We start from the raw sequence: 144,179 nt of genomic DNA on the forward strand, positions 1-144,179 counted from the left end.
AAAATGACATTCAAAATTATTAGAATCCTAATTGAAACCCAAATTAAATTTAGGTTGAGCCGCTTATTTAGGAGGGCACTTTCAATATGATATGTTTCAAACTTGAATTCGAAAATTATAATTAAAGGTAAAGAAGTAGCACCTCTCAAATTAAATATAATTTTATAAATATTTATTATTTATTTTAAACATTAAAACTTCAATACATTCCTTTTTTTAAAAAGGTTTCTATTAAGTAACATCACATAATTGAGGTGAATGAATAATTTAAGATGAATCCCCAAGGACCACCCCTTAAGGGTCCTTGGAAAGGACCAAACCTTGGCATTAAAGCTGGCAAAACTGTCCCAAATGACGCCTCCTATTGATGCCCCTTTGATTAAACGGAGCCTCGTCATTTGGGAGTGTGGATCCACACTTAGTTGTGGGAGATTAGCTCCCAAAAATGGAGGCCCTGAACAAAACAACGCCCCAACTGGACGCGCTGTCGTTCAAACGACGGTCAGTAGCCCGCAACCGTCGTTTGACACCTACAACTTTTTGTAGGTTTCTCGGCCAAGGCAAGGGCAAGTTGGGAAATTCACCTGAGGTACTAATTAAGTCATGGATAGTTATTATGGATATTATATGGTATATTAAGTTATATAAGAGTCTAAAACCTAGACTTAGACCTCACTATTCAAAACCAAAACCCCAAGATCAAAAGATGTTCTCTCTAGACTCCACTAATGCTTGAACTCAAGATGAAGCTAGGATTGGAGTTCTTCATTGTTTTATCCATCAATTTCCTTCAATTTATTCAATTAAGGTATGTTGATTCATCCTTGATTTTTCTCTCATTCAAGGAGCCTGTTTCTAAAGGCTTTTTCAAATATGTTCAAAAACATAGAAATCTTATTTTTTAAATTCTAAGCATGGTTTTTGCATGAAACAGTTTGAATCAATGTTTTATAAAGTAATTGATGTTAATTGGTGTCTTTTAAATCAAAAATTCCATCTACATTATATGTTGTTGGATCATTGATATGGATTGATTTTTGGCTATATATTGTGTACATTGATATTGGTAAGACCTCTCGTTAAGTAAATTGGTTGAAAAGGCTAAGGAATAATGATGGTGGTGAATGGAAGGCGGTGAGTTGACCTAATTCCTCTATTTTAATATAGAATTGATATTGAATTGTATTGATTGGCATGATACACCTATGGTGGCGATGTGTATGTGTTATATGTGTCATGAACATGGCCTCGTCGGCATTATTATGTGAATTATAGGGTTATCATGTTATAGCTTGTATAGATGAACAATGTGGAGGATGATATGGTATATTTGCATGTGTGATGTGATACTATGATCCATGATAATATGATCCCTCTAAGTGATGGTATGATGATATTGTGTCTTGATTGGTAGACTTAACTCCCTCTACTTGATACATGAAAGTTAAGTGAATGTCATCTCTTGACTAGTTAGGCTTAGGCACCCTTGTCATGGACATGTATGAATGAATGAAAGAATAAAGTCTAGGATCAGTAAAACTAAAGGAGGTGCCCATCTATGAAAAACTTATATGGAACCTTGAATAAGAAAATAAATTTAAGAATCAACAATCCAATGACAAGAGTATTATGAGTTAGTAGAACTTAGTAATGGTACCTTTTCTACTATACCTAGGGAATGAATTACTCTATGAGAATATAGGCAAAGCACGGAGAGTATATGCTTGTGGAGTAGCTCTACTTGATAATGGGACTAGATTAAAAAGAAGCCCTTCATATCCCTCAACCATGTGCCAACATGGGATGAGTCTTAGTTCTACTTTTTGCAAGTAGAACACCTTCCGCGGTGTGGGGTCCTTATGACACCAGATTCCATACCAAACTAGTATGATCTATGTCGGTTAATACCTAATCTCATCATAAGGGATGTACACTCTAGTTATTGGATAAGTTCTACAACGTGTGGATAGTGAAATGGGACGCTATCTACAAATTCCACGAGTAGGATTTGAAGATGCTAGGTGAGTTCCCTAGGTTTTCCAAGACCATTATGTGAAGTTCTCTAATTATTTGATTGTCTCTTAAATGGCTTAATAAATACAGTTGACTTAGTTAAAGCATGATGAATAGAAAGTTTCTTATCTAGGGTAGCTTGATGATTGCTTAGGTATGTTTGAAAAGGGTGTTTGAGCGGTCTCTTCATGTATTACTTAGGTGAGTCTTAAAGTAACTTTAGGTGGAGTGTCTAAATGATAAAAAGGGAATAAATCTAATTTGGCAAGTCTTGAAAATAACTTAAGTGTGTGTGAAGGGGTTGTAGGGGGCGGCCTTTTTCATATCTTACGTAGGTGGGTCTTAGGATAATCCTTGGTAGGAGGTTTAAATGCTAATGTGTATTTTAAATGATTATGGTTGTCTATTATGAACCAATTGACTATGTATTATATGTGTATATTGACTTAAAGATGATTCTTATACTTGTTTTATGTGATTTATATCAAAAGAGCATGAAAAGCATGTTTTAAAGGAAATGTCCGTTTCAAGATTGGTATGTCCTCATATGCTCGAGACATGGACTTATATTTTTAATTTTCCTTTTCTAAAAAACTTTGTAATAGACTGTAGTTATCTTTTCTATTGATGTAAGGGTTGTGATTCTAAGATTTATGTGTCTTAGATGGCTATGACGAGACATAGTTCTTCCTTATATTCTATAAAGTTTTGGACGGTTGTTGTGAAAAGTTTTAATTCCGCACTACTTTTCATATATATGCAATGAATGATGTCTAAGGGCTTGTATAAAACTTTCGAGAGATTGAATAGGCTATGTACTTCTAGGGTATACCCTGGGTCAGTATATTGAATGATAGAAGAATTAAGGATGAAATCATTGTACCTTATTGGTAGAAAGTCCACGAAGTTAGGGCTTAAACTTGAAGAATTTTACCTTCTTAATTCCTTGGAGCTTCAAAGCTTCATCAATGGAGGTTTTGGAGATAAAGAACGGAGAGCTTTTTATTTTTCAACTTGAGGGTTTTGTTTTGATTGGTGAATTTGGGGTAAAGGTGACTCAAAAATCTTTTATAATAAATCCCCAAAGTAACCTACACACCCCTTCACTAAATGGACCTTTTAACCAAGTTTAATTTGACATTAAAACGACACGACCAAATCTCAGACATGGCTACGCGTCGGGGGGAAACCTACTAATAATCTTGGTTTTGGAATTCAATTTGAGTCACAATGGTTCATGTTGAGCCCATGTCACAAGGAAAAAAAATTCCCTTTAAATGGCAGCTGCACGATGCGCCGGTAGCTCCAAAAACATGATGCCATCCTTCTTGCCAAACCTAGGTCCTCCTCAAGGACCCTTTGGTTGGTCCTTGAGGAGTCATGCCAGAAGTTTTGACCCTAAACATGTCCCTTTAGGGTTTAGGGTCATCCACACTGATTTTAGAATCCAAACAACAGATAAAAATTTGCACAATGGTCAAGGACATACTAGCATACACAAGACTAGTTTTCGGACGTCTAGGTCATCCTTTGACGTTTGACCTCAAAACTCTTTAAAACTGAATTCAAAAGCTTGTATTCATTATTTTAACAAGTTATTAACTCAAGAAACTCACGTGAAGCTCTAATTTTATCCTAGTTTATTCTGAGGGTTTATACATTCTCCCCCACTTGAAAACATTCATCCTCGAATGACACTTGCAACACTTTAAACACTTCAAAGAGGTGGAGACTCAAGACTAGAATCCCACCATCATGCATTCAACAATATATTCATTGTATCGTCCTAGAAGGAATATCACTTTGCACATATAACCTCAAAACACAACAATAAATTAGGAACAACATCTACAAAATCACTATGCATTAAGACTCCACATTTCTCATATCACATTTTGGAGAAACTTACTTCTCCACATTATATCATGCATGCTCATAAGTCTATTCATGCAACATTTAGGCAATTTACTATGGAGGCATAACAACATAAATGAAAAGGTCAATAAATCTCATTTTACCATATAAAGATAAACTCATGAAAATAAGCACAATATAAGGAGATCAAGGAAAACTCATTTTCACAAAGACTCCCAAACACATGCATCATGCTTCTAGCAAATTCTAACTCGCAAGCTTGAATAAAATAGAAGAGAAGCGAAAAAATTCATAAACCGTCTACAATGTGAAGGTAGTCTGCATTTTGGCTTGGCAATTGCGGTTAGATTTATGAATATTAAATCAAATCAGAGTATTCCCCAACTATTCACCATACTCCCCCACTTGGGAAAAACTCATCAATTCTATAACAAAAGGGAAAACCATTACTTACGGCACCTTCATCCAAATTTTGTTCCTTGTTAGCTTGGAGAGCATAGAAACGACCATAATTTGGAGAATAGGAACTGTATCGTCACTAAGATCTTTCTTGTCCTTTCTTCCTATAGCCGCCATAGTAGGGCAATGTCTAACCTTGTTATCATTCTTTCCACAACCATAGCACCCACTAGTACCGGATAGACACTTCCCAAAAATCTTCTTTCCACAAGTAGAGAAAGTAGGCTTAACATTTTGAGAACCACCACCCCTCTCATATTTAACCTTAGGGGCATTGGGGACTTCTTTGTTTCGTGTTCTCTTCTTAAACCTAGGTTGATTTTTCCCATCGATTCTTTCTCTCCTAACACCTCTACCCTCCTTTAAAGCTTAGACTCTTCAATGGAGTTAGCATATACAATAATCTTAGATAGAGTAAATATGATTATGGAGCATGACCGTACGACACTCTTCTTTCACAAGGTTGGCAACACTTGTCAAAAAACCAACTCATCTCATCCCTAGGGTTAGACACCAAAGATGTATCATACTTAGACAATAGGGTAAATTTTGAGGAATAATCCTCCACACTCATATTACTTTCCTAAGATTTATAAACTCCTCAACCTTAACTTCTCTCTTCTCACGGGGAAAGTACTTCCCTAAGAATGCTTCCTTAAACTCTTCCCACTCTATAGGACCGGATTCAACCGTCCTATTGTCTTTCAATTGGGTGTACCACACTTGAGAAACTTCCCTCAATTGGAATGAAGCCAACTCTGCCTTCTCCTTATAAGACACCCCCATAGTACTCAACACCTTATAAACATCATCTAGAAACTCTTGGAGACTTTCTCCCACTTTAGAGCCAATAAATGTAGGATGATTCATCCTCACAAAGTCCCTCAACCTAGAGGTCATGGTACTGTCAAGAGCATTCACCCTAGGCTCCACATCTCTATTTGCTTAAGTTGTGATGGCTCGGGCTAGGGTAAGTAGAGCTCATCTAACTTTCTCATTAGTCATGTCTGGGGGAACCACCACAACCTCATTCCCTTGATTTTCTATAGGGACTTGTTCACCTTGAGGAACTTTTCCAACTAGGGGAGGAACTCCATCATTCATTACTCCTTTCTCTACTCTTTTTGCGCGTGTCCTTGTATTCATGTCCTATAAATGCAAGAGAAGAGATCAGAAAAGGACTCTTATAGAACTCAACTCTATGGAATGATACAAGAGTAACGAAGAAAGTGAAACTTCTATCGTCCTATAACCTCTCTCTCATAGATGTGTCGCGACTCACACCGATGAACAAGACTCTACTAGAGATGGTATTATGAGACTTTAGACCCTAAAGACTATTTCACAACATCATGCTCTGATATAACGTTTGTAACGATCTGAGAGCACCCCCCAAGTAACCAAACAATGTAATCAACCACTTGAAGGTCTTATACAAGATCTTAGACATCGTTCATCGCATTTGTCATTGAAATAGTGCAGAAATTTAAAACTTTTCACAATAAAGTCAATAAGAAAATTAAGTCTCATCATAATTCATCTTCACACATTAATATCATAGGGTCACAACCCTTACATTATAAGAAACTTATAGTCTAATACAAAGTCTTTAATAAAGGAACACTAAAAACATAGTCCACGTCCTCGAACATATGAGGACATATCAATCTTGAGAGTAATCTACTTCGCAAGCTTCAACTTCTAGAAATCAACACTTTCCACCTACATTTTAGACATAGGGAAAAATATGGAATTAGCACAACTTATGATCTAAGTATGGTGAAAATGCAAGAAAATCATGCAAAAGGGAAATTTAATTAAAGATATGTTTTCATTCTCCTTTAGAAAAAAGCTTATAAAACAAGTAGAAGAACATCTTCAATTGAATGTTCACTCATATCAGATAAAACCACAATCATTAAGTAACCCATTTGTCCATATAAACCATCTACCTAAAGTTATCCTAAGACTCACCTATGTAAGATATGAAAAGACCGCCCATACAACCTCTTCAATGCACACCAAAGCACTCATTAAGACTACAAAAGGTAAGAACGTTTCTAATTCAATACCCCTTTACTAAGTGAACATTATTCATTCAAGTACTAAGCAGGACAACAAAGTCTACCAACACAAGATACAACATCGTTCTATAAAGACTGTTCTTAGTCCTTCATTATCCTATCTCAACATATGGACAAAGATTACTTTATATCATAACATTATAGCACCCATACAAGATCATATAGACATCACACGAATACTTTTACCTGGTACATTCACGTATACCACATTATCCTTCACATTGTACCCCCATATAATCCTTTGCATGATGATATAATAATTCACATGATAATGTGGACAATACCATATTCATAAAAATTATAACAATTAAGAACTGCCACTTTAAGTGGACCATACGAATCAATAGCAATTCGATATCAATTCTACATAGATAAAGAAATTTTCTTAACTTACAACCTTAAAATAGCCACAATCACCATCCCTACACATCTCCAATAATTCCACATAATAATAGAACTTAACAATTACAATGTCCATAAGACTTGACCACTAATTCACTCATATCAATGATTTAACTGAGCCCAATATAGATATAAATACTATAAAGAAAACTATGAACAATTCCAACAATGATGAACATATAACTCAATAGCCCATAACAATCTAAACATGAATTCAACATAATTAGATCATAATCAATGTACCCCCTTTAGAGGCAAAATTAAGAATATAAGGAATGCATGGGTTCATGGAATTTTTTTTATCATAAATTCATCAATTAACATTGAATACTTCATAAATCATCATTTTAAGCCTTTTCATGCAATAACCCAGGCTTAGAATTAAAAATAGGATTTTTATGATTTTTGAGATATTTTGAAAAGCCTTTGAATTGGCTCCTTGAATAATAGAAGAATCAAGGGTGAAATCATCATACCTTATTGGTAGAAAGACCACAAACTAGGGTTGAAACTTTGATAATTTGACCTTCTTCCTTAAAGCTTCAAAGCTTATGAGGTTTTGGAGAGAGAGAATGGAGAGTTTTTTATTTTTCAACATGAGGGTTTTGTTTTTATTGGTGAAATTATGGTAAGAGTTACTACAAAACCATTTATTGTAAATTCCCAAAGTAACTAAAACACCCTTACACTAATTGGACCTTTTAAACAAGTCTAATTTGACTTTAAAACAATGCGACCAAATCTCGAACATAGATGCGCGTCGCAAGGACACCACCAAATCTTGGTTCTACAATTTAATTTGAGGCAGATTGGTTTGTGTTGATCCCACATCTCAAGGAATTTTTTTCCCTTTATGTTGAAGCTGCGCGACGTGTCAACGGATCCAAAAATAGGCTCCCTCTCTTGGCAGCCTACTTTCCAAACCTTAGGTCCTCCTCAAGGACCCTTTGATTGGTCCTTGGGGAGTCGTGCCTAGACATTTTGACCCTAAACATCTCCCTCTAGGTCTTAGGGTCATGTCCATTGATTTTTAGACTCCAAAAAACCCCTAAAAATATGCACAATAGACAAGTACACACTAGCACACACAAGACTAGTTTCCGGACATCTAGGTCGTCCTTTGACATTTGACTCAAAACTCTTTAAAATTGACTTCAAAAGTTACTAATCATTATTTGAAAAATTTATTAACTCAAGAAAATCACGTGAAGCTCTAATTCATCCTAGTTCATTTTGAGGGTTATTACTATTAAGTTAGTTGGGTGGTAGCTTTTTTCATTTTATTTTAGTTTGTTTCACTAGTTTATTACCTTCTCAAGGTCTTTTACCTTGGATAATTCATTTTTTGGGGTTTTAATGTGAGCTTAATTTGAGTATGTGATGGTCTTATGACCCTTAAAATGAACTACGATAATCTAGAGCCTCACATGTATTTTATGAGTTAATAACTTGTTTATAAAGTGTAATAACTTGTAATAGCTGGTTTGAATAAGTTTGAAGTCAAAAGTCAAAGAACAACCAAGACGTCCGAAAACTGGTCTTTTGTGTGCTACTTTGTATGTTTGCCCTGTTTTTAAGTGTTGTTTGGAGTCTGAAATGATAGGAGGGGACCCCAGTATCTAGATGGTAATGTTTAGGGTCGAAATGTACTAGTATTACTCCCAATGACCACCCTAGGTGTCCTTTAGGTAGACCCAAGCATTGGCCAAAGGCTTCCAAAACAGTCTCATTGACAATTACATTTGACGCCCCTTAAACCAATCGATGCCCTATCAAAAAGGGGTGTGTATCCACACTTTATTAGGGGATCTTAGAACCCAAATAAGGGAGCCTTGAAAAATACAATGGAGCACCAGGATAAGCCACTGTCCTGTTGACGCACCGTCAATGGTGATCGTTGATGGCACCTACAGTTTACTGTAATGTCTCGTCCAAGTGAGGGGTGAATTGGGAAGTTCACCACACGTCCTAAGAGGGTGCACTTTATTTTACCTATTTTGGGGTATTTTAAGTTAGTTAAAACAATGAAACACCAAATTAGAAATCATTCTTAAAACAAAGCCTTTCCATCAAAAATAAGATTCTCTCTAGAACTCCGTTGGAGACCAAGCTCAGGATCAAGCTAGGGATGGATTTTCAAACGATTCTTTCTCCAAATTTTGTGGTATTTTCTTATATTAAGGTGTGGTAACCCTTTATCCTTGGATAACATTTTATCTAAGGAGTTCTAACAATGATTTTTTAATGTGTTTCAAAATTCCCATTTTCCAGTCTAAAATTGGGTTCATTTTCAAATGGTTATTAAAGTCATTGTAATTATAAATTAATGTTTAATAAATGTTTTAAGGTGATTTTCCATGTAATTCCTTGAAGAACCCATGATCTCCCTAATCTCTCTATTTAGCCTATAAAGTGGGTTTTGTGATCTTCTTTAGATATTAATTGAATTATACTTATAGTGCGATGTAATGTTGAATACTATACTATACATACATACATGCATACATAAAGTATAAGCGGTCGTATCAAGTAGAGAACCCAATTGTTAGGTTGGGGTCAATCCCACGAGGAAAAAATTGTTTAGACTTAACCTTAGACTCGATTACGTCTATTTAGTCAAGTCCTTTCCAAAAACAGTTAATTAAAAGAGGGGGGGGGGTTGTGAAAAAAACATGCTCAATTATTTCTAAGTAAACAAGTAGCAATAAAACTTTGATTGTTATCATGTGATGAGAGAAACTAGGGTGTAAATGTTCCCCACAGGTTCATAACGCTGTAATACTACCTATAACAATTCTTTCCTAGTGTCTTACATGAAATATAATAAGCTAGATATCTCTAATTCCTTGGTCTGACAACTAGAGAATTTCACTCCGTACCTTGGTCCGGCTACGTGTGTTTGAATTACTAAGCCTTACCTTTTACCTCACATTAAGCATCATATTCAATGTATGGCTAAGTTACTACTTCACACCAATTGAAACTAGCCTATTAGATAGTGTATGCTAAATCAATGTTGATAATTCATTTCCTATTAATTACATCCTTGGTCCGGCAAGTAGAAAGAATAATCAATATATGCAAGACCCTATTCTCAATTGTTATCTAGCTAGTTTCACCTTGATAATCACCCATGGTTCCCACAACCCTAGTTGTTGATTTAGTTACCAATGCTTAGAAACACACAATTCATGGTTGTTAAATAAGAATTCATGTACTTACTTTGACAAGTTTTAAGAAAATCTAGAAATAACACTTGAATTAACAAAAATATTTTGAGAATTGATTTCGGAAACTTGAAGTAATTCCCAAAATCAAAAAATCAACTTCCAATAACAAGAGTATGAAAAATAGTAAAAAGTCTAACCCCAAAAATAAGGTTTTAAACCCTATTTATATTAACAAAGTCCTAAATCAAAAGGAGTTTAAAATAAGGAAAGTCTATCCAGAAACACTTCTTTAATCGACGATACCACTGACGGTTTGTCGATGGAACGACGGACCGTGGACTGCCTCCATCAGTCCATACATAGCATCTTCTTCAGCATTCATCCTTGCGTCTTCTCTGTTACAATTGATGGACCAACATCACGGTCCGTTGATACACTTACGGTCCGTCGATGCCTCCGTTGTTCCACACTTAGTTTTTCTTCAACTTCGGGTACAAAGAATAATCTCTAATCTGATCGACGATTTGCCAAGACAGTTTGTCGATCAATTGATGGACCGTCGATCCTTCTGTAGCCCCACAATTAGTCAGAATTCCCCGAGTTTCTTCCAGATGCTTGGACCTCCAGTCGACGATCACCACCTAGGACCGGTCGATGGGACGACGGGTCGTCGATGGCCTTGTTAGTCACCTATTCTGCACAATCTTGTGCATTTCTATTTTGAATGACTTTCCTGCAAAACACAGATAAAAACCTTTTAAATTACTACAAAAAGGCCCTAGACACATTAAACTTAAGGGAAAAATTAAAGGTACCGTGAAACAACGGCACATCAACACCCTCAACTTAAATTCGTTGTTTGTCCTCAAGCCACACACTATGACTTATTACAACACTTTTGTACAAAAGTATCCTCATTTAAGCTTTCGCAATCATACCCGTATGCACCGACACCTCTCCTCTTTTAACTCTCACCAAGGTACAAACTTTCTAAAATTGCAACTAGTGCCCTCACCTCAAAAAAAAATCCTCATTTTCCACAAAGTTATTTCAAATTTGAGTATAAGGATCATTATTCAACACTCACTCTCCAAACAACTTCACACCTAATTGATACTTGTCGCCATAGGCTTGCTCTTATTTTCACTGCTTTAAGTTCACCATATTAGACTCTTAGGATGATGATATGACTTTCTTGGCTTGTAACATAGGCTCAGGGTTAGGTATGGTACATATGGATACATTTTAGTGACTTGTTGCGCTCCTTGACATTACAGCTAAGTGTCCTACCTCTTTCATTGTCTATTATGCCCTATTCTTCCTTATCTTGTATTCTTTGCCTTGTTTTCTCCTTTCTTTCTCCTTTTGTGAAAATGACTTTTCTCTTTTTTTTTTAAATTCTCCACTTGATTTCAACTTTGATTGAGTCACTTCTCTTCTTCACTATTTCTTTTCATTTTTCTTTTCACATTAATTATTTCAACCCCACTTTTCGGAACATGACTCATAATAGAAACACACCCTCAACTTGGCTTTTCCATGAGTCGAGGTAAACAATACCCAAGGTTGGGTCATGGCCAAGACGAGATTGGTTTCTTCATTAGCCACCCTCAACTTATGCTTTTGGCCTATGTTGAGGTGCACATGTCCAAAAGGGGACCAGGGCCAACACGTTATACCTAGAAAAGATGAGTTGGGGTAGAAAAGAAAGGTCCATTGTAAGCACAAAATATTTGGATCAAAAAAGGGATTAATTTCATTTGGTTTTCTTTCATTTAGGCTAAAGATTGGATAATTTGAATCAAGGCCTATGATTTTTTCCTAATTGTCTAACACATATTACTTTTGCAGGACTAACTGGGCAAGTTTTAGCTAGAGACCAATAGTGGACTATTCAACTTTCCTCACACCTACTAGTTTATCGGACACCTAGTTCGAGTGTTATATTCAGGGTCATGCAATGGTGTATCTCTCTGTCATACTTAGATACAACACATTCAACGTTCACTATGCCTTATCATGCAAGCATTCTCTTCAGAATGGGATATCATTGTATTTATCCATCATGCTTCAGATTTCACATTCATACTTTGTACAAGATACTAAACATGCAGATTCAACAGTAAAATAAGTCGTCTCTTGAAGAAAAAGAACACAAGCAAGAAAACCCGAAGAGAGGATCGTGAGTTGGGCCACTCAGGCTTCACCCTACTCACTTTCCATTTACCCCACCCAACAAGAAAGCATCCAATTGTCCCCAATGCATAAAAAATATAAAACAAGGTGGTAGGTGAAGCAAACCTTAGGCGCATAGCGCTGAAGGACAACAAGATAGCGGGACCGGTTCCTCAGGACCCGCTCTATATGTAGTAGGGACACCATCAGTAGTCTGTGCAGCAATGACAACACCCTCAGTGGTGCTCCTTTTAACATCATGAAGCTTGGAGCTAGACGCCCCAACAGCTAACTCACGAGCCCTTATCTACCGGGCCTCGTTATCTACAAAATAAGCTCTTCTTGCGGCCTCCATATCATTGTGCTCACTGTCTATGGACCAGTGCCTCTTGGCACACTCATGTGGAGGGGGAGGGGGCATAGTTGTGGTCTCTTAGCAACTTATCCTTAGCAATTCTGCAGGTGTGGACTTAGGCCCCGATACCCGTACGTCCAAAATGGCATCAACATTATCCCTCAGACTCGCCACAAAATCCTAGAGAGTCGTCAAATCAATAGTGGGGGATGGCCATGCGAGTACTCTAAATTGAAAAGCATTGAGGCGTTGGTGAACCGCCTGAATCTTCCTCTCCATCTGCAGGGCAATATTCTTCTCAACCCGATCCTCTACCTCGACAATTGACTTCTGCATCCAAGGCTGGATATGATGCAGCAATGTGGCTATTTGTGCCTCTAGCTTCTGGACCCTAGCAATCAGGACTAGTGTTGCGGAAGGTTTAAAACAGAGGAACTCGCTGCTGCAGTAGTGCCCAGGCAGACTTAACCAGGGAGGTGTCGGTAGGCTCGAAAGTAGCATGATTAGCCACTTAGGCTTTCTCTAGCGTATCTGTGAGGTTCTCACCCAACGACTTCACCTCCACTCGGGGCCATCTATTTGGCCTCGCCTCATTGGCTTCATCCCTGATGAGACCTATGTCTATTGTTCTGGTACAAGTACGAGAACACTATGTTCCAAATGGGTACTCTAGTAGCCCTGCACAACTCCTTTTGTGAAAATGACTCTTCTCTTATTTTCTCCTTTCTTTCTCCTTTTCTGAAAATGACTCTTCTTTTATTTTTTTTTAAATTCTCCACTTGATTTCAACTTTGATTGAGTCACTTCTCTTCTTCACTATTTCGTTTCATTTTTCTTTTTACATTAATTATTTCAACCCCACTTTTCGGAACATGACTCATAATAGCAACACACCCTCAACTTGGCTTTTCCATGAGTCGAGGTAAACAATACCCAAGGTTGGGTCATGTCCAAGATGAGATTGGTTTCTTCATTAGCCACCCTCAACTTATGCTTTTGGCCTAAGTTGAGGTGCACATGTCCAAAGGGGGACCAGGGCCAACACATTATACCTAGAAAAGATGAGTTCAGGTAGAAAAGAAAGGTCCATTGTAAGCTCAAAATATTTGGATCAAAAAAGGGATTAATTTCATTTGGTTTTCTTTCATTTAGGATAAAGATTGGATAATTTGAACCAAGGCCTATGATTTTTTCCTAATTGTCTAACACATATTACTTTTGCAGGACTAACTGGGCAAGTTTTAGCTAGAGACCAATAGTGTGAACTATTCAACTTTCCTCTTACCTACTAGTTTATCGGACATCTAGTTCGAGTGTTATATTCAGGGTCATGCAATGGTGTATCTCTCTGTCATACTTAGATACAACACATTCAACATTCACTATGCCTTATCATGCAAGCATTCTCCTCAGAATGGGATATCATTGTATATATCCATCATGCTTCAGATTTCACATTCATACTTTGTACAAGATACTAAACATGCAGATTCAACAGTAAAATAAGTCGTCTCTTGAGGAAAAAGAACACAAGCAAGAAAACCCGAAGAGAGGATTGTGAGTTGGGCCTACTCAGACTTCACCCTAACACTCACTTTCCATTTACCCCACCCTAACAAGAAAGCATCCAATTGTCCCCAATGCATAAAAAATATAAAACAAGGTGGTAGGTGAAGCAAACCTAAGGCGCATAGCGCCAAAGGACAACAAGATAGCGGGTCCGGTTCCTCAGGACCCGGTCTATATGTAGTAGGGACACCATCAGTAGTCTTTGCAGCAATGACAACACCCTCAGTGGTTCTCCTTTTAACATCATGAAGCTTGGAGCTAGACGCCCCAGCAGCTAACTCATGAGCCCTTATCTACCGGGCCTCGTCATCTACAAAATAAGCTCTTCTTGCGGCCTCCATTTCATTGCGCTCATTGTCTATGGACCAGTGACTCTTGGCACACTCACGTGGAGGGGGAGGGGGCGTAGTGGTGGTCACTTAGCAACTTATCCTTAGCAAGTTCTGCAGGTGTGGACTTAGGCTCAGGTACCCGTACGTCCAAAATGGCATCAACATTAGCCCTCAGACTCGCCATAAAATCCTAGAGAATCGTCAAATCAATAGTGGGGGTTGTCCATGCGAGTACTCTAAACTGAAAAGCATTGAGGCATTGGTGAACCGCCTGAATGTTCCTCTCCATCTGCAAGGCAATATTCTTCTCAACCCGATCCTCTACCTCGACAATTGACTTCTGCATCCAAGGCTGGATATGATGCAACAATGTGGCTATCTGTGCCTCTAGCTTCTGGACCCTAGCAATCGGAACTAGTGTTGCGGAAGGTGTAAAACAAAGGAACTCGGTGCTGCAGTAGTGCCCAGGCAGACTTAACTAGGGAGGTGTCGGTAGGCTCGAAAGTAGCATGATTAGCCCCTTAGGCTTTCTCTAGCGTATCTGCGAGGTTCTCACCCAACGACTTCACCTCCACTCGGGGCCATCTATTTGGCGCTGCCTCATTGGCCTCATCCCTGATGAGACCTATGTCTATTATTCTTGTAGAATTACGAGAACACTATGTTCCAAATGGGTACTCCATTAGCCCTGCACAACTCAAAATCATACAAAGAAAAGAGTAAGTTGTCAAGGCCTTAAAAGCCCTCTAATGGATAACCGACAGTAACAACCTCAAAAAAATCAATCTCAAACCTAGCGACCGTAGCAGCAACCAAGACCACTCTATCCCACATAAGTATGTTGTTTGAAGCTATGGGGGATAGGCACTAGAGCACTAAAAGCTAGCTGCGCTTTGCTACAAACGTGAGGTTGACCTTCTTGATAAGGCCTCTAGGGTTCAGCACCCAGTCTTTTCCCTCACGGCCTACTGGTATGTGTTGGGCAATCCATCTCTTGGTGGTCTCTCTCAGAGTCTTGTCTTGCTGGAAATGGCCCTGCTTAAACACATCCCACCTATAATCAAACTCAGGGGTGAGGGTGACCCGTTTGTCATCGGTATCTACACCGTATATAAAATGGAGAATGGTAGGCAAGGATATATCCACCCGGCAGCCACAGACTTGAACATATGTAAGTGGTGCCTGTTTGGTGGGATTAGACCTCCTATCAAAAAAATCCCTGAGATTCGCTATGTAAGAAGTGTAGAACTCTCGCACCAACTCCTCACTGTAGCGTCTCATGCTCCTAGCAATCCACTCGAGCTGGTGGTGAATGGAGAGGTCATGTATAGCATGGACAGTGTGTAGACTCCATGTAAGAACCCGGCGCTCAACTATCAGAGTTCGAGTCATGACCCCCTTATCATTGAGAAGCTTGGCATCCATGTATATCTGGTGTTTCCCCTCTATGCACCACCACTTAGGTTGATCAACAACCGGTGAAGGATCCTTATGTGGGGGTGACGGAGCATCCTTCGAACTGTGGGACTTATCAGACAAAGCAGGGTAGGCAGGTGCATCCGGAACAACGGCACCCTCTGAATAAGAACTGGAGGAAGTGGCCTCATTTGACACTTTGGAGTGGGCTGACTCAGCATCGGAAGCCTCCTCGGAGCCAGACACACCTTCAGAACCCGAGGCAGACCTAGAGGGTGTGTCGGTCACTGTGCTCTCCTCATCGGACTGGGAGACTGACTACGCAGGACGCCATCTTCTTGGGCATGCCCTGAGTAGTCCTATAAGCACGTGTCGGTGTCTGGGTGCCTAGTGGCACGACCTTGGACCGTCCTCTGGAGTAGACTAAATCCGGATTGGGGGCCATTGGTACCTGCAAGGGAGAGTTATTATATTCATTGTAGTCATCCTATACACATAAAAGAAGCAAAAAACATATTTGGAACAAAAAGGTACAGTGAAATGCAGAACAACAGAATTGAACGAGGGGCATTATCGATGGTCCATCAATGAATCGACGGTCCGTCGATAGGGTCCGTCAGTGGACACTTAGCACATTTTAGAGGTTACAAGTCCACATAACTTGCAATTAGAAACGACGGGCATGCAGAATGGCCCGTCGATGAAAGGACGGACTATAGTCCAGTTCCGTCGTAGGACACTTAGACAAATTCATAATGAAGCAGAAATAAGGGTTTCAGTTAGGAACAACAGACGTGCAGAACGGCCCGTCGATCAATAGACGAACTGTAGTCCACATCTGTCTTCCTAGAGTTCGACAAATATGGCGTGCAACTATCGATGGACCCCATCGACGGTCCATCGATTGGTCGATGGTCTATAGACGGTGTCTCGTACTATCAGTCAGAGACAGATTTTTGATCCGTACTTGGCACCCCTCAAAGGAAAATTCCAAGCATATCTGTCACGATCGAAATCTAGACCCTAGACGAGACTTGCGTCATTGACCTCTCAGAGGTCTCAGACAAGCCTACATACGTCATCGTTACTTCATCTAGGTTAATTTTAGCGGAAAATTAGAACTTTTGTTTACTGAAACTTTATATTGGAAAATATTGATCTCACATAATACTATCTACGTAAACTCATAAACATTCACAATAACCATCTAAATCAAGATAATCAAATGAAAGATATAGTCATAAACATAGAGTTGCCAAACTGGCACTAATACAATGTTTGAAAGTGAATACGAAAGAAACGCTAGTGGAACATACTTTACTAGCTCATGCCTACGTCTACACTAGAATAAATCAGTAAACATCTGTAACATTCTGGAAAATTTATATCTAGTTAAGATCCCTATAGGTCTTTAAGAATGAGTATTGGGGATACATAGACTTTCCAATGCCCAATATTGAGAAATATTGGGCATAGTATAGAAAATTGGCTAAGGGGTACTAGCCAATTTCTATATAATACCCAATAAAAAAAATATAGGGTATATTAGAAAATATTGTCTTAAAGGGTGTTTGAAGTATGTCTAAATATCAATGAGCTTGTTTAGAAAATGTACCTACAATGAAGACCTTAAGCTAAAACTCAGAAATTCATCAGCTGCAAACACATTAGGTACTAGGCATCCAATTGTCAAGCCTAGTACCCTAATTACATAACCATTTTAAATGATAATGTTGAGTGAGTAGTGCCCAAGGACATAGTGAGGGTCCTTGGGTCAATAAGTAAACATTCCCACATGAACCATAAATAATAGTTAGTTAGGGAAGTACAACCAACCCATGTGCAAGCCATGTGCAAGACATGTGAAGAAGCTGCCAAAGGAGGGGACCAGCTTAACCGAATTCGGTTAGAGTAGTAAGGGGTAAAACGTGCACAAGGGACAAATCAATGTGAGGCCTAACTTCCTAACCAAATCAAGGTCCTAACTAAATGTCCTAACTAGCTAAATAAGCTAGGACTAACCAAAATGGACCCATTAGTGAACTCAAAAACCTAGGACCAAAATAGGGTTGACACTAACCTAGTACTAGTTAAAGAGACAACCTAGTACCTAGCCTGGATGGTCCAAAAGGTTAGTTATGGTCCTAATAACTTAGGGTACTTTAGTAATTCCCCTAGGTTACTTGATTAATTAATTTAGCGAATTAATTAATTAATTTAAAATTTCTAAAACCGAATATAAAAAGGAAATTTTCAGATTTCGGTTAAGACAAGAAAGGGACAACCTAGTACCTAACCTCGGATGGTCCAGAGAGTTAGTTAAGATCCTAATGACTTGAGTGTACTTTATTAATTACCCTAGGCTACTTAATTAGTTAATACATCAACTTAATTAATTAATTTAAAGGGGGAAAACCGAAATCACAAAATAATGTCCAGATTTTGGTTAAGACAAAAAAAAAAGACAACCTAGTACCTAACCTAGAATGGTCCAAAGGATTAGTTATGATTGTAACGCTTAAGGGTACCTTAGTAATTATCCTAGGTCACTTAATCAATTAAATTATATATTTAATTAATTAAATTGAAGGGTTCAAACCGAAATTCTTATGCTAACCTAGTACAATTCAAGAAACATCCTAGTACTTAACCTAGGATGGTCCTAAAAGGTTGATTATGATTCCAATGACTTAGGGGTACTTTAGTACTTACCCTAGGTCCCTAAATTAATTAAATTAAGGATATAATTAATTAAAATAAAGTCAAAATATTGACCAGAACCATAGTTAATACCAAAATTCAAGATTTTGGGTCAAGTCAACGTTCTCCTATGTTTAGTCAACTTAGGAGGGGCTTTTTAGTAATTAGTGAATTAATTTATTTAATTAACTTATTAAAAACTAATTTGAATGAGTCAATATCAGTTTATAAGACTTAGTATCACGTTCAACCTTATCGTAAAGGCGACACAATAACAGTAAGCAACGAACGAAAGAAAAAAACCGAAAATTTATCGATTTCTCTAGGGTGATTTCAAGGTTTCTTCAAGGTTTCATTAAAGTTGGTCTTTGTACATTAAAGTTCTACACAAGGTATGGGTTTATCTCCTAGACTTCTTTCTCCAAGAGAACTTTCTTTCGAATAATTCAAAGACCTTGAAAACTAGGATTGTTTCCCGCCGTTCTTGTCGAACTACTTTCCCTAGTATCTTTGTTAGGATTTCAATGTTGAATAGGTTAGAAATCATGTTGTTGGTATGTGGTGATGGCTGATCTTAATGTGTATGGTCTTTATTAAATAATTATTGAATGAACCTATTAATTGGACTCGTTTGATACAAAGCGTTATTATTTGAATTAAAGGAATTATGTTAAAGATATGTTGGAAAATGTTATGTATGAAGATTTTACAGTCTTTTGTGCATACTTTTTTGTTAATGTGACATTATAAAGATGAGATATTCATCAAATGCTAAAATGATATCGTCCAAGTTGTTTAAAAAACGTTATGCCTAAAGTTATGTTATAAGGTTAGCTAAAAAGCTCTGTGTGAATTCATAATTTGAGTGAATGTTTGGCTTATGTCAGTAAAATGGCTAACAAAAACATTGTTCCAAATTTAAATGGGAATTGGCTATAATGTTATCTCTAAATAAGTAAAATATTGGCTAATGAATATTGTATCACAAATGGAGCATGATTGACTAAAACTTTTGCTTATGCCAACAAAACAGTTATGAAATCTAAAGACATGCTTATGCCAATACTAATCTTATGCCAATAAATTGGCTAACACTACATTGCCAAACAAGTTGTTGGGAATTGGCTATAATATTATGTTAAATAACTAAAAGATTGGCTAATGTATAATGTATAAAAACTTAAGCATGTTGAACATGAAAATTGGCTTATGCCAACAAGTATGGTTACGAAATCTATGCCCAATTGTTTATGCCAATACTAATTGTATGTCAATACAATTGCTAACAATACATTGTCTAAAATTGATGTATGTAAATGACTATAATATTATGTTAAATATTTAAAAGATTGGCTAATGGTTCATACATATTAAATTTAAATATGAACATACGTAAAATTGGCACATGCCAACAAAAATGATTATGTAGTTTAATATTCAAAGGTTGAGGTCAATACTAATCATATGTAAATATTGTGTAGTTAGAGTATCAAATGATGATATAAGAACTTCTAAGCTAATTCAATGAACCCATAATCAAGGGCATGCCACTCATTGGGACAACTCCCAACATTCTCTACAAGAATGACATATGAACTCATGAAACTCATTAAATGAAGTGATCATCGTCCGTAAACGATGATATGAATCTACTACACTAAAGTAAGTAAGTAACGTGAGTTAGAACATAATTAAAGGGGTCTAAATAAAGTAAGTGACCAGAAGGGGGTGTTAAAAGAAGTGAGACAAGTGTCACTTACACCTGAGCTACTATGTTAAAACAATACTCACGTATGAAGGTGTTAGAATGTGTGAGACCAGTCTCATTAACACTAAAGGATGATATGTAAGGAAAATTCACATTTTATCAATGTAAAGTAAGGATGACTAGTCATCAATTGAGTAAATAAATCTCAATCTAGAAGCAAGCCTCCATAATGCTTGAGTCGCCACTAAAAGATACGAAAGAAATGGACATTCACGTAATGAGGTGAGTAATTATGTTAATCTATGATGCAAATGAAAATGGTGACAACATGATAAGAGGCTAAGATGAATGGTGAGACAAGTCTCAACCAGGCCTAAGTAAAGGTCACTAAAAGTACTCATCTAAGAGAGTGTTGAATATCAAGAGACAAGTCTCAATCATAATCTATATGTAAGTGTAAGGACAATTCACACTTAATACTAATGATGAGATGAGAAATCATCTAATGAGCAATGATGCCCTCATGCTAGAAACCATCTTCTATGATGTGTGAGATGAATGTAATGGAACTTTATACTGAGCACTGATAGGCTAGCTATGAGTTGCGATTCCTTCTTTCGGGAAGGCAGAGGTTCGTATAAATCTCATAAGATGAGACTGTTCGTTTAGGCGGGTATGGGTCTCCTTATATCCCCAAGTCTATGAACCTATGCTGCCAACATAGGGTTCTAGCAGCGTTCAATTCCCTTTATACGCTAGCATGTTTTGGTTTCACCTTGTCGAGTGACTCCACCACTTTTCGATTTGGGGAAGACACCAGATTTTATGATGCTCACATGATCTATGTCAGTTAAGGTTGAAGTTCTTCAATTTATGAAAGATTTGTCCAAGACAATCAGGAGGTGAAATCAGATTCAAGTAATGACATTAAGTTATTTTTGGTCATTGCACTTCATGATTCCGATGAGAATCTTAAACTTCATCCTAGGTATAGTTGGTGTTTAAATAAGCCTAGGAATGAATGAAATGAATAATGTGAAGTACGAATGAATGAATGAAGCAGACTCTGTGTTTGCTAAAGAAGGCCCTCGAGTTGAGGTCTCATATGTTGGGCCCTCATGTGAGATGTCTTAATGCTACATCAACGATTCCAAAGTCTCGTGTATATGAAATGTAAAATATATAAAACATGAAAGTAATGAAATCAATTGCATGATCAACAGAGAGTTGGTTATGAAAGGTAATGAATATATAGTGTAAAGAATGACTCACTATAAGGTAGGGAAATCATTCGTTAGTCCTTGGATTACTTACATCGATTTACTATGGGTATGGGACTATAATGAATCATTCAGCTTGTAAGTAAAACATAGGACCAAAAGAATTATTGAATTACACAACAAGAAGAATAAAGAGACTGAAAAATGGATCTCTCTGTCTAAGAGGATCAAAACTCTCAAATCTTCGCCCGAGTTGTTCTAAAATTATGTTGATTATATTAATGTCTTGTAATCATATAGAAAATGAGTTATATGCTTTGAATGCATTAAAATACATCATATTCATACCACAATTCATAATAACGATTTAGGAAAGTCTAGTGACTAGGCTTTCCAGAAATAACATGTTATTTAGGAAGAGCTTTCTTCGATCAATCATAGACTTATGTGTATGTGTGCATAAACCCATACTTAGTACAAGTGGTGTACTAACCCCTACTATTTACTATTTTATAAATGTAGGTTAAGGGACAGATTGACGACCCTTGCAGCGGTTTGGACATCACCATTTCTCCAGACCATTTGGTAGGTCCTCTTGATTTTGAGGATGCTACAATTTTAGTCTAGCCTTAGTTTTAGACAAAGCTAGTGGATGTTGTCCCTATCGTTTATTTTGTACTTTTGTTTCGAAGCTTTTGTAAAAAGGTCATGTTTGGCAAATGTATTTATGATATATTCTTATTGTTTTTAATTGATTCTTATGATAGATGGTTGTTACATTTATGTTGAGCTTAGTATATGATGAATTCATTAAATAACTATATGAAGTCTGTATACATCATACGTTTAAAAGGTTTAAATTTTCTGCTAAAATTAAGCATATGAATGTGATGAATGCAAGATGAGGATTGTCTACGACCTCTGAGAGGTCAACGACGCTGGTTGCAATCCGGATTCTAGAATCCCAGTCATGACAGCATCCTCAAAATCATGAGGGCCTACCAAATCCGGATGAAAGCTCCACGTCCGGATAACTTATACGTCGACTCGTAATCTCTAATATCCAGCTGCACCTACACCTAAAAGTAGATAAATGTATGGAATTAGTACACACTTGTACTAAGTATGGCTATATGCAAGCACACACTACGGACATGCATGATTTAGAATAGTTCTCTCCTAACGATATGAGTTATGGAAAGTCAAGTCAGTGGACTTGCCAAAATCAGATTATTAAAGTCATGCCATGAGAGTAACATGCATCATCATACGTATCATATTACACACAACACATAACATGTTGCATATAGCACATAACATATTGCACATGTCACATATCATAATTCATTTCATTCGTTCATATGCCATGAGACCCTGGAACCACGGACTTAATATCAGGACATCCAAAAATGAGGGCTCAACATATGGGACCTCAATTAGGGATCCTTCTTTAGAAAACACAGAGCCTAATTCATTCATTCATACGTACTTCATTTCATTTAATTCATAGGCTAGTGTAAACACCATCTATACCTACGATGTAGTGTGAGACTCTAAAAGGGTTCACTGTGCAATGACTAAGAATGACCTAGTGTAATAACATAAGTCTAGTTCACCTTTCGATTATCCTACCCAAACATCTTTGGCATCGTTCATTTCATTCTGTGTATTACATGAGGTTGGCCTCATTCTTTCTTTGGCACTTTCACTTTATCCGACATATATCATGTGAGCATCATGAAATCCAGTGTCTACCCCACACCTAAAAGAGGTGGAATCACTTGCCAACGTGAAACCAAAACATGCTAGTGTATAGACGGAGTTGAACCCTGTTAAATCCCTATGTTGGCTGCATTGGTTCAAAGACTAGGAGATATAAGGAGACCCATACACGTCTGGACGGACAATCTCATATCATGAGAATTACATGAACCTCTGCCTTCCCCAAAGAAGAAATCGTCATTCATAGCTAGCCTATCAGTGCTCAGTATAAAGTTTAATTACATTCATCTCATACATCATAGAGCTGGCTTCAAGCATGAGGATATCATAGATCATTAGATGATTTCTCATCTCATCATTATTATTAAGTGTATATTAACTTCAATACTTTCATTAGAGTGTTCATAGAAACTGGTCTCTTCATTAACTTACATTCTCATAGGTGTTTACGGTTTGGTAACATTTACTTAGGATCATTTGAGATTGCTCTCATATTTCACATTAGCCTCTTATCATATTGGGACCACATTCATTATCCTTAGCACGTTTACCCTTCATAATTACTCATTCCTTTTTACGTGAATGTTCATTTCATCATATGCCAATGCACTTGGCCTTTTAGTGTGTTTCACACTCTTACTTAACCCTTTTGGGTCACATCATTCATCACATAACATCTTAGGTTCACTTACTTTATAAATGTATGCTGGACTTATGAGTCCACACACACAAGCCATGAGGCTTTATTCGTAATTCGTCTAAGTGATTCATACTTTCCCATGATTATGTGGTACAAGACTTATGCATCTTGTAAGTATGTCAAAATCTCTGGTTTGATCCTTAAAGGCGGCATTCATTTTATTATTTATTCACGTACGACTTATGTGTCAATACGGTATTGGGCAAGGGAACCCGATTTCGAATCCCTTGAGCAACACTTAATCTTATATTAAACTTGGTAACTGTATTTTTCAAATTTGGGGGACCCTAGGTCGATCCCCATAACCCCCATATATTTTTATTTCTTTTCCTTTCTCTCTCTTCCGTTTAAGGCCAAGAGGTTGTGGGATCGATCCCCCACAACTTCATTTTATTTCTCTTAGCTTTTCTCTTAACTTTCGCACCTATCCAAGAGGTTGTGGATTCACTCCCCACTCACCTCACCTTATTTTTCTCTTTCATTTTTCTCCTAACTCTCTTATATATTCAAGAGGTTGTGGGCTCAATCTGCGCTCACCTCATTTATTTTTTCTTTCATTTTTATCCTATTTCTCCCATCTACTCAAGAGGTTGTGGATTCAATCCCCACTCACCTCATTTATTTTTCCTTTCGTTTTTCTTATGAAATTTTATGTAATTTGTATTTGGTGAGGTCTTGGGTTCAATGCCCAATGACCTCACATTATAAAAAAATATATAGCTCCATCTCCAATACACAACCCTAGACCAACATTTCCAGCAAGCTTGAAATTTGGTCATCTTCCAATTAATCTTTCTCTCATTTTTTTTGTGAATTCTTGGAGTATTTCGTGTGACATTTATTCAGCAACATTATACTTATATGAACATCAAACTTTTAACATATTCATACACGTAAACTACGATATTTTAACATGTAAAATTCAGGCTTCAAACCATGGCTAACTCACGACACACACATGAATAAACAAGTTAACGTAATCAACTTTTTCAGAACACATCTTTCATTTCTCACATTATTTTCGAATACACATTCAAACACTTAATCACAACCAATTCTAAAATCTTCTAACAGAAGTCATACTAATGCATACTTCAAATCTTTCAGAGGATCTAATGACAGGGGCATGCAACGGGGACAACCTTAGTTTTTCGATTGTGAGTAGACTGAACCTTAAGGGTCTCTTGGTAGAGGGACCAACAGGGAATAAAACACATACATGAAGTCATTCAATGAGGTTCTAACGTGCTGCAAAACCCCCCACTAAGACAATGTCTCACCACCAAAATCACAAGAACAATCCGTCGAGAACTTGATATTTACTTTTCATTTTTAATCTTATTTTTCTTTTGAGTTTGAGCGATCAAGTTCTTGAATGTGGATGAACTTTGTTATATTTTTGTTATGTTCTTTTGTTTTACAGAAAGTTGAGCATGAAAGTGAGAGAGAAGTAGAGAGAAACGTGTGATAGTGTTAACATAGGATTAGGAGATTAGGTGGAGACTTAGTCAAATTAGGATTTATCATTAATTAATAAAAAATCTGATTTTTTCCTTTTTCCTAAATCATCAAATTAAATATTAAAAAATTTAATTAATTCAATTTAATCAATTAAATCATTGCTTTCACTAAGGCTCGAACCTGGCTGGATCTAGATTTCGCTTAAAGAGTCAAATTCGGCCACCTCGACCCGAATTGCCCCATAACCATATTAATTAATTAATTAGGGTAATTATGATACTACCCTTATCTTGGAAAAGACTATTTTACCCCTCGACCCTCCAAACATATGATTACCCCTTTCAAGTTCGGTTAAGACTAATCCGGGTGAATCTTCATATTCAGGTGCCCTATATGTCTGGACCCAACCTTGCCTAGCTCAACTAACTCACGAAGTTGGTTGGCTTGGTTGTTGCATAGGTTCGGAGGTCTGGTTCTACGCGCATCAATTCGTGTGAACCTGGTCTAATCCAGACATTCTAGGTACATTTAAGCATTACTTAGCACAGTAATTCGGGTTGTTACAATATCAAGACACATCATGTTTAAATAGAAAACAACCAACAATTACGTCATTTCAAGGGATTTGATTATTCTTATTTCGATCCTAGATTCTAAGAGACTATCAAGCCCTAAGTCGGAAAACCACAAATCACACAATATTCTGAGTTCATATAGACAGTAGCACCCCCAACCCATTCACATTCCATCATTCTAAGGGACAAGGGACCCAATTTCAACGAGTTAATCATGCAATTTTGTCTCGAAGTCAAGACCCACATACAGTTTCATCATTTTCGCATGCAAATGAACAAGAATTCATTGAGCGAATGAAAATGACATGACTGTACGCTGTAGTGGAGTGAATGTGAGGATGAACTTTGGGACAACAACCACCGAGCCCGCCTTCGAACACTTACCAGAAAAATGGAAGAGAGGGATGGGGAATTTGGGAGAAAAAGGTTTGGAAATTTTTGAATTGTGGAGAAGATGAGGGAATGAGAGATCAGAGAGAAATTATGGTGGCTTAAATGTGTTAGTGAGTGGGGGAGTAAGGGAATAAGGGGAGGGAAACGATTGGGAAGAATTTAAAAAGTTGGGGGTAACTGAAAGGGTGTTTTTTAAAATATATAGCCGGTCGAGTCGGGTCGGATCATGGGTTGTGGGGAACTAGACCAATTTCTGCAGATATCCTTAGGTTTGATCCCTGCACATTGAACACCCAATAAGCCATTTTTTGTATTTTCTTGATGCCTTTTAGACACAGACTCTAAACCACTCTCTAACCAACACTCCAAAAGAAAAAAACAAAATTCACACATAACATTAAGTAAAAAACCGAAATAATGCAATTATTCCTATAAAGATAAGAAAAACTTAATGTTGGCTAGAGGATACATATTGGGTTGCATCCCAATTAGCGTTTGATTTTACATCACGGCATGACGCATGACGCTTGATTACTTAGACTTCATCAAGATGGTATGCCTCAACCACTTCACTCGCATTTTCCGCATGCCCGATGTAGATTTTAATTCTTTGCCCATTGACGTTGAACCTCTCACCCTACTTGTTCTCCAACTCAACCGCACCATGAGGGAACACTAGAGTGATCAAGAATGGACCAGTCCATTTGGACTTGATTTTGCCCAGAAACAAGCGCAACCTAGAGTTGAACAAAAGCACCAAATCCCCAACCGCAAATTCGCGCCTTTCAATCTTTTGGTCATGGTACTTCTTCATTTTTCTTTGTAGAGGCTAAACTTTCATATGCCTTCAAGCAAAACTCACCAAGCTCATATAACCCATTTAATCTCTATTCCACTGATCATTCCAATCCATCTTCAGTTTCTTCATTGCCCACATAGCCTTATACTCTTACTTAACCGGCAAGTGACAAGTCTTCCCATATACAAGTTCCTACGCAGACATACCTATGGGAGTCTTGTATGCTGTCCGATAGGCCCAAAGGGCATCATCAAGCCTCCTGGACAAATCCGTTCTACTATCATTTAGCATTTTTGCCAGAGTTTGCTTGATTTCTCTATTTGACACCTCAATTTGCCCACTAGTCTGAGGATGGTAAGGAGTGGCTACATTGTGGCGAACCCCATATTTCACTAACAACCCTTTGAAAAACTTGCTGCAAAAGTGGATCCCACATCACGAATAATGGCCTTATGGGTTCCAAATCTGGAAAATATGTTCTTTTTCAAGAACTCGGTGACACTCTTCCATTCATTTTTTGCAAGTGCTATGGATTCCACCCATTTTGACACATAATCAACTGCCACAAGAATGTACTGCATCCCATGAGAACTCACAAAAGGACCCATCAAGTCAATGCCCCACAAATCAAACAACTCAATTACAAGAATGGGATTTAAAGGGAGCTCTTGCCTTCTAGAAATACCTCCATCTCTTTGGAACCTATCACATGCCTTGGCGAACTCATGAGCATCTTGGTGGATGGTTGGCCAATAGTAGCCACATTGCAAGATTTTATGGGAAGTCCGAATACCACTATGATGCCCACCCACAGGCGAGGAGTGGCATGCCTCCAAAACACATAACATCTATACTTTTGGCACACAACGGCGAATAAGACTATCAGCACAACTCCCATACAAATATGGCATCCCAAAAGATTATTTTCACATAAATGCATGAAATAGTTCCTTTGATGAAAGGACAAGTCCGATGGAACTGTATAACTAGCCAAATAATTTGCAAAATCGGCGAACCATGGAATCAAGTCATGAGAAGCGGCCAAAACATGCTCATCAGGGAAAGTATCATCAATTTCATCCTTCTCACCCAACTCTCGCATAGCTTTATCCTCTAGTCAGGACAAGTGGCAACTTGATTTTCGTTCCCTTTTCTATCTTTCACTTTAAAGTCAAATTCTTGCGACTGTAATACCCACCTAATAAACCTTGGCTTCACATCCTTCTTTTCCATCAAATATCTCAAAGTATATTGATCAGTATGCACTACGACTCTAGTGCCAAGAAAATAGGAGCAAAATTTCTCAAACGCAAAAACCACCATAAGGAGCGCTTCCTTAGTCACAATATAGTTCTTTTTAGCTTCATTAAGGGCCTTATTAGCGTGATGAATGGGGTGAACGATTTTATCCCATCTTTGACCCAAAACTACACCAAGAGCAACCCCACTAGCATCACACATCACCTTAAATGGCTTACTCCAATCCAGGGAAATAATAATGGGCGCAGACACAAACTTCTCCTTTAACTCACCAAACACCTTCATAAAAGATTCTTCAAAAAAATATTTACACTCTTTTCAAGTAACTTGCATAGAAGATATGCAATTTTTGAAAAATCCTTAATAAACCTCCGATAGAAGCCCGCATGCCCAAGAAAACTCCTCACACCCTTTTATAGAGATAGGTGGAGGAAGTCTCTCTATCACCTAAACTTTGGATCAATCAACCTCTATCTCCTTCTCTAAGATGCGATGACCGAATACAATACCCTCTTTCACCATGAAGTGACAATTATCCCAATTTAGCACAAGGTTGCAATCTTCACACCTTTTGAGAACATCGACCAAGTGACTCAAACAACGATCAAACGAGTCACCAACAACCAAGAAATTGTCCATAAACATCTCAATAGTGTCCTCCACCATAAAGAGAATATTGACATCATACATCTCTGAAAAGTAGCCAATGCATTACACAACACAAAAGGCATCCTCTTGAAGTCGAAATTTCCATAAGGACAAAGTAAAGGTGGTTTTATCGTGATCCTCCTTTGCAATAGAGATTTGGTATTAACCCGAGTAATTATCAAGAAAATAATACCACCCCTTTCGTGCAAACCTATCCAACATCTGATCCATGAAGGGCATCGGAAAATGGTCCTTCTCAATCCATGCATTCAACTTCTGGTAATCCATACAAACTCTCCATTCGGTCACCGGCCTCATTGGAACAAGCTCATTCTTCTCATTAGGGACCACAATCATTCCCCCTTTTTGGGCACACACTGAACAGGGCAAACCCAACTACTATCGGCAATCAGAAATATGACTACGGCATCCAACCACTTAATAATATCCTTCTTCACGACCTCTTGCATTGGTGGAGTTAACAATCTTTGATACTCAATGCTAGGCTTATGATCAGGCATGAGTTAGATTTTGTGTGAACAAATACCGGGTGGAATCCCGATAATGTCCGCAATAGTCCAACCAATGGCTCGTTTGAACCTCTTTAAAACCTGTACCAGACACTCCACTTGCTCCACATTCAAATCTGATGCAATGATTACCAGTAAAGTGTCATCTTTTACCAAGAAAACATACCTCAGATGAGGTGGTAAAGCATTAAGCTCCAATTTTGGGGCCTCCTCAATAGATGGTTTCACGGGTGGAGACTCCCTATGCTTCATATATAACTCCAACTTCTTTGGTTTCAACTGAATGTCATCTCGATCAAGTTCCAAAACCAATGACCCATACTCTTTAATATCATCACTCTCAAAATTCATGATCATTGCCGCTAGTGCCTCAACATCAAGGCGTTCTTCGATTTATACCTCAGACATACTCTCAACCATGTAAGATATAGAAGATACCGTTTGGTTCTCACCAAACTGCTTCATACACCTACAAATGTTGAAAGTTTCGTATTTATTGTTCAACCTAAACATCATCTGTCCGTTTTCCATGTCAACTAAGGCGTGACCAGTAGCAACGAATGGCCTCCCAAGAATAATAGGCACCTCAAAATCCACCTCACATTCAAGAATCACAAAATCAACGGGGAATATAAATGACTCCACATTCACCAACACATCATGGAGTATCCCAATAGGCCTCTTCACCGTTCGATCGATCATCAGTAACCGCATTACAGTGGGCTTTGGTTCACTCAAATCCAACTTCTTGTAAATAGATAAAGGTATGAGATTTATGTTTGCCCCAAGATCACATAATGCTTTAGCAAAGTCTAACAACCCAATGGTACATGGAATAGTGAAAGTGCCCGAATCTTCTTTCTTTAGAACAAAAGACCTTGTATCGATATCACTAAAATGTTGTATCCGATTATCATCCTCAAAACAAACCGATCTCTTCTTAGTGACCTTATATTTCATAAACTTGGAAATAATCGGGCATTTGTTCAAGAGCTTCTATCAAAGAGACATTGATGGAAAGTTGTTTTAACATAGTAATAAAATGCTGGTATTTATCATCCTCAGTCTTTTTTACCAATCTTTGCAGTAATGGAGGTGGTGGTCTAGGAATGGGAGTCACCTTTTGGGGTATCTCAGCTTCTTTCCCCGATTTGTCTACCAACTCACCACTAACTTCCACTACCTCATTATTTCCTCTCATCTATTCTTCTACGTCACATGGCATAGGCGAATCAATGGTTTGCCTTACCACCTCGAGCAATGACTGCCATGCAACGTCCATCATTTTTTGGATTTTGGACGGTATTGTTAGGAAGAGTACCCGGTTGGTGTGGGTTCACAATAAAGACAATTGGGCCATTCGCAGCTCAAGATGCTTGATTGAGATTGCATGTGCATCCACCTTTTTCCCAATATTAGCTTAATCACCTCTCAACTCTTTGGCGTGCTCATCACTAGAATTAAACCTCCTTATCATTATTTGCAACATATCCTCAACTCGCGCCATACTTCTCCACCATCCTTAGGAGTAACTTCCTGATTTTGAGGTACAACATAAGGCCCACTTCGATCATTTTTGTTACCATATTTACCCAGTTAAAGTTGTTGTCGTAGTTATAGTTTCCATCTTGAACATATTGACCCTCTAGGTTGTAATTCCCATAGTTTCGACCTTAATTTCCTTGACCTTGGCACCAATTCTCCTAATTGGAGCCTTGGGAGTTCAGTTGGAAACCCCCCGTCTGCTCATTCACTGCATAAAAGTCTTCCCCATAGTACAATTCATCTACTAGAGGTGGTGGCTAATAATTCACCGCATTCACTTTATTTGCACCCCTAGTGACATGTTTCAATACTAACCCAAGCTTAGTTCTCATTTGAGCCATCTCTTTACTCTCATATGCTATCAGGTTGTGTGTTTCTTCCACTGCAAAGGTATTTTTCCCAATGTATGAATTCCTAGTGCTCCAAGCCATGTTGTTTTGGGAAATTTTCTCCAACTTTTCTGTGATCTCTGCATAAGTGCACTCACATAAGAACCACCCGCAGTAGTATCAAGTATCGCCTTATTGCTATCATCTTGCACCCTATAGAAGTATTCTTTAAACAATCCATCATCAATGCGGCGGTTTGGATCACTTCTCATAAATAAAGTGAACCTATCCCAAGAACTACTTACCGACTCCCCAGGCAATGACATAAAGTTGTTCACCCTATCTTTGTGGTTATGGTTTTTAGAAATCGGGTAACACCTTGCTAGGAACACATCCTTCAACTGATCCCAAGTATAGATCGAATTATAAGGCAACTCAGTAAACCAAATTGTGGTCTCTCCCATCAGTGAGAGAGGGAACATCCTTAATACAATGATATCCATTCCAAGTCTAGCCTCCCTACACAATTATTGCTCATCGACCTCAGTTTGGCGATGTGAGCATGTTGATCCTCATATGGTATCCCCAAAAATAAACCTCTAACAGTGAGCATCTGCATCAAGCTACTAGTTACCATGAATGAATGACCTTGTGGTAGAGGAGGTAGGACAAGAGGTCCATCCGAATCAGCGATGTTAACATTGCCCCTGTAATACTCTTGAGGTCGTGGGGCAGGAGATTGTCTCTTCAAAGCACCCTCATCAGGGTTTTCCACGATCACTTGGTTATGAGCATCAACCGGAGGATGAAGTTTATTGTTGATCCCATAACCAAAATTATCAGGATTGTGTTCTCGTTCATTCTGCGGAGTGTACTTTTCTGTTCTTGATCAAATGAAAGTATTGGTTCTCCTCAACTCTGTGTACTTGGCATACACTAGGGCTAGACCTAAAAGACATAAAAACAAATAGAAAAAGTAAAATCAGGAAATTGTTGACTAAACATCAGTAATTACTCTTAAAATTAATCTAAAATCCATTCTCCCCGCCAACGGCGCCAAAATTTAATACGCTCAAATTATACTTCCCTAAAGAAGTATAAGAGGTCGTATCAAGTAGACAACCCAATTGTTAGGTTGGGGTTGATCACACGTGGAAAATGATTTACACTTAACTTTAGTCTACGATTACGTCTATTTAGTCAAGTCCTTTCCAAAAAATAGTTAATTAAAAGAGGGTTTTTTTGTGAAAAACATGTTCAATTATTTCTAAGTAGACAAGTAGCAAGATTAAAACATCATTTTTTATAAAGTGATGAGACAAACTAGGGTGTCAATTTTCCCCATAAGTTCAATTCGCAGTAATTCTAGCTATAACAATTCTTTCCTTGTGTCTTGTATGCAAAGTGATAAGTTAGGTATCTATAATTCCTAGGTACGGAAACTAGATAATTTCATCCCGTACCTTGATTCGGATACATGTGTTTGAATTACTAACCCTTACCTTTTAACTCACATTAAGCATCATATTCAATGTATGGCTAAGTTACTACTTCACACCAATTGAAACTAGTCTATAAGATAGTGTAAACTAAATATGTGTTGAAAACTCTTTACCTATTAATTACCTCCTTGGTCCGGAAAGTAGAAATAGGACAATTTCTAATGCGTGCACTCGTTAAAAAGACTTCTAAAAGAAAGAATTATCAATATATGGAAGAACATATTCTCAAATTGTTATCTATCTACTTTTACCTTTTTAATCACCCGTGGTTCCCACAATCCTAGTTGTGAATTTAGTTACCATGCTTAGAAATACACAATTCATGGTTGTTAAACAAGAATTCATGTACTTACTTTAATAAGTTTGAAGAAAATCCAGAAATAACACTTGAATTAACGAAATTATCTTGAGAATCGATTCCGAAAACTTAAAGTAATTCCCAAATCCAAAGTTCAACTTCCAATAAGAAGAGTATGAAAAATAATAAAAAGTCCAACCCCAAAAATGAGGTTTTTAACCCTATTTATATTAACAAAGTCCTAAGTTAAAGAAGTTTAAGAGAAGGAAAGTCTGTCCAGAAATGTATCTTCAATCGACGACATCACTGATGGTCCGTCGATAGAACCACGGAGCGTCGACCGCCTCCGTCGGTCTCTACATAGCATTTTCTTCAGCCTTCATTCTTGCACACTTTTACTTATCACTTATTCCTAAAATAGATCTTCATATTTACTTGTCATTTTTGACTTATCAAGAAAGTCAATTATTTTTCCATGTTTTACACTCAACATCAATTACTAATTCTCCAAATCATATTTCAAGAACTAAAACTAAACATTTAATGGGAACGATGTGGTAAAATACTAATATCAATAATGTCACGAGTCAAACCATCGTGATTGGTACCCACGTTTACTCTCCAGTGAAAGAACCATTACTATTGTCCAAACCAAGCAACAAATATAAAAATTAAGGCATTTAAGTTACACAAGCAAGTTAAATAGATAAAAATTGAAGTTCCCATTAACTGTCAAAAGTTCTAAGAAATAAACAATGCAAAAATATGCCCAGATCCTGAAAGTCAATGTACCAAAACATCTAAAGTTCAACCATAAGTCTAAACAAGAAGGGATGCAATCCCAAACTAATGAACTAATACTAACTACAACAAGCCTAAGTCGTGACTGTGGACATAGACGGAAAGAGAATTCAGGAAGCCCAAAAGAACTGGCTCACCCTTGAATTTGAAGCGATGATCACTTATCTTCTAAGTGAGGTCTATCAATAGACACTTGAAGATACCTTGTACTCAACAAAGAAAGAGCAAATCTTGTACCAGTATACAACCACAATATACTAGTAAGATCATGTAACTATCCCACTAAGTATAACATACATCATGCAATACAACAATATAATCATATTCATATATCGAACATGTACAATATTATAAACATTTACAAACAAGGTACAGTTTCACATATCTCAAGATTCACAATTGTATCAAACCATTAGTCCTCTTATGAATCCAAACCCAATATGTTAGCATACCAAAACATAGTACCTGGTCTAATTTTTATGATGGAATGTTGCAATCGATCTCATATTTATGTCGGAATATGGCCATCAATCCAAGTTAGTGTGTCGGAATGCAGCACCCGATCCATTAAACAAGTCGCAACCACACTCACAAGTACATTCTCAAGATCATATAATTAAATCATGATTTGATGTCATTCATCATTCATTTATCTCATTTTCAACATTTGTGATAACCGATGCAACATTCACATACATACATGCATCATAATTAAGCAAAGAAATATAAATCACACAATAATAGAATCAAAGCCATGACCTACCTCCAAACAAGTTTGACACTTACAAAACTTGATTCTTCCCTTTTCGGATTTGTTCCGCTTGTTCTTGGTCTACAAACAATCAATATAATATGAAAATCAATGAACAATCACTAATTACCCAAGTTACTAACAATTTTATTAACCCAAGATCATACCCATGTTCCAAATATTCAAATTAGGACTTCTCTCACCATAATTCCTAGATTAAAACTATTCTCGATTAATAATTACCCATTAGAATAAGAAGCAAAGGCGTGCGATTTATGTGAGTTCAATGACTATTTCAATCAAATAAGAGATTTGGTACCAAAGGTCGTTGAAGCTCTTGAACATATTAGATTTCACACATGGATAGGGCATTTTGCCCGGGAAATAGGTACCATCTCAGTTGAGTTTATTTTTACTTTATGTGTTTTGTTTGATTTTTATCTGTTGTTGTGTAGATATAACATTATAACGTCAAACATCGCGGAATTGGTGAATGTTATGTTTGATGTTGAAAGAGAATTTCCCATTGTCACTCTATTTGATGAAATAAACAGGAGATTTGCATTGTTATTTCACCAGAGGTGTATGGAACTGGTGCACTCCACAAATAGATTTGTTCCTTCAATTGAAAAAGACATATCACAGTATGTCAACGCGGGCAACAAATTGTTGGCCCATCAAATCGCTAACTAATATTCAGTGTCACTGCTCATGGAGATGTTCTACTGTGGATCTACAAAGAAGAACTTGTACTTGTAGAATTTTTTATTTGGACAAAATACCTTGTCCACATGCCATGGCAGCAATTTGATCCCAACATGGTGATGAATTTAGAAATCAAATTTACCTGTACTCCTCCCCATATTATTCAGTGGAAAAATACATAATGGCATATTGTCAGGAAATTCATCCGGTGCCAACTGAAAATTCTTGGATTGTCCCTTTAGATATCATACAAAGAGAAATAACTTCTCCGTATGTTGATCAAAGTAAACCTGGAAGAAGGACACATAAGAGACGGCGTGGAGTTGGTGAATCATTTCCAAAAATAAAAAATAAGGGTTCACTATGTAGGGACTTTGGCCACAAAAAAACTACATGCCCTAATCGAAATGCCCCATAAGAAGTGCTAAGCGTTGTGTTGTTGAATTTTAATGAATGTTCTTTCTTATTTGAGGATGATTTCTATTATATAATCTTATTTAGAAATTCCCCAATGCGTGATTTGTTGCTCTTCTTTGTTTCTGTGTCAACGCATGTCAAATGTTGCTACAAGATATACTAGATGTGGCAACATATGCAACAAATGTTGCTACAGGCGAATCATCTGTAGCAACATATGCCACATGTTGTGATTCGCCTGTAGCAACATTTGTTGCATATGTTGCCACATATAATATATCTAAAAGTACACTCTAACGTAATCATTATTTAAAAGTATATGTTGCCACAGATGATTATATGTAACAGATGATTATATGTAGCAACATATGACTCAAATGTTGCTACATATAATCATCTGTAGCAACATATGACTCAAATGTTGTGAAGAACGACTGTCGCGATATACGCATTAGTTGTAGCAACATTTGACTCAAATGTTGCTACATATAATCATTTTGTAGCAATATATGACTCAAATATTGTGACAGACAAATGTTGCGATATATGCATTAGTTGTAGCAACATTTGACTCAAATATTGCTACATATAATCATTTGTAGCAACATATAATTTTAAATAATGATTACGTGGGAGTGTGATTTTAGATATATTAGATGTGGCAACATATGTAATAAATGCTGCTACAAACGAATCAGCTGTAACAACATATGCCACATGTTGTGACGGACGAATGTTGCTACATATAATCATCTGTAGCAACATATGACCCAAATGTTGCTACATATAATCATCTATGGCAACATATACTTTTAAATAATGATTATGTGGGAGTGTGCTTTTAGATATATTACATGTGGCAACATATGCAATAAATGTTGCTACAGACAAGTAGTTGTAGCAACATATGTCATATGTTGTGACAGATGAATGTTGCTACATACAATCATTTGTAGCAACATATGACTCAAATGTTGCTACATCTGTAGCAACATATACTTTTAAATAATGATTACGTGGGAGAGTGCTTTTAGATGAATTAGATGTGGCAACATATGCAACAAATGTTGCTACAGGCGAATCAGTTGTAGAAACATATGACTTAAATGTTGCTACATATAATCATCTGTCTCAATATACTTTTAACTTATGATTAAGTGGGAGTGTGCTATTCGATAATATCTTTTGTTTAATAATTATGACTATTCAGTTCACTTTGTTGAAACGTCATGTCTTGCAACATTTCAAAATGTTTGGCCTTTATAAGAACACAACAAGGGAGAGATAAGTCAAAAGTTGTCTTCTCTTCTTCTGCATTCTCAAAAATGGCTTCAAATAGTTTAAACCTCTTAGAATCCCTCCCGACTGAACTAGTAATTCTTATCGTTGAAAGGGTTGCTTCCTACTCTCTAGAAGATTTAGTTAGTGTTAAATTATGTTCTAGGTTCCTCAATGAAGTTGGTAATGAACGTTATGTATATCAGAAGGTTACATTGGCTAGCTTTCCCACTGAACCTACATGGACGACGAATCAACATGTCGTGTCTTTAATGAATATTTACATAGAATCGGAGAACTTAGAAGCCTTATACAGAAAAGACGTGGTAATTTTACTATTTTTAGTTCTTTTTCACCTTGCATCAATTTATTTTGTAATCTTAATGTGTTGTTTCTTTTATAGTTTGATTTTTTCAATCCTAATGATTCAACTGCACTAAGAATGGTTAAAAAACCAACAGAAGGTGTCCACCGTGGTGCAGAGTATGTGCTTGTCATAATTTCAATCTTTGAAGGCGGTATTTCCATGAGAGAAGGCTTGATGTATATTGTCAAATTTAAAAAAAACATGCAAGTAATAATAGTGAGAAGATGTCGACATCATTTGCGGTGCATTTTAAAGCGAATGTGGGTGCAAGAACCTAATATTTTGGGTTTAAGACCCATTTGTTGCACTGTGCATCAACCCCAACAAAATGTATGTAGGTTCGATTGGCTTAGAGGAAGAGACAATAAAGACGATATTCATTGCGAATTGTGTATTTGTGATTTACAACTAGATTATCTAGTTAAATTTCTTCCACATACTATTGTGTGGGAATAATTTAATTTAATCTGTCTTGAAGACGATGTTGATTTTATTATTTTTTGTATCTATTTTGAAAATATATATGTGGCAACATATTATATTACATATGGTGAAAATGTTTCCTTCACTTGTTTTGTACTTATTTTTGAATTATGATATAACAAATATGGTCGTACACAACACTCCATTGTTATACCTTATTATTATTGATTATTTATGTTCTAAATCAATAAAAAAAATTTAAATTTCCATTTTTTATTTTCTAAATTGATCGAATCGTCTATTAGTGTCTCCTTGATTTTTCATCTATAGCAACATATGCAATTTCTGTTGTTAAATTCGCAACATATAACGAAATTGTTGCAACATATAATTATAACAAATGACTCTTTTGAGGCTTAATTCAATTAAATTATCACGTAATTCGCTATATAACACCAATATATAGTCCTACAACATGTCTAAGTAACAAATTATGGTCGTTAACAACACTCTCCATTGAATTATAGCAATTATATTTATAAAGACAATCATCTCACTAGTTCATCATACATTGTCCTAGTAAATCCATATGATAGTTATATAATACCTTTCTAAATCGTTGTTCCAAATGTTATACCTTATTATTATTGATTATTTATGTTCTAAATCACTAAAGTTTGGTTTAAATTTTCATTTTTCATTTCCTAAATCGATCAAATAGTCTATTAGTGTCTCCTTGATTTTTCATCTGTAGCAACATATGTTGTTTCTGTTGTTAAATTCGCAACATGTAACGAAACTATTGCAACATATAATGATAACAAATGACTCTATTGGGGCTTAATTTAATTAAATTTTCACGTAATTCGATATGTAACACCAATATATAGTCCTACAACATGTCTAAGTAACAAATTATGATCGTTAACAACACTCTCCATTGGATTATGGGAAAATGCACAAGTACCCCCTCAACCTATGTTTGAAATCCCAGAGACACACTTATAATATACTAAGGTCCTATTACCCCCCTGAACTTATTTTTTAAGTAATTTTCTACCCCTTTTTAGCCTACGTGAAACTAGTTTTTTAAAAAAAGTCAACCATCATTGGGCCCACAAGATAGTGCCACGTAGGTCGAAAAGGGGTAAAAAAATTATTAATAAAATAAGTTCAGGGGGGTAATAGGACCTTAGTATAGTATAAGTGTGTCTCTAAGATTTCAGGCATAGGTTGAGGGTATACTTGGGCATTATCCCTTGGATTATAGCAATTATATTTATAAAGACAATTATCTCACTAGTTCATCATACATTTTCCTAGTAAATCCATATGATAGTTATATAATACCCTTCTAAATCGTTGTTATTTATATTCTAAATCACTAAAATTTGGTTCAAATTTCCATTTGTCCTTTCCTAAATCGATCTAATCGTCTATTAGTGTCTCCTTGATTTTTTTATCTGTAGCAACATAAGCAGTTTCTGTTGTTAAATTCGCAACATATAACGAAACTGTTGCAACATATAATTATAACAAATGACTCTTTTGCGGCTTAATTCAATTAAATTGTCACGTAATTTGATATGTAACACCAATATATAGTCCTACACCATGTCTAAGTAACAAATTCTGGTCGTTAACAACACTCTCCATTGAATTATAACAATTACATATATAAAGACAATCATCTCACTAATTCATCATACATTGTCATAGTAAATCTATATGATAGTTATATAACACCCTACTAAATCGTTGTTCCAAATGTTATACCTTATTATTACTGATTATTTATGTTCTAAATCACTAAAATTTGGTTCAAATTTCCATTTTTCTTTCCTAAATCGATCAAATCGTCTATTAGTGTCTCCTTGATTTTTTATCTGTAGCAACACATGCAGTTTTTGTTGTTAAATTCGCAATATATAACGAAACTGTTGCAAAATATAATTCTAACAAATGACTCTTTTTAAAAAAGTGGCCCAATGATAGGCAAAACACATTCTGTTTAACAAAAAGTAAAATAGGTCCAACTCATTCTAGAATACGTTTTCATTTTCATTCCAAGAATAGATTTTCAAATTTCTCATCTTTGCCGCTTCAAATTTGGCGCCTTTTTCACTCTCTGTCTCTCTCTCCTGGGATGTCCTATTTCCTATAGGACCTGTCGCTTCCCATTAAATGTAATGATCTTATTTGATTTTCTGTCAATCACACTATTCTCTATTTAATTCGCCTTTGGTTAAACCATATTTCGGTACTCCCATGGTATAATGTATAATGCTATACTAAGTCAAATGCTACAAATGATTTGCTTTGTTGCCACATATAATTTTGATCCTTTCCATCATAATTGACATTTGTTTGAACAAAATCGAAATAATCATAAAAAACATTTTAATACATAATCACCTATCTAATCAATGGTTGTAAACACAATATTTTCATCGATCTTAGCTTTTTTTTAGTTCTATGCATCTCTGGGTCTTCATTGTCACTAACATAACCATTTCGAGCCTTTAAAATCCCATAATTCCATAGGAGTGAAGCATATCTCAAGCGAAGGGTGTTAGCACTAATTTCACATGATGGTACTTGTAATCCATCACTCAAATACTCAAGCATATGCATCAACAAAAATTTTACAATCTCTGCATGGTATATCATCAATCAAAAAAATATAATAGCATCACATTTCGATAGTCATAAGACAAAATAATACTGTTATACTTACATACTACTGCTTTCTTGTTGGGCAATATAAGTGACAGACTGACTTCGAATGAGAGAGATTTGTTCTTTCCTTGGTAACCTTTAAGAACTGACCAGTTGGTTCGCTCATTTTGCTTAAAAAATCCACTCAACACAAGGTACTTTGGCAACATTGTAACCATCTTTTGAATCTCGGAGGATAGTTTTCTATTAGACCTATTTGAGGACATGGAATCATAAACTTTTATGCACCGTTCCTTCAATGCAACGACTGCCAAGACCCAATGAAATTCCGCATTACTATTTGCAGGGACATAAACATCATCCATCAAGTGCCAAGACATTCCAAAAGGTATAGCATACCCTTTCATTATGTCAATGATTTTATCCTCATGTTCGCTAGAATTGTCAATGTATGTTTTGAAAAAATAACTAGTTGTGGTATATTGATATTTAGAATGAATCTGCTGCTTCGACTTCTTACGCAAATAGTAAAATATGACATCCACATACTGCACACATAGATGAAACAAGTGTATCAATTTAATTGTATATATTCATGTACTAAACAATACATATAAAAGTGGGAATGAATTTACCTCCTCATTCCAGCACCTATTGGGTGGAGACATTACGTAGAACCAGTCCTTATTCATTGAAAATGCAACTACTAAATCAAGTTGGTCAAATTCAAGTTTTGAGCAATTGAATAAGTAGTGATCCTCCTTGTTTCCTCTGCAATTGTGTAATCATTATAAATCATTATTTATTGGAAAATAAGAAGAAATTCTAATAATAGTTGAACGACCTTAGTTGACTTACTTTTTTGCATGATGCTTGTAAAGACCCTCGTTTATCCATTGCGAGAAGGATGCCATTAGTTCAATTGGACCCCCACCGTCAATGTTAAAACCTTCAAATGAATATTATCGCTTCACATCAAAACTGACAACTTCGACTTTCTTCCTTTTTTTTTGCTTTCGATTTTTCTTTCTGCTTCACCTTCTCCTTCTCTTTCTCCTTCCCCTTCTACTTCTCCATCTCCTTTGCCTTCTTCTTCTTCTTCTTCTTCTTCTCCTTCTCTTTCTCTTCATTTCCCTTCTTCTTCTTCTCATTCTCCTTATCCTGTTTTGCCTTGTTCTCATTCTCCTTATCCTGTTTTGCCTTGTTCTCCTTCTCCTTCTCTTCATTTGCCTTCTTCTCCCTCTCCTTCTCCTTCTTTGCATTCTTCTCTTTTTTCTTCTCCTTCTCCTCCTTTGCCTTCTTCTCCTTTTCTTTCTTCTCAATAATCATAGAAAGTGTTTGAGAAATAGATTTTTTCAACCTCCTACATTTTAAAGGTTGTGGAGTCTTCTTGGATCTTTGCACATCAATATTATGAGACATTTCCTTAAAAATATAAGTGAGTTTTTTAACACGACTAATAAAATGATCATGTTGCTGCTCACATTATTCGCATAGACAAAAAGAGCATTTCATGTTAGAAGATTGAGTTGTTGTCGTGAATGAAGATTCTTGTATCATTTCATCTACAAGGTAAATAAAAAATATTGAGATTTTACAATTCATTATAAAATAATAATAGCAGTATGTTGAAACTGATGGATAGTTTGTTGCGATAAATTAACATTATGTTGCCACATACACCTGCTGTTGCGCAACATATACATCTTATGTAGCAACAGATGCATCATATGTTGACACATCTGTACAGATTATTGCAACATTTGAATCTTATGTGACAACAGATGACCAACATATCACTAAAATGTGGCAACATACGCTAAATATATTTTGGACGCTTGAACAACACTATTTTTCTAAAATCATATCAATAAAATGACCCAAAAAAAGAACAACAGCAACAAAAAATGACTTTTCACTGAATGATAACATTACAAATACAAAGGTACATTTCTTCAAAATAAGGATTTCTTGAGTTGGCTGATTTTCTTTAAAAAATGATAAATAATACACACCATTAAGTCGATTATCCATTTTTTACACCTACAGATCATTTTATTGTTCATTAATCCAAGAAAAAACTTCAAAAATTGTAAAGTATTTCAAAAAAATAACTTACCATTTCTAGTCGAACACGGCTATAGTTCAAAAAGATGAGAAAATACTGGAGGACTGGAGAGGCAGAATAACAATTACAGAGAAAGAGTAACGGCGGATTTCCGAATTTCTAAGATTTTTTTCTTTTAAATGATTTGGTTTGAATTATAATTTTTTTTTTTATATTTTATAAAAAATTAGAAAGTTTTGAAAAATAGTAATTTGATCTCATAATTAGTTAATTAGATTTTAAACAGACCGTACCAAAAACAAAAAGAGACTTATTTGACACTTTCCCTTAATTTTCTGGAGTTATATATACATAATTTGGTTGGGGTTCGAAAAGGTTCTCGGAAATGGCGAATGTTTCAACATCAAAAGGAAGATGGAGCAACCTCTCGAAATATGCTTCTAGAATTTTCTCTGTCCTCATCTTCCTCCAGGTCCCTTTGTTCAGGTACTAATTCTTGATCCAGATTGTGATTCTACTAAGTTCGATTATGTGTAGATCTGGTTCATTCAAGCTGTTTTAGCGTATAATTCTGTATTTCCGACAATCTTTGCATTAAAGTCGTCTAAATCTTGAATTTAGTGCGTAAATTCTCTTAAATGTGTTCCATAACTTTTGCAAGTTCCGTTTAGATATTATCTACTTTCTTTGTCTCTGTTATCCCAAATTTCCACTTTCTAATACATCTATATTTTGTTTTTCTTACTCTCCTCCTAACACCTATTATCTCAATTTACGTCTTTCTTTTCGTCTCAACTCTTGCTTTACAAGTTAATATGCTTTTAACTTTTGCAACTATGGTTGGGCTAAGCTGTCTCTGATCTGCAGTTTCCAGATAATACTACGTTTTCCCTCTTAGACCAAGTGCTATGATTCCAATATATGCTTCTTAATGGTGTGGATTTTGATTGTTAATTTTGAACTTACATTTGGAAAAGTAATTGGGCTAGTGTTGACGTTTGTAATCACATTATTTATGTTTTTTCGAGTCTGTTAACTTGTCTCAGTGATAGTGATGGATCAGTTAGTTTTGAACATGGTAAGTGTGTCTCAGATTATTTAGTCACATCCAAGTAAATTGATGTGATTGAGCACCTGAAATGAGTTTTATTATGGAAATGGATTGATTGTGAAGTGGGGTGACAGGCTAGTACCATATAGAAGATTAGTTTTTGTGGGTTTTCCTAGGAAGGAGGGTGATTTCCAGGAAGGTTGCTGTGTGAGGAAGTTTCTTTTCGGAAAATGGTTTGGGGCTCCCTGTTGGAAACTCTATTTTGCTTAAAATGATTGATAACAAGTGTGGCCTTCAAGAAATGAATGATACCAAGTTAGGCCTTCAATAAATATGATTGAAGGTATCTTCTTTTAGTCTCTTGTGGTTATCTGCAAACGATCTCCTTCACCTGTTTTCTCTTTATTGCTCATAAAATTGACAATGACAAACTTTTGCTTTCCTGGAAAGACATTTTTTTCAATTATTTGCTTATGGCCTTTTCATGTTTTTAATGTACGTCTAGTTCACATAGCTTTTACACTTATTCGTTAGGAGATATTTTGTGCCTTGGACTTCTCATTCTTTCTTAAGAAAAAGGATACAGAGCTTGAGGATTTTGCAGTTCTACGATTCATGGGCTTGTTGGCTCAAATCTTTGCGTGTCATCTTACTTGTCTCTTCCCCATCCTCGCTGCCCCAAAAAGATAAAAAGGAAAAAACAGAGGGAGGAATTTTTTTGTCCCGCTCATCTTAGCTAGCCAAAGTCTTAGGGTGTGTTCAGTATGGAGGAATGTATTTTCCAAGGAAACATTTTCTCGGAAAACAAGTGGTTTCTTATTTATTGTCTTGTGTTCGGTACAAACTTACCAATTTAAAAAAGAAAAGAAAAATTGTCTTGAGTTCTGTATTCAAGTAAAAAAGTTATCCAAAAGCATTTGAGTATGGGGGTTTGGTGGGTTATTGTGAGTTGGGGAGGGGGTTTCTTATTTTTAAGGAGCTTCTTCTTCTAAATAAAATATTTTCCAAAATTTTTTACCAACTGAACACACCCTTAGAGTATTACTTTTCTAGTCTTTTTTAGGGAAGCTATAGAGCTTACATTGTTTTCAGGTTAGGGTGGTTCCATTCTGCTATCAATGTTAATGACCTCTGCCAGACCAAATAGTGCTTTCTTGATCAGTTCACTGTATGCCATACTCAAACTGAGAACTTGCTTGATTTGTTGCTGCATTTCCTCTTGCTTGAATGGCAGAAAATATGTTTCCTCTACTCACCTAAGCGATTTATTTCTCAGATATAGATTTTTGGTTTTACCATTGCATTTCAGGGAAAACAATCTAATATTTTAGGACATTTGGATTGCCTGAAGTGCTTAATATATGAAAGAGTATCACTTGCCTCATACATGGAATAGTGTGAAACCTTTTCTCCTTTTTCTTTTATGATAAAGCAGAGTGATTTCGTAACACCACGGTATGAAGCAGAGATGTCAAGCTTAAAATCTGCACGCACGAACTAAGCTCTCAGCATGATGCTGTTTATTTGAGTCATTTCGGATAAAAATAGTAAGGACAAGTTTGGACCGTCTTAATCAATTTATTAATTTGATCATCTGAATTTCATCTTGTGAGTGAGTTGTGTGATTAAACGAAGCTTTGCTTAAATCTGAGATATTAAAGTTATGATATGAATTAGTAACCCAAGTAAGGTTTAAGCTCATTCTTTTTCTTGAATGGAGGTTTATTTGGATCATAAAGAGTGGTCATGCTCAGCCAGGCATTATGTTACAAGGCTAGAGTTGGTCTTCTGTAACAGGACTTGGACGAAATTGAAGCCACCTCATGTAAGTTTCAAAATACGACAAGCATATTTTTACTAGCTTGATGAGTAACTTTATGCAAAAGAATAGTCGAAAAGGAAAGACGCTATGATCCTTGGACTAGTGGCGGATTGGATTCATTATTTTATTTGGGCAGAGTCTAGTCGTGATATTGTAATCTTCAGTAGCTTCTGCCTAGTAATGAGAGGACTTGCGTTGTCTACCCGGTTAATACTCTCCTTTCTTGTCATAAATTTTGTTAGTATGATCTTTTTCGGTGACTGCTTTGAGAGCATTTTGTCTCCTTTGCAGTGAATGTTTGTCTTTTCCCGTGATTGTTTGATAATATTTCTCTTTTCATCTCTTTTGAATATTCTTTTGGGCCTATTCCAGCCATTTTGCTTTTATTCGGGCTCTATTTTAAGCCACTATCGATTTAGCTGACACATTATTCTCCAGTAGGATAACATGTCATGCTCCGGTTGGCTGACACATTATCAGTCAGTTAGAACGAGTCAGTTGAGATGCCATCATTCAATTGACATGCAATCATTATTGTCAAGTGACATGTCATCTTCAATAAGTACCACGTTGCATAGAGCAATAGTTTCCTGTCAACACCACGTGCCTGTCCTGCCATAAGCTTCCATTTCCAGTTAGCGCCACGTTGGCGTCAAGCAACAAATCTCTTCAGTCAGCATCTTTCTCGAGCCAAGCCATTGGGCAATGCCACATAACTGCTCTAGTAACGGCTCATTAATGCCACACCACTATCCAAAAACATTTTATTCTAGTCGTCGTCAAATAGCATGTAACTTCTCAGTTTGCATTATGTCATCGTTCAACAAGTTATATTTCAGGTTAGTGCCTTAACAGAGCCATGCTGTCCTCGACATGTCACTTTAGTTAGTGCCACATCGACAATGCGTTCCCCTCTTTAGTGACCATTTAGCCACATCCTTGTGTGCTATATAAGAAATCTCTCTTGTTCATTGTTAATAAACCACGTCAGTAAGAAGTTTCCTCCTTTTTCCCCTCTTGTTTCAGACAACATTTCTCATGCATGCTTGACCTCACTGTTACGTCTGATTGAAATTGTTACCAAAATTATTGATCTCTAATAAACGGATGTGTTTTATCACGGGGACCATGAGATGCTATTCTGAATTTTGGAATCACAAGTTTCTGTACCTGATTAATATATATTGATTGTTAAGAATCGTAATCCTATTGGAGACAATTTCTCTACGACTCTACCTGCCAAGGTAGGGGTAATGTCTTTGTGCACTCTACCCTCTCCACACCCTACTTGTGGGACTATACTGTGTAACAAATTTATAATCTAGATTAGTGTAACAAAGTCTCCTCACTTCTCTTTTGTGAAAGTTAATTAGAGTGTGTAGTAGCTTTCACTATGTTTCATAATTGGAAATGAAACATCTTTTACAAGAATTCTCCATTATCGCTTACTTGTCCTCCAAATATCTACCTTCAGGGTGCCATGCAGATCTGGTGTGTGCTCAACGCCTATGGAAGTCACTTCTTCCCAATTGATTTCCAGTGAGATCTTTCCTCTTCCATTAGTGAAGGCCATGCTCTATCCGGGTGCAGTTGCTAATTGCTTAATCACAAGCAGGACGGTGCCAAGCTGGGATAATCTGCTAAACATCTACAACCTGACAAATGTGAAGGAGGCCTCAGCTGTAACTGACCTACAACGCTTGGAGGTTTGGCCTTAAATCTCTAATTTCCATTTTATGACTACTTTAAGATTGTGGTCTCCACACACACACACATACTCACACACCACACATGGAGGCAAATACAGTTCTGACCATGTTTGTTATGATATAGTTTATTAAAATTATTGAAGCTGGTTGTTAAAAGTTACTTCTTTATATTGTTTGTCATTCTTACTTTCATGAATTTGTCAGTCTGTGGATACCTATAGTGTTTGTTTGATTTTTTTTGGCCTTATTCGGTCGAGCAAGACATGTCTGCCATGCTTAATTTGTTATGATTGTACACTTTTTGACATATGCTCTGTCTTTCATTTATTTCCTTTCTCCCTATATTTCAAATTAGTTATCCTATGTTTTATATTTGGATTATATTGGAACTTTGTCCATATTCACTCATTGAATACTAATTTTTTTTAATAAAGTTAAAATTGAAGACTCATTGAATGCTATTTCCCTACTGAAAAAGTGACAGGGACCCACTTCTATATCAATAAAGGTCTTCCACTTTCAGAAAAGGGAAAATGGTCAAAAATACCCCTCAACTTTGGTTTATTGTTTGACTTTACCCTTGCCTTAAAAAAGAAGTTACTTTTACCCCTCCCATTTCTAATCTCACCATATTTACCCCTCATTTGATGGAAAGCCGCAAATTGACTTAAATTACCCAATTTCAATTAAAATCACCTAATTATCTATTTCAACCCTAACCCAAACCCGACCCACAATAGTAACAAATAACAATAAACCTCTCTCTTCTCTTTCTCTCGGCAACTTGTGCACACACATCTGATAAAAAGCTTAGAGCAGCAACAGTGGCTTCTCTCTCCTGGGGAAAGTTCAACTCCAACAGAAGTCTACATAATTGCAAGTCATGTAGGATAAGAATAGATTCCTTCAAGTATGATGCTTTATATAGTGAATATCGTTGAAGAGCTGCACTACATGGATGTGCATTTGGTTGTAGTGTAAACCTCGAAAGGAATAGAGCAGAAGCAGTTACAAAAGAAAGGAAGAATTTCACTCAACTGTAATCTAGTATGCTTAAATCTGAGAGGTAATAACCCAAGAACTCCAACTGCAAATTGAGGCTTTTATATTCTTCTTAAGAAAGTGCAGTAAAATTTCTCAGAAATATTTTCACAGTAGGATTCCCCATCTCAAATTGGAGCGAATTTAGCACACCAACTTCCATCATCACCACCTCTTCCTTCGTATGTACTGTCGCATTCCTTAATATAACAAAAATCTTCAACATGTGGTGGACTATTCTCCTTACACTTTCTTTAAATCACCAGATTAGAATGCACTCATTAGCAAAATCAAATGCATAACCGAATTTCCGATGGGGAATTCAATTCAATGTAATACTTATGCAGTAACGAGCATCGAAGAAACGTCTAAAATCTGAAGTTTTTGCCGACATGGGTTGAGTAAAGATGGACTGAAAGGTGTTTGAGGATGCTGTAATTACTTGTGCAACGATTGCGAAGAAACATCACGAATGGGCTAAGTTATCTTGGATGATGTTTCAATGGAGGAAGAGAATAAGAAGATGAGTGTGGGTTTTAATTTTATTTAATGGGTCAGGTTCGGACTAAAAGAGAATCGGATCATTTTAATGACATTGGGTAATTTGGGCTAATTTAGGGCTTTCCGTCAAATGAGGGGTAAATATGGTGAAATTAGTAATGGGAGGGGTAAATTTAACTTCTTTTTAACGGTAAGGGTAAAACACCAAACAATATAACAAAGTTTAGAGGTATCTTTGACCATTTTCCCTTCAAAAAACTAAGTCTATGTCCACGTTGGGATTACTTTTTATGAAAATACCTTTGGCACTAGTGCCCTGTAGAACTTACCAAAATTGGGGTATGAAATATGTACTTTAAGAGGGTTGTAGATCTGAAAAGAATATGATTCTTGCTAGAACCTGAGACTATTTTAAGAGGGATCGAAGAGCAGAAAAGGATATGATTCTTGCTGGTACCTGAGACAGTAGCTATGCAATTAAAACATAGGTTAAAATCTCTGATCTTATGTGTTCTTCAAAACTTTTGTAAGTTATCCAAGACATGAGGAAATATCAAAGTCTTTATGGAGTAGGAAGTATATACGGGAAAGAATTTCAAGAGATGCATTACAAGCTTCATGATCGTCGTGCTAATGGTGATGTCTTGAAATGCTTAGTCATCCTTGTTGTTGCTTGATAATATAATCGTCAGTTGTGTTGGTAGTGTACCTCAGGAATAAGTGAATATTTGGGAAGCAATCATATTATTTAGTAGTATTAAAGTACTAATAGATGTGATTTCAACATTTCCCTGGAAGAGTGACATGTTTATTGCTGTGGTTATGGGCTCATCTATGTCGTTTTTCTTTGAGAAAAAGGTTAAGTTGTGCCATTATTTGTTAACTAAAAGGGCATAGATGAGTTTTTTTCTCAAAGTTCAATGGCAATCATGGCTTTATAGGAAGTGCACTTTTAGAGCATACTAGTTTAGAGTACATTCTTTGCGCATTTTTAGAGTACAACACTGAAAATACTATAATCTATCAAAACGGCGACTTGCCAATTTTTTATTTCCTTCAATCTGGAATACTCTTACCCTACAATCCACATCAACATGTTAACAACTCAAACATACAAAACTTTAATTTCTTAGCGGATTGCCTTAGTTCTTTTAAAAAATCTTTTAGGATTTCCTATTTTACATATACAAGGATAAAAAGATGATCTACTAATATTAATTTTTTCTTGTGCCTATAGATTTTAGGACTTCTTATTTCTTTTCAAGATTATAGTTAGTTTTATAAAAATAATTAAATAATAATTTGAGAAAACTAAAAATGATAGTTTTGTCTATTATAGTTTACTGTACTAGCTTTGCACATGTGTCTCAGTAATTAAAATTATATAGAAAGAAAAAAATATAAAAAGTAACAACTGACATTAATATAAAATTATATCTATTTAAATCATATATATATATATATATATATATATATATATATATATATATAGAGGATATCTCAAATATGCTGTTCTTTGTTGCATGCGTTCGTTTTTTTCTTTTCTTTTCATATAAGCATGTTTAAGACAAAAATGTATTAACTTGAACATATTATATGTACAAATATGCAATAATCACATTAACAACAGAAGAAATAAAGTTCAGAAAAAACATACCTTCAAATTAGCTTGTAATCGGCACGAAAATTTAATCACATGCTCCATATGTATATTTCTTTCACTTGCACAAGAATATGAAGAGTCGATCAATAAGGACTTATTTAGGTTTATTCATACTAGTATTTGGAAACGTGCAACACATGTATGTCTCGAAGTAACTTTTTATACATATATTAGAATGATTAAAATTCTATGAAAACATGTGAAGTTTAAACTTTGATTAGTAGTTCGCATACTTTGAAGTCACAATGACTTGAGTCCAAATGAAAACTTGTAACAATAAAATATTATAGAAAATTAAATTAAATAACTCTAATAGAAAGAGAACACAAAATAAATAGAGGAGAAGAAATACCAACATACACTTCCTTCTTAAGTTTTTAATCATAACAATATAGATGGAAAAAGTAATATATAGAATCAATACATTAGTTTTCAAAGTTACTGTTTAACTCCTTTCAAAACTATCAAGTGAAATTAAAGCATGAACCAAATAACACAATAGTGATAAAAACTTTACTACTTCAACTACAAAATGGAAAGAATGAACTTGGGTAAGGGTCCTCATAAAACAAAACAGATCAATTATGTAGGAAAAAATGAAGGAATATCAAAAGGTATCTTAATGTTTTAAATTAAATAGTTGGAGGTTATGAATATGAAAGACATGAGATTTATGAATACTAGGAGTAACAAATAAATAAATAATTATATATGAATCATGAACTTAAATATTTTTTTGAAAAAAAACAATAATTGAATAAAGAAGAGAAAACGATAAATTCAAATAACATAAGTGTTGTACCTATGTAAAAACCTGAAAAGACAACAAATCTAAAATCAATAAGTTAAATGAGAAATTATTCGGGAAAAGAGTTTGAAAAATACTTCAACTTTGGCCCGATATTAGATTTTGAATAGTAATGTGTCTACATGGACATATATATGTCGTTTAAATACACTATTAAATATTACAGGGGTAAATTGTTCTCTATAAAGTTTAATATCGTAAAAATAATTTCGAGCAAAATTAAAATATTTTTCAGATTCTTTTCCCAAATTATTATAATCAAAAAAAAGGAAGAAAGAAACTTCAACTAAGAAAACAGGGTGAGGGGGGGGGGGGGAGATATATATTATTATAAGGAGAGGAAAAGGCAATAACTGTTAAGAGTTAGGAGTATTAAAACATTCATTTGAATCTAGAAGATCAATGACATGCCCATTTAAGGTGTAACTATTTATGAGTAAACGAAACAGCTATTGGACGAAAATTTGAATTTGTAATATCTGACACTTTTTCATTTTTAGTGTTATAATATTATGGTTTGATATAATTCCAATGTTATATTAATTTAATTAAATGTTCTATATGTTATAAATCAAGCTAATAAGAATATAATCATAAAGAAAAGAACGCAAGAGAAGTAGATAAAAGAGAAATTTTTTTCTTATTCAACTGTATGTTACAATGGTGAATGATATTTCTATTTATAGAAAGAAAAATCAACCAAAAGGTTACCATGTTTAATGCTACATTAGTAGATACATTGCTATCCCAAAAAGGTTCGTATCACCTTGGGAATACATATCCATAATAACAATAAGTTTATAATAACCTTAATGGACAATCCACTTAATTCAATGGATTATAACACTCCCCATTAGATGTTCATAGATAATGTGCTTCGTTAAAACCTTACTAGGAAAAATCCAGTGGGAAAAATTCTAGTGAAGGAAAAAGAGTACACATATCTTTTGATACGCATTATTTGTTGTCTCGTTAAAAATTTTGCCATGAAAAGCCCTAGTGGGAAAAAACCTCGATCAAGGGAAAACGAGTGCGACTCGTATTATACTCCCCCTTAATAAAACATCACATAACTTTTTACGATGATATCTCCAATCTTCGTAAATTGTGTTTGGTATATTCTTTTTCAAAGAAAAAACCACACATTTTTCGAATATGGTGTGTCATTTATCTCAACCAGACCGCATTCTCGACTTGCTTCATGGAGAATTTTTATTTCTGCATAGCAACATTTGCTCCATTGATCGTCAGGATATTATTGTGCCTCCATATGCAAACAAATAACGTGTTTGAGGTTGTGATTTATGCGGATCAGATAAATATTCTACATTTGCGTAACCAATCAGCTCTGACTTGAAATCTTCAAAATATAGTGAACCCATGTCTACGGTCCTTCAAAGATATTCAAGTATATGCATAACACCATTTCAATGTCCTTTTGTTGGGGAGGAATCGAATCTTGCCAGTAAATTTACTGCAAAAGATATTTGGTCGAGTATTGTTAGCAAGATGCATTAATACCTTGATTGCACTAAGATATGAAGTTTCATCACCAAGAAATTCTTCATCCTTTTCTTGAGATCAAAATGAATCATCATCTATTTCAAGTTACCTCATAATCATTGGGGTACTCAATGTATGTGAATAATCCAGTTAAAATCGCATCAACACTTTTCTGTGTGTGCACTGTAAGACAAATATTTCATTTGTCAAATTATCAATATGCAGGTCAAGATAAAATTTTGTCTTACTATGACCTTTTCATAAAAATACAAGAACAATTAGGGTCATTGTTTTTGGACCCTTTTTCTTCCTTGATTATTTCAATCCATATAAGTATTTTTGAAGCTTTATTGAAAAAATTTCCTTCAAACTTTTATATGTTTCAGACACCTCAATTGCTTCAAGGATTTTCACATAGTCTTCATTATATAGACATGACAATTATTCATTATATGCATTCAAGTTTTCCATATATTGCTAGATCAAAACAAACTTCATTGCTTCCACCATAGGAGAAAACATCTTCAATAATGTCAAGATTCTTGCGCAAACCTTTATGCCCCAAAGCACAAGTCGTACTTGATATCTCACGGTTATACTATCACATAATACTTTATTTGTACCCCACTGACATTATACCTTGATTCATGGACTATCAGTCCAAAACGTCACTTTTATAAGTGAAACAAATATACTTGAATTATTCATTTTTATTTGGTCAATCATTTATCTGTCCACACTCTATGACAGATTTGAATTCAAGATCCTTGTCACAATTTATATCATTGAGCACTATCACATATCAAAGATACCGTCCACAGTTATTTAATATCGATTCCAACAAGACATAACTTATCGAGATCTCTTCATTTTTCATCATTTTTCAGGTACCTAAACCTTTGTTTTATGAAATGTTATGTCATGGTGCTCTTTATAGCACTTGCCTCATTATTATGACCAATTGATCATTTGCTCCTCTCCTTCTTCAAAGAATTTTATATTTGGAATCGATTGGTCTATTATGCTTCCGGCGTATTATAGTCTTCGTCCTTCAAGGACTTCACATTAGAGCATTTGTAGCTGAATTATATCATAGGGTCAATATATTCATCTTGCAATTGATTTACAACATTATGCAAATGAATTATCTGTTGAACTATACATTCATATATTTATTTAATGAGGATCTAGATAATTCATCATTAAACTCGCACATAATTTTCAGCTGTCAATCATCTCTCCCCCTAATATTAGAAATTCTAACATTCATTCCAACCTTATTTGAAATTCATCATTGTACGTGGAATTTAAATCATATCCGCACATTCAATATTTTAGATGAAAATTATATGGTTCGTAACTGAACCAATTTTAATGGGGAAACCTTGTTGGCTTGATGCATACATATGTTGCTACATGTTAAATAAATTTATCTCATACCAAATCTTATTTTGGAGTTTTCCTCTCATACCCATGATCTAGCTATAATTGGAGGCATACAATTTCTATTAAATTAACCAGCATTATCGATACAATTTCATAGTTGGAACTGTGCTCTTAATTTAACAATTGAACAAGCAATCTTACAAACACCAATTTGTAAGTTGAAACAAAAGCACATGTGATTATCATCGTATAAATGCATTTATCATATAGTTGCAAGCGATCCACATGACGGGTGAATGGGCCCATATTCACCTTTTTATATGTTCCTAAAATTTCAGAGAATTACAATTCCAACCGTAGCTGATACAATGATCATTTTATCAAAGATTAAGAGAACAAGCAACACAAAGAATTCTTGAAGAATCTTTTATTATTTCGTCATATAATCCACATGAACTCTCAATTACATTTGCATCACATTCAAAACCAGGATGGTCAACCGGTCATGCCAACTAATCTTTATTTTAGTACACTTGCAATTTACTCGGTGATTTCATCAACATGTCCATGCTTATGTTCAACAAACAAAAGGAAACAATTGGATAACCTTTTACATTAATATTTATATCCCCTTTTGGTTGTAGTGATTTAGGTCTCAATATTTATTTTCAATTCATCCGAATCTTAAAAAGTATCTTTTGAGACTTAGTACAACCCCATTATTATTCCTCTGATAATAACACAACTCGTTAGATCATCCTGTTAATTTTGTGTACTATCACATATTGTATAACACCCAGTGTTGTGGATGGCGAGACGCGACAAAAGGCGACAAGGGCCTGCCTCGCCACACGGCGAGGCGAGCGGCGAGGCTCTTGCCTTTTAAAAAAAGGCGCCAATTAATACCAAAAATTAAAAATATTTAATTGCATATTTAATCCAAAGTCTTAATAGCAATAACACATATTAACAAATATTCAATTCAAAAACCAATAGTAGATACTAAAATGTCTAAAACTTTAAAGACCAAACAATTCAAAATACAAAACTTTAAAAGTCTATTCTTCTTCAAAATTATCCAACTCTTGAAGATCAAAATCCTCTACATCATTATATTGCTCTTCATCTTCTTCCTCCTCGTATTCTTCATCAATTAGTGTCCGAGTCCTACTTGAAGATGAACTTGTAGATGTACTTTCTACTCCTTTGCCCTTGTCAAGTACTGTTGATCCTGAAGAAAGTCCCCTAAGATGATAGATACTCTCGTCTGCTCCAATTGCCGTAGCAACACTACCATAAGTAAGATCATCATCCTCATATACTAGTTCATCATCTTGATCTTCGGGGCATCTAACTAACCATTCATTTGAATCATCTATGTTATCCAAGCGAATTGGGTCAATAAGATCACGAGCATCATAACGACGTTTCAATGCTCTATTGTACTTAATGTACACTAGATCATTGAGACGCGATAGTGTAAGCCTATTCCTCTTTTTGGAATGAATCTGTGCATAAGTTATTGATATTAACTAGTTGATATTGATAATAATATAATATGAAAAATAGGATATAAATTTTTACTTACGTGTTCAAACACACTACAATTTTGCTCACATCCAGATGAGCTACAAGTTAGGCTTAATACTTTCATGGCAAACTTTTGCAAGTTTGGTGTTTCACTACCAAATAGTAACCACCATTCAACTATAATAAAATAAATTTAAAGGTTAGTGACTATAAATAAGTCAAATAATTTAAGTAAGATCTAAATCAATCCACTTACCCGGTGACATTGTCTCTAGCTCTTTTAGCCGGACCACAACCAAATAGTCCATCCGCCATTTTGTACTTAGGAAGCTTAGCGATTAGTGCATCTTGTATTGTTGTATCACAGACCAACTTCTCAACACATGCATAATACTCGGTCCACAAAGTCTGTAATAAAGTTCCCTCTTCTTCAACTTTATAATATAATCCTGGGTTCAAAACATGGCCTGCAGCATGCAAAGGCCGATGGAGTTGTTCTGACCACCTTGCATCAATAATTTTAAACACTTTCTCATAATGCTTCTGAACTCCACGAAAACCATGTGCAATAGCTTCTTTGGCTCTATCCATTGCTTCATAAATATAACCCATTGGTGGTTTTTTCTCCCCATCCACCAAACGAAGCACTTTTGTCAAAGGGCTACAAACTGTAAGTGCCCGAACAACATCATTCCAAAAGTTGATAGAAATAATAAGATTGGCAACTTCATTCCCCGAAGTTTCCTCTGCAAATTTACTTAAATTCCATTCGGTTGAGAGGACTAAAGTTTTCAAGTTTTTTCTTTGAATGTACATAGCTCTCAAAGTTAAGAATGCCATTGCAAATCTTGTCTTGGCCGGTTTCACCAAATTTCTTTCTTTGGTGAATTTTCTCATCAAGTTTAACAACAATGGCCTTTGACTAATGTAAGAATGGATTCTGATGGCCTTCTTAAAAACTGTTATAGAAAGATTAAATTAAATTAATTAGTAGCTAATGAATTATTGAGTATTGACTATAAAGAAACTTAAGAAAGTTAAAGGATAGGTTGATTACCGGAAGCATATGGCTTAACCTTGAATATGTCACCAAATAACAAGTTGATGCAATGAGCGGCACATGGAGTCCAATAAATGTGTAGATACGCACCCATGATCATACTTCCCACTTTGACATTCTCACTAGCATTATCGGTGACAATTTGTACCACATTTTCCGGTCCAATTCTTTCGATAGTGCTTTCAAATAACTTGTACATTTTGGTGGAATGGTAGATTCATTGCTAGCATCAACCGAATCAAGAAATATACTACCGATTGGAGAATTCACCAAAATATTGATGATCATTTTGCCATTTCGTGCCGTCTATTTGTCCATCATAATGGAACAACCAAACTTTGTCCATTGCACTTTATGCTCCTCAACAATTTTTTCTACTTTATCCACCTCTTTTTTAAGGTGAGTGACTCTAACTTCATGGAATGTAGGAGGCTTCATTCCGGGGCCATGTTGTCCAACCGCCTCAATAAATTTATTGAATGATTTGTGATTGACGCAATTAAAAGGGAGCCCGGCATCATACATCCAAATTGCAAAAGCACTTACCGCACGCTCTCTTAGAATTTTCTTTGTTTCTTCGATTCCTCCTCCTTTTTTTAAGCCTTCTTTTTGTGTTGATTTTTGTGAAAAATAGAGGTTCAAAGGTCCTTTCGTCACACTCCGTGCGGTGGATGAACCTCCATTAGAAGATATCTTTTGAGATCTGGAGGGAGGCCTCATTTCCGCATAATCATCCATTTCATCAAGATCATCAATATCAACAAATTCTTCCGGTTGCCTCATTTGAAATTTGGGATTATTAGCTATTTTGTTTTGCATATAAGCCCTTATTTCTTCTCTAATTTCCGACGGACAAGCGACACATTGTTTAACATTTTTGAAACCACCCACTAAATGTTGTTTGTGTCGAGTTATTCCACCATTGAAAGTAGTCCCACAAAAGTTACAAGTGACCGAATCTTTCGTCGCTCCTTGAGTGCCATAATTCCATCCAATGTCCCTCTTTTTGCTAGCATCCGCCATTGATTATTAAATTCAATGAATTCGCTGTTTAGAAATATTGGAATAAATAATTAGGAAAAGAATTTTTTTAAAAAAATTAACACTTTACCGGCAGTAAGCACTGCCTGACTGTTGCTTACCAGAAAAAAAAAAATAAAAATGAAGAAGAAGAACAGTAGAAGAAGAGAGAAATCAGAAATGAGAAAACATTACCTGAAAACAGAGAGTGAGATTCGCGAGGGTCGTCGGCGAGGGAGAAGAGGCGCGACAGCGAGGGAGAGCGAGGGAGCAGAGACGCGACAACGAGGGACAGCGAGGGAGCAGCGATGAGATGGAGGAGAAGAGAAGAGTCAATCGATCGATCGATCGAGAGAGAGTCGCGATGTGGAGGATTTCAGAAATTTTCAAAAGTAAAAAAAAACCCTAATTTTGACTAATATTATTACGTCAAAATTTTTTCATCAAAAAGGCGGCGCCTTTCGCTCGCCATTTCATCGCCATAGTTCGCCAGGGGCTCGCCTTTTTCTCCTCGCCTCGCCCAGTGTTGTTAAAAGCGCGCTTCAAAGCGAGGCGACCCTTGTGCGCTTTTTTAACTTGAGGCGAGGCGATTTGAGAAAAGCACTCGCTTCAGAGGAAGAAGCGAGAAGCGACGCTGAGGAAAAAGCGCGTTTTTTATAAAATAAAAAGAAAGCGACAATTAGGGTTTTTTTAAAAAAAAATTAGGTTTTTTTTAAAAAAAAATCTGAAATATAACTTCTCTCTCCTCACAACTCTTTTTTCCCTTCTCTCCTCGCGACTCTTTTTCCCTTCTCTCATCGCGACTTTCTTTCCCTTCTCTCTCCTGAAGCTCTCGACTGAGGCCTGCAGGTAATTTGTTCATCTCTTTTTTCTTCTTCTCTTCTTTTCTTCATCTCTATTCTCTGCTGTCTGCGCTCTTTTCTTCTTAGTTCTTACTGACTGCTGCCTCTGTTTTTTTTTTCAATTCTTTTGTTGTTTTTTTTATTTTGTGATCAGTGTGTATGCTAGCAGCCTTTTTTTATTATTTTCTGAAACTTCCTTTTGTTTGTAGTATTTTGTGATTTAATTATGTTTTTGATTTTTTGCTTTATATGTTATGACTTGTGAGTATTTTTGCCTAAGTAATTTCTTTCAATCTAACTATATTACCTTTTTTTAGTTATTTAATATTTTTTTTATTTTTATACTAAATGTCGCTTTTTTTAAAAAAGCGCGCGCTTCGCTTCTCGCTTCTGTGAAGCAAGCCCTCGTCGCTTTTTTCCGCTTCTCGCTTCCCAAAACACTGGCCTCGCCTCGCCAGAGAATGGCGAGCCACCCTTGCCTCGCCTCGCCTCTCGCCTTTGGCGACGAGGCGAGCGCCTTTCGTAACACTGATGACACCATATCTATGAAGAGCATCTCCTTCAAGGAGGAAATCATATCATTATTGTCATGGTTAAAATTATTATGAGCAAGATATGTTTCTTGCTTTGCTTTTGTTGTACCATAGTTACACACAACAATATTATTTTGGTCATGACCACAACCTCTATAGGTAAGAGTTTTTCTTTCTTTTGTCCTTTTGGTAGTTCACAAATAAACATACCATCATATTTATGATGTATAAACATAGCGTTGACTATATTTGTCAAATAAAATTTATTTATTCCTCTTAAACCTCCGTAGAGATGAGTTGTGTCATATATCATTTTTTAAAACCTTCCAAGGAGGTGAGTTGTGGCATATATCTAACCCATAATGATTTTATCACATCTTGACCCGTTCTCTTAAAGAATAGTCGAGCATTCAAGATACTCGTCACAAGTCACATTCTCTTCAAGGAATGGACTAATCATTTATATGTACTTCATCAATTTGCATTATAAGTATATTGTCATGGTCTTTAAAATTCATCATATTTCCATGACCCACTCTCTTAAAGAATGGTCGAGCATTAGCGATACTCATCACAAGTCACATTCTCTTCAAGGAATGGACTGATCATTTATATGTACTTCATAAATTTGCATTATAAGTACATTGTCATGGTCTTTAAAATTCATCATATTTTTCATGACACACCTCAACATTCATTTGAAAGATCAAGTGTACTATCTCTTTATATTCTTGTCTTTCGATGGAGGATTTATAAACTTGTCAAATTATTGGGTTGACTACATTCACAAGTCCATTGACCTTTCATACCATTTTGATAATAAAAATTGCCTTTCACATTTTGAAGGACTATTTGGAGAACCCATAATGTTCTTTCTTTTATAATTACCACGATGATAACTATTATAATTTCGTCCCTTCACGCCCTTTTTCATATCGTCAATCATTTGTCATCTTTCATACTTATTCTTTACTGTTACCACATTCATACAATAGAATGGAGCAAATCAACATACGAATTTCAAAAATATCATATACTGCTACCATTCGCTTTAGGAAATGGAACAAATTTAATAAACGAATGTCATTTCATCAAAGATATAATATTTTTCCTTAGTTATCATTTTATCATCAATATGGTGCATTGGTTTAAACTCAATGTCTTACCCATATAAGGCGTGTTATGCCATAATTTTATGGGACTTGAACCCAATCATGGTTAATCAAAACTCGAATTGATGTCTTACCCATTTGGTGCGATAGAACATGAACTATCATCTTACCCTCAAACATTTTTTTATGGTGCATTCAGAATTTAACCTGATGTATTTTTTGGTGCGATGGGCCTTGAATCCCCCGTCTTACCCTCAACCAACGATATAATAAACCGAAATACAACATAACTCACCCTTTGAGTATCTCAAAATAATCAAGATAATATTCAAACTCATGCTATTAAAATTTTATACCTTCTTCCATTTAAGAAATTCTGTATAGCATTTCATATCAACAAAAAGTAGTATATGTTTTTGGTTCCTGATAATTGTTAGTGACGGAATACTACTGTATTCTAAATCATAAAAATATTTTAGGAAATATATACCTGATTTTATGCATATAATACCTTGATTCGCATAACGAGATCAACCAAAACATGAGTTAAAGAAAAACTAAAACTCACTCGCAATTGACTAGAGACTCGTGCCGATAATGGTGAATGATATCTCTATTTATAGGAAGAGAAATCAATCAAAAGGTCACCATGTTTGATGACACATTAGTAGATACATTGCTATTCCAAAAAAGTTCATATCACCTTGGAAATATATATCCATGAGAAGGATAAGTTTATGATAATCTTAATGGACAGTTTACTTAATTCAATAAATTTATAACACTATAATATTATTTTATTTAATATAGGGGTAAAATGTGGGTAGTATGAAAAAGGGAAGAAACAGAAGAGATGTAACTACAATAATTTATTATAGTGATTGTTAGCAGTATTAATCGTGGAAAGTTGACATAATGAACAATTCAGTTTTAGCGTTTACAAAGGAGGAACATATATATATTTTTTAATGGTATTATTGTAGTAACTCAATTTTATAGGGTTATTTTGGTATTTCAATTTTTATTTTTATTTTTTTGTTTTCACTAATATATGAATATGAATTACTACTAGTTGAAGAACGTCTAATAACTTTACAAAAATAACAAATATTTTTGAGTGAAAAGTAGAAAAAGGACATTGATATTCATACATCATTATATGTAGAAGAACTGATTTTCAAGTAGAATGAATGGAATTTAGTTCCTAAACTAATTCTTTTAATCGATTTTAAAGTCTTCTCTCTCTTGATTTGGTGTAGTTCTCACACACTTCCGATAATATAGTCATTTCTCCTATTAACTCTTTATCTAAAAGTTCGATGATAACTTTTTTTTCATTATTGAAATTATTATAAAACTTTTTATTTCCATCACCCTTATATGGTATCACCTACAAATAATTTTTCTATATAATTAAGATGACAAGTTACTTGGGCAGATTTTATTTTCACTGAGTAAACAAACCACATTAATCGGCATTAGTGCTTTTACCACCAGTCATTAGTAATGCCCAATTTGTCGATGTTGTAATTACATTGATTATGAGTTTTCTTATAAGTCAATTTTTTATTAAAAAAAACGTAAATCTCTCTTTTTTTTAAAAAATATTTTTAATTAATATATTTGGTTTTTTATTTTGGTTTATTTGAATTTAACTAAGATTTATAAAAGATATACATAATAGTTTTAACAGTTTTGTCTACTGTAAAATCATTTTATAAAAAGTTCAATAAATATTTCAAATGGTCTTCATAATATATAGATAGATAGATAATTATATTGAAAATAATTGTAAGTTTAGTCCTTTTTGTACTCTAATCAGTTTCCCCCCGTATTTTCTACTTATTTTAAAACTGAAATTATTTCGTTTTCTAAATGTGAAGTCTTCTTATATAAATTTCAAGACTATATTAGGAGTTCTTAACTATTACAAATAAGTAAAAATTTAATAGTAGTAAATTTTTATGAATTTTAAAATATTAAATATTAGAATAGAATAATAGTTAAATGACAATTATTTTTGGGAAAATAATGAAAAAAAGATTTTGCGTAAGAGCATAATGTTTTAATGAAGAATCAAATGTTCAAACAACATTTGTAAGTGTCTTCATGCTTTTAATATAGTATGTATAGATACTTCAACCTTAATGCTCCATTTTTCATAATCAACTAGAGGACTAGACAGTTAAAATATGCGATTCTCAGTTAATAGTTTTAGTGAATATATTTTAAGGGGAATTAATTACCCATAAAAATAAAATTGCGCATGTACCTGTGGAGAATAGTGAGATGTTGCGTGTGTTTTGAACAATCTCTTGAGGTGTAGAAATGAATGATGTTTTGCTTGATTATATATTTGTGAAAGGTTCTTGCCGGAAGCTATTTTTGTGTGGCTGGAGCTCTTATTGGGATATTAAAACCTGGAAGAATGAGCATGTTTGGGACGCTACTTATTGTTTGGGGGCTTATCAAGGAAGGGATACTTAACAAGCCGACAAAAGTGGATGTGTATGTGTATGTGTACCCAACAATGTTGCTAGCATTGGTATGTTCTTTCATGTCTGTGAAGTATAATATGAAAAAGGTGACAAGAGGTGCCCCTGCTAGACCTGTTGCAAAACCTCTGAAAAGTTCTTCAAAAGCTAAGCTGAAATGAGCATCATTTCTCATTCTCTCCGTACTGCTGAAATGTACTTGCTTGTCTCGACTGTATTGTGTTATGTAATTGTAATAGAGGAGAAGAGAAATCTATATTTCACTCTCAGGAATATGGCATGTGTTATCTGTTTTTGCTTAGCAAAATGATGAATTGTAATAATATCTTGTTTGAGTTATTATTATTCTTACAGAGAGACGTGTTGTTTTATGAGATGAATGATCTACTTACTGCTTTGGATTCTTATTCTTGTCGCATTTTTGGAACAAACTAACTACTACTTTTTTACTTTCAAGTTCCATCCCTGCTCAAACTAGAAAAAAATAATACTTATATGTACGAATTTTAGTCAGTTTTATCCTATAAATAAGGGTTTCCTGTCACGATCCAAAAATACTCGTGATGACGCTCATCTTATTTCACCGATATAAGTTAGTCTGAAACTCAACAATTATGATAAAGTACGGAAATAAGCAATAAATTAAAGTCTAATACTTTAATATAATGTGGAAATACATAATCAACTTAAATATATGCCAAACTTTTATGTGTTATGGCAAAAATGGAAGAAAATACTAGTTTTGAATGATATTCTTTCTAGAATAGAACAAGATCATAAATAAGAAAAAAGATGGTTCGTTGAGATGACAAGTAGCTACCTCACAAACCTCCACAACAAGAAGCCTCAAACAAGAAGAGAACTGAGAGTATCACAACGTTGTGTGCTAGTAGCCTACCAAAAAAGTAGAACCAATGGTGAATACCAAACCACGCAGTACTCAACAAGAAAACTCCTAAACACCGAGATAAGGATATAGAATACGAGTACTCCTTACACCCTAACCGAACCTTCACAAGTATAGCCTGTAGAAAAACCACTATAATCTAATATTTTACAATTTAAATAGAACATAACTTAACAACATCACTTTAACAATTACATAAACTCAAGAACAAACTTAGTATTCATCAATCACAAGTTCTACATAAAGACACTCACAAGATAAACAACACACAAGAACAAGTTCACTAATGGTGAAGATGTGCAAGACAATGAAATGTAATGTCAAGTATAGTAATTCATGTCTGATCTAATGATACATGCCACTATCATCCATTGGGGACATATCTGTCTATACACCCTTGATAATGAAATCCATCGCACATCCCTCGAATCATAATATCCGTCACGTCCCTTGAAATGGTACGTCATCTTTAATTTCTTCTTCTTCCTCAATTTACATAAAAATTCACAACCATGTCTCGAAATCATTGCAAATGACATGTTTACACAAATAATATGTTGAGGACCAATTCCACAACAACACATAATTCACAATAACACAATCGTGATACAACATCAACAAAAAATTAGTAAGTCTTTCAAACTATTCTCAACACATTACACATAAATAATTGATCAGATTATCTTTCATTATCCCTTTTCAACATTACAGTCATTCAATGTTGACAAGTCAATTCATAGCCATCCCATTACTGCCCAACACATACCACAAATAAATACATGAGTCTATACACTTAACAAGGGTTGAGAAATCCACTTTCCTCAAATAGTAGAACAATAACTCAGGGACTTGAGATTTTTCTTTTCGTTAGGATTCCAAATTAATGTAATCTATTCACATTAATAATCACAATAAGATTTTAAGAAACTAATAACACCCTATTCAAAATTTCCAAACCAACTTCACCTAGTGATCTTAAATGACCTAGGGTAACTATTGAGGGTGGTAAAACAATGATTTTATGAAAATTTCAAGAAATGACTTTCCGATTAATTACATTCTCCGCCACTAAAAACCATGTTCGCCCCCGAACATAAGGAAGAAGAAGAAAGAATAACTAACCTTACCAAAAATTTGTATTTTGACTTACTAGTCGATGTTCATCTCTCCAAGGGAGCTCCTCTTTAAGATCATTCCATTAAGAGAAATTCCTAATAACTGAACTTTCGAATCAAACTTTGCATACCTGCAAATCAGGAGTTATTACCAAAACACATACTAACACATATATCCATTAGGAACTAAAACCCTCTAAATCATGACACAACCACAGAGGCAAATTGTTATAAAATTTGAAATCAATACTGACAACAACCAAACGTGACTGTGAACCAACCACAACACACTCATTATTTCTAAACCCACATAGAGCTTATGAAGATTTCACCCTTACGATATAATCATTCCACGAGCTTAAGTTATAAAAAATCTCATCTTTATACATCAGGTAGTAATCAAAAGGGAATCAAACTCACCTAACTTACAAACAAATTGATCAATCAACCACCTAGCTAGCGATAAACCTAAGTAGGGGTGACAATTTCAACCCATAATAATAATGAGTCCATTTGCCCATATTTACTGGCTTGGGTCACTCACACTTTAATTGGTTAAATATGAACTTCAAACTATTTTAAGTGTATCTACAAATATGGTCAAAATGGGTTAAAAATAGGTATCAATTTGATGAATCTTAGATTACTTATTTTCACTTTCACTCAAAATTCTTAATTGTCCTAAAAAATACAAATTTAATATTAAGTTTTTAGAAATTCAATTAATTTTAAAACTTAATTTTTTTTTCTTTGGAAAAAAAAAGAGTAAGTTGGTGGAAGGCTGGGGGTGGGGATGTGCCTGGTGGAAGGGGTAATTATTTTTTATTTTTTTTGCAAAAACAATTTTTTTTGTTTTTGAAAAATAGAAACAAATTTAGGGTAGGTTGGTGGAAGGGGTGTGTGTGTGTGTGTGGGGTTCCCGGGGGGAGGGGTAGTTTTGTTTTTTTGAAAAAATAGATTTTTTTGGTTTTTTGAAAACAAAACAATTTTAGGGGTAGGTTTGTAAAAGGTTTGTGTGTGTATGGGGGGGGGGGGGTACCGTACATTTATGTTTTTGAAAAATAAATTTATTTAAATGGGTTAAACCCATTTTCCCTAAACCATATTTGACCAAATTCATATTTGCCCATATTATATTTGGATGGATTGTAATCCAAACCACTTTGTCTCAAACCATATTCAACCCATGCACAATCCGATCCAATCGAACTATCTGCCACCCCTAAACCCAAGCATAGAGATGCTCTAAAAACTTAGTTGGAGCGCTTAGATCAATAGTTGTGATTACACGTTCCTTTGGAATGGTAGAACTAAATCCAATGTCCCCACATGAATATTAAGACTATCGTACGGATGTAAATATTCAAGGTAGTTCTTCTATAAGTTCTTATAAGCAAAGTTGTGCGTATATAATCACTAATATACATAACTATCCCAAAAAATATACTAAATCTGTCATAATTAAAATGACCATGTGTGCCAAAGGATACCACACTACTTATAGGACAATCAAAGGATCAATTCACTTGATCAACCACTAGGAATTCACCCATGGATGTGAAAACGTGTGTGGCATAAGCAATGAATAAAATTTCATCTAATGTCTAGAATGAATAAGGTGGTCACATAAGAATTGTCACATATGGGGAGCACCTCCCCAGAAGTAACTAGCGTCGCCGTCCTCGAAGAGGACTAAGATAAACTCTTAGCATTCGTCACTACATTTCATAGGTTAAATTGCGGAAAATTAAAAAAATTTAATTACTTCTATATTGAGGTTTACATAGACCTCTCGCATACACACAATATATACATAGGGAATTTACATAGACCCCTCGCATATGAATTCACTACATAGTATTCTACTTTTATTTCACATACATAAGATAACAATATAGATTCATAAGAAGTGTAAAATACATCTCATATTAAAACATCTAAAATGAGTACAACATTGGACATAGTCCATACTTCATTATAATAAACACCACATATGGACATATACAACATTAGTCTTCAAATGAACGAGAATGAAGAAAAGTATTTTTAATACTAAACAATATTCAATAGCAAGATAGTGACATCGTCCTCGAAAAGAGAGGACCTACCAAACTTAGAGAATGAGAATCCAAGTCTTCTTCAATGGTCTTCTAGAAACTCAATGACTGGAACCTAGATTTTTGTAGTAAACATAGAAACATGGGTTAGTACATCACTTGTACTAAGTATGGGAATATGCACATAAATACTTGAAATCATGCTAAAGGGAAGATTTGTTCAATACCATGCTAAGTTACTTTGAAAAGCCTTATGCACAACAAAGAACCAATAATCACATATTCCTTAAGATAAGATCATATAAAACCCAAGACCAACATTATCAAGTATAATCAAGTCAATCATAGCACAGTTGAGTACATAATAAATACAACTCCAACATCATGTTATAACAACATAGCATATATAAGAATTCGTAACATTACAACATATACAAGACCCTTACATATAACCCACTATCAACTCCACAAGTGCAATGACCAAGTAAATCCCCATAACCTTACTCAACCAAGTAAACCCAAAAAAGGATCACAAGTAATGTCTATCTTCACATAACATAGCATCAACAATAGTCATCATCACATTTAGCAATATAGACCAATAGCATATTGATAAATGAAACTAGCATTATAGAATCATCAACATGTAAAGTCAATATATACATAATCATTTACTTTATATAACAAAAGAACAACGTTCTAAGAATTTTCAAGGCCAACTAGTGCAATGTATAGGTAGAGTTCCATACCCCTACCTAGACTAACTCAAACCTCTTTGGTCACCCTAAATAGTGTTCACGTTACTACTTTATTTTACTTTCATTAACAATTGCCTTAACCGACATAGAGCATGTGAGCTAAACATGAAATCCGGTGTGATGAACCCTACATAGAAAGAAGGTTCTATACTTGCCAAGATAGAACTATAAAAATAACATAGCTTCCTAGGTGGATCCACTAGCTAGTCTATCTATGGGAGCAACATAGTTAAGGAACTAGGAGATATGCCTTGAACCCTCTGCATGCTCATTAGCATTGGAGCCCTCATCGCATGATAAACCATAGGATGAGTATCCCTTCGAGGGAAGTCAACACCTCATATGGAACTATAGGGTGAATCATCCTCTATGGGAAGCCAACACCTCTCGTTGTGAAGTTCACTTGGTGCTAAGTTAAAGACCCTTTTTGAAATGTCTTTAAGTATTTATTATTTATCATAGCTTAGTGCAGGTCATAGGAGACTAACCTCTTGTATATCATATCATTAGATCATTAGGAATTGCACGCGAATGTCCTTTCAATACAACCCTCATATGTGAGATCAACATATTAGCATCTTCAAGTCATATTAAGGCACATAGGCAATTCGTAACCAATCTTATCTCATTTCATTTTAAGCATAATCTCACAATCATATAATCAAGGCATTACAATTTCATCATCATACCAACACCTACCTAATTAAATCACAAGGCATGCTTTAATTGAACTTCATCACCAAGTAAAAGTCATCAGAATTGAAGTAAAAGTTTAACATCACAAGTCTTACCAATTCATCTTCATAAGCCATCATCATTTGTCTTAACCTACACCAATCCAATTTCATCCATCAATAGGTGTAACAACATCACACAATAGTACTTGACACAAGCACTAAGTCAATCGTATCATCACTATCCCAAATAACTTCAATTCATAACATACAGTTAGGGGGATTTAAGGTTCATCATGAATTCATCAAGATTTAGATCAAATCCCAACAATACATTACCCTAGGCAGTACATAAATGAATTAGAATAGATAGAACAAGTCTAATAATTAATACATCCTTCAATTCTCATCAATTCATAACCAAGATCATAGATTTAGGCAAATTGGGGAAAGGGACAGGATCCATACGAAATTTCTCTAATTAATATCAATTAGTCAACAATATATATTCAATTATCCATGGGTAAACGCAATTAATCATAATCAACCATCAATTTAAAGATTATAAGAAAACCCATTAAAAGAGGAAAATCCTTGGAATTGAGTTATTTAGAATTCAACTTTGAAAGGACCTCTTGGGGAAATGAATCCCAAGAATAAAGAGCCCATATCTTAATGAAGATTAATCCTCAAAATTCAAGAGAAATCCTAAATAAATTGGTCTTCTTCTTCAAGCTTACTTCTTCCTTCAATAGAGGTTGAATAGAGAGAGAAAGTAGAGAGAGGTGAGAAACTTTTGGGTTTTGATTTGGGAATTTGATTAAATCAATATATATACCTCCCATGAAATATCCAAAAGACACCTCACTTAAGTTGACCCTTTAATGAAGTCAAACTTGAATTTCAAATTTCATATTTTCGTCGGAGAATAAGTCCATGACGCGGAGCTGCTCCCGCAAGATTTTCTAAATTATTTTTTGAGATAGTAGAGTCCGTGACCTTCCCGCGATGCAGACTTGATTTTTTACCAAAGGCCTCTTCCATGTGTATTTTGGCTGCTGTTTTTGTAGCTTGCCAAGCCATGTTTGGGGTCCTCTCGTGGACCCATAGGGCAACCCTTGGGTGGTCGAACCTGGAAGTTTCCACTCTATATACATATTTTTACCCATATAAAGTCACTCTACAAGTTTTAGACCTCATACAACACCCCCAAACCTTCACAAACCTAAGCAGGTTTTACAAGTACAATTAGACTAGCTTCTGGACATCTTGGACGTTTCTTTGACGTCTTGACTCTAAAACTTCCTAAATGGTTTATAAACATTATTTTAGTCTTAGAAACATTGTTATAAACCTTAGTTCAACATGTGAGGTTCTAGATTAGGTCTTGTACTTTCAGAGTGTTATATTATCCTCCCCTTAAGAACATTTATCCCTGAATGACATTAAAAGTCTTTTGAAGGGAAAAGATAGACTCAATACTAGTAGCCCTACCAACAACACACATAATCAACATGAGATACAAATAAAAAACATCAAAAAGGCATTTTACACATAGACCGAAACCATAGTAGACCCTAATTTCCAGATTTTTGGCCAAGTCAACATTCTCCTATGTTTAGTCAACTTAGGAGGGGCATTTTGGTAATTGATTAATTAGTTTATTAAATTAACTTATTAAAACTAAGTTGTATAATTCAATATCAGTTCCCAAACCTAAAAATCACGGTCAAAACATTGAGACTCACGACTCTAAGCCAGTAGACGACAAACTGCAAGAAAACGTAAAACGGTAAAGATTTCTTAGGCGAATTCAAGGTTTTCTTCAAGGTTTATTGCAAGGTGATATATGTATATTAAATTATGCATAAGGTATGGGTGTCTATACTGGACTTCTTCCTCCAATAGAACTTTGTTTTCAATGATTCAAAGATCTTGAAAACTAGGGTTGTTCCCGTGTTCTCGTTGAACTCCGTTGTCCCTAGTATGCTTTTTGATTCCATGTTTAATAGGTTAGAGATAATGTTGTTGATATGTGCTGCAGGCTAATCTTATGTGTAATGTTCTTTAATTATGAATGTCGATTAACCTATGAAGTTGTGATCGTATAAAATTAAGTGCTTAAAACGTGATTCATGAATAGACGATGTGTTAGTTACACCCTTAATTGTTTAAGTGTTGATTTGTTTGTCCGAACGTTGTATTTATGTTATTATGACATTGTCAAGGTGTTAAATTCATCAAATATTAATATTATACTTTCCAATATGTCTTAAAAACGTTACCCTAAAGTCATGAACCAAGATTGGTTAATAGAATGATACTATGTTAAGATGTGTCCGAAAATGTTAAGTATGAAGATGATTACGGTTTGTTGTGCATACCTACTGTTAATGTGACTTGTTGATGATTTTGTGTTATTTAAATTAATAATGTATCCCAAATTGAGTATGATTGAATGAAACTTTGGCTCATGCTAATAAAGAAGGTTATGAAGTCTATAACCAATTGCTTATGTCAATATTTATCTTATGCCAATATTATATAGCCAAACGATTGAACTGATAACTCAAGTAATTCAATGAATGTAAACGGCCATAAATTTATGTTATAAATTAATGAAAAGATTGGCTAATGATTAAAATACATATCAAACCAAGCATGAAAGAATATAAAATTGGCCTATGCCAATAAAGATGGTTGTGTAATCTATACCAAATGTTTATGCCAATACTAATCATATGACAATCTTGTGTAGTTAGAGTATTAAATGATATTATAAGCAATTCTAAAGTAATACAATGAATCCATCACCAATGGCATGCCATTAATTGGAAAAACTCCCAACATGCTCTAAAAGAATGAAGTATGAACATATGTAACTCATTGAAAGAAATGCTCATCGTCCATAAATGATGAAATGAAGCTACTACACTAAAGTAAAGAAGTAACGTGAGTTATAACATAATTAAAGGGGTATAAATTAAATATATGACTAGAATAGGGCTTTAAAGAAAGTGAGACAAGTCTTCCTTACACCTGAGCTACAATGTTAAAAGAATAATCACGAATGAAAGTGTTAGAATGTGTGAGACTAGTCTCATTAACACCTAAGGATGATATGTAAGGACAATTCACATTTCATCAATATAAAGTAAGGATGACAAGTCATCAAAAGAGTAAGTAAATCTCAATCTAGAAGCAAACCTCCATAATGCTTGAGTCAACTCTAAAAGATAAAAAGCATGTGCTTGCACGTGTTATGAGCATGTGCTTGCACGTGTAAGTCTCATGAGATGAGGCTACCACAGAGGTGGATAAGTAGTCTCATTAAGTCCCTAGTCTTCGAACTATGTCTAGCCAACGTAAGAACTATCCAGTGTTTTCCATCAAAGCGAGCTAGATATGTTCAGTTTCACTTTTGTCGGTGATTATACCTCTTATTGTTGTGGGGAAGACGCCGGATTTCATGATTAGCTCACATGATCTAGGTCGGCTAATGCTCACGACATGTTCTTGGTTCAGAATAGCCGTGAGCCACTCCTTTCGGTGTGGAGTGAACACTTAAGATGGATTCGCCTTAGCCGGAAATCACTCCTTTTCAGTGTGGGGTAGACACTGGATTTCATGAGTATCTCACATGATCTAGATTCATTTTAACCGGTGAATCACCTCTTTTCGGAGTGGGGAAGACATTGGATTTCATGTTACGCTTGCATGATCTTATTCCGAATGATGTCATTATGAATGTGAGAACGAATGATGATGATGGAATGTATGTTCAAAGTGAGCAATTAAGAAAAGATTAAGAATGTTAATTACCAATATCACACTCATGAAGTTTTAGCAAATAATGGGCAAAGTCAATTAAGATTGGCCTAATAATGACTTCTTATATGATTCCAATAAATGGAAGTAGAAACATAATGTTAACTAAATACCTCATAACTTCCCTAAGATGAAAGTAATGAAATAGATGGCATACACAATAGAGAATGGCTTATGAAATGTTAATGAATACATAGTGTAAAGAATGACTCTCTATTGTAGGGAAATCAATCCTTAGTCCTTGGATTAGTTACATCGATTCATTCTAGGTATGGGACTACAACGAATCATTGCACTTGTAAGTAAAACATAGGACCAAAGGAATTATTGAACTACACAACAACAAGAAGAAAGAGAATGAAAATAAACTAAGTCCCCAAAGGGAAGCTCTCGGGTTTGAGCAATCAATTTTTCAAAATCTCGCCCGAGTGGTTCTAAAATTCTGTATGATACTAATTTCTTGTGATCATATTGAAAATGAGTTCTATGCTTTGGATGCATTAAAATTCATCATATTCATACCACAATTCACAACTAACGAATTAGGAAAGTTTAATGACTAGACTTTCCAGAAATGGCATGTTGCTTAGGAAAAGCTTTCGTTGATCATGCATAACTTTCTATACTTAGTAAAATGATGTACTAACCCTATTCACTTTACTCTTTTTATAGGTGCAAGTCAGAGGACAGAGTGATGACACTTGCAGAGGTTTGGACTTCAGCGTTTCTCCAGACCATTTGGTAGGTCCTCTTGATTTCAAGGATGCTACAACTTAGTTTAGAGTTAAATATAGACATAGCTAGTTGATTTTGTCCGTAGTGTTTCCTTCACAGTTTAATTTGAAGCTTTTGTAATATGGCTGTTTTTGGCAAACATATTTATGATATATTCATATCCTATTTTGAATAGATTCAATACTATCAGTCAAACCAACAACATACATATAATCATCATGATTCAAAGCTCATAGGAGTACTTCACAACTCCATTTAAAACATAGGGTGTGTTTGGTATGAACAAAATGTTTTCCATGAAAATGTTTCCCTAGAAAATTTTTTCCTGGAAAATAAGTAGATTTTGGACTTATTTTCTCATGTTTGGTTGGTGAGTAGAAAATATTTTTCGAAAATTATTTTTAGGGTTTGACTTATGAATGAAAAATATTTTTGAGAGACATCTTTTATTTTTGTTAGAGTAGAAAATAATTTATGAAATTAAAAATATCTTTTAAAACTAATTTTTATTTGGGGTTGTGGTGGGGGGTGGGGTGGGGGAGGGGGTAGGAGTGAAAAAATAAAAATTTGAACTTTTTAGTATTTAAAAAAAAATAAAATTGGGGGGTGGGGTGGGGGAGGGGGTAGGAGTGATACAATAAAAATTTGAACTTTTTAGTATTTTAATTTTTTTTTGGCGTTGGGGGTGGTGGTGGGCTGGTCGGGGGGGGGGGGGAGGGGAGGGGAGGGGAGGGGGATAGGAGTTGAAAATAAAATTTGAAGTTGAAAATATTTTTAAAAAGCAAAATTATTTTTTTGGGGAGGGGGTGGGGTTGTAATTTGTGCTGTTTAAATGAAGTGTAAGGTGGCTGATCTTAAGTGGAAAAATCTAAGCTAAAACAACAATGAATCTACACTTAAAAACACGTTGAACAAATTGTGAAAATACCACAAAACGAATGTATAAATGTTGGTAAATCAAGGCTAGAAATTTTAGTCAAATTTCCAGCACTTGGTGATGTTGTTTCGGCCAGAACACTTGAGGTTTGAGAAGTTCAAAATAAATTTAAAATATGTGAGGTCAGTGGGGATTGAACCCAAGACCTCACTACATGAAAGCTAAAAAAAATGAGAGATGTGGGATTCGAACCCACAACCTCTCGACCAAATAAGAGAGTAAAGAGAAATTTTAAAATAATAAAAATACTGAGAGTAGTGGGATTCTAACCCACCACCTCTTGGAAGAATGATAAGGTAAGGAGAAAATGTAAATTAAAATAAAGTGAGGTTGTGGGGATTCGAACCCACAACCTCTTGAATGGATGAGAGAGTTAGGAGAAAAATAAAGGAGAAAATAAAATGTGGAGAGTGGCGATTGAACCTACAACCTCTTGAATTGATGAGAGAGTTAGGAGAAAAATAAAGGAGAATAAATGTGGAGAGTTGTGATTGAACCCACAACCTCTTGGATAGGTAACAAAGTTAAGAGATAAATTAAAAGAAAAATAACGAGCTTGTGGGGGATTGAACCCACAACCTCCTTGCCTTAAAAAGAAAAAGGGGACAGGAACAAGAAAGAAATATTATGGGGTTGGATCTAACTAGGGTCTCCCAAATTTGAAAAATGCAATTATCAAGTTTAAAATAAGATTAAGTGTTGTTCAAGTGATTCGAAATTGGGTCCCTTACCCAATTCCGTATTGACACATAAGTCATACGTAAGCAAATATTTAATGAATGCTACCTCAAAAGATCAAAATCAATATCTTGGCATATCTACAAGATGCATAAGTCTTGTACCACATAATCTTGGGTAAACATGAATCACTTAGACAAACTATGAATGAAGCCTCATGGCATGTATGTGTTAACTCATAAGTCTAGGCATAAGTTTAAAAGTAAGTGAACCTAAGATGTATGTGATGAAATGATGTAAAACCTAGAAGGGGTTAAGTAAGAGTGTGAAACACACTAAATGGACAAGTGCATTGGCATATGATGAAATGAACATTCATGTAAAGGGGTGAGTAATTATGAAAAGAAAATGTGCTAAAGTTAATCAATGTGGTGACAACATGATAAGAGGCTAATGTGAAAGATGAGAGCAATCTCAAATGATTCTAAGTAAATGTTGCCAAAATATACTCACCTATGAGAGAGTAAAGTTAATGAAGAGACCAGTCTATATGAACACGCTAATGAAAGTATTGAAGTTAATGCATACTTAATACTAATGATGAGATGAGAAATCATCTAATGTTCTGTGATGTCCTCATGCTAGAAGCCAACTTCCGTGATGTATGAGTTGAACGTAATGGAACTTTATAATGAACACCGATAGGATAGCTATGAGAAGTGATGCCTTCTTTCGGGAAGGGCGGAGGTTCACGTAACTCTCATGAGATGAGACTATCCGGCATGCTGGGTATATGTCTCCTTATATCTCCTAGTCTTCAAACGTATACTGCCAATATAGGGATCTGGCGGGGTTCAATTCATATGTACGCTAGCATGTTTTGGGTCACTTTGGCTGGTGATTCCACTTCTTTTCGGTGTGGGGGAGACACTGAATTTCATGATGCTCACATGATCTATACCGGTTAAAGTTAAAGTTCCCAAAGAATGAATGAGGCCAGCCTCAAATGATGCACATAATGAAATGAACGGTACCATAGGTGTAAGAATAGGATATTCAAGAGGTGAGATAGACTTAAGTAATGACGCTAGGTTATTCTTGATCATTGCAAAGAAAACCCGATGAGAGTCTTAAACTACATCCTAGATAGGACTGGTGATTACACTATTATATGAAAGAATTAAAAATGAAGTACGTATGTATGAATGAAGTATACTTTGTGTTTGCTAAAGAAGGATCCCTAGGTGAGGTCCCATATGTTGAGCCCTCATTTTGGGAAGTCCTAATGTCAAGTCCATGATTCCAAGGTCTCATGGCATATGAAAGAATGATATGAACTACGTGATATGATATGTGAAATATGTTATGTGCTGTTTGCAAAATGATATATTTGATGATGCATGTTACACTCATGGCATGACATTCCTAATCCAAATTTGGCAGGTCCATTGACTTTCCTAATCCAATTTTGGTAAGTCCATTGACTTGACTTTCCATAAATCATGTTTTTAGGAAAGAACTATTCTTACTCATGCATGTCCTTGGTGTGTGCTTGTATATGCCCATACTTAGTACAAGTGTGTACTAATTCCATACAAGTATCCATTTTTAGGTGCAGGCACAGGTGGATGTTAGATCGTATGGTAGAACATTACAGTTATCCCGACGTGGAGCTTTCATCCGGACTTGGTAGACCCTCATGCTTTCGAGGCTGTCTACTGTTATTATCTAGCTTAGATGCAGTTCTTAGCTAGTTGAGCATGTTCCACTAGTGTTTCATTTCCCACTTCATTTCAGATTTTGTAGTGGTGCCGTTTTGGCAAGTACACATTTAATGCAGCGATGAACTATTTCTTTTATTTGATTATCTTAATGTTAGATGGTTGATTGTGAAAATAAATGAGTTTAAATAGAATGTTTTATACGAATTTTAAATAACAAAAATTTCAAATTTTCAGCAAAAATTAACCTAGATGAAGTAAAGATGACATATGTAGGCTTGTCTGCGACCTCTGAAAGGTCTAGGACGCCGGTCTCATCTGGGGTCTGATTCCATCTTGACATAAGTCCTTCTACTTAAAGATATATCGCAAGCTTTTGTGATAAGTGTATATGTCAAGATGTACTCCATACAAGTAGTGGCACCATATCTTCAAAGCAAACACAACTGCTGCTAGCTCTAAATCATGGGTTGGATAATTTTTCTTATGTGGCCGCAGCTGACTTGAGCCATAGGCTATAACTTTACAATGCTGCATCAATACACAACCTAATCCCACTCCAGAAGCATAACAATACACTACATATACTTTCGTGACTTCTGGAAGTACCAATACAGGTGTAGAAGTTAATTTACTCTTCATCTCTTGGAATCTTCTTTCACATTTATCACTCCATTGAAACTTGGTATCTTTGTGTGTTAGTTTTGTTAAGGGTGCAGCGATGGAAGAGAATCTTTCAACGAACCTTCTCTAGTAACCTACTAATCAAAGAAAACTATGGGTCTCTGTAGGCGTTGTAGGTCTTGGCCAATTCTTCACTGCGTCTATCTTCTGGTTATGAACCCTTATTGCTTCATCTTATACAATATGACCTAGGAATGCCACAGATTTCAACCATAACTCACATTTAGAGAACTTTGCATACAATTTACAATCACGGAGAATTTATAAAACCTGCGGCAAGTGATTAGCATGATTCTCTTCCGATATTGAATACACCAAAATGTCATCTATGAACACTATTAAGAATACATCTAAAAATATCTTGAACAACCTATTAATCAAATCCATAAAAGTTGTTGGTGCATTTGTTAGCCCGAATGACATGACTAAGAACTCAAAATGACCATGCTGTGTTCGGAAAGCTCTCTTGGATATATATATATATATATATATATATATATATATATATATATGAAAAACACCTAGCACCTTGTAACTGATCAAGCAAATCATCAATTCTGGGGAGGGGATATTTGTTCTTAATTGTTACCTTATTCAACTGCCGGTATTCGATACACATTCTTAATGATCCATCTTTCTTGCATACAAATAAAACTGGTGCTCCTTATGGGGACATACTAGGCTTTGTAAATCCTTTTTCTAATTAGTCTTTCAATTGCTCCTTCAAGTCCCGTATTTCTGCCGGAGCCATTCAATACAAAGGAATTGAGATAGGTTGTGTATTTGGAAGCACATCAATACAAAACTCTACTTCTCATTGTCGAGGCAACCCTATAAGATCCTCAGTAAACACATCGGGAAATTCATTTACCACTGGAACAGATTGAAAGATTGGTGGCTTTGCATCTAGATTTTTCACTCTTACCAGGTGACATATGTATCCTTTGGAAATCATCTTCTTTGCCTTAAGATAAGAAATATATTTACGTCTTGGCGCCCCAATATTACCTTTCCATTCGAGGACTGCCTCTTTTGGAATCTGGAAATGAACTATCCTAGATCGGCAATCTACCGTGTCATAAGAAGAAGTTAACCAATCCATACCCATTATAACATCAAAATCTACCATGTCTAGATCAACAAGGTCAGCCAATGTTTCGCGATCACAAACAATTACAATGCAATTACTATAAACTCTTGTAGCTATAATAGACTCACCATTCGGTGTAGTCACTTCAAATGTCTTCACTAATAATTCTAGTGTTCTTTTGAACTTTCTAGCAATCAACGGTGTAACATAAGATAGTGTAGACTACGGATCAATTAATGCATATACAATATGTGAAAAGATGGACAATGTACCTGTAACCGCATCTAGTGAGGCTTCTGAATTTTGTCAATCGCCTAGTGCATATGTGCGATTCTAACCTCCACTATAACTAGCTGCTCCCCTAGATCCTCTACCACGATATGTAGGCATCTGTATCCCCCTACCCAAAGAAGGTGTTAATGAGTTTGATTCAACAACTGATCTAGTTGGCTGTGCAATGCCACCCACGCCCCTATGAAGGTAGTTTCTCATCATATGCCCTGGTGCGCCACACCAAAAACAAAAATCTGTCCAAACCTGCATGCACCCAGTTGATTCCTCCCACACTATTTACAAGGTTGTCGAGGAGGCCTTTATTGGCTCGTACTTCCATACTCTTGATGACCCACTATTTGTGAGCCTTGTCTTTCACTTCTTTGCCCCAAACTGATTGCCCCTAAACCCTTGAAATTGGGGTGGAGCACTAGCTGTAGAGTAGAAAGATGATGGCCTAGGTGGTCTGTTAAAGAACTAAGGCCTAAACTCACCTTGGTATGTTTTAAACTGCCCCATGGATCTGGCCCTCTTAGAATGCCATGTTTTTGACTATGTCCTTCTTGTTTGCCTTTGATCCTCGAACTTTTGAGGAAAGGCTCATCTCTATATAAACATATCTTTATTCAATGAAGCAATGGTACATTTTCTAACTTAATATGGGTCTAATCTATCCACATATCTATGAACTCTATCCTCCATGGTAGCTACTACATTAGGAGCATATCTGGACAAAGAATTGAATTTGAGACTGTACTCTCTCTCGCTCATACCTCCGTGGTGGAGATTTAAGGACTCACCCACGCGGGCCTCTTAGATCTCCAATTGAAGATAATGGGTAAGGAATACCTTTCTAAACTCTTTCCATGTAGCTTAAGGTGCATCCGTTCCCCTAGATTGCTTACAAGATTCATACCAAAATATAGCCACACCCTTTAATCTATATGCTGCTAGCTCAAGTGCTTCTTTACCACTTACATGCATAATATCCAAAGTGTGTTTGATCTTATCTATGAAGTCTTGCGGATCTACATTAGGATCTGACCCGGTGATTGATGGAGGGTCCAAGTTAAGAAAATAACGTATCTGTGTTTCATCTTCTCTATCTACACCGCTAGTACCTACAATTGGACCTTTTTGCCTTTGGCCATGACCAGTAACTATATGAGTCAATAATTGGACTGCATTCCTCAAATTTGGCTCGGTAGCATTAATAAGGGATTCCTGAAGTTCATCTTCCCTCATTAGTTCTTTAGTAGATGGAGGCGTCGGGGAAGTTTGCAATAAAGACTCATCTTGAGCCCCACTTTGAACAGCTTGGCTGGTCCCTTCTTGGGCAGCCACATCTACTCGCTTACCAGTACTTTTACTCCTTCTCGTAACCGGCATATTTTCTATAATAAAACAATTTGAAAATTAGGTATGATTCACCTACAACATTGGTTCTATCGCACGATCTAAGAAATAAAATAAGTGAGACAACTGCAACATGTTCCGTAGCCTTCTGTTTATACATATGGTGCATGACACATCCATAAGAAAGACTCTAAACAGACACGTCTTTGTAGACTCCCTAGGATGACATGCTCTGATACCACTTTTGTCAAACCTTAAATCCCAATAAGACAGATAGGCACCCGATGGCCTAAGGGCCCGAGAAAACGAACTTGAAATCTTTTCTTACTATGTATATAACTATAAATCTCTTGACAAGTTCACAAAGGACGCAGCGATAAACCAACATAAGTAGACCCAAAAAGTTATATACAAGACTTGGCGATTGAGGCCACAACTCCTTAAGACACAACTAAACCATGTACATACGTCTACAAAGCCTCTAAAAAAGATAGAAGACCTAGATTAGGTCGGGACAGACCCCTCCTTACCCTTTACTATGATACAATACCAAAATGAATTTACCAAGGACTCAGTTAGCTACGAATCAAACTAAGTTTCACCAAAAGTATCTGAGTGTCGTATTCTCCTACTGAGGAGGTGTACTAGCTGGAGTACCTAAGCCTGCATCATAAAATACAGCATTCCCAGTGAGGGACGTCAGTACGAAAAAATTTACTAAATATTTAAGGCAATATAACATATGTAATACGAGGGCTCAAATGAAATCAAGTATCAACATATGAGTGCATAGATCAACAGAGAAGACAATCTTTGCTTACTCTTGTGAGATCATGTAAGTTACATTGTTTTCGTTACTTTTTGTATGTTATAATCTTTGTAGGGCATGTGATACAAGTGACCAGGTGATCAGTGGTAGAAGCGGATGACCCATGCTAGGAATATTAACCCTTGGGATGCAGTCCTCATAATTACACAATTTAGGATTGGCCCATGCTAGGCTTTCGCCCTTGATCTGCCACCCTTATGTACCAGTTGGGATGAACCTATGCCAGGCTTTCGCCCCTGGGCTGCCACTTGTATATAGATTTATTCACTTAGATTCTTTAATTTTTCAGATTGTTGTTTATCAGTTCATAACTCTTTTGGGATTGTTCTTTTCATAATCATAACTCTTTAGAGATGTTATTTTGGTGGTCATAACCATTTTGGAGATACGGAAGTATGGACTAGTAATAGAAGACATGAAAATAATACTTCAAGGAAATAACAATGACATAAGGAGCTATGTAACATCAAAACATAACTTTAAGAGCTTAATGTCACAATTGACATCAAACAACAAAGAGGAGGATTCACAAGACTTGCTTTTGCAAATAACATTTCTATACCAACACATAGGGGGGGGGGGTAACTACACAAGTATAATATAATGAAGTAGTTCTGTGTGCTACGGAGAGGGGGAAATATTGTTAGATATTTGTAGATAGTGCGCTGCCACTATGTTTCCTTTTCTAGGAATAGAACTTATGAGATTCACTTTATTAGTATTAATCGCAAGTATCAGTTTTGATGGCAAAAGGATATCGAATCGAATAACCTTACATACCTTATCTTCTGACCGATATAACTATCACAATTCAGCCTCTCCTTTTCAGTTTTAATCTATAATTTGAGTCATGGTAAACTAAAATTAGCAGTTATCACACTGTGAGCCTCATAAAACAATAGCAAACACATATAAGAATAGAACAGGCATATACGTCAGACGGGCTGTTACATCTTAGGTTGGAACAAGGCGTGCTTGACCTCTTTGAGGTCTTACTAAGCCTCTTATCTATCATTCATTACATAAAGTATGAAAAGTTTTTCGGAATTTAAACGTTTCACCAAAGTATAATAATAAGAAACATCTTTTATAAAAGCTGAGGAATAAGTCTCATGGCCACAAGGCAATCTTAAAGACACACCTTAAACATATTAGGGACACAACCCTTTACATTGAAATAAATACATAAATAGTCTAATACGAGTCTTAAAGAATTATTAAAGAAACATAGACTATGCCCTCGAATATATGAGGACATACTTAGTCTTGAGAGAGTCAATTTTCAAGCTTTCCTTCTAAACTTCAACTTGCCTCCAACCTATACTTATAGAGTATAGAAAAGTACGGGGTTAGTATAAACATTGTAGTAAGTATGGCATTATGCAAAATAATGCAAAAAAGGGACAATATAGTTGAAACATACAAGTCATGTTACTTTCATAAAAACCTTCATGAATTAGTTACAAAACATCATATAGTATTATCATTTAGTACATAAGGTAAAACTTCAATTTTTCTTAACATAAGATCATACTTACAGTAAACCCAAAATTACACATGAACTACTCCTATCCTATGTTATCCTAAGGTTCCCCTAAGTTATGCATAAGGAAATTGCCTATACAATATCCTCAATACCTACTTAGGAGATCCTAAAGATTACTATGGATAAGCGTACTTCTTTTCATTTACACAACTCCCCACTCAATATCAGGACATTATAGAAACATACATATACTTATGAACTTCACATAAGAGCCCTATTCCAGGAAACCCCCAATTTACACTTAGTGCAATGTGAAAGTAGCATCCCATACTACCACTTCCACTTAGTGCTCCTTAGGAATAACCCTAGAATGGGCACATCACATTCATCACATATTAGGCTTTCATCAGAAAAGTCATAACATCAACATACTTTTGACGACCCAAAAGTACCCCCCTAGAAGTTAGGGAGAACCTCGGGTCATGACTGGGCGAACTAGATTCTTTGGGGTCTTGTACAAGTCCTCAACTCATGTTCATTACATAAGAAACATCTTTTATAAAAGCTAAAGAATAAGTCACGTCGTCACAAGCCAATCTTACAGACACACCTTAAAAATCTTAGGGAGACGACCCTTTACATTGAAATAAATACATAAATAGTCTAATATGATTCACAAAGAAGAATTAAAGAAATATAGACTATGCCCTCAAATATATGAGGAAACACTTAGACTTGAGAGAGTTGATTCCCAAGTTTGCCTTCTAAACTTTAACTTGCCTCCAACTTATATAGATAGAAAAGTACGAGGTATTAACAAACATTGTACTAAGTATGTCATTATGCAAAAATCATGCAAAAAGGGACAATTTAGTTGTTATATACAAGTATTGTTATTTTTATAAAAAAACTTCATGAATTAAATTACAAAACATCATATAGTATTATTATTTAGCATAGAAGGTAAAACTTCAATTTTTCTTAACATAAGAGTATACTTACAGTAAACCCAAAATTACACATGAACTACTCATATCCTAAGTTATCCTAAGGCTCCCCTATGTAAGACATAAGGAAATTGCCTATACAATCACCTCAATACCTACTTAGGAGATCCTAAAGATTACTATGGATAAGCATACTTATTTTCATTTACACAAGTCACAACTCAATATCAAGACACTACCAAAACATACATATACTTAGGAACTTCATATAAGAACCATCCTCCAAGGAAACCCCTAATTTACACTTAGTGCAATGTGAAAGTAACATCCATACTACCACTTCCACTTAGTGCTTATTAGGAATAACATTAGAATAGCCACATCACATTCATCACATTTAGGCTTTCATCATACAAGTGATAACATCAAAATGCTTCCTTGACAATAAAGATAAAGTCACATTACTTTCATTTACATCATATCATGACTCATTTATACATTTCATATAACGAGACACCAAGACTCCCTCCAAATTGCTACTTGTGAAATGGATAGGTAACGTCCCATTCCATAAACTACCCTAAGTAGTACACCCTTAAGAAGACTTGGTTAATTAAGATACATTTGTGGGGGCTAGCTGAAACCGACATAGACCATGAGAGAAAGACGTGAAATCCCGATACTACCCTTACCAGATGAGGGATGCCTACATATCTAAGGTAGGGTCATATTCTTTAGCCTTTACATGGATTCTCCAATAGCTACACACCTACGCGGGCGCATAGTTAAGGGATAAGGAGATTGGTACTAAGTAACTCATTCTCTACTAACGAGAAGCACCCATCTCAAGAGGTACATTTGACTCAACATCTTTACTCACGAAGTGTACCTATCCCTTCTTCAAATCCTCTTGGTGCTAAGTATAACTCCCCCACAGAATCTTACACATTCATTTACTATAGGTTAAGATATAACTATTGAACACCCCTTCTCAACTCAGAAAAGGTATCAAACCTCTAACATATCTTTGAATAGCTCATCGAGAAAAGTGAGGTTGCTACTAAACACTTCTCTCAACACACTAAGAGTGTTCACTCAAAAATCCCCCTTTTTCATGCTTAGGAATAGTTGGGATGGTCTAGACACTTCATCTCTACTCATGAAGAGTGTCTACCCTACAATACCCCATTTTCATTAATTGACTTCATTCATGCATTCAAGTGTCTCTTTGTGTGTGTGAGTACATGTGAGCACACCTTTCCATAATGACCATCATTCATAACATTGATTTCTAGACATGCTCATACTCACATATATCACAATTTACACATTATCATAATTCATATTTCAAATACATACTTCATTTATATATAAACCCTTCACGATACTCAATTCAACCTTCAAATACATATCATAAATATACATATCAAAATCATCAATTCACATCACATATCATGCCTTCAAGGCTATTTTCACAGTACACATATAACTTCATATACATCAACTAAACACCGTCAACAAAGGTGGACCATACCACTCAAGAGTTACTTCAACATAACTTAACCAAGATAGAACAAGTTACCCTTTATCAAAGCCTTTAAAACATATTAACAATATATCCAATAACCCATCATAAAATATCCCTTAGGGAAGCATCTAAAACTCAATAAAACCACCAATAAACAATAACTTTAACATTATCTAATCATACTCATTAAACCTATTTCATAAGCGAAAAGTAGGTAAAAAGAATAAACATGATTCCATTGGGGTTTTGACGTAAAAATTACCATTTAAAGCTAACTACGACTCATTTTAATCATTAAAGTATTTTCATGCAAAGACCCATAGTTAAAGTCAATGAATAAAGAATGTTGAAGTTTAAATCCTTTTGAAATCTCTTTGAAATGACTCATTGAATGAAAGAAGGTTCAAGGAAGACTACCATACCTTAATATGAAGAAACCCACGAAATTTGGTGAAGAAAACGTGAAGAACTTGGTCCTCTTCCTTGGAGCTTGAAGCTTCTTGAAAATGGAGGTTTTTGGAGAAATTTTATTTGATCTTTAGGGTTTGAATTGGTGGGTGAAATTAGGTTTAAAATGACCTAAATCAGTCCATAAATGATCCCCATAGTTTCCAAAGAATCCCTACACTATTTGGATCCTTTTTAAAATTCAAATTTTACTTAAAAACGACGCGGCCAAAAAGAGGTCTTCGATGCGCGTCAAGGAGGGATCTGCTGATTCTTGGCTTTCAGCATTTTGAGGCAGTGTGCCTCGTTCTACAGGCGCATTGCGAGTTGGGCTTCAAAATCTTCCCCTACACACTGCCTTGGGCTGCTCCTTTGTCAAACGTTTGTGTCCTCCTTGGGGTCCCTTAGGGTCATCCCGGAGGAGTCGTACTCGAACATTTTGACACTTGGTAGGTACTAGGCTCATCCCCACTGGTATTAGATAGCAAACACTACCCAAAAACATGCACCAAAATGAAGGATACACTAGCACATTCCAAGGCACATTTTCCGATTGTGTTGGACTTTTTGGACGTTTGAATTCCAAACTTCACAAACTGACTTTTAGTGATTATATGCACTATTTAGATACACTATTAATTCATGAAGAAGATGTGAAGCTCTAGTTTGACGTATTTCATTTTTTGGGGTCATTACAAACGACCTCCAAAACCTAGATGTGAATTGTGCACCCCTATCCGATATGATGGATAACATAATACCATGGCGACACACAATCTCATCTATGAAGATCCTTGCATTATCTTCCGCCGAGTAGGTAGACTTGACGGGAATAGAAGGAGAGGATTTGGTCAACCTATCCACAACCACCCATATAGAATTATACTATATCCCCTTTTAAGCCTTCCTACCAAAACATTTCTCTAAGGTCATTATACATGTTTGTAGAACCCGGATGAATGGGATAACGGGAACCATGAGATTCCTCAAGAATCCGATTTCTCAAGTCATCCATATTGGGCAAATATAATCTTCCTTGATATCTCAAGACACCATTACCCCTAAGGAGAATAACTCATTAAGCTTACCAAGAACTGACTCCTTCAACTTATCAATGGTTCATCAAGGTGTTTCTTAGATGTCACCTCAACCACCAAAGACAATTCAGAGTTATGATGGATCATTAAACCACCAATTAGAGAATCTTCCAATCTAACACCCAAACGAGCCAACCTATGAACATCTTTCACTAGGTCTTTCTTGGCTTCTTCTACATGAGACACGCTACCCATGATCATACGACTAGAGCAACCACAACCATATTGGCAAGTAAATTAAAATAATAAAATAATAAGATGGTTAATAAAAGTAACATAAAACTTTACCAAAACCACACAAGTTAACAAAAGATTAAAATATATCTTGAGAGTTAATTAGTAGCACTAACTAGAGAAAAAAACATAAAAAATGAATATGTAAATGATGAATGACGAATAATCAAAATAAGGAAACTAAAAAAACTAGAGCAAATAATGGGTAAATGGAATAATCAATTCCACAAACACGAGAATAATTATAAAAAGTATACAAAGTCAACATAATAATATATTTTTTATAAAAACAAACATTTAGACAATAGCAAATTGAAGTGTATTAACAGCAAGGAAGAAATAAACAAATACCATGACATAGACATAAAACTAAATTAAATTGCATCAGATTTAAGATATTAAAAATAGAGAATGCAGTAGTGTTGATAAGAGTTTCAAACAAAACATAGTACAATGAAATAAACGAAATAATCCACAAATAATTCACTGAAGCTCTAAAAAAAAGCGTCAGCCTTAATAAATTAATAGATGTCATATATAAATAAAATAAACAATATAACTAAATAAAACCAATAAAAATGGACAAAACATGGAAGATTAAATGTAGCAAAGAAATATAAATCAAAAACAAAAAGAACATAATAGCATTAGAAAAATAAAAATATAAAGTGAATCCGACCTAAGTAATAGTTAACATTTAAACCAAAATTAAACAAAAAATATGTTTTTTATAAAAAGAATAGGAAACGATGAACTTGAGATGGATATAAAACTATTGGCCGACAAATCTTGTTTGTGATGGTTTCGCTATCCATTGGATCTTGGAGACTTAAACTTTGTGGTGGTCGTCAGAGCTCATACACCCTCAAAACAGGGTTTAGAGGTCGGAATCTGCTGGCATATTGTAGTTCTAGTTTTTTGTTGATTTTTGGCTTCATCGAAGGTTGTTTGGTTGTTGTTGGTCCATTTCGTTGGGGTTTTGCCGGGGACGAGGGTGATTTTGGGAGGTGATTTTTCGGTGAGCTGAGTTGTAGTGAGGGTCAACTACTCTTGGTGTTGGCATATCACTTGGAGTTGCTTCGGTCAGAAAATAGAGAAGGCACTGAAATTGGGGTTATTTGGAGGCCTTAGTTGGTGGTTTTGTGAATGGAAATGGTGGTTGGTTTACGATCTTGGTTGGTGGAGCAATGGTGGATCATGCTGGGGGATTTCGGTTGGAAAAGGACGAGATTTAAGAGTTGTTTTAGTCGGTTGTTTGGTGGGTTTCTGGGAATGGAGAAGAGAAGAGGGAGAGGGAGTCCCGGTTGGAGAGAAGAGGGGTGGTTGTGGGTGTTTATGTCTGCCGTTTGGCGTGAGTAAAGTTTGCAAACTTTGGAGATAAAGACGTGAAGCTCACTGGAAAAGATGATTGGAGGGAATTTTGGCAGCTATTCTTTGGAGTATCATAGGAAAAAAAGTATATTGGGCTTTTCTTGTTTGCTCTTTAAAAATTATCCATCACACTTGTTTTTGACCTAATTGTTATTAAATAGTGAATTGTTAGTATTATGGGCTTAACATTATGGCCCAAAAATTATTAATCAATCTTCGTATGCAAAATTCAATCATAATATTTAAATAATATTTTAGATTGTGTAAAATATAAAATAAATATTAACAAATATAATGAATAAAATAAGTATAAAAATTGTATATAATAAATATGACTATTGACATGAATTTAGCAAAAATAACGTTTTAATCAAAAAAAAAAATTCAACATATTCAACCAGTTGTGAAGAATATAATTAAGAATAACTGATAAAAATATCCTAAATTTTGACAAATAAGGATAGTTATCAATAGACTTATTTAAAATTTAAAAAAATACATATTTTGAACTACTAAATAAATAAACTTAAAATTACGATTTTTTATAAAATGTTAGGTCAAAATTGGGTGTTAACAACTGTCTCTTTATTTGGATATGATTGATGAAAGAAATCGTAAACACCGAAAATTGACAAACTTCATTTTGGTCAAACACACAACCTTTTGTTTTTTATTTTTATAAAAATTTGGTTAGATCGTGATTGAAGTCGATCCCAGACTTCCCTCCAAAAGATTCCATGTTGCGTCACGTCCTTGTTGTAGTAGTCCGCACTTATAGCTCCACCAAGAATGCATCCTCTTGATTGTTCTCGAAAAAACAAAGATGAAACTCCTTAGTAGAGACGAAATTGCAGGAAAGAAGAACACATCTCTTACAATACGACAAATGAAGATGATCCATTGGTAGGATAAAAATGAATGTCCATCGATAAGAAGAATAAAAAGGTATTCGTCGGTAGCATTTTGAATGCGTGTCTATCGGTAGGACGAATGAAAAAGGATGATCCTTCGATGGGATTTTGAATGTATGTCTTTCGGTAGGACGAGTTAAAAAGAAAATCCATTGGTAGGATTTGACTGTATGTCCATCGATAGGATGAATGAAAAAAGATAATTCATAGGTAGGATTGGAGTGTATGTCCATCGGTTGGACAAATGAAAAAAAGATGATCCATTGATAGGATTGGAATGTATGTCCATGGTAGGACGAGAGAAAAAAAGATAATCCATCGGTACGATTTTAAAATGTATGTCCATCTGTAGGACAAATGAGAAAAAAAATATGATCCGTCGGTAGGATTTTGAATGTATGTCCATCGGTACGACGAATGAAATTCTTTCAACGCAAGTCTCCTCTGACTTGAACGTGGAATAAGATAGGGTGAAAATCCTTCACCTCTGAGTAGATGTGACTTAAAATGAAAATATCTTTCAATGTAAGTTTTCACCGACTTGAACGTTGAAAAGTTATGGTGCACATCCTTAAACACCAAATAGATGCGACTTAAACGCAAATATCTTTCAAGACAAGTTTCCACCGACTTGAACGTTGAAAAGATATGGTACACATACTTCACTTCTGAATTGATGAGACTTAAATGCAAATATCTTTCAATGCAAGTTTCCAGCGATTTGAACGTTGAAGAGATATGGTGCACATTCTTCAAAACTGAATATATGCGACTTTGATGCAAATATCTTTCAAAGAAAATTTTCACCGACTTGAACGTTAAAAAGATATGATGCACATCCTTCACCTACGAATAGATGCGAAAATATATTTCAACATAAGTTTTACTAACCTAAACGTTGAATAGATATGGTGCACATCCTTCACCACTGAATAGATGCGACTTAAATGCAAATATCATTCAACGCAAGTTTCCACCAACTTGAATGTTGAAAAGATATGGTGTACATCCTTCACCACTAAACATGACTTAAATGAAGATATCCTTCAATGCAAGTTTCCGCCATTTTGAACGTTGAAAATATATAAGTCAAATCCTTCATCTTCGAATATATGAGACATACATGTAATGACCTTCTTGGCGAATGAAAAATGCAATGGCCCTCTTGTTAAATAAAAAATACATGACCTTTTTGTTAAAATGAAAAATGCATGACCTTTTTTATAAATAAAATCTGCAATGACCCTTTTGACAAATAAAATGCAATGACCCTCTTTGAAAATAAAAATGAATTACCCTTTTGGTAAATGAAAAATGCATGACCTTTTTTTAAATAAAAAATACATTGGCCTTGGCAAATAAAAATGCAATCGCCTTCTCGGAATAAAAATGCAATGACCCTTTCGGAAAATAAAATGCAATTGCCTTCTCGGTAAATAAATGCAATGGCCCTCTCGGCTAATAAAATATGCGATCTCCTTCTTAGTAAAAAAATAAAATGACCCTCTCTACAAATAAAAAAAGCAATTGCCCTCTTGGAAAATGAAAAAAAAACAATTATCCTTTCCGAAAATGAAAAATGCAATGGCCATCTCAGAAAATGAAAAATGCAATAAACATGCAAGTGATGGATGACCCAATGATTTTTCACTGTTATGAGGTGGATGAATTGTGTGTCTTGAAAGTTTCATTGCCCCAATGCTTTCACCTGTTCCGGTACTTGAAAAGAAACAATTGGTGATACAATATCGCCTTAGCTTGCGACTAAGTCAAGATACCTTGAGAAAAGATTCTATAAAAGAGAATGTGTACAAACGCCTGACCATTTTGACACATGTAAGTAATAAACATTTTATTCTTGATAATTTTGAGTTTATTGTGACTCAAGACTTATGGGGGATTTGTACGAGGAGCTGCTGTCTCGCCAAAAAAAGTGCTCGAGATTAGCAAGATGACTTTGAATATTAAGCATTGAAGGATTTTTGAAGTTTCTATCAAACTTCTCACAACATTTATTGGTACTTTTGAGGTCTTCCTCAAAAATTCTGTCCAAGGTAAAACTTTCGGCATATCTCAAAATGATCTCCAATCTTGACTTGTTGGAGATAACACCTTTGTTGTAAATTTTTTAGATACTCTCAAAAATTCTGTCGTAGTGTTTATTATAAGGACAAAGAAAAATCACACTGGGTATATGATCGAGCTGTCGTGACGCCTATGTATCCTGTTGAGCCATAAATCAAGTCAGTTGTAGTTCCAATCCTGTAGATGATAAATACTGCTAAGAATTTGAGACAAGATCATCAGTATAAAATGCACAATACGAACATGATAAAATAGGAAAATAATATTCCATGTGATATTCAAATCCTAGAGAAAAAAAATACATGTCACATTTTTTGGGACGGACAACCCCATAAAGTAAAATAGGACTCTCACACATACAAAATTAACCTAATGACACATTTTATAATAAATAACTCGAAAAGACAACTTTTAAATGGGAATACTCTAAAATAAAGTTTGAAAAATATTAAAGAGTGGGTGCTTGCTCACATTTTTTTTGTTTTTCTTTTCTTTTTGAATAATAAAGAATGTGATGAGATAGTCAAATCTTGACTACAATTGGTACCAATAGTTAGGATTGTAGTTGAATCTCTCATTCTCTCTTTTTTTATTTAGGAATTTTTTCAAGGTAATTCCTACAATTTCATGTTGTACCTCAAACATACTTAAGGATCGACAAGATTCGTTCATCTTACTTCAAACACAGGTTTTGAATTGTACCAAACCGCATATTTCAAGTGCCCTCATGACAAAAATTGGTGATATTTCACACATATTTGAAATATTTGACTTTAAGATATTTTTCATAGTGCACTCACAACTAGGAGATATTTATTAAACCCTTTACATGCCTATTGACAATTGTATCCCTCATATCATAAGAATCCATAGGGTGAGTGTCTCTCATAGGGGAGTCAACACCTCATATGAAACTATAGGGTGATTCATCCTCCACGGGAAGCCAACACCTCTCATTGTCAAGTTCATTCGGTGCTAAGATAGGTCAATTTTTTTAATTTCTGTATTTAATAATTATAACTTAGTTTAGGTCATAGGAGAATAATTACTTGTATAATCATAGTCATTAGCTCAATAGGAATTGCATGAAAACATAATATCAATACAACCGTCATATGTGAGATTAGCTGAGTAGCTAAATTAATTTATTCTTGAAAATCTCTTGTTAATTATAATTATTTATCATGTTTGAATAATGTTATAATAACCATCTTTAGAAAGTTTGCTACAGAAATATTCTTCGAATAAGTATGCCCAGACTATGCCATCCTAAGGTTGAAACCGGTAGGCAGAGAAGGTCGTTTAGGGGAGTAAACAAAGTTGAAGCGCTGTTAGGGTAACTAATCAAAGAAGAAAGCTGTAGTAGTGACCAGACGAGATGATTATTAAATCATTATTTTTTCATAATAAGCAAGTATAATTTATTAAGAGGTTGGAAGGAATAAAATTTTAGTGAAAAATGAAAATAATAAAAATGGAAACTTACCTATTAAACGATGATGTTGATCATAAGATATTATTACTTTATATATTAAAAAATCTTAATACTGATATAAAAAGAGAAATTTATAATAAATTATTAACATATGAGATAATAGAAATAACAACCCAAGGTTGGACTGAGTTAACCATACAAAGTATACAAGATGAGCTTTATTATGACATGTATGATTTATATGATGATTTAGATATTGGAGATTAAATATGACTGAATATTGGCTAAGGCGATATGGTAGAAATTACAGGTTAAAAAAGATTAGATATCCAGATAAATTAAGTAAGCTTTTTAAAATATTATATAAAAAGTTATGATGAATAAAAATAAAAATATTAAAATAAAAAGAACTAAGATAGATAAAAAGGTAAGAAAAATATGGAAAAAATTAAGATCTTTATATATAGAATATGAACTATCACAACTAGTCAAAACAAATAATGATAGAAAAAATCAATTGATAAACATAATTTCAAAAATAGAATATAAATATGTCTATTATTAGAAAAAACAATATGAACAAAGAAAAATATAAACAACAATTAATAGAAAAAAATAATGGAACAAATAACTGAAAAAGAACAAGAATTACAACACAGAAAAAGAAGGTTAGAAGAAAATATATTAGCAGGAGTATGTAATAAATCAATACTAGCACAAAGAAAAGATATATTAATGAATTAGAATTAGATTGTCTTGAATATGAATTACAACATAATATAATACATAGATCATAATGAATAAAGAAGAGTTTGCAGTAGACGAAAAAACATATGAAAACCAAGATGGAATGATAATAAAAATAGTATTTTCAAATTTAGGAAGAAGATACAAGAGAATAGGAAATAACTTATACATAATGCTAGAAAAAGAAACAGCAAAATTAGAAGATAGTTTAACAACTATGGTAAGAATAACAAAAGAAAATGAAGAAATAGATAAATCAAGAGAAATTGAAAAAATAAAAACACAAGCAAAACAAGAAGTACAAAATTTAGAAGAAATAAAAAATACAAGAATAAGTGAATTAGAAAAAGAATTAGCTAGGTTAAAATTATTATATGAAAATAAACAAAAACAAAAAGATAAAGAGCTAGAATTAACAAATGAAATAAAACAAATGGAACAAAAACTAAATGAAGATCTAAAAGATCTAAATGAAGATATTGAAGTAAATGAAATAGACGGAAATGAAAATAACCAACAATCAGAAATAAGTGATATAAGTGAAACACATACAGAAATTCTAGAACAGATAAATAAACCAAAAAAATTAGAAATAAACACAGGAGATATGAATAGACCTAGTACGTCAAGAGTTAAAACCCCAGATAATAGTCCCAGAAATAGTCCTAGAGTTAGTCCTAGGAGAACACCACCAACTTATTATACAGAAAGCTATCAACAATCAGACAGAAATAATGCAATATGGAACAGTAGACTAAATAAAAATTGGACACCTAAACTAGCAAATGAACAATACAATTTCTTAGATTTAGATTGTGTCGCAGATATAAATAAAGAATATTGTTATGAATAGGAAATATGTCTAAACAGTTAATAGATAACAAAATAGAAACAGCGAAAACACAAAGATACATAGAAAGAACATTCGTAGGAACAACAATGTAACGACCTGTTTAGTCGTTTTGAGCAGCACATTTTATTCTGGAAAAACAGGCTGAGGCGACGGACCCAACGACGGACCGTCATGGGCACGACGGACCGTCGCAGGGTCTCGTTTCAAAACACTTAGAAAATCTGAAATTGGGTACTGAAAATCGACTCTCTGAACTTCGTAACGGAGTGGCAGGACGGACCGTCACAGGCCATTAACCCAAAATCAAGTTTCTGAACTATGCGACGGACAGCAGGACGGACCGTCGCAGGCGCGATGGCCCGTCACAGTTTGCATAATCCCAGTTGGAGTCAGATTTCTGGTTAAGTTTTAAAGGGGCGTTTTGGACTATTCCTGCTATAATTATATATTTCGTGGGTTTATATTAATAACTCAAATTCTTGGGGGATAAAAGAGGTAACCTTAAGTTAATTAGTGGGCTATTATTGTCATCTTTTATTCTTAATTATATACTAATTAGGGTAAAAGAAAGAGGGTTTGAATAAAGAAAATAGAAAGAACAAGAGAGACGATCGAGAAGGGGAAAACACAAAGCTTTGGGAAAATTTGCTTGCTTGATCACGAATCTTCGGTGGAGGTAGGTTATGGTTTCTCTTACGATATTCGTAGTAAACTCTTAATAGAGAATGATATGTATTGATAATATTGTAAACCCTACTATATGCTTAATTGTATGCTTGCATGAATGTAATTATATAATTGTGATTATATAAGCATGATGAAGTTATTGAATCCCAAATCTTGCAAAATCTTAATCTCCTTGTTAATAATGAGGCCTTGGTATAAAAGAAGGCGTGATGAACTAAAATAATGGGATTGATGATGCCTTGGTAAGAAAGAAGCCTTGATGAATTGATGGAAGGAGATTAGGGGATCGGGTGTCACGAACCGACACGTAGTATTAGGGGATCGGGTGTCACGAACCGACACGTAGAATTAGGGGATCGGGTGTCACGAACCGACACGTAGTATTAGGGGATCGGGTGTCACGAACCGACACGTAGTATTAGGGGATCGGGTGTCACGAACCGACATGTAGTATTAGGGGATCGGGTGTCATGAACCGACACGTAGATTTAGGGGATCGGGTGTCACGAACCGACACATAGATTTAGGGGATCGGGTGTCACGAACCGACACATAGATTTAGGGGATCGGAGTGTCACGTATCGACACAAGAGGATTAATGAATATTGAGGGAGCGGAGTGTCACGTACCGACACAAGAGAAATAAAGATAATGAATCTTGAAAGATGTTAATATACTCAATCTAATGAACATGATTCCCAAATGAGTATGGTATCGAGGCTTGAGTCCTCATGTGTGAACTTGACGGTAATTGTTAATGATATAGTATTTGTTGTTGCTACATGTTGAGTATCATAGTTGATTTTATGATATTACTCGGTATATATTGATTTCTATTTTGAGTTGGCCGATGATATTTACTCAGTACCCGTGTTTTGTACTGACCCCTACTTTTATGTTCTCTTCTTGTTTATTTGTGGAGTGTAGCAAACGTGCCATCGTCTTCAACTCAACAGTAATTCAAGCCAGTCTTACTACATCGGAAATTCAGGGTGAACTAATGGTTCTAGCTTGGACTGGATCTTCTTCTTCAAGTCTTGATTCCTTGAACTTCCGGCATGGACTAGCTTCTTATGTATTTTTAGCTTCTTAGAAACTCTTAGAATTAGTAGTTTAAAGTAGATGTTCTTGTGGTGATGACTTCCAGATTTTGGGGAATAATAGATGTTGAATTTTAGAAGTTAATGAATTGGTCTTTATTTAATGAGTTTAAGTCTTCCGCATTACTTTCTGTTGATATTATATTGAAATGTTAAGGTTAGATTGGTTGGTTCGCTCACATAGGAGGGTAAGTGTGGGTGCCAGTCGCAACCCGGATTTGGGTCGTGACAAACAAAATTATGGATATAAAATCTACCCTTGGAAAGTTTAGAAGTACTTAGGAATGATAAGAAAATGGATGGATCCGCATCAGCAACAAATATAGATATACTAGATAAATATGAATCAGCAATAAGAAATGAATTTGGAGGCATGACTACAGATATAAGAGAACAAAATAGAGAAAAAATAATAAATAGACAACTTATGACAAAATTAGCTATATGTAAAATGTGTTACTTAGAAGAATATACTTGCGCATTTAAAGAATATTATTACAAAGCTAAATACAATTTAGACGAAGCAAAAGAAATAAGAAAACAATATTATACAAAATTACCAGAACCATTTAGTACAAACGTAATAAAGGATTGGAATAATGAAGGAATGGTAGATACTTTAGGATCTAGAATAAAATTTTTAAATCAATGGTTCATACAACTATGTGAAAACCAAAAAGAAAAATTAAAAATGGAAAAAGTATTAAATAAAAATTTATCATGTTGCAAAAATAAAATGGCACCACAATTTGGATGCACAACAAAAAAACAAAAATCTAAAAGATATAAAAATTATAGAAAAAACAAAACTATATATAAATATAAACAACCAAGACGAAGGTATTATGTAAAAAATCATAAAATAAAAAGACCATACAGACCAAAAAGAAAAATATCCCAATGTACTTGTTATAATTGTGGAAAGATAGGACACATAACTAAAGATTGTAAATTACCCAAAAATCCAAAAAGAAAACAAATAGCAGAATTAATAATAGACAATGAAAAATATATGCAAATAGAGTACATAGATTATGAATTAAGTGAAAATGATAGTATATATGAGGTATCAGACATAGAAACTGAGAATGAAGAAGAAAATATTAACATAGATAATAACGAAGCAGATGAAGAAATATAATGTCTGAAAATGAAATAAAAATAATATCTAAGGAAGAATATCAAGATGAAGAATCATCAGAACAGAAAATTATATTTGATAATACGATATTTGAACAAATAAAAGGAAAAGAATTAGATTTAAGCGTTGAAAAAGTACTAGAAATACCTATTTTAAGAAATTGGTTTAAAAGACAAAAAGAAGAATACTATGTAGTTAGTCAAAAAGAACATATCATAGATTGTAAATACACAAGAGGAAAAGCATATATACCTATAATAAATAAAAGGATGATAAACAAAGAAATACAAGATATAAAAGCTAAAACACCAATAAAATATGTACATTTAGGAGAAACAGAAATATTAATAAAAGCCTGCTTTAGAGAAGGAATAGATACACCTATAGAAATATATTTAGCAGATGATAGAATTGTACACCCTATAGAAAAAAGCATAATTAGTGCAGTAAAAGGAAACTTAATATATCAAAAATTTAAGTTTACAATAAGTGCTAATTATACAGTATCATTAACAGATAAAAATATAGATAGATCATTAGTTCTATATTGGAAAATGTGTGGAATAGAACTAGCACCAGAGAGCAAATTATTTACCGCAAGATGTAAAAATTTATATATATTAACAACAAAGCATAAAATAACAGCAAGAAATAAAATTAATAAAATAAAAATAGAAAATCCTTTTGAAAAAATAATTACTGTAATAGACAGTAATGACTATAGCTATAAAGAAATTGATATAGAAGAAGATTTAGAGATAGTAAAAGAAAGATTAAGCACTTCAAGCGTACCAAATACATTGACAAGAGCTACCTCATCAAGGATGAGTACCTCTAAAAGAAAATATGAAATTCCACAAAGCTTATTAGATTAAGAAGAAATAACACCATATCATTATTTCATAAGAGGAATAATAGACAAAAGAAAATATAAAATATTAATAAATACAGGACAAGAAGAAAATTACATAACAAGAGAGTTAGTATTAGAAGAAGAAATTATAAGAACAGGACATACATGCCCTGGACTACCTAGTGAGATAGTGAACACGAATGAAGAAACAACAGAAAAAGAAATAATTATAGGAGGAATACCCTTAGTAATACATTTTAAAATATACCAAGGAAATCATAATATTACATTAGGAATAAAATGGTTAGAAAAAGTCAAACCATACACTATAGAAAATGAACAATTAACAATAACTTGTCAAAATAAGAAAATAATTATAAAAAGGATAAAATGATTAACAAAAATATTTATACTTGCAAAAATTATAGTAGAAGGATATCACAACAGATATTATACCCCTATGATAGATATAGGAGCAGAAGCGAATATATGTAAATATAATTGCTTACCAGAAGATAAATGGGAAAAATTAAAAACACCTATGGTAGTAACGGGATTTAACAATGAAGGAAGTATGATTAAATACAAAGCAAAAAATATAAAAATACAAATATGGGATAAAATACTAACAATAGAAGAAATGTATAATTTTGAATTTACTACAAAAGATATGTTATTAGGAATGCCATTTCTAGATAGATATTATCCACACATAATAACAAAAACACATTGGTGGCTTACTACACCATGCGAAAATAAGATAGGAGCAAAAAGAGTAAATAATAAACAACGAAAACCTATGGAATGGATAAAAGGAAGTGAAAAGATAAACCAAGAAATGGAAAATATAAATAATAAACAAATAACGCAATTAGAAATTATTATATTTGCTATAGACAAAGTCAAATTAATTAATGAACAACTAGAACAATTATATAGTGAAGATCCATTACAAGGATGGGAAAAACATAAGACAAAAGTAAAAATTGAATTAATAGATGAAAATAGTATAATAACACAGAAACCATTAAAATATAACTTTGATGATCTAGAAGAATTTAAGATACATATAAATGAATTGTTAGAAAATAATTACATACAAAAAAGCAATAGTAAACATACAAGTCCAGCATTTATAGTAATAAAACACAGTGAACAAAAAAGAGGTAAAAGTAGAATGGTCATAGATTATCGTAATCTAAATGCTAAAACTAAAACATACAATTATCCGATACCAAATAAAATACTAAAAATAAGACAAATACAAGGATATAATTATTTTAGCAAATTTTACTGCAAATCAGGATTTTACCACCTAAAACTAGAAGAAGAATCCAAACAATTAACAGCATTCACAGTACCGCAAGGTTTCTATGAATGGAACGTTTTACCTTTTGGATATAAAAATGCACCAGGTAGATTCCAACATTTTATGGATAACTGTTTTAACCAACTAGAAAAATGTATTGTATATATAGATGACATATTGTTATATTCTAGAACACAAGATGAACATATAAGATTATTGGAAAAATTTATACATATAGTAAAAAATACAGGTATAAGTTTGAGTAAAAGAAAAGCAGAAATTATGAAATCACAAATAGAATTTCTAGGAATACAAATAGATAAAAATGGAATAAAAATGCAAACTCATATAGTACAAAAAATAATTACTATTGATGAAAATATAGATAAAAAAAAATTACAATCTTTTCTAGGATTAGTAAACCAGGTAAGAGAATATATACCAAAATTAGCAGAACATTTAAAACCACTACATAAAGAACTTAAAAAAGATGTAGAATATCATTTTGATAATAAAGATAAAAAACATATAAAAATTATTAAGAATCTATGTAAAAAATTACCAAAATTATATTTTCCTGATGAAAATAAAACATTTACTTACATTGTTGAAACAGATTCGAGTGATCATAGTTACGGAGGAGTTTTAAAATACAAATATGAAAAAGAAAAAATAGAACACCATTGTAGATATTATTCAGGATCTTATACAGAAGCACAGATAAAATGGGAAATAAATAGAAAAGAATTTATAAATGTTTATTAGCATTTGAACCATATATTGTTTACAATAAATTTATTGTAAGAATAGATAACACACAGGTAAAATGGTGGATAACAAAAAAATTAGAAGATTCAGTTACAACAAAAGAAATAAGGAGATTAGTATTGAATATATTAAATTTTACATTTACAATTGAAGTAATTAAGACTGACAAGAACCTTGTTGCAGACTACCTATCAAGAAAAAGGAACTCAAACTGAACAAGATACAATAGAAGAAATACTCAAAGCAATTACTACGCTTTCTACGAAGGTGGACAGTATGGGAAAAGAGTTACAAAATCTGAAAGCTAACAGTCAGCAGCATGACTCTAAAAATGCGGAGCTACGTCGTTCGGCGGACGGTAAAAAGCCAGAACTAGAAGGAGACGTTGGGAAACTCCATAAAACCCATGACAATGTTTGTTTAAATGCAGCTACAGCAAGCACATCTACAACAAAAGGAGCCAGTGGAATAAGATATACAAATTTAAATATGAACAAAATCTTCGATAAACCATTTATTCCAAAGAACCAAAAAGACTCATTATTTATACCACCACAAATACATACTTACTCAGAAAGTTTACACCAAGATAAAAAAGCCTACAACCACATAACCCGCTCATATATTGAAAACCTTTATAAAATCCAAAATTATTTAAACTCAACACCTAGATCTCCAACTACCAAAGACCCTAATACTGATTTTATAACCCAAAAGCTACAAGGATATAATAAGTTAATAGCACAACCAGGCACCAATGCAAATCTAGTAAAAACATGTTATAGTTATGGATTACTTAATACAGTTTATACCCAAACAGGAGATGAAATATCTACCATACCAGAGCTATACAAAGCCTTTATGAACTATAAAAGAATTACTAAAGGAACATTGTTTTATATAAAGTTTTATTCAGCACCAGCAGAGATATTATTTGATGAGATAAAACCAATTATACAAGTTATAAAAATTGGTTTGACAAGAGATATGATAATTCCAGAAGATATCGGAATACAACAAGAAATACAAAAGATTGAGATACCAGAATTCTACGCCAACAAAAGAGTTATAGGAATAGCAACTATCCTAAATGAACTAACTAACAATTATTTAAACGGAAATTCAGTATGGAGCTATTATGTACGAGAGCAAGTTATGATATATTCAAATTCTAAAGAAATCAGAGAACAAGATATGGAAGAGATACGCCAATGGATACTTAGTCTACTCAAGCCAGAGCAAAAACCAACAACAAGAGCATTAAGGAAAGGGTTTATTTCGGAAGAATTATTGACAAGATATTGCAAAATTATTGGACAAAAATACCCCGACCATATATGTTCAAAATGTCAAGGAGAAGATAATGTCATACCAGACGTTCAAATCGAATAAAAAAAAGAGTATTTTGTATTTTTTATTTTGTTAAAATTTTGTGTCGGCTGAATATCAGCCATATGTAAAAAGTAATAGTTTTTATTTTTGTCGTGTTGTGTCGGCTGTAAAAAGCCAACTGTAAAAGTCATAAATAAAATATTGTGTATGTCGGCCATAAATAAAGAAGAGGCCATTATGTAAAGTAGTAATAGTAAGTATTTTGTTTTCTTGTGTCGGCCGAATATAAAGAGGCCAAGTGTAAAGTATGTGTCGGCCATTTTTGGCCAAAAGTCTGTAAATTTTGTGTATAAATAGAGGGTTTCCCCTCATAAATAAAATCATCAATCCTTCATCTAACAATCTTCTCTCTACTCTCTACTCTCAATTTATAAATCCGCTTCCACCCCCTCCATTGACATCATATCATTGTAAGGCAGATAGGTTATTGATAACCAACCTTAAATCATTCAATCGTAAGCATAATCTAAAAATCAAATAATCAAGACATTCAATTGTTTCATCATACCACACCTACTTAATCTAATTTCAAAACATACTTCAATTTCACTTCATCACCAAGTACAAGCCATCACAATTGAAGTAAAGGTTTAGTATATCAAGGACTTACCCAATCTCCTTCAATATCCATCATCATGGTCTTACTATCAACCAACCAATTTCATCCAATAATAGGTGTAGTGACATCATTGAATAGTCATTAATACAATACTAGATCAATTACATCATCACTATCCCAATTAACTTCAATTCATAACCTAGGGTTAGGGGAAGTAGGGTTCATCATAAATTCTTCAAGAAATATATCCAAACCCAACAATACATTACCCTAGGCAGTCCATAGATGAATTAGAATAGATAAAGAAAGTCTAACATTCGATACATTCATCAATTTATAATCAAGATCCAAGGTTTGGGTACATTGGTGAAAAGGAATTGATATACATGAAATTAAATAAATTAACATCAATTAAAAAACAATCTACACTTAATTATTTATAGACAATCACAATTTATTATCAATTTGAAGTTTAGAAGAAAACCCATTAGAATAGGAAAACCATGGAATTGGGTGATTTAGAAATAAACTCTGAAAGGACCTCTGGCAGAAAGGAATACCAAGAGTGAACAAACCATACCTTAATAAAGATTAATCAATGAAATTGAAGTTAAATACTAGAGAAATTGGTCTTCATCTTCATTCTTTCTTGATTCTTCAGTGGAGGATTTAGGGAAAGAGAAATTAGAGAGAGATGAGAGCCTTTTGGTTTTGTTCTGGGAATTTGGTTTAAGAGATTTAAAATGACTTAACAACTGACCCTTAGTCTATATATAATAACTCCCAAAATTACCCAAAAGAACACTCACTTAATTGGCTCTTTTTTAAAGTCAAAATGCTTAAAATACAATTTCAACGAATCTAGGAAGTGGCTACGTCGTGGGGCTAATTTCACATTTTATTTTTGAAATTCGGTTTAGAGAAGTAAGCCTCATGGAGTGCACACCTCGCGAGGCAAAGTTTTCCATCCCACGTGAAGCTGTGCGTCACGCAATGACCTTCAATTCTAGGCTGCCACAAGCTGCTTTGGCATCTTGCTCACAAGGTTTAGGTCCTCCTCAAGAACCCTTCGGGCGGTCCTTGGGGAGTCGTTACTTGAAATTTGGATCCTCTATACTATATTTTACCTATTTAAAGTATTTTTTCTAGTTTTAGACTTCATTTGACCCTCCTATTCCTTCAGCGAACATAGGGGCGTCAACTAGTTAAATTTAGTTATTTCCGGACGACATGGACGTTTCTTCTTGCCTTGGCTCTAAAATTTCCTAAATAGTTTATAAACATTAATTTAGGATTAGAAATAGTGTTTTAAAGTTTAGTTCATCATGTAAGTCTCTAGATTTTGTCATGGACTTTTGGAGTATTATAATAAGTGAACTCAACCAAGGGCAAGTATTCATCCCAACATCCCTTGAAATCAATTACACAATCCCTAAGAATATCTTCAAGGGTTGGAATAGTGCACTCCACTTGACCATCCGTTTGGGGGTGAAAACCAGTGCCTAACTTAACTTTCGTAGTTAACCCTTTTTTTTGAACGACCTCCAAAATAGAGACGTTAATTTAGCACCTCTATCCAAAATAATGGATAAAGGGATACAATGAAGCCTCACAATCTCATTGATATAGATTCCTGCAAAATCTTTTGCCGAATAAGTAGACTGAACTATGGTAATGTGAGAGGATGTTTTCAACCTATCTAGAAACACCGATGTAGAGTCATTTTGCCTTTATCTCCGAGGAAAACCCACTATGAAGTCCATATTAATGTCCTCCCTCTTCAAGGTAGGAACTTGGATTTCTTGAAGTAAACCACCCAACTTTTGGTGCTCGACTTTCACTTGTTGACAATTTAGACACTTTGCAAAAAGTTTCGCTACGTCCCTTTTCATCCATCCCACCAAAACACTTCTCTAAGGTCATGATACATCTTAGTAGAACCCAGATGAATTGAATAACGAGAACCATTTGCTTCCTCTAGTATCCGATTTCTCAAATCATCCATATTGGGAGACACAACCTTCCTTGGTACCTCAAAACAACATCCCCCAAAGGAGAATGACTCATTAAGCTTTCCAAGAACCGATTCCTTTAACTTCTTCAATGACGGATCAAGGTGTTGCTTAGACTTCACCTCAACCACCAATGACGATTAAGAGTTATGATGGACCATGAAACCACCATTAGGAGAATCTTCTAATCGGACACCCAAACGAGCCAAACTGTGAACATATTTCACTAGATTTTTGTTGCTCTCCTCAACATGAGAAACACTACCCATATCATACGACTTAGAGCATCCGAATCATGTTGGCCTTGCTGGAATGGTAGAGAACACTCTTGTTTTCAGGACAAACACCACTGCCTTTAACTCAAGATCATGAGTTGGGTAGTACTTCTCATGACCTTAATTTTCCTAGAAACATATGCTATAACCTTTTCGTTTTGCATAAAGACGCAACCCAATCCCACTAAGGATTTATCACAATATACCACGAAACCCTTACTACCCTCCAGTAACATCAACACCTTAGTGGTGGTAAGCCTATCCTTCATGGTTTGGAAGCTTTTTTGACATGGCTCCGACCACTCAAATTTTACATTCTTTTGGGTCAAAGTAGTCAAAAGAGATGTAGTGGATGCAAAACCATCCACAAACCTCCTATAATACCTGGCTAGACCCAGAAACTTCTTATGCAGTTAGAGCCAAAGGTCTAGGCCAATTTTTAACCGCCTCGTTCTTCTTTGGATCACCCTCTACACCCTCACTAGAGATGACATGACCAAAAAACTCCACCGACCTTAAGCAAAACTCATAATTTATATACTTGGCAAATAATTGGTGTTCCTTCAAGACTTGTAACACCACTCTCAAATGATCCATATGATTACCCTCATTCTATAAATACACAAAGATATCGTCTATGAAATAAATCACAAAGGAATCTAGGAAGTTTCTAAACACCCTATTCATTAAGCCCATAAATGCCACCGGATCAATAGTTAACCGAAAGGACATCACCCTAAGTTAGGAGCGACTCAAGCATATTAGTGACCTAAAGCAAAAATCAAATGGGGCCTTAAACTTTAATTGTTTTAACTTTTATATAATTGATTTCTTCTAGTTTTCAATTGATTATATGTACATTCTTATTTTAAATTATTTTTTATGAGATGTAGTACTCCAAATGTTTCAAATTTCTTCTAATAGTTCCTTCATTTTCATGAAAATTTTACTCTTTCTACAAATAGTATGCAATATTTTTTAAGAAAATGATAAATTATAACCTACTATTATTAAAAATGAGGACCCTTAAATTTGGGGTCCTACGGTACATGTCTTTTTTTAAACACCGTCGAGCCACCCCCTGCCCTAAATTCATAGTGACCATATCTTGTTCGAAAGGACATTTTGGGGATATCATCATCTCTCACCCTAAGTTTGTGATATCCCGACCTCAAGTCTATTTTAGAAAAGTAGCTTGCCTCTCAGAGTTGATCAAACAAGTTGTCAACCCTGAGGGAGAGGGTAGTTATTCTTAATGGTCACTTTATTATGTTGCCGTTAGTCAATACATATCCTAAGAGACCCATTATTCTTTTCATAAATAAAATTGGAGAACCTCATGGGGAAATACTAGGTTGAATGAAGCTTTTGTCTCGTAAATCCTTGAATTGAGCCTTCAACTCTTTAAATTCAGCCAGAGCCATCCGATACGGAGGAATTGAAATGGGATTTGTATCCGATAGCAATTCAATACCAAATTTAATTTCCCATTTGGGAGGAATTTTTGGAGGTTTATTAGGAAAGACCTACAGAAACTCACTCACTACGGGGACTAACTCAAATGGAGGAACTTTGGAGTTTAAATCTTTGACTCTTAAAATATGGTATAAACACCCTTTAGAGATCATATTACAAGCTTTTAGACAAGAAATTATACGATCTCAAGGAATTTAACTTCCCCCCTTCCACTCTAAGACGGGTTCATTAGGAAAGTTAAACTTTAAAACTCCTGTCCTACAACCAATGTAAGAAAAACAATGCAACCAATCCATCCCAAAAATAAAATCAAAATCAACCATATCAAGTCCTACTAATTCAACATGAATAACTCTATTAGGCAACATTACAAGACAATTTCTATACACTCTTTTTGCTACAATCGACTTACCAACCGTGGTAGTCACCATAAATGATTCATTCAAGATATTGGGAAAAATATCAAATTTTATAGCTACCAAAGGATTAAAAAATTACAAGGTAGAACCCAGATAAGGTGGTGAATTAGGTGGTGATTCAGGAAGTTTATCTAGGATTGAAACCTAAGAGGAAAGTGTTATGCTTAACTTGTAAGGTTGGTGTTTAATCTTGATGTGCATGAGTTGATGGTAGTTTGAGTTCCTACCTTGTGAGAGGTATAATGGTGGTTTGGAGTATGAGACCTTGAATATTGATTTACCATAAGTGTGGAAGAATGAGTTAAGTAGAATGGCATATAATGTACTTAGTACAAGAGAATCCTCAAGGGTCACTAAGTGGAGTGGTAGCATTGAATGCTACTCTCACATTGCACTCAGTAAAACCTATCAAGTCTCTTTGGTGTAAGTTATATCTCATATTGTCATGTCATCTTGATAAAGTTGCTTGGAAGGTGCATTATGGATGTTTTTTAAGCATGTGACATAGTGATGTTTTAAATTCACTGTAATGAAGTCCAACTTTTTGAGAAAATTGATTTTTTCATGAGTTACGGTATAAATATGTTATGAGATGATTTTATATGGCATTATACTTGATGTGATCATTCTCTCTTGATTAATTGCTCAAACAATGAAAATTTGAAGTTTGAAGCATGGTTAGTGATAATAAAGTGATGTTCACTGTATGTTTTGTGGATTCTGAGAAAATTTATTTTTCCTTTTGAAGTTTCAATGTATGAAAAAGTGTCGTATATGAACATATTAAATGTTGGAGAAAGTATTTTCTCTATAAAAGAAAGTTAAGGGTGAGTTTTGAAAATTTTGAAGTTTGCAAGAGTTGCTTAAGTTGTTAAGTGCTTGAAAGTGTGATATTATTCTTGTTGGTAGTTGGTGATTTGATTTTGAGTGCTTGAGACTTTATTGTAATGTGTTATTTTATGTAAGTGACTCCTTGTTGTTCTTGAAGTTTTAGTGTCATTCGAGGACGAATGTTATTCCAAGTAGGGGAGAATGTAACGCCTCAAAATGAACTAGGTTAAACTAGAGTTTCGTGACTGTTTCTTGAGTTAATAGCAATTTAAAATTAGTTACTTTAGTGTTCTAAGGAAGTGTATGAAGTTTGGTTAAGTTTTGAGGTTAAACGTCCAAGAACGTCCATGACATTTGTAAGGTGTGACTTAGGTAGCGCTTGTGTGTCTTGAGGTGTTTCAGTGAGCTTTGTGTTCATTTTTCTTGAAACATTCATGAGATGTTCCTAAGACCTAGACTACTTAGTTTAGGGGTTTAACCTCCACGAAAAACCCCACATAGGACCCACAAGGGGCCACAGATTAAGGGCCCAAGACTTGGACCAAACAGCTAAAGCAGTGACCAAACAACGACCCTAAGGACAGTCTGTTGGTCCACCAATGGTACGTAGACCTAGGGCATCGATTTGAACTGAAATTTAAGATTGAAAGGATCCATTTTGAGGTAAGTGTAAACCTACAAAACCTCACCGACGGTCCGTTGTTGCAAAGACGGTCCGTTGGTTAGGTCTCGTCTGGGGGGGGGGGGGCAAAACTGTTAAGTGGCAGCCTTGCCTTTGGGTGTTTAATAAATTCATACCAAGTATTTTATAACCCTAGGACGTTAGTTTTAGTGTTTATTAGGTATATTCAAATTTTATAAACCCTATGAACTCATTTTAGACCCCTCTTCCTAAAAACCAAAACCCCTCTCTCTTAGAAGACTCTCTCAAGTCTCCATGGAAGCTAGAAGTCAAGAAGTGCTAGAAGGGCTGTTGGTGGTCGTTTATCCATCAAAATATTTGGTATTTCTTCAATGAGAGGTATGGTATCCATCCTTAAACTCTCTTTCATTCAAGGAGTCCCTTCAAACTAATTTTCAAAAGGGATTTTCAACCCTAGTTTTTACTATCTTCAACTCTAAATATGGGTCTTGCATGAAAACGTTTCTAATGAATTAATAATGATATTTTTTAATGTTAGTTGATGATCTAAAGGTTAAAACTTCAATGAAATCATGTTAAAGCTTTTCATCTAGTGTTGTCTTAAGAAATAGGTTAAATTAGCATGAACTGGTAGTCTTTGAACTTCGGTTTGTTATTGTGGTTAACGTTGTTTAGATACTGCCTAAAGGGCTTTATTTTAATTAAATATTGAGAAAAATGTCATAGGTGATGAAAGCTCGGATTAAAGGGTAAGTTGGTTATGTTGTTTACTTTCAATTTCAAAAATGTTCTTTAGTGGTATGGTCCACTTACTTGGTGGCGGTGTTTATTTTAATTGTATGAATGGGAAGTTACTAAATTATTGTAAATAAGGAGATCAAGTCTTGTTATGTGAAGTAAGATGATAAATAAGTTATTCTTGTTAAATGTGCCTTATGAAGTGATTAAGTGAAGTAGACTAGAGTGTATTCTTGAATGAAGTTATTCTTGTTAATTTCTTTATGAAACTTGTATTAAAAGTATGTTAAGGATTAAGCATAAAAGACTTATATGATGATATGAAGCATGTAAGATGTGTGATGTGATAAATAAAGGCCTAAGCATGTATAGAATTTAAACGTAGATGAAATGAAGCTTATGTGCAAGGGGTGATCACATATACACACACACTCACACTTGAATGAACAAATGAAGATAAGTTAAGTTCTAAAGGGGAGTTTTGGGTTGAAAACTCTTCATGAGTTGAGATGAAGTGTTTAGTGGCAACCCCGCTACATCCTATAAGCTGTCCAAGATAGGTTAGAGGATAAATGGCCTTCGTGAGTTGCGATGTGGTGTTTAGTAGTTATCCTTAACTCATAGTTTTAAAGTGTTTAGAATCCGTTGGGGTTATGTCTAGCACGATGAGGATATGAAGAAGAGGTTGTTACACTTCATGAGTTGAGATGTTGGATTCCAATGTACCTCTTGAAATGAGTACTCCTCTTGAGTAAAGAATGAGTACTTAGTAGCAATCTCCTTATCCCTTAACTGTGAGCCCACATAGGTGTAGCTATTGGGAAAACCATTTAAAAGCTAAAAAGAATGACCTTACTCTAGGGGTTAATGTCGAGATTCCATGTCTTGATCTCATGGTCTATGTCGGTTAAGCTAACCCTCCATAAAAGAATTGAATGAACTAAATCTTCTAAAAAAATGTACTACTCAGGGTAGGTTGTGGTATGGGACGCTATCTACTCATTGCACTAGCTAGGATATTCCAAAAGGGAAGACTTGGTGCCAAACTTCTAAAAGAATGTACTAGTTAGGGTAGGTTGTGGTGTGGGACGCTATCTAAGGGTTCTCATTTTTCATAATAGTAGGTTATAATATCATTTTTAATAAAATATTGCATACTATTTGTAAAAAGAGTAAACTTTGCATGAAAATGAAGGAATTATTAGAAGAAATTTGACACATTTGGAGTACTACATCTCATAAAAATAATTTAAAATAAGAATGGTCATATAATCAGTTGATAACTAGAAAAAATCAATTATATAAAAGTTATTAACAATTTAAAGTTTAAGGCCCCGTTTGATTTTTGCTTTAGGTCACTAATATGCTTGAGTCGCACCTAACTTAGGGTGATGTCCTTTGGGTTAACTAATGATCTGGTGTCATTTATGGACTTCATGAATAGGGTGTTTAGAAACTACCTAGATTTTTTTGTGATTGTTTTTATAGGCGATATCTTTGTGTATTCGAAGAATGAGGGTAATCATATTGATCATTTGATAGTGGTGTTACAAGTCTTGAAGGAGCACCAATTATTTGCCAAGTATAAAAAATATGAGTTTTGGTTAAGGTCGATGGAGTTTTTTGGTCATGTCATCTCTAGTGAGGGTGTAGAGGGTTATCCAAAAAAGAACGAGGCAGTTAAAAATTGGCCTAGACCTTTGGCTCCAACTGCATAAGAAGTTTTTGGGTCTAGCCAGGTATTATAAGAGGTTTGTGGATGGTTTTGCGCACATTGCATCTCTTTTGACTACTTTGACCAAAAAGAAGGTAAAATTTGAGTGGTCGGAGGCATATGAAAGAAGCTTCAAAACCATGAAGGATAGGATTACCGCAACTAAGGTGTTGATCTTACCTGAGGGTACTAAGAGTTTCGTGGTATATTGTGATGAATCCTTAGTGGGATTGGGTTGCGTATTTATGAAACACGAAAAGGTTATAGCATATGTTTCTGGGAAACTTAAGGTTCATGAAAAGTACTACCCAACTCATGATCTTGAGTTAAAGGCAGTGGTGTTTAACCTGAAAATATGGAGGCATTACCTATATGGTGTTGAATATGTGTTTACCCAAAAAGAGTTAAATCTCTTACAACGAAAATGGTTAGAGTTGTTGATAGATTACGACATGAGTGTTCTCTACCATTCAAGCAAGGCCAACATGATTACAGATGCTCTAAGTCGTATGAATATGGGTAGTGTTTCTTATGTTGAGGTAAGCAACAAAAATCTAGTGAAATATGTTCATAGGTTGGCTCGTTTGGATGTCCGATTGGAAGATTCTCCTAATGGTGGTTTCATGGTCCATCATAACTTCTAATCGTCTTTGGTGGTTGAGGTGAAGTCTAAGCAATACCTTGATCCGTCATTGATGAAGTTAAAGGAATCTGTTCTTTGAAAGCTTAATGAGTCATTCTCCTTTGGGGGATGTTCTTTTGAGGTACCAATGAGGGTTGTGAGTACCAATGTGGATGATTTGAGAAATCAGATCCTAGAGGAAGCTCATGGTTCTCGTTATTCAATTCATCTGGGTTCTACTAAGATCTATCATGACCTTAGAGAAGTGTTTTGGTGGGATTATTGAAAAGGGACATAGCGAAACTTTTTGCAAAGTGTCCAAATTGTCAACAAGTGAAAGTTGAGCACCATAAGTCGGGTGGTATACTTCAAGAAATCCAAGTTCCTACCTGGAAGAGGGAGGACATTAATATGGACTTCATAGTGGGTTTTCCTCAGAAATAAAGGCAAAATGAATCTACATCGGTGTTTCTAGATAGGTTGAAAACATCCTCTCACGTTATCATAGTTCAGTCTACTTATTCGGCGGAAGATTTTGCAGGAATCTATATCAATGAGATTGTGAGACTTCATGGTATCCCTTTATCCATTATTTTGGATCGAGGTGCTAAATTAACGTCTCTATTTTTGGAGGTCGTTCAAATAAAGGGGTTAGCTACGAAAGTGAAGTTAGGCACTGCTTTTCACCCCCAACCGGATGGTCAAGTGGAGTGCACTATTACAACCCTTGAAGATATTCTTAGGGATTGTTTAATTAATTTCAAGGGATGTTGGGATGAATACTTGCACTTGGTTGAGTTCTCTTATTATACTCCGAAAGTCCATGACCAAATCTAGAGCCTCAGATGATGAACTAAACTTTAAAACACTATTTCTAATCCTAAAATAATGTTTATAAACTATTTAGGAAATTTTTGAGCCAAGGCGACAAGAAACGTCCATGTCATCCGGAAATAACTAAATTTAACTAGTTGACGCCCCTATGTTCGCTGAAGGATTAGGAGGGTCAAATGAAGTCTAAAACTAGAAAAAAATACTTAAAATATTTAAAATATAGTATAGAGGATCCAAATTTCATGTAAAAACTCCCCAAGGACGGCCCAAAGAGTTCTTGAGGAGGACCTAAACCTTGTGAATAAGATGCCAAAGCAGCTTGTGGCAGCGTAGAATTGAAGGTCCTTGCGCGATGCGCAGCTTCACTTGGTGTGGAAAACTTTGCCTCGCAACATGTTCACTCCACGAGGCATACTTCTTTAAACCGAATTTCAAAAATAAAATGTGAAATTAGCCCCGCGATGTAGCCACTTCCTAGATTCATTGAAATTGTATTTTAAGCATTTTGACTTTAAAAAAAGACAAAATTAAGTGAGTGTTCTTTTGGGTAATTTTGGGAGTGATTATATATAGCCTAAGAGTTAGTTTTAAGTCATTTTAAATGTCTTAAACCAAATTCCCAAAAACAAAACCAAAAGACTCTCATCTCTCTCTAATTTCTCTCTCCCTAAATCCTCCACTGAAGAATCAAGAAAGCATGAAGAAGAATACCAATTTCTCTAGTATTTCACTTCAATTTCATGGATTAATCATTATTGAGTTATAGTTTGTTCACTATTGGTATTCGTTTCTTCTAGAGGTCCTTTCAGAGTTGATATCTTAATCACCCAATTCCAAGGCTTTTCCTATTCTAATGGGTTTTCTTCTAAACTTCAAATTGATAACAAATTGTGATTGTGTATAGATAATTAAGTGTAGATTGTTTTTTAATTGATGTTAATTTATGCAATTTCATGTATATCAATTCCTTTTCCCCAATATCCACAAACCTTGGATCTTGATTATAAATTGATGGGAATTGATGAATGTATCGAATGCTAGACTTGCTTTATCTATTCTATTTCATCTATGGACTGCCTAGGGTGATTTATTGTTGGGGTTGGATATATTTCTTGAAGAATTTATGATGAACACTACTTCCCCTAACCCTAGGTTATGAATTGAAGTTAATTGGGATGGTGATGATTTAATTGTTCTAGTATTGTATTAATGACTATTCAATGATGTCACTACATCTATTATTGGATGAAATTGGTTGGTTGATAGTAAGACAATGATGATGGATATTAAAGGACATTGGGTAAGTCCTTGTTATACTAAACCTTTACTTCAATTGTTATGTCTTGTACTTGGTGATGAAGTGCAATTGAAGTATGTTTTGAAATTAGATTAAGTAGGTGTGGTATGATGAAACAATTGAATGTCTTGATTCTTTGATTTTGAGATTATGCTTTCAATTGAATGATTTAAGTTAGTTTATGAATTACCTATCTGCCTTACTATGATATGATTATTTTAAAATGTTAATCTCACATATGACGGTTGTATTGAAATGATGTTCTCACACAATTCGTATTGAGCTAATGACTATGATTATACAAATAATTATTCTCCTATGACCTAAACTAAGTTATAATTATTAAATATAGACATTTAATAAATGGGCCTAGCTTTGCACCGAATGAACTTTACAATGAGAGGTGTTGGCTTCCCGTGGGATGAATCACTCTATAGTTTCATATGATGTGTTGACTCCCCTATGAGAGATACTCACCCTATGGATTCATATGAATAATTATATTCCCGTACCTACAATAAATCAAGTACGTAATCCAAGAGGTTAAGGATATAATTTAACTACAAATTGGGAATGAAATCATTATAAGTCAATCTTTATTGGCCAGGCCACTTATTTCATCATTTTCATATTAAGAAGACTACGTGGTATTGATTAGCCATTATGTCTTACTCCCTTAATTTTCATAATATAAGAAGTCATTTTAAGCCAATTTTTATTTTGGATACGCCTATAATTTGATCATTTGCATAATGTGAAGATATTGGAGCATATATTTTTATTTGGCACAAGCAAACAACTTGTTAATACTTTATTCTTATAAACCAAAAATTATTTGACATACTTAAGCTCTTGCTTTATTAGCTCACTTTGAATTTACATTTCTTCTTATTTCTTTCTTACTTTGTTAAATAAATCTTTAGCATTAAGATCGTGCAAGCTATCATGAAATCTAGTGTCCTCCCCACACTGAAAAGGGGTGGTTCACCGATCAAAGTGAACCTAGATCATTTGATCTAAACATAAAAAATCCAGTGTCTGCCCCACACCAAAAAGGGGTTGTTCACCGGCTAAAGTAAAACCAAGTCCATTGTCTTCCCCACACCGAAAAGAGGTGGTTCGTACCGAAAGTGAACAAAATACTTTCTTTGAGAATTGACCGACATAGATCATGTGATCTAAATATGAAATACAATGACTTCCCCACACCGAAAAAGGTGATTTCACCGGCCAAAGTGAAACTGCATCATACCAAGCTCTCTTAGATGGAATCCACTAGCTAGTTCCTATGTTGAACATACTTTGGAGACATAGAGATTTTCGGACACTCTTATCCACCTTGGTGGAGCCTAATTTAATGAGGCTTACATGTGCTATCACAAGCTCAATGACATTTGATATCTTTATACCACTCTTTATGAACGTTATAAACTTTGTTCTATGTACTTACTTATATTAATAGTTCATTTGGAAAGGGTATGTTGAGACTTGTCCCAATGTTTGGCATACCCTTGGTTATGAATTCAATGTTACATCGGACATGCTTAATTTGGTATAACTTAGTCATTAGCCAATTTTGTAGTATATTTTGGAAATACATTGTAAGCCAATTTATTGGCATAGACTAAACTTCAACATATTATGGTAATCTAGAATATTGTTAGCCAAATTATTGGAATAAGCCAAGCTTTTTTCTAGACAATCATGAGATTAACATTAGCCAATTCAATAAACTTCATGCATATCCTATAGTCATTATCATTATCTTTAGCAAGTCGACATTTACAGTAAAGTAAGCTTTATTACCGACTTATAGAGACTTCATATTCTCGAACACGATTAGGCATTAAAACATTCTTTATCGCATGTAAATAATACCCTAATCGTACAAATCAATTCTATAGTCCTCATAGGACATTAATAAATCAAGAAACCTACACATAATTATTAGTTAGCACCACATACCAAAAACATGTTCAAGATTACATCCTCACACTAGTAGGATCGAAAACACGGATAACTAGGGAGATAGACGTTCAACAATGTCACTGGGAACAACCCTAGTTTCGATATTCTTGCATGCATAAGACATATAAAAAGTCTCCTGGATAAAGGAAAACAACAGATAAAACCCATATCATATGTATAATTTAATCTACAAAGGTAACCTCTCATGAAAACCTTGGAAAATACCTTGAAATCGCCCAAGAAATTTTATGTTTTTTCCAAACTACGTATTGTTTTGAGTCGTACTTTACTAGTGTTTAACGTGAGTCTATGTCTTAGAAATTTAAATTGAGTAATTCATCTTAGGCTAATTAAGTTAATTAAATAAATAAACTAGTTAATTACTTAAACGCCAGTCATAAGTTTACTAGACATAGGGGAACATTTGACTTAGCCAAATCTGAAAATTGGTTAAGGGTCCAAGCCTAGGTTTTGAATTTACTTTAATTAATTAAGTTGCTAATTTAATTAATAAAGGGACTTAGGGTAATTACTAAAGTACCCCTAAGTCATTGGGACCATAACTAACCCTTTTGGACCATCCTAGGTTAATACTAGGTTGTCTCTTAGTTAGTTACACGTTTTGGTGTCACCCGACTAGGTCATAGATTTTCGGGACCCTTAGTTATTTTTGGTTGGTCCTAGATTAGTTAGTTAGGTAGGTAAGTTTGTTAGAGTCTAGAGTTTGTTAGGGAGTTAGGCCCCACATGGAAGGACCCGCTCGCGCTCCTACCGCTAACAACCTACCGAATTCGGTTGTCTTGGTCGTGTGGTCCCCCTTGGTCGGTTACATATGTGCTTGCACATATGTTGCTGTCCACTTTCCCAACTAACTATTTTGGAGGGTTCATTTGGAATGTTTACTTATTGCCCCGAGGATCCTTACTTTGTCCTTGGGCACTGCTTAATATACATCATCATTTTAAATGATCATGTGCCATGGTACCTAGGCTTGACACTTGGATGCCTAGTACCTCATATGTTGGGTTGAGAATCAATATGTGTATTTTAAGCATAGGACTTTCATTGCAGGCACATTTCTTAGACAAGCTTGGACTTTATTATACACCATTGTGTATACATAGAAATTTTCTAATACCCTTAAGCCAAAATTTTCTAATATGCCCAATATTACTCAATATAGGGCATTGGGATGACTATGTATCCCCATTACCTATTCTTAGAACGTAAGAGGCTCTTCACTCAACGAGTACATTTTCTGGAATATTACAGCTACAACGTTATCATCAAGGCATAACATTACAAGAATAAATAAGAGTCAACCATATCATAATAAGCAAGACTACTACTTATGAACCCTTATCAAGTTAACGAATGCAATAACCAAGCAAAGACCCCTAACCATGACTAATGTCCAACTTTACATAACATAGCATTTAGGTTTACATTTCATCATATATTAACACATTATGACCTAAGGCATACTCATAAATGAACTAATCAACATATAGTGTTATCAATGTGCCATGGTCATCATATATACATCATATATTTTCATAACATGAATATATATAAGAACCTCCTCCTAAGACTCCCCTCAAGGCTAACTAGTGCAATGTTTAGGTAGAGTCTCATACCTGTACTTAGACTAAATTAGACCTCTTGGTTTATCAAATTTAGAGTTCAAATACTTTAATTTATTTTACCTTTTTGGGAACATCTTGACCTAATCGAGATAGACCATATGATCTGCTGTGGAATTGGGTGTCATAAAACCCTATACCCAAAGAAGGTGGACTACTTGCCTAGGTAGTACCAAAACATGAAACATAGCAACTACGTGAATCCACATGAAACATAGAAACTACGTGAATCCACTAGCTAGTATTCCTATGGTGGCAACATAGTCCAAGAACTAGGAGATATAGTTGGCACCCTCTTTATGCGACATGCATTATAGTCTCCAATCTCAATATTAATGTAGTGCTCCTACCTTCCCTATGTTGTAAGGGACACTCCTCAATCTAGGTCACTCGTTGCTAAGCTAGAGTCCCTTTTTGAAATGTCTTTAAGCCATTAATGATCAATCATAACATAATTTAGGTCATAAGGTCCACCCCTTGTGTAATCATCATCTTCAATAGCTCAATAAGTACTGTATGAGTATAAGTCCTTTAATCCCAATTCAGATAAGTAAGGTTAACACATTAGCATTTCATAGCAAGGAATATTGATAGTTTTCACCATCCTTATATAACATACACCTTGATCAACCTCACAACATAGTCAAAACATTTCAATTCAATATCATGCCACTATATAATCCTAATATAAGGCATACTCCAATGTAATAACATGACTTAAAAACAATTAATCACAATTGGAATTAAATATAGAGATTCTAAGACTTACCAAGTCTTCCTCATAGTCTATCATCAAAGTCTTACCATCAACACATAACTCAACACAATTTGGGGAGTAACATCAGCACACAATGATAGCCAATAAGATAATCATTTAGACTACCTAAGGCTTAGATCATGTCCACAAAATGAACCAACTTCCCTAACTATAGTCATCCTCAAGACTTCAATAGATAAGACATGAAGAGATCATCCCTTATGCCCTCTTCACACATTACATAAAGAATCCTTTAGTCACTTTAGATTGGGTACTCATTTATGTACATACTCCTTTACATAAGTCATTAGTTCAGTAATAATCATACATCACATAAAGGACAATCAAATAATCGTGTTGAACAAGACATAGGAACTCCACATAACACCTTCAAAGTCTATTGTACAAGTTCTAGATTGCATCCCATACCTCCACCTAAACTCCATAAACTCCTCACATTCTTATAGGTATTCCATATTATGAGGATAGGCAATAACCGACATAGACCATGATATAAATACATGGAATCTAGAGTTCTATCCTACTCCTATGAGGTTGTTGTACTTGCCAATGGTAGAACTTGGACACATTCCATGTAGGCATATGGTTAAGGAATATGAAGGGCATATTTTCTATTCTAGTCTCATACTTAACTAGAACTACTTTCCTTACCTTATTCACTTGATGCTAGCCTTAGTTCTCATAGATCAATTCTCACCGAGGTTCATATAAAAGGGTCTCATATCTAGTTCATGACCCAATTACTTTAGACCAACCAAAGCAAGGTCCACTACGACATATATCACAATAGCGACAAGAAGCTCATGATGAGTTTCCTAAGTGTTAGTATGATGTCATTCTTGCAAACTAACCTTAAGTCCAATATTCCTTTACTTTGAAGGATACCCTTAAGGCTTACACTACAATCAATCTTAACCTTACCCTTAAGTAAAGGTTTGCACATAAGAGACTCTCATAACATCATTTAAAGTCACATGTCATTCATACATTCAATATTAAGAGTTATAACACCCTAAATCAAGGTGTCACATATTCATAACCACATATATACATCAAGGAAGTGACACAAGTCAACCAAGATAAGATACCAAATACTTCACTTTTGACTCATAATGCAAGTCATTCTAGAAATAGCTAGAAACAATCTAATATCTTCAAGTCATCTTATATATCTTCATAAAATCATTAATATAACTCACATAGACTCATAATTTCATGTAAGAATAACCAAAACTTAACCTAACACTATACTCATAATGTCAACTCAAAGTCTAACATGATCACTTAAAGCAACATAACTAGAAGACTACATATATGACTATATAACTTCTTCACATGTGAATAGACAATATCATGCTTCACATAATCAAACTACACAATAGACACATAACATGAAGTAGTTTCCAATACGTTCATGCTCATAATATTGCATAAAGTAACGCCGACAAGGCCATGTCAATTGCACGTAAAACACATAACACCGCCACCATAAATGGACCATACAAATCACAATAGAATCGTAGTATAATTAATATTAAATTTAAAAAATCCGGGCATCATACCTTCATTCCCTTATTCACACTTAAATTCAATTCTAAATCGTCCAATTCAACATCACAAGGCCCTTACCCAAGGACATAACCAACAATTGAAGCAATAAAAATAAAATCCAATGGAATCTCTATAAATTAAGTGTAGGTTTAAAAATCTAGGATCAATTATATAAAAATTGAATATATATATTATATCATTAGAAAGCTCATAAGAAACTACAAAACAATTCAACAATATTAGCTTAAAATCAAGTAACCCACATTATAGTAAAAAATTTGGGTTCATCAATTTACACGGGTTCATAGGTAATATATTTTAAAATAATCAATATAATATCAATTAGAAAATAATTCAATGTTTATAAATCATTTATGCAAGAACCCATAGTAGAATAATGAAATTGGACAATTCACTTTAGAAAAACTTTGAAAAAGACCTTGAGAGTTGGGCTCATTGATGAAACGAGTTTCAAGGATCAAAAGTCATAACTCAAGGATTATAATTCTTCATATTGATGAAAAATTTCGACATAAAAAACCCTGACCAAGCTTCCTCTTATAGTTGGACTTTAATGGAGGTTTTGGGATATTTTATAAGTGTTTTGGTTTTATGATTTAGAAGAATGAAGTCTTCCATGTTAATAAACCGTCCATGACTTAATTTAGGAGTGGGGTGAATTTACCAATTCACCCCTAATTTGGCAGCAGCCCCTGCGCAGGAACTGATCGTGCGACGCCTTCCATTGACGGGCCTTCACAGCCATGACGGGGCGTCACAGCCCTACGTCGTTGGCTACCATTGCTTGACAAGCTTCCTTTCCCTCGAATGGTTAAGTACCCATCGACGAAACCCTTTGACGGGGAATCAGCAGGCCTACGAGCGGTTGAGTGCTCCATCGTTTGAGGTCTTCTTGGGACTGCTATTCTAACAGTTTTGGGTCCTTCCTCAAGGACCCTTAGATGGTCCTTGGGGATAATTTCCCGGACATTTCAAACCCAAATTTTATCGTCTATTATCATCTATAATTTTAACATATCTCAAACATATTTAATCCAAAACGAACACGTAAAACTCAACAAAACACGTCTAGACGTACAAGGTCGACTCAAGCCATATCTTTTGAACGCCTTAGACGTTCTTGATCGATTGACCTTCAAACTTCACGAAACGTTAACAACATCGTTTGCATACCATAATAAATCATTAAAAGACCTTAAAACACCATGAAACACACATAAATAAATAGAACCTCATTTTTGATATTTAGGTGACTTAGTTGTCAAACGTCTTAGTCGTCCCTTGACGTTTGACTTCCAACACACTTAATGCTTTAGGTTTCAACTCTATGCTATATATTAGACATTTTAGGAAACTAAAACATCAATAAAAACTTGTTAGTCTCATGTGTCATTGTCTTATGAAGTCCTTATGGGATTAATACTGATGTTTGTAAACACTATGTTGAAGAATATCAATGAAATATTATTGTTGACCTTAGAGTGATACATTATAATAATTACACTTTAGAGTTACTTGGGATGTTACAAAGTCGAATATAAAAGAACTCATTGTAAATGAAATGATCTTATTGTGAATGAAAATGAGTTTACTGTAAAGTGGTCTTAAATGTGCTTTAATGAAACGGATGGTTTAATGTGTTATTATGAGTTGTATCAATGTTTACTTGATGTATGTGAAGTATATCGTGCTTATTGTTCCTATGTTCATGAAGTTAACAAAAAATATATGTTGCATGATTTCAAATGAAATATCCTCTTTAAATGCATGTTTTTTCGTGATTTCATTACTTAGTGCATTCTTGTACTAATGTCATTCTTCTTAATTTTTTAATTAAAAGTGTAGGTATTCATGGCTAGAGGATATCTCCTAAGCGAATAAATTTGATAGATCTCCCAAATTCAAGTAATGCAACCCTTATGATTCAAGGGTTGCCTATGTCAAGATGTTTTATTAAGATGATGTAATAGTTAGATTATATTGTATGTTGTTATTTAAAGATCGTATCCTTATTTTCTTCTATTGAGTTGTATATATATATATATATATATATATATATATATATATATATATATGAGGTGATGATCCTAGCATATGATGTTATATGCAATGTTTCACATTTTTTTGTTATTTTTATTACAATTGCAATGAAAGATGTATAAGGGCTTGCATAAGACAACCGAGAGTTCAAGTATGCAGTGTTACTTCTAGGGGGTGCTCCCAGGTCCTGACAAACTTTGCTTTAAAGCATACAAATATAAAATTATATTTAGGGTCCAAAGTCTCATCTTGCCAAATCTAGTAGAGTCTCATTAATCAGTGGTGAGGCATGCTATCACTTTTAGGCTTGAATTATGTGGAGTCAGATCATGACATAGACTCACCACGCACTAACACCTATCCTCTTCAATTTCTCACCGAGGAGCTAATATTTTCGGTATTGCAACTAGTGTACTCAATTCAAAACAATATCCTCATTTTTCACACAATGATTTTTGTTTGAGTATAAGGATTAATTTTCAACACTCACTCTCAGAACATATTCACAACTCATTCATACATATTGCCATTAGCTTGCCCTTTTTTCACTACTTTATATTTGCTATACAACTTTTAGGATCACGGTAGGACTTTCTTATCTTGTAACATTGGCTCAGGGTCAGGTAGGGTATATTTACGTATGAATTAGTGACTTTTTGCCTTTCTTGAAATATCGGCTAAACATACCACTTTTTATCATTTTATTTCGCCCAGTTTCTCATATTCTTTCACCTTGCTATTTTCCCTTCTTTCTTCATTTGTGTAAGTGACTCTCTTCTTTTCTTGCTTGTATTTATTGTGTATATTTTTTTATTTCATTTTTTCTTTCAACTGATTCTTGAGTCACTTTACTTTTGTTCTTTCTCTCTTTTAGTTCTTTCAACCCCACTTTCCAGAGCATTCCTCATAATAGCCACCCTCAACTCATGGTTTTGCCATGAGTCAAAGTAGAGAATACCCAAAGTTGGTTAAGGGCCATAAAAAGGTTGTTTACTGCATTATCTAGCCTCAACTTATGCTTTCGTCATAAGCTGAGGTGCACATGTACAAGGAGGGACCAGGGCCAACACATTATTCCCAGAAAAGATCAGTTGGGATGAAAAAGAAAGGTCTAGTTTAAGCTCAAATCATTTGGATCAAAGAAGGATTAATTTCATTTGGTTTTCTTTTATTTAGGCTAAAAATGCACTATATTGAACAAGGGCCTATGATCCTTTCCTAATTGTCTATTACAACTTACTTTTAGCAGGACTAACCAGGCAAGTTCTAGCTCAGTACAAATAGTGGACTATTCAAATCTTCCTCACACTCACTTGACATATCATTACTCCACCAGATTATCAAACACCTAGTTTGAATTTAAGACTTAGGGTCATGCAGTGGTGTATCTCTATGTCATACTTAGAGCTACACATTTATCAATTACTATGCCCTGTCACGAATCATTTTCATTTCATCAGGATATAATTTAAGCCATCTTGATTCAGAGTTAAACTATGTCTAGAAGATATGGACATATCAGTTCAATAGTAAAAATATTCAGTCTATTGGGAAAAATTAACACAGGAAAGAAAGCCCCAAAAAAAGTAAAAAAATTGGGCTACTCAGACTTCACCCTAGCACTAACTTTCCATTTACCCCACTTCCAAAAAAAATATATGCAATTGTCCCCAATGTATAAAAAAATTTGAAATACGAGAGTGGTAGATGAAGAAAACCTAGGGCGCAAAGTGCTGACGATCAGCAATATGGTGGGTCCGGTTCATCCGAACCCACTACCTCTGTAATATGGACACCCTAAGTAGTGTCCTCATCAACATTAACACAATCAGCAGTGCCTCCCGCTATCTTCACATTTCTAGAGCTAGATGCCCCGGCATCTAACCCTACATCCCTTATCTAACCCTCCTCCTCATCAGCAAGTGAGGATCTCCTCGCAGCATCCATCTCACAACGCTCCATCTTCCGTGCTCTAGCCTCATCCTCATCATGACCCCTACGCCTCTTGGCATGCTTTTGAGGGGGAGGTGTTAGAATCTCAGAAATGGCGAATAAGGCTGCCATCACTGTGTCATCAGTAGGCTCTGCAGAAGGGGCTCAAACTCAGGCACCCTAGACTCTAAGATCATATCGATGTCTGCGAAGACTCTCGAACACAGCCTAAAGGGTCGACACATCCACCTGAGGGGCTGGCTGGGCTAGCACCCGCAATTCAAAAGCGTCCAAGCGCTGATGAACCTCAGCGATCTTCCGCTCTATGTGCTGGACCATTATCCTCTCCAAGCTCTCTTTTGCCTCAACAATAGACCTCTGCATCCAAGGCTGTATGTGATGCAGAAGTGTTGCCATCAGTGCCTCTATTTTCTGGACCCTAGAAAACGGGACCTGAACGGGGAAAGGGGCTAAGCGAGTGGATCTCGAGGCAGTGATACTACCCGGGATAGACTCGACTGGGGTAGTGTCAGTGGTGTCAGATGTAACCTGCGTAGCCGTGCGAGCTGTACTACCGTAAGGATGGGGCGCTCTGCATGAATCCAACTCATTGGCCTCATCCCTGATGAGGCCGATACCAACAGTGCCCATCAGGGTCTTGAGTTGATAAATGTGCTAGATAGCCACACTTGCGGACTTGCATAGAGAAAATATCATGCACGAGAAAGGGTAAGTAGTTGTGACCTTAAAAGCCCTCTCGTGCATGACTGCCTGTAGAATCCAAGCAAAGTCTACCTCAAACTCGGCTATCATCGCTGCCATCAGTACTACACGATCCCATGTGACTATATTTTCAGCAGCTGTGTGGGAAAGGCAGTGGCGGACAATCAACCATAAAAACATCACCATGAAGGTCACGTTATCCTTCTTGATGGCTCCCTTCGGCTCGGTTACCCAGTCAGCACCCTCTCCATCAACAAACAAGTGCAGGGCCATCCACCTCTTGGTGGTCTCTCTAAGCAATGACTCACGCAAGAATTGGCCATCTTTGACAATTTTCCACCAATTGTCAAACTCGGCTGTGAGAGGGGTCCGGTTGGTATTAACATCCTAACCGTATACATACCACCAAATGGCAAGCAGTGAGATATCAACATGAATTCCACGTACTCAGACATACTCCAGTGGGGCCAAGTTGGCGGGGGAAGCCCGCCTATAAATCTGTGATCTGAGAGTAGCCACGTAGGAGGTGTAGAAGTCTCGGACAAACTCTTCACTATAACGGCCCAACGGATGCGCTGTCCACTCCATTCGGTGTGTGGTAAAGAGATTGTGGATCTATGGTATAGTTGGGAGACATCCATAAGGACCCGCTTCCCGAATGTAAGAGTCCGTGTCATGACTCAATTATCAATCAGAAACTTTACATCTAAATAAACTTGATACTGCCCGTCGACACACCACCGGTTGGGCAGGTCGACAACCGGGGTGAGAGCATGAGTCAATGAGCAGGGTGTGGATTTGGAACTGTACGCCTCATTAGACGAGAAAGACTGTGCAGCTGTGGCGGGTGTAGGGACCTCAGCAAATCCGTAGGCTTCCTCTGACCACGAAACTCCTAAGGAGCCAAACGCTCCTTTTTCATGAGTAGCTGACCCAGAAGGTGTGCCAGTCAGTGTGCGCTCCTCATCAGAATGGGAGGCAGTGACTACGCCGGATGCCACCTTTTTGGGCATAACTCTGGCAGCACGTGCAGCTCGGGATAGGGTGGAAGTGCCTAGGGGCACGTATTCGCGGTCACACTCATCATCAGAGTTAATGACCAAAAGGGCTAATGGGGCAACAGACTTCGATCGCCCACGTGTGTAGACTCGATCTTGTTTTGGTGCCACAATAGATAGTACCTAAAAAGAATCAATATTAGTACTAGAAGGAGAAAACAAGACAAGCAAAATGACACAAAATAAATAAAAGAGTTAAGATGTAATGACATTTCTATAGTAACATTGAAACACGACGGACTAGGTGATGGTTCATCGTGAGTAGGACGGACCATCATGGGGTTTGTCATGTCTTAGTTGAACTATGTTTATGTGGAGACACTTCAAGGAAAGTCTCTATAAGTTATGAAGGATAAGCAGGACGGAACGTTGTGATGATGATGGTCCATCGTGGGACCCTTAGAACAAGTATGGGGACCCTTAGGAGAGGGGTCTCTGACTTTCATGACTGTTAGTGCTGGACGGACCGTTGACGGTATGACGATCCGTCGTAGGTGTCTGTCAGAAGACACTTGGAAAAACTTGGAAATCCTTAGAAACAGCGTCTCTGACAACCAGAACGGTTGTGCAGGACGGACCATTGAGGGTATGACGGTCCGTCGCATATGTCAGTTGTAGGACACTTGGAAAAAGTGAGAGACCCTTAGGAATAGGGTCTCTGACAACCAGAACGGTTGTGCAAGACTGACCGTTGAGGGTATAACGGTCCGTCGTACAAATGGAAAAAGTGAGAGACCCTTAAGAATAGGGTCTCTAACAACCAGAACGGTTGTGCAGGACTGAGCGTCGTGGGAAAGATGGCCCGTTCCATGTGTCCATTGGTGGACACTTTGAGAAAATTGGACAGTGGGGTGTTAGGGATGTTTGAACGGATCATATGACGTTTCGTCGTGGGTACGACGGTCCGTCATCGGGGTCTCATTCTGTCATTCAGTGACAGAACTGGGGATGCCATAATCATCCCCTATAACCCAAATTGAATTGTTAGTGTTTTAACCTACATGCGTCTAAGCCAAATACCTAGTAAACTAGTAATGCTAAAGCCCCTATTTCTACAGTTTTAACAAGGCAATTTTGAGGATTCTCAACCTAGGTAAGAAAGAATATTTATTAAACAATGAACCCATCAATAAGAAATAGGCTAACATTAATTGATAAACCAAAATGCAATGCAAATGGGTAGAAATCGGAGATACATACTTGAGAATTTGAGAAAACAAGCGATGAAGGTACTTTTTGATCAAGAAGAGAACCATGGTAGCAACCTTCGACTAGTAGAGAGTGGATTTAAGGAATTGGGGAATTTGGGAAAATGATCGGTAGAAAGATAGGTAGGAAATAGGAAGTTGAAAAGGGAGGGAAATGGGAGGAAGAAAGAAGGAAATAGGTGAAATGAATGGGTGGGTTTTTTAAATGTTAAGAATTTTTAAAAAACCCCAGCTTGGTCGGGTAGGGTACTCTTCATTAATGACGCAACGAGTCCCCAACGACGGTTCATCATTGGTTCTGTCGCCAGTGACCTAGTTTTGAAAATAACTTGAAGACGTACCTGGCACGACAGATTCATGCGATGGTCCGTCGCATACGTGACGGGCCGTTGATGGGTCCTTCAGTGACTCTTGCAAAGTGATTTTCTGTAGAATTTCCTGGTGATGTACCTACAAATTTAAAACCCATTAGTAGAAAATATTACCATTACTAGAATGAAAAACTATAAGTATTGGGTTGCTTCCTAACAAGCTCCTGATTTAACGTTGCGGCACGACATATGACACTTGATTACTCAGACATCATCAAGATGGTATGCCTCGATAACTTCATTCACCGATTCAGCATGCTCGAATATAGATTTTTATGCGTTGTCCATTCTTTTTGAATCGCACACCCTCCTTAGTTTCCAACTCAACTGCTCCATGAGGGAATAGATGGGTAACCAAGTAAAGACTAGTCCATTTGGACATCAGCTTGCCTAGAAACTAATGAAACCTAGAGTTGGATAAAAGCACCAAATCCCAAACCATAAACTCTCATTTTTCATTTTGTAGGTCATGGTGCTTCTTCATATTTTCTTTGTAGGATATACCAGATACCGATTAGAGCTCACCACTCTGCCTCATGGACCTACAAATGTTGAAGGTCGCTTCTTCATTGTTCAACCGAAATTTCATATGCCCCTTTTCCATATCAACTAAGGCTCTACCCGTAGAAAGGAATGGCCTCCCAAGAATAATAGGCACTTCAAAATCAACTTCACAATCAAGAATAACAAAATAAGCAGGAAATATGAATGACTCCACTTTAACTAGCACATCGTGGAACATCCCTATAGGCCTTTTAGCTGTGCGATCGGCCATTAGTAGCCACATCGCAGTGAGCTTTGTGTCACCCAAACCCAACTTTTTGTAAATCGAGAGGGGAATGAGATTTAAGCTTGCCCCCAGATCACATAATGATTTCGCAAAATGTAATGACCTGAATGTACAAGGAATAGTGAATTCACCTGGATCTTTTTTCTTTTGTACGAGAGATCTTGTAGCAATAGGACTAAAATGTTGCATTCTATCATCATCCTCAAAAGGGACAGATATTCTTTTTGTAACCAGATCTTTCATAAACTTGGCATAACCAGACATTTGTTCTAGAGCTTGTACCAAAGGGACATTTATAGAACGCTGCTTCAACATTGTTATAAAAATGCAAATATTTATTATCCTCGCTCTTTTTCACTAATCTTTGAGGAAAGGGGGATGGTGGTGTAGGCATGGAAATTACCTTTATAGGTGATTTCGCATATTTTCCAGTGCTATGTTCTGCTTCACCACTACCCTCTACCACCTTATCATTATCCTTTCTCACATTTTCCTCATTAGACGACACACGTGGTCAATTGTTTGCTTACCACCCCGAGTAGTTATTGTCATACATTGTGCATAATTTTTTGGATTTTTGACAGTGTTGCTAGGAAGAGTGCCCGGTTGCCGTGTGTTCACAGTCGCAGATAATTGGGCCATTTGCAACTCGATCTGCTTAATATATATTACATTAGTATCACTTTCTGCCTAAGACCTGCTAAATCACTATTTAACTCTTTAATGTGCTCATCATTAGCATCGAACGTCCTCATCATTTTGTGCAACATATTCTCAACTCTCGCCATACTTTATCCACCATCCCTAGGAGTAACTTCACTATTTTGAGGAGGGACATAGGGCTCATTCCTATCATTTATGTTACCATAGTTACCCCTATTGAAGTTGTACTCACGGTTGTAGTTTCCATCTCTAACATAATGACCCTCGCGGTTATAGTTACCATAGATCTGACCTTGGTTCCCTTGACCTTGGCGCCAATTATCTTGATTTGAGCCTTTGCCACTCTGTTTGAAACCCCCCGTCTGCTCGTTTACCACATAGGAATCCTCTACATAATAGTATTCATCATTTGGTTGTGGTGGTTTAGAAAAGTAGTTAACTACATTTATCTTTTATGCACACCCAGTGATATGTTTTAATACCAACCCAACCTTAGTTCTCCTCTAAGCCATTTCTTCACGAATCTCATCTGTAGCTTGGTTGTGAGTAGATTGCGCACCGAAGGTATTTCTCGAGGTATCAGATTTCCTAGTACTCTAAGCCTTATTGTTCTAGGAGATTTTCTCAAAATTTTCAGCAATCTCAGCATAAGGACACTCCCCGTAAGAACCACCTACTATAGTATCCAACACCGCTTTATTACTATTATTCTGTCCCCGATAGAAGTATTCCCTCAGAGACTTATCATCTATACGATGATTGGGAGGCTTCTAAAAAATGAGGTCAATCTATCCCAAGAACTACTAACTCACTCTCGTGGTAGTACCACAATGTTGTTCACTCTATCTTTGTGGTTTATTTTCTTGGATAACGGGTAGTAGCGTGCTAAGAAAACATCCCTTAGTTGGTTCGTAGTGAAAACTGAGTTATAAGGGAGCTTAGTGAACCACACAAACAGCCTCTCCCATCAGTAAGAGAGGAAACACTCTTATCCCTATTACATCCAAGCCCAAGTCAGAACTACCTACACAACTTTTACACACTGCCCTAACCTTAGCTATATGGGTATGTGGATCCTCATAAGGTAGCCCTGAAAACAAACCTCTGGCAGTAAGCATTTGTATCAGGCTACTAGTTACCACAAAGGTATGGCCTGGTGGTAGAGGGGGAAAGACAAGTGGCCCATCGAAGTCTGTTATATTTTCATAGCCTCTGTAGTATTCTTGGGGCCGTGGAGAGAGATTTTGTCCCCTCTATTGGTTTTCACCCAAAGCATCGGGTAACAAAAAACCATGAACATCAACCAAAGTGGGGATATTCTGGTTTGGATCATCATCACTAATACTCAAGTTTCAATATATGTTGCGTAGTGTAAGATCTAATTCGTGATCGTAGGGAAACAAGGATTCTCTTCCTCTCCGTGTATTTGGCATACAGGGAAGATTGTTCTGCAAGAATAAGAAACAGAGGAAACAAACTTAAATTAAGAAAATATCAACTAAACTATAGTAATAAGTTTAAGTTAATCTAAAAGCTACTTTCCCCGGCAGCGGCGCCAGAATTTGATAGGATCAAACCTACTTCTCAAATAAGAAGTAAAGCGGTCGTATCAAGTAAAGAACCCAACTAATTAGGTAAGGATAGTTCCCACGAGGAAAATAGTTCAGACTTAACGTCAATCTATTATTACTACTATTTAGACAATTATTTCCTTGGAAACATAGATAATAAGGGGGGGGGGGTCATTTGTAAATTACTCAAAATAACTAGCTAATTTAAAGAAGTTAACTAACAGATTCAAATATTGGATTTTAATAAATCAATAAAAGTAATTAGGGTTTACGTGTTAACCATAGGTTCCTAACTTGATAATTCTAACTATAACAATTCTTTCCTATTATCTTGCATGCAAACTGATAAGTTATGTATTTCTAAATCCTTGGTCCAACATCTAGAAAATTTTACTACGCACCTTGGTCCGGCTACGGGTGTTACTATACTAACCCTTACCTTTACCTCATATTAAGCATCGTATTTGATATTTGACTAATTTATTACTTCGTACCAATCAATACTAGCCTATTAGATAGTATACACTAAATTTATATTGATAATTCTTTTCCTATTATCTACCTCCTTGGTCCGGCAAGGAGCATTAAGACGAGTTCTAACATTGGCCATCCATTAAAAAGACTTCTAAGAGAATGAATTATCAATACATGCAAGACACTATTCTAGAATTGTAATTTTAGTTATATTTTATCTTATTATTTGCCTATGGTTCCCAAACCCTAGTTATGGAGTTTAGTTACCCATAGTCATAATCACAATATTCAAATATGTAATATAAGAATTCATGCTTTTACTTCATTGAGAAAGAATTAAATCCAGAAATTCACTTGACTAATCATTAAAATAACCAACAATCAATTACAGAAATTAATCGAAGACTAAAGATTCTTCAAAAGTCTAAAAATAATCACCAAGTCTAATCCACAAAAGAAGCTAAAATAACCAAGAGTCTAACCCCAAAAATGAGGTTTATCAAACTATTTATAAAAAACAAAAACCTAATCAAAGAAGGAATCTATTTGCTGGAAATCTATCAAAACGCGGCTGGGTCGATGGACCTCGTGAAGGGTCGTTGTGGTCACGTCAGGCCGTCATGGATTGCGTCGTCCCATACCCTACAAATTCTTCTGATGCTTTCTTCATTATCCTCAATGGCAGGTATGATAGATCGTTAGAGGCACAACGCTCTATCAAGGGTCTCCGTTCCATAACACTTGAACTCTTGGAGTTCGGTTACTGGAACTACTTCTTTGATCTTCATGAAGAACAAGCAGGATAGACCGTGATGGCTACGACGGTCCGTCATGCACTTGGTAGCCCCAAACTTGGTCAGACTTCCCCATTTTCCTTCAGCAGATTCACTACGATGCAACCTACAGACCGTCACAGGCACAACGGACTATCACGACCTCCGTAGGTGGTACTTTTCTGCATTTCTTGCTCAAAAACCTCTACATTCATCTTGTTGATAGATTTCTTGCAAATAAATAGAAAGTTACATAAAAATTAATACAAATAAGATTTTGGACACACACTAAACTTAAGGAAAAAGCATTAAAAATACTTTGAAACCACAGTTTATCAAATACTCTTGATGTATGACCCATACCTATATGAACCCTATATGAATGTATGATCAAAGTATGCTAGAAGATTTCTATACTAAATTTGAGTATGTTCTTGTCTCCAACGATGTAATGTGAGTGTGTGTAGTCTATAGTCCTTAATACTCTACATGTATGTGTCATATTCGGGGAGTACCCCCTAAACATAACCCGTGCCGTCATCCTCACCGGGGACTAGGACTAGCCTCTAAGCTTACATCATTACATTTATAGGTTAAGGCGCGATATATTTACAAAATTCCCTTCTATCTATGATGAGGTTTACATAGACCTCTCACATACACAAAATATAATCATATCGAGTATACATTGATCCTTGGTATAAGAAGATTACTTATTTTTGTACTTGTGTTTCACATATACTATATAAGATATAACATATTCTTAAACCTGGATGTCTCATGTCATAACCATCTGAATAAGAATACAAGAATTACACATAGACCATACATCAATACAATCAAAGCCACAAATAGGCTATACAATATTTTGTACTTAAATTGAAGGAAATGAACATAGTTTCTTTAAGACTAATCAATATCCGAAGATAGAAAATTGTATTATCCCTGAAGTAGTGAGGACCTACCCTACTTGGAGAATGAGAATCCAAGCGTTCCTTCAAAAGTCGTCATAATCCTTCAACATCCGGAACCTAAAATGATGGGGAAAAAGGGAGATAATGGGGTTAGCACATCACTTGTACTATGTATTAGACCATATTCACACACAACATTAAATCATGCTAAATAGGGACATTTCAATAAAGTATGCAATTTACTTTGAAAACCCTTATACACATTTAATAAACCATACCAATCATGAAGACATATTTATTAAGTTAGTACCATATACATCACAAGACCAACCGTACTTATTCTTGTCAAGCCAACATGCATATCAACATAATTGAAAACATAGTCAAGACAACTCTAACAATTCATAACATCAACAAACGTGGATAAGATTAATAATGTCATAGAAAAAGAAAGACTATTACTAGTGAATCTTCACTAAGTGTATTAGTTAAATGAGTAGGCAAAGCCCCATAACCTTACTCAATAAAGTAAACCCAATAATAACCATAACCAATGTCAAACTTTTCATAATATATTATTAAGAGCATATAGCATCATACTTTAGCAATAGAGAACAAACACATGTTCATAAGTGTGACCCACATCACGTAATATCATAACCTTGTAAGATCATCATATACATATCATTTATATTTATAAGCATATACATATATAGGAACATCCTGCTAAGACTTCCTCGAGGCTAACTAGTGCAATGTATAGGTATATTATTATACCCCTACCTAGGCTAAGTTAAACACCTTAGGTCATCCGAGTTAGAGTTAATTCATTTGGTTTATTTTAACATTTGGGAAAATCTTTCCTTAACCGACATAGTCCACATGTGCGAATGTGGAATTTGGTGTCATGGAACCCTACGCCAAAGCATGGTGTATTACTTGCCATGGTAGTACCAAAACATGAACATAGCATCTAGTGTGGATCCATTAGCTAGTATTCCTATGAGGGCAATATAGTTCAAGAACTAGGAGATCTAGTTGGGATCATCTTTATGCTACACACATTATAATCTCCAATATCATGAGTACATTAGTGATCCTACCTTCCCTATGTGGGAAGGGACACTTCTCACAATAGTTCACTCGGTGCTACGCTAGAGTCCCTTTTTGAAATGTATTTAATGCATTTATTAATCATCATAGCTTAATACAGTTCGTAGGGTCTATACCTTATATGTTCATTGTCATAGTTCAATAATAATCGCATGAGTATTTTCCTTTCATTGCAATTTATATGTTAGTTTTGCACATTTTCATAATAAAATCATGATAAGGCACATTGATAAATTATCACCATCCTTATAACATTTACATTTTGTCCAACAACTCACAATCAATAGTTCAAGATATTTCAATTCAACATCATACCAACCCTATCAATCGTAACATAATGTATACTTCAACACAAAATCATCATCTAATGACAAGTCATTATAATTGAAGTAAGTAGTAGAGATCACAAGGCTTACTTAATCTTCTTCAAAATTCCATCATTAAGGTCTTACCATGAACCATCGAATTAAACCCAATAATGTTATAATATCATCACCAATAGTAACTAACATAATAATGACGTTAATTTAATCACTACACAACAATTCATCACTAGTTCATAGCCTATAATTAGAGACTTAGGTCAAGTTCGTGATATACTTCAAAAACTAGGTCAATTACCCAAGAGCTAGAATAAATGGATTACAATATATCACAATATAATAATAATTGTAATAATAAAAATATAAAATAGTAATTCATACATTAAATTAAGCAATTGTATCAATTCTATAAAATTCAATTCAAGATCACAACCTAGGGTTAAGGTGAAAAGGTCATCTTTCCACAAACTAGGTTAATGCATCAAAAATTTGTATAATGTAACCATAATACAAGTTAATATACTCATTATAATAAAAGTAATCATATCCAACATAATTCACAAGATCAATTTCGTATTGGAAGAAAACTCACTTTGAACTCAACTTTTAGAAATCAATTAGGAGAAACCCTTTGGGGAAGGAGATTTCAAAGGTGAAAGGAATCTCATACCTCACTAATTAATGAAGTTTGATGGAAAAACTTGATATTTTAAATCCCTAGAACCCTTTATTTCTAAGTGTTCAATGGGGTTTTTTCGGGAGACAGAAAGAAGAGAGAAGGAGGAGCAATTTGGGTTTTGGAAATTATGAAGGTTAGGTAAGTTTAATTAGGCTATGGTCTTTATATAGGTCATTTACTAACATAGTTAGAACTCACTTAACCCCTAACTAATTAAATAACCACCTAACTAATTAATTTGAATAAGTTCAAAATGTGCAAAAAATAAGTATTCACAGACGACTCCCCGACCCACACCCCGTTTATCAAGAGACGGCTAAGGGACAAACAATCAATCACCTTAGTGCGTCATTTTGGTCAGAGAGTTGTCAAAATGAACCTTTGGACAAATTGACTAAGCTTCCGTCGACGGTGCCCATAGACGTTCCGTTGATTGAACCACGCCTCGTCGATGGCCCATGTAGGTAGACACTGCCTCTTGGCAGCTTTTAGCCACAATTGAAAGAGTCCTCCTCAGGGGCCCTTGGTTGGTCATTGGGGAGTCGTTCCCGGATGTTTCAAATATAAACTAAATATTATATATGTTAGACACCTTACAACAAAAGTTCATCATTTTCTAACTCTTAAAACTTGGTCTAATATGATAAGGCGCGCTAGCACCACTGGAACTTTTTGATGGACGTAATGGACATGCCTTGACGTTATGAGTCTGAAATTTCCTAAATGAATATACATTAAAATAGACCATAAAACAGTGTTAGGACTCTGACTCTAATGTTGGCCCTTGATTAGCCTTTAGACTTTCAGAATATTACAATGTCCCTCCTTAAGAACATTTGTCCCTGAATGTTACTAAAATTCTTTAAAAGGAAGGAATAGACTCAAGACTACAAGCCTGATCAACAACAACATATCAAAACATGAGTCACGATCGAAATTCACATAACCTCATAACCTTTTTAACAATGCAACTCATTTTCAACTCCTAATAGTTCAACATTCATTTCATGCTTATTCATTATGCCAGGGCTTTATTCAACACGTGTAAACATGCTCAATACAATTCATGAAGGCATAATAAATCAAAAGGCACAACATATACTCAAAACAATTAATAATTAACATTTTTACTTATACGCATAATTTCATTGTGATTTACTATAAGATGAACATTTTTGCAAAATTTCACCAAAAATCAAAGCACCTTCAAGTTTAGTCATTATTTCAATTATTAGTAAAATCAACTAACCTTAGTTATCAAATAGATGAGTGTAACGGGACATCATGCCATCCTTGCCCTCACATGTTGCACCCTTAACTTGGTGATTCTTCTATACTAGCTTTATGGAAGCCACCTCTTTATTCCTTAACTTCTGTACTTGTCTATCAAGGATTTGAACCAAAATCTCCTCATAAGAGAGGTTCTCTTGAACACCTAGACCTTCAATAGAAAAAATTCACTCGAGATTACCGACACACTTCTTAAGCATAGAAACATGGAACACATGATGAAGCTAAGCCAATTTAATAGGTAACCTCAACTCATACGCAATAGTACCAACCTTTTGCAAAATTTCATAGGGATCCACATAACGAGGACACAACTTCCCTTTCTTGCCAAATCCCACCACTCCTTTAGTAGGCAAAATTTTTAGATACACTTTATCACCTTCTTCAAATTCTAATTCATTTTTCCTATGGTCGACATAAGACTTTTGTCGGCTATAGGCTGTTTTCAAGTGATTATGTCTTACATGCACCTTTTCTAGAGTCTTATAAATCAAATCAGAATCAAAAAGTAAAGACTAGACCATTTCAAAACATCCAATTGGAGATCCACATCTCCTACCATACAAGGCTTTAGAAGGAGCCATATATATAGATGAATGGTAACAATTGTTGTAAGGTAACTCAACAAAAAGCAAGTGTTTTATCCCAATTTTCCTCGAAATCAATTATACAAGCTCTAAGCATATCCTCAATAATTTGAATAGTATGTTCCGCTTGACCATCCTTTTGAGGATGAAAAGTGGTGCTTAACTTAACCTTGGTACCCAACCCTCTTTGGAATGACATTCAAAACATTGATGTGAATTATCTACCCCTATCCAATATGATGGATAACGAAATACCATGGAAAAAGACAATCTCATCTATGAATATCCTTGCATAATCATCCTTCAAGTAGGTAAACTTGACAGGAATAAAATGAGCGGATTTGGTCTTCTTATCCATAACCACCCATATGAAGTCATATTTCTTTTGTGTCTGAGGCAATCCTACAACAAAAATCTATATTGATATCTTCCCAATTCAAAGTAGGAACTTTGATTTCTTGAAGTAAACTACCCAACTTTGGGTGTTTAGATTTCACCTATTGGTAATTTGGACATTTTGCAACAAATTCCCCTATGTCCTTCTTTAGGCCTTCCGAACAAAATACTTGTCTAACATCATGATACATATTTGTAGAACCTGGATGAATGGAGTCATAGGATCCTTGATCTTTCCCAAGAATCCGGTTCCTAAAACAATCTACATTGGTAACACAAAACATTCCTTGATACTTCATGACACCATCCCCTCCTAAGAAGAATTCTTCATTAATGTTTCGTATAACCGACTTCCTTAGCTCTATCAATGGTTGATCAAGGAGTTTTTTTGACTTCACCTCAACCACCAAAGATTATTCAGAGTTTATGATGAAACATCAAACCATCATTTGGAGAATCTTCCAATCTAACACCCTGTCTAGAAACCCTATGAACCTCTTTCAGTATGTATTTCTTGGCTTCATCTACATGATATACACCACCTATTGTCATATGACTTAGAGCATCCACAATAACATTGGCCTTGCCGGGGTTTTAGAGAACACTCATGTCGTAATATTTAAATAATTCCAACCATTTTTTTGGAGATTCAAATCCTTTTAAGTAAAGACATATCGAACACTCTTCTGGTCAGTATACACATCAACATGGACACCATAAAAAATAATATCTCCATATTTTTAAGGAAAATACCACGCCGCAAACTCAAGATCACGAGTTGGATTGTTCTTCTCATGCACCTTAAGTTGTCTAGAGGCATAGGCTATTGCTTTCCCATGTTTCGTAAGTAAACACAACAAGCCCTCTCGGGATGCATCTCAATACAAAATGAAGCCCTTGGTACCCTTCAGTAAAGTAAACACAAGAGCGGAATTAAGCTTATCATTTAAGATTTGGAAGCTTCTGTCACGTGCCTCGGACCACTCAAAATTTACACTCTTTTGGGTCAAACTAGTTAAGGGACATGCAATTGACACAAAACCATACACAAACCTTCTATAATAACCTTTTAGACCCAAGAACCTCCTAATGTCGGTTTGAGTCAATAGATTAGGCCAAGATTTCACCGCCTGGGTTTTTATTAGATAAACTTCATCTCCCTCGTTAGATATGATATGATCAAGAAACGCCACCGACCTCAACAAATACTCACACTTGCTATACTTGGAAAATATTTGGTTCTTATTATGCACTTGTAACACCACCCACAAATGGTTCATGTGTTCACACTTATTTTTTGAATATACGAAGATGTCATAAATGATGACAATGAAAAATGAATCTAGGTAACTTCGAAACACCTTTTTCATGAAATCTAGAAATATGGTTGAGTCATTAGTGAGAAGAAAGGACCTTACTAAGAACTCAGTGTGACCATATATTGTCTGAAATTCCATTATTGGTATATCCTCACCTCCTACCCTAAGTTAGGGATACCCTGATCTCAAGTTAAGGTTGGGAAAGTAGTTTGCCCATTGGAGTTGATCAAACAAATAGTCGATCCGAGGAAGAGGATACTTGTTCTTAATAGTGACTTTATTGAGTTTGCGATAATCAATGCACATTCTATGAAACCCATCCTTCTTCTTCAAACAAATCCGTAGAACCACAATAAAAAATACTACCGTCTAATAAAGCCTTTGTCTATTAAATATTTGAGCTGAACCTTTATCTCTTTCAATTCAGACGGAGTCATCCGATAAGGAAGAATTAAAATGGGATTGATATTAAGTAGCAAGTAAATACCGAAATCATTTCCCGTTCATGAATGATTTCGGAAGATCATTTGGAAATACTTCCAACAATTCCTTTACTACGGTGACTAACTCAATTAATGATTTTCGGAGTCTAAATCATTGAGTTTTACAATGTGATGTAGACACCCCTTTGAGATCATTTTACAAGCCTTAAGACAAGAGATAATATGACCTCTAGGGATATAATTTCCTACCTTCCACTCTAACATGGGTTCATTTTGAAATTGAACTTGACCATTCTTGTCCTACAATTAATTGAAGCAAAACAAGCATGCAACAAATACATTCCCAAAATTATATAAAAATCAACCATATAAAGTTATACTAATTCAACATGGGTAACTCTATTTGGCAACATTATAGGACAATTTCTATATACCCTCTTTACAACCACCGACTCATTTACCTAGATAGTAACCATAAAAGATTATTTAGAATATAGGGCAAAATAAAAAACATTATAGCTATCAAGGGAGTAACTAAAGATAATGTAGCACCCGGGTAAAGTAAAGAATATACATTAATAGAGAATACTTGTAACATACGGATCACCAGATGCAGAGAACTCTCTTGTTCATCCCTAAAGTGAAGTGGATAAAAGTGATTCTTCTTTGGAGGATCCCCATTAGAACAACTAGTTTGAGTTTGGCCACTATCTTTTTCTTTCCCCTTCACATTTGGTAAATGCCCTACCTTGTGGAAACTCTTCCCACAAAATTCAATATTCTGTCCCAATAAGGCAATCTCCATAATGCTTGTTTCCACAATTTTTACAAATTGGCTTCTTGCTTACTGAGCTGGTACCTCATCCCTTTTGAGACTTAGGGTTAGACACCCTATCATCATGAGCCTTGGGAAATATGGTCGGAACTTGATTAGAAGACCTCTTATTAAACCTAGGATTTTTGTGAATGTCAAGCCTACCCTTGGAAGAACCACAAACAAATGACCTTGCCCTCTTGGCATCCCTACACTTTCTATTAACCCTTGTCTCTTCCACTTGTTGAGCATGAACCATTCAATGAGAAATGTTCCTAGTGTCACGTATCATAGTCGAACAACATTCTTCCTTCAAGTTATCCGACACCCCCATCACAAAGTGTCTAATTTCATCTTTAAGATGGGAAACCAAAGAAGGAGCATACTTTGACGAATTAATAAATTTCAAAGTGTAGTCAAGTACACTCATATATCCTAGACGAAGATTGATGAATTCCTTCACTTTGGCTTCCCTTTTCTCCATAGGAAAGAACCTATCAATAAAATCCTTCTTCAAAATCTTCTATGTCACTGGTCCACCTCTTAAAGGCCTATTGTATTTCCATTAGATGTACCAAGTTTGGGCCACATCTTTGAGGTTGTAACCACCTAACTCGGCCTTCTCACTAGTTGTTAACCCCATAGCATAGAGAATATTTTAGGTCTCATCAATGAACTATGTGGGTATTCCTGAACTTTTGACCCATAGAAAGTAGGGGATTCATCCTTGTGAAATCCATCAAACGTTAGGCCATTGTGCCAACATTTTTGTTTGCTTAGGGTACAATCTCCCGATTATATTGGGCCGTCATGGATTGGTCTTGAGTAGTGATGGATTGTGCTTTAGTAGAGATGGATTGAACCATTTAAATAAAGGTTTCCCTTATGTACCCATCTGTCAAAGGTGGAGGATTGACCGAATATTGGTCATCATTGGCAAATTCTTCAAGAGGAGGTACTTGATTGCCTTTTGGAGGACTCCCGCATTGGCAATCTCTTCATGAAGAATTCGAGCGGCTATTCTTTGAGTATTAATTGCCTATAATCATAATAAAAGGATTAGATGCTAATTGCAGATAAAGTCAAGACTCTAGAGGAATGATATCGGATTTCCATGAAAAGGTGAATTTCTTAAGCATCATATAGTTTCCTATTCATAAGTCTGGCGCACTTCATAATTATGATTAAGAATCTACATATATGTGGATAAGTGAGACATCGACTCTAAATATATTCAACCTCATGCTTTGATTCCAAGTTAGTCACATCTGGGGAGCACCCCTTAGGCGTCAACGTCCTCACCGAGGACTAGGAATAGCCTCTTAGATTACATCATTACATGCATAGGTTAAAATGTGGAGAATTTAAAAATATTTTATTCTATCTATCATAAGGTTTACATAGCCCTCTCACATACACATAATATAGTCTATCGATTATAGATAGGCCCTTTGTATAAGAAGATTACTTAGTCTTCTACTTTTATTTCACATATAAATATATAAGATATAACATAGTAAAAAAATTATGTGACGACCCAACCCGATGGGCCGTGACTAGTGCCCGTTTTGGACACCCACATACAAACCTGCTAATTATAACCAACTGAAACTAAGACAATATGGAATTTAATCAAATCAAGCCAACCCCAACGTCATATATAAAGAGGACCTTTCTCATAAGGAGTCATAACCATTCAACCGTAACAACATACGCGAGCCGACAAGGACGCCACTATTCAAAGCATAATAACATACGTAAGTCGGCAAGGCTGCCACTACACAATACACAACGATGTACGCAACCAACAAGGCTGCCCCTGTACAAGCGGACATCCCAAACAAACCATGTCCAGACCATTATCCAAACCATATATATACAACCCACATAATGTCCACAGACCTCAAAGAGTACAGTAGTGAAACTCGACGGGACAGAGCCCCGCCATACCCATAGACGAGAAAAAGACTACACAAAAAGTTATGTACCAAAACGGCTGGGCTCCGGAACAGTGGAGCTCTCTCAATCAGCAGAGTAGATATCCTAGGCGGGAGGATCACCGAACTGTGCGTCTACACCTGCGGTCATGAAACGCAGCCCCCGAGGAAAGGGGGGGTCAGTACGGACAATGTCCTGAGTATGTAAAGCATAAGGTAAATATGACAGGATACCAATATGGCAAGACGAAACAAAATATCGCTACACATGTACTCTTTTTAGTGAAAATCATGTATATCTTTAACATATAAGGTGCTCCAGCTTCCCTAGTAAGGGGCTCGACAAAATAATTATCACATCATCTCCGTCATCATCATCATCATAACCATCCTCATCACCAATCCTATATATAATATACATACCCGGCCCTCTAGTGAGGGACTGGGTGACATATCCAAGAAACTCCACACGAACATTACCCGGCCCGAGACTCGGTTAAATGATAAATGACTCTATGCACGAGCAGAACATTATGAGCAACCATATGCAATTAAAATCATTCCATATAATTCAATAGAACAATCAACGTAAACCGGCAAGGAGTATTGCCAAAGATTAACGTTTTATCAAGATTATGAACTTTTAAGACGATATGGAAACGTAAAATCTCAATGACTCTAAGAAGAAGTACCATAGATATGAGAAATCATCATAGCCTTAGACAAAGCGGATATATAGAAGAATAATTGTGGAAGAAAGAACATACGTCACCTAGACGCTCTAGAGGTAAGTATCAAACCTGTCCGTTATTCGCTTATTTTTAAAAGTCATGCCAAACAAAAAAGAAGGGACAGCGTTACATACCGTATAGTCGAGCCGCACGTCCAATATTTACTGCTCAAGCTATAATATAACAAGCAACAATCGTGTCGCAATTAGATAAACGTCGCGCTTTACTATCTTGTAAGCAAGCTAATAATATAACGAAAATCCGGCAGCACTTCTCCTATTTTCCTTACTTCGTCCCAATCTGACAACAACCCAAATTATCCAAAGCAATACCAATAACACATATAACCCAATGAATCATATTAAACAACCCCCTCTCCAAAATAGTTCCATCTCGGCAACCATAGCAGCGAAGCAACGACACACCGAGCGATAACTCGTATTATAATTCGAAACACATCTACCTTATCGTATTCATCCTTTGGAGTATATACTGATAATCACATTTAATATATACATAACGCCAAACAGAATTTTCCTGCATTTTGCTTTAATCAAAACAGCCCAAGCACCAACACGACACCACTAATAATCTGATTATGGTTTCCGTTCATACTTAGCACATTCAATAACTAAAACAAACTTCCTAAGCTACTGGTCACACCCCCCTTCTTAATATTAAAGGATAATTAACAAGGTGTTATAAAGAATTAACACACCAAGCAAGGAGATTACTAACCAAATTATTTGCAACTGATGGCCAAGAGTTGCAGGGTTGGTTTCTCCATTTCCATGGCTGCCTATGCCAAGTGGCTAAGAAGATGATATGCAGCAATGCATTTCCCCACCTTATTTAGTATGGAGTTGATTTCTCCACCTCATTTATAATATGAAGTGGAGGCAGCCCCCCTCTACACGTGTCCACTAAGGCCAGCTCCCAATCTGATCCCTTTTTGACTTTTGCCTTGAGTGTTGGGGACCACTAGATTAAATTAATCCTAATCAGCCACTAATTATAAATGGTGGGGCCCACTGGATTAAATTAATCCTAATCAGTCACTAATTAATCCCTCACTTAAAGTTAATGGCACTTACAATAGGCAAATCATACTTAATATCACATTTGGGATTAACATCCTTGCCTAATGTTTCTTTAATCACTTGGAACTTAAAATAAAATCTCATTCCCCGGACTTACGTCTACTAGATCATGATGAGCACTACGTATAAAAAAATAACAGGCATAACATCCTTCCCCCCTTAGGAATATTCGTCCTCGAATGTTAAGTTAGCCTCTTACAAAAACAAGTTCCAGCGAGTTCTTTCTAACAGTTATACCTATCAACATGCATTCCCTAACTTACAGATGCCTCACAGAGTCACAACTTACTACATAATCTTGTTTATCAATCAATATAGTCAAGCTAGGAATTGAATTACCTGCAGGTACGGAGAACAAGTAAGGATACTTATTCTTCATTTCGTCTTCCGCTTCCCAAGTCATCTCCTACCTATTATTATTTTGCCACAACACTTTGACGGAAGCCACATCCTTAGTACGTAACCTTCTAACCTGGCGATCAAGTATAGCTAGGGGTTTCTCCTCATATGACAACTCCTCTGTTACCTGAACATCATCTATGGGAAATACTCTAGAAGGATCACCAATACATTTACGTAGCATTGATACATGGAAGACTGGATGTACCGCCTCCAAATCAGATGGTAGATCCAACTCATAGGCAACCTTGCCTATCCTACGAACAATCTGATAAAACCCAATGTATCTCGGGAATCTCATCACACCCCTCATGGGTGATACCTTCAGGAATACCCAGTCACCAATCTGAAACTCCAAATCTCGACGCTGATTATCTGCATATGACTTTTTTCGACTCTGGGCTGCTAATATTCTTTCTTGAATAATCTTCACCTTGTCAACAACTTGCTAAATCACATCTGGGCCAATTAACTTAGTCTCGCCAACATGAAACCAACCAATATGTTATCTGCACTTCCTCCCATATAAGGCCTCGTACGGTGCCATCTGGATACTAGAATGGTAGCTATTATTTTAGGCAAACTCAATGAGCGGTAAGTGGTAATACCAGCTACCTTTGAAGTCAATAATACAGGCCCGTAACATATCTTCTAATGTCTGAATAGTACGCTAAGCCTGCCCATCAGTCTGAGGGTAAAATATTGTGCTAAGGTTCACCTGTGTCCCCAATCCCTTCTGAAATGATCTCCTAAAGTTGGCTGTAAGTTGAGCTCCTCTATCTGATATAATGGACGTGGGAACCCCATGAAGTCTCACTATCTCCCTGACATATAACTTCGCATAATCTTCAGCCGAATAAGTAGTCCTGACTGGAAGAAAATGGGCCGATTTCGTCAGCCTATCTACAATAACCCATATAGAGTCATACTTCCATTGAGTGCGAGGTAAGCCTCTAATGAAGTCCATATTAATCATCTCCCATTTCCAAGTCGGGATCTCTATCTCCTGTAATAATCCACCAGGCTTTTGATGTTCGAACTTGACTTGTTGACAATTCGGGCACTGAGCAACAAACTCCGCTCTGCCCTTTTTCATGCCATTCCACCAATATAAGCATATGAGGTCATGATACATTTTCGTTGACCGTGGATGAATAGAATAATGGGCAGAGTGTGCCTCTCCCATAACCTACTGTCGTAGCCCCGTAGTATCGGGTACACACAATCTGCCTTCATATCGTAACACTCCGTCAGGTGTAACCTTAAATGGGGTCTTTTCCTTTTGAAGAGCTGCATCTCTATATTGTGCCAGAATAGGGTCCTTGTATTGGTGTATCTTTACCTCATCTATGATTGAGGACTCAACAACAGCTCGAATAGAAACTCCACTATCTTCTGAATTAGCCAGATGGACTCCAAGGCTGGATAGCTGCTGAATCTTCCGAACCATGTCCCTCCTTTCTGGTTGTACATCTGTCAAGCTACCCATGGACTTACGGCTAAGAGCATCTGCTAAAACATTTGCTTTCCCTGGATGTATAAAATGTCAACATCATAATCCTTTAGCAACTCTAACCACCGCCTCTGTCGTAAGTTCAGCTCCCTCTGTTTAAAGATATATTGGAGACTATTATGATCTGTATAGATGTCCACATGGACACCGTATAAATAATGTCTCCATATCTTCAAGGCATGAACCACGACCGATAAATCCAGATCGTGAGTAGGATAGTTCTTCTCATGCTTCCTAAGCTGTCGGGAGGCATAGGCTATAACTTTTCCATGCTGCATCAATACACATCCTAGACCAACACCCAAAGCATCACAATAAATAACATAGCCGTCTGGTCCCTCCGGAAGAGTTAGGATTGGATCTGTATTCAATTTTTCTTTCAATAGCTGGAAGCTTCGCTCACAAGCATCATCCCACTGAAACTTGGCTGCCTTTTGAGTTAGCCTTGTCAAAGGCGCAGAAATTGAGGCAAACTTTTTTATGAATCTCCTATAATATCCTGCTAACCCCAGAAAGCTGCGCACCTCAGTAGGTGTCGTAGGTCTGGGCCAAGTCTTTACCGCCTCAATCTTCTTCATGTCTACCCAAATACCATCAGCTCCAATAATATACCCTAAGAATGCCACTGAAGTCAACCAGAACTCGCACTTAGAAAATTTAGCATACAACTTCTGGTGCTGAAGCACCCTAAGTACCGTCCTTAAATGGTCTGCATGCTCATCTTCTGAACGTGAATAGACAAGAATATCATCTATAAATACAATAACAAACATATCAAGGAATGGTTTAAATTCTCGAT

At 35.4% G+C, this 144,179-nt stretch overlaps 3 protein-coding genes, 2 long non-coding RNA genes and 1 pseudogene across 6 annotated transcripts; 3 read left to right on the top strand and 3 right to left on the bottom strand.

The window, feature by feature from the left end:
• Positions 1–29,959: 29,959 nt before the first annotated feature.
• On the bottom strand, positions 29,960–30,767 carry LOC138349322 (uncharacterized). The gene is made up of 2 exons (XM_069299645.1): positions 30,642–30,767; positions 29,960–30,562 (listed from the first exon to the last, which is right to left on the bottom strand). The coding sequence occupies exons 1-2, from the start codon at positions 30,765–30,767 to the stop codon at positions 29,960–29,962; spliced, it is 729 nt and encodes a 242-aa protein (XP_069155746.1).
• Positions 30,768–42,624: 11,857 nt separating this feature from the next.
• On the top strand, positions 42,625–63,212 carry LOC101256780 (uncharacterized). Of its 2 annotated transcripts, XM_019214434.3 has the most exons (4): positions 45,221–45,327; positions 45,501–45,605; positions 47,077–47,308; positions 62,676–63,212. In XM_019214434.3, coding segments are annotated over exons 2-4 (525 nt in total). In that variant the 5' UTR covers positions 45,221–45,327; positions 45,501–45,603; the 3' UTR covers positions 62,967–63,212. The 2 variants fall into 2 exon arrangements, with proteins under 2 accessions (XP_004240707.1, XP_019069979.1); XM_004240659.5 differs by lacking the exons at positions 45,221–45,327; positions 45,501–45,605 and adding an exon at positions 42,625–43,215.
• On the bottom strand, positions 55,996–57,826 carry LOC104647851 (uncharacterized; annotated as a pseudogene).
• A 9,167-nt stretch (positions 63,213–72,379) lies between the features above and the next one.
• LOC112941632 (uncharacterized) lies at positions 72,380–76,409 on the top strand. The gene is made up of 3 exons (XR_003247055.2): positions 72,380–72,885; positions 75,938–75,965; positions 76,107–76,409. It is a non-coding gene; the product is annotated as an uncharacterized lncRNA (long non-coding RNA).
• A 5,106-nt stretch (positions 76,410–81,515) lies between these two features.
• Positions 81,516–92,022, bottom strand: LOC104647848 (uncharacterized). The gene is made up of 2 exons (XR_741866.4): positions 84,831–92,022; positions 81,516–81,765 (listed from the first exon to the last, which is right to left on the bottom strand). It is a non-coding gene; the product is annotated as an uncharacterized lncRNA (long non-coding RNA).
• A 7,217-nt stretch (positions 92,023–99,239) lies between these two features.
• On the top strand, positions 99,240–101,551 carry LOC138349043 (uncharacterized). Its single transcript, XM_069298889.1, has one exon. The coding sequence runs from the start codon at positions 99,723–99,725 to the stop codon at positions 100,836–100,838; it is 1,116 nt and encodes a 371-aa protein (XP_069154990.1). The 5' UTR covers positions 99,240–99,722; the 3' UTR covers positions 100,839–101,551.
• Positions 101,552–144,179: the final 42,628 nt, after the last annotated feature.

The sequence above is a fragment of the Solanum lycopersicum genome, chromosome 6, assembly GCF_036512215.1.
Source record: "Solanum lycopersicum chromosome 6, SLM_r2.1".
NCBI classification, from domain to species: Eukaryota; Viridiplantae; Streptophyta; class Magnoliopsida; order Solanales; family Solanaceae; genus Solanum; species Solanum lycopersicum.

Excerpts from the sequence above, each read along its gene's own strand:
- LOC138349322 (XM_069299645.1), bottom strand. The coding sequence starts at position 30,767 with ATGAGAGGAAATAATGAGGTAGTGGAAGTTAGTGGTGAGTTGGTAGAC. Across the intron at positions 30,563-30,641 it reads CTCCATTACTGCAAAGATTG|AAGCTCTTGAACAAATGCCC; the intron begins GTAAAAAAGACT and ends TCTCTTTGATAG.
- LOC101256780 (XM_004240659.5), top strand. The coding sequence starts at position 43,115 with ATGGCGAATGTTTCAACATCAAAAGGAAGATGGAGCAACCTCTCGAAA. Across the intron at positions 43,216-47,076 it reads CTCCAGGTCCCTTTGTTCAG|GGTGCCATGCAGATCTGGTG; the intron begins GTACTAATTCTT and ends ATCTACCTTCAG. Across the intron at positions 47,309-62,675 it reads CTGACCTACAACGCTTGGAG|GTTCTTGCCGGAAGCTATTT; the intron begins GTTTGGCCTTAA and ends TATTTGTGAAAG.
- LOC138349043 (XM_069298889.1), top strand. The coding sequence starts at position 99,723 with ATGGGAAAAGAGTTACAAAATCTGAAAGCTAACAGTCAGCAGCATGAC.